At 42.9% G+C, this 144,179-nt stretch overlaps 4 protein-coding genes across 4 annotated transcripts in view; 1 reads left to right on the top strand and 3 right to left on the bottom strand.

Annotated features, from left to right (window-relative positions):
• Positions 1 to 6,149: 6,149 nt before the first annotated feature.
• On the bottom strand, positions 6,150 to 39,755 carry aarsd1 (alanyl-tRNA synthetase domain containing 1). Its single transcript, XM_080213563.1, has 12 exons — positions 39,643 to 39,755; positions 33,859 to 33,987; positions 30,982 to 31,141; positions 28,798 to 28,855; positions 26,159 to 26,315; positions 21,326 to 21,442; positions 19,335 to 19,465; positions 16,630 to 16,696; positions 14,129 to 14,220; positions 12,602 to 12,656; positions 11,059 to 11,153; positions 6,150 to 6,628 (listed from the first exon to the last, which is right to left on the bottom strand). The coding sequence occupies exons 1-12, from the start codon at positions 39,679 to 39,681 to the stop codon at positions 6,490 to 6,492; spliced, it is 1,239 nt and encodes a 412-aa protein (XP_080069689.1). The 5' UTR covers positions 39,682 to 39,755; the 3' UTR covers positions 6,150 to 6,489.
• A 13,116-nt stretch (positions 39,756 to 52,871) lies between these two features.
• LOC145359147 (putative protein PTGES3L) lies at positions 52,872 to 82,182 on the bottom strand. Its single transcript, XM_080213564.1, has 8 exons — positions 82,025 to 82,182; positions 71,783 to 71,896; positions 70,525 to 70,591; positions 65,888 to 65,986; positions 64,058 to 64,144; positions 61,191 to 61,244; positions 60,414 to 60,438; positions 52,872 to 53,647 (listed from the first exon to the last, which is right to left on the bottom strand). Exons 1-7 carry the CDS (start codon positions 82,051 to 82,053, stop codon positions 60,415 to 60,417), a joined length of 474 nt encoding a protein of 157 aa, XP_080069690.1. The 5' UTR covers positions 82,054 to 82,182; the 3' UTR covers positions 52,872 to 53,647; position 60,414.
• A 5,906-nt stretch (positions 82,183 to 88,088) lies between these two features.
• On the bottom strand, positions 88,089 to 132,760 carry LOC145359204 (ceramide synthase 6-like). The gene is made up of 10 exons (XM_080213674.1): positions 132,172 to 132,760; positions 115,773 to 115,878; positions 114,426 to 114,556; positions 110,935 to 110,992; positions 109,313 to 109,363; positions 105,309 to 105,401; positions 100,650 to 100,778; positions 96,951 to 97,057; positions 92,490 to 92,646; positions 88,089 to 89,115 (listed from the first exon to the last, which is right to left on the bottom strand). The coding sequence occupies exons 1-10, from the start codon at positions 132,363 to 132,365 to the stop codon at positions 89,029 to 89,031; spliced, it is 1,113 nt and encodes a 370-aa protein (XP_080069800.1). The 5' UTR covers positions 132,366 to 132,760; the 3' UTR covers positions 88,089 to 89,028.
• A 9,777-nt stretch (positions 132,761 to 142,537) lies between these two features.
• rundc1 (RUN domain containing 1) overlaps positions 142,538 to 144,179 on the top strand; it is an 18,312-nt gene continuing 16,670 nt past the window's right edge. The window contains exon 1 of the mRNA XM_080213410.1: positions 142,538 to 142,974. Coding sequence (XP_080069536.1) covers positions 142,630 to 142,974 — 345 coding nt within the window. The 5' untranslated portion in view covers positions 142,538 to 142,629. The remainder of the gene's footprint in view (positions 142,975 to 144,179) is intronic.

Here is a 144,179-nt window from a genome sequence, read left to right as displayed (position 1 = left end):
CTCCCTTTGTTCTCTCTGCCTCCTTTCTTGAATAGCAAAGTCACATTTGCTGGACCATTCTAGAATATGACCATTTTGTTTCATTCAATGAAATGCATTGAAAGTTATGAATATAGGAATAGAAGTAGGCCATTTATCTCTTAATGCCTGATCTAGCACTGGGTATCTCCTTAAGCAATCAGATTGAAGGCTGATGTTTTGATTTGATTTGATTTATTACTGTCACATGTATTAACATACATTGAAAAGTATTGTTTCCTGCGCACTGTACAGAAAAAGTATACTGTCCATAGAGAAGGAAACGAGAGAGTGCAGAATGTAGTGTTACAGTCATAGCGAGGGTGTAGAGAAAAATCAACTTAATGCAAGGTAAGTCCATTCAAAAGTCTGACGGCAGCAGGAAGTTACTGTTGAGTCAGTTGGTATGTGACCTCAGACTTTTGTATCTTTTTCCTGAAGGAAGAAGGTGGAAGAAAGAATGTCCTGAGTGCGTGGAGTCCTTAGTTATGGTGGTTGCTTTGCTGAGGCAGCAGGAAGTGTAGACAGAGTCAATGGACGGGAGGCTTGTTTGCGTGATGGATTGGGCTACATTCACAACCTTTCATAATGCCTTGCAGTCTTGGAAGTTTTCCAATAGTTATAAATGAAACCCTCCACAGAATGTCCTTTGCCAACCTGATAACTCTTAATTGCTGCCAATTAACCTCTCAAACATTGTATATTTACGATTACAATTGTGACTCTTCATTATGCCACCTGGTTGTTGGAAATTTTCGGAAGTTTTATTTTCAAATTTGACATTTATAGAGACATAATCTATCTCTTCTTTCCCTCTTAATCGAATCTTTCTTCCCCTCGCTCTATTTCTCCTTCAGTACCTAATTTGACATTGAGTTAATTTACAGTTCCTTCTAATGCAGAGTTCTGATGAAGGGAAATTAACCTGAAATTTTAAGTTTCTCTTTCACAGATGCTGTCTGACCTACTGAGTATTTACAGAATTTTCTGTTTTGATTTCAGGTTTTTAGTATTTACTGATATTTACAAAAACTATTTCAAAGTTTTTATCCCCAAAAGTTAACCAGAAGTCTAATCCAAATGGGATTTTTTTGTTGCAGTAAAGCTGCCATTCCTTGTCCTAATGTCACAATTTAATTTGGAGTAGTGTTCTAGATGTGCTTTTTCTGATCCATTTACTACCTGTTTTGACTTTGTAGGGGGTTATCTCAGATGGCTAGTGTGTGGTTCAGAGTAACACCAACAGCTTGGGATCAGTACCTGTCTTTGGACCTGCCTCTCTGTCTTGCCCCTGAGAATGGAAAAGCAATGGCTAATCACTACTGACAAAACTGCTGACAAAGATGGCTGAAGATAAGCTTCAGCTGGCAGTGAGCTAAAGACCGACCTTTGGGCAGACCACGCATAGATGAAGGAAAAATGGGGATGTGGTGGTATTGTGATATAATCACTTGATTCCAGCGACCTAGGGTAATGCTCCCTCGGGACCAGGGTTTGAATCCCACCACAACAGGTGATGAAATTTAAATTTAATAAAAACCTGGAATTAGCAGTCTAATGATGACTGTGAAACCATTGTCCATTGTCATAAAAACCCACCTGGTTCATTAATATCCTTTAGTGAAAGAAATCTGCCACCCTTACCTGGCCTGGCCCACATGTCCCACAGTAATGTGGTTGTCTCTTTAATGCCCTCTGAAATGGTAACTCAGTTCGAGGGCAATTCATCGAATCCCTACAGTGCAAAAGGAAGCCATTTGGTCCATCAAGTCTGCACCGATCACAATCCCAAACAGGCCTTATCCTCTTGTCAATGGACAATTAATACTGGCCGAGTCAGTGACACCTGAATGAATTCAAAACGGTAACTAGACAAGGTCACCTCCAATTTGCCTTTCAATACTGTAAAGGCTTATATGTTAATATCAGGGAGTCATCTTGAGGCTGCACACCCATCACATATTTTAATTTTTAACCCATGAAGGCACATTTATACTTGTAGACCATGTTGCAGATTAGCAAAATGCCCCAGAACTTAAAGCAGCTGCCCAAATCAACATCTGGGCCAGGCAAGGTTTACAGAACTTGACAAAGATAGACCAGCAAAGCTTATTAATGAGATCTCAAGGGACAGGTCTGTCTCTGTCACCTAGGGTTTCACCAAGTTGTGTCCAGTTAATGCTGTAATCCGAAATTCTGACAGGTAGTGGAGTCCTGTATGGATAAGTGGGTGAGCAATAGGAAGTTTACTAATGCTGCTAATTTACTAAACCATCCTTGTCAATATGTAGGATAGAGGGATTAGCGGGATAAATATGTGAGGTTACAGGGAAAGGGCCTGGGTGGGATTGTTGTTGGTGCAGATTTGATGGGCTGAATGGTCTCCTTCTGAGTGTAGGTCTTCTATGAAAACTCAATTCCAGCAGCTTATCTTTTGCAGTTGCAGTTCGAGCAGCAGCCAACATTCCTCACTTTCAGTACATCTAGTTATCTAGCTGCCAGTTGATTTTGAGACACCCCTTTGTTTTGCAAGATGTCGCTAGCACACTGTCTGTCTATTGCTTTCCTACAGAATTAATAGGTTCTCAAATTTACTTATTATGATCTATTGCCAAGAGAGCAAAATGTACTATTCAAGTGCTTGAATGCAACTACCAATTGTTTTGCCTCAAGACATGATGACCTAATGCTCTAATTGAAGATCAGAAACCAAAAAATTCTATGGGACATTGATGAATAACAACTCCACAAAGCCCCACAAGTCAAAGAATTGCAGGCCAGCCTGACTCACTGCAAACTGATTTCTCAATCTCAAGCCAAAGCATCATGTATTTGATGAGAACACAAAAAGCAGCCTCACTTTGTGCCAGGTCTCAATATGTCAAAGGAACAACAGAGCTGTAAATCCGCAAGAAGCTGTTTTAGACATCAAGTGTGCTGAAAATATTCCTAAGCTGGACTCTTGAAAAGAGCATGATAAGCACTTAGAAATATGTCGAGGTTGACAACATTCAATGGGCCATTCTTCTGAACCAGTCCATACATATCCCTACTTTGCGTGCAAACAAATACTAATCACATTTGCTTGCGTTTTTGATTTCTCTCTTTATCCTCTAATGTACCCAACCTAATCTCGAACATTGACATAGTTTTGGCCTCCACCCTCAACCCTTGAAATGAATTCCATGGCCTCAATAAAAAAGTTTCTCTTGCATCATGTTCCCAATCTCTTGCATGTAATTTTACATACAACCCCCTAGCAACTGCAAATATGCTACAGCTGTCAACTATACCCCAACCTTTCATGTCTTTAAATGCTCCTGCTTTACGATAAAATTAGCTGAAGGATTATGGATATACTAATGGTTGTGAACTGAAGTAACCTAACATGCTGTATTTCCAAATACATTTACAAAAAAGACTTAAATTTACATAGTGCCTTTCGTCTCACCAAAGTGCCCTAGAGCCTTTTTTCCTTCTGTATTGTTGATTTATTGTCACATGTATTGGGAATAAATGAAAAGAATTGTTTCTTATGTGCTATACAGACAAAGCATACCGTTCACTGAATACATAGAAACAAAACATAGAAATAGGTGCAGGAGTAAGCCATTCGGTCCTTCCAGCCTGCACATTTCAGTATCCCACGCTCGCTTTCTCTCCATACCTCTTGATCCCTTTAGCCACAAGGGCCTCGTCCAGCTGTCTCTTGAACGTATCTAACCCACTGGCCCCAACAGCTTCCTGAGGTGTGGAATTTTATAGGTTCATAACTCTCAGAGTGAAGAAGCTCTTCCTCATCTCAGACCCGAATGGCTTACCTCTTATACTGTGACCCTAGTTCTGCACTTACCCAACATTGGGATCATTCTTCCTGCATCTTGCTAGTCCAGTCCTATCAGGATTTATTTCTATGAGATCCCTCTCATTCTTCAAAATTCCAGTGAGTACAAGTCCAGTTAGAATCACAATCACAGAAACCCTATAGTGCAGAAGGAGGCCATTAGGCTCATCAAGTCTGCACTGTCAACAATCCCACCCCAGGCCCTATCTCCACAACCCCACACATTTACTCCATTAATCCCTCTAACCAACACATCCTGGAACACTAGGGGCAATTTAGCATGGGCAACCAACCTAACCTGCACATCTTTGGACCGTGGGAAGAACGAGAGCACCCAGAAGGAAACCCTCGCAGACACGGGAGAATTTGCAAACTCCACATAGACAGTGACCCAAGCCGGGAATCGAACCCAGGACCTTGGAGCTGTGAGGCAGCAGTGCTAACCACTGTGCTGCCCAGTTGATCCAGTCTCTCTTCATATGTCAAGGAGAAGGAAAAGAGAGGATGCAAAATTTCGTGTTACAGTCATAGAGTGTAGAGAAAGATCAGCTTAATAAAATAAGTCCATTCAAAAGTCTGATGGTAGCAGGGAAGAAGCTGTTCTTGAGTCAGTTGGTATCTGATCTCAGACTTTTGTATCTTTTTCTCAATGGAAGAAGGTGGAAGAGAGTACATCCGGGGTGTGGGGGTTTTTTAATTATACTGGCTGCTTTTTGGAGGCAGCTGCAAGTGAACTTGGAGTCAATGGATGGGAGGCTAGTTTGCATGATAGACTGAATTGTAGTCACAGTTGGAATGTGAAAAACAAAGCAGCCAATTTGCACAGCAAACTTCCACAAACAGTGATAATGACCAAGCAATCTGTTATTTGTGGTGTTAACTGAGGGATATATATATGTATATAGGCGGGAGCACCAGGAATAATTTCCCTGCTGTTCTTTGAATTAGTGCCATGTCCAGTTTTGAGAGTACGTGGGGCCTCATTTTAATGTCTTGTTCAAGAGATTGCAGTTCTTTCAGTGCAGCACTTCCTCCGTGCTGCAACCGGAGTATTGCCCTAAATTTCTGGAGTGAGACTTGAAGCCACAGTTTTCTGACTCAGGTGACAGCACCAGCATCTGAGCCACAGCTGGCACACATTGCCAGAACACTGATCTTTAATACGGATGGTGATACACTTATTAAATGAGTACGTTTCTATGCAGTGCAATTGACATAGCCTGGCACCTTTCAATATATTGTTTGTACCGTAGATATTAAATTGAAATGGACACTTCAAAACTGAGTGCCAATGCTACTGCCTCTACAAAGGAGTCCTGATACACCATCTCTTTCCATCCCCTGAAGTACTAATGCTCTGTTTTCCTTGTTCCCCTGTTGGCTGCCTCTGTAAATCTTTGCTGCCTGCCCACAGAGAAGCCCCGGTGTTGGTGTTGCACCCAGTTGGAATCACACATGCTGCTCATCAGTACTTTCACCATTTGCCTATTTACAAATATAATTCTAAATGGTTAGAAACATTACTGTAAGCAGCAACTGAGGTTACCAACAAAAGTGTTGAGTCTCGGAATTACTGGCTGGCAGCAATTATCACATTCCTGGGAAAAGATCTGGGAAATAAGTTTATTTTGCAGATCTATTGGACAGAGCATGTTAGCCTGCCTTACCTACATTATTAATTCCTATTTAAATGGGTACATCTGAAAAATATATCAAACATATTCCAACACATCTCTGGCTAGTCCACCACACTCTATGCTTTGTAAACTTGAGGTCATCCGAAACATCATCCAAAACACTGTTGCCTGTGTCTCAACTCACAGTAGGTCCTATTCCTCAACCACCCCTGTGCTCACAGACCTACAGTGGGCACCCAGTTAAGCTATGTTTTGATTATAAAATCATTGTAGTTTTCAAATCCCTCCACGTAATCTCTGTAATCTCCTCTAACCCCACAACCCTCTTGAGATATCTGTTCCTTTAGTTCTGGCCTCTTTTGCATCTCCCAATTATTATTGGCCCACCATTAATGGTCATGTCTTTGGTGCCTAGGCCTCAACGTTCTGCAATACCCTTCCCTCACTTTGCTTCCCTCCTTTACGACCCTCCTTAACACCTGCATCTTTGCCCAAGCTTTCGGTCACCTGACCTAATAATTCCTTGCGTGGCTCAGTGTGATACTATAATGTTCCTGTGAAGCATCTTGGGACATCTCACTACGTTGAAGTTGTTGTGAACATAATTCCCTTTAATTTATAGTTGAATAACACTTCAAAACAACTTTGCTTTAAAGAACAAAAGGATGGATTTATTATGTTGCAAGCCAAGAACAGATTAACATAAAACTTGGTTGAGTGAACGGAGTGACCCTACAGTTGCAGTGTAAACACAGACTGAATTTGTGGTCATGAGCTGGCCCCAACATGGCAAAGAAAAGGAATGGCACTCACTGGAACAGGTAATCTCACCCCACTTCCCTTCCGAGCCAGTTTCAGGCCACAAATTTTGTTGTTGGGTGCATGTGTACTGTAAGAATAATTTAAGTGAACACATGGGTAAGAGGAAGAATGTTTTCTGGCAAGATAAACATACACATGTAAATTTACATCCGTGTTCATTTTCTGCGCTCATTCCTCTTTTGTGTCCAATGTGCTCACGTATTGCTGAAGGAGGGCCTCCACCTCTGTCCGTTTGCTCATCTTGTTTGCTTTTCCCTGATAACGTCCCCGTTTTCCAGCACCTTTTCCATCAAGGATTTGAGCAACTCTGCATTGGAAATCCAAACCAAAACATCCATTAAAATAGATAGTCAGAGAATCACTTTCTCCTGCCAAGTTTACTGGAGCTGTGCTACTTCCTCGTAACTACCTTTACTCAATAAACAGTCGTGGAACACGGCATCTCTGTTTTCATTACTTGTAGGGCAGACAGTATCTGATAAGATTTTTAATTTGCATAACTAATCTCTCACCTCAGTTTCATTCCCTTTTACATAGTTGCTAACCTGATTAAATGAGGCAAAAAAAACTTCACTCTCTCCCCCCGCCGCCAGGAGTTGGTGTTAGAATGTAACCGGTGACAACTTTTTATTGGATGCAGTGTGACCAATGGTAACAAGATGTAAGGGTCAGCTGATCCAGTAAACCAAGGAACCAATTACAGAGTGATGTAATAGTCAGCTGACTAGCTGAATCATTATAAATAAGAACCTGTGTAGAATTGTGGAGGGCTTGGATTGGCCCAGAATGAGGCCTCAAGTTTGGAGTAACAATATTTCTTTACTAAGCCCTTTCTTTGATTTATAAGTTGGAGTAAGTTTTGTTCCATTTTTATTGTCCATATCTGAAGAGTTCTGATGAGACAGTTGGACATTTAGAAAATTAGAATTCCTTCCTAAGTAACATAGCAACAAACTGACTTGCCTCATTCCACATTTCTTACAGTGGTTGCCAAGTGTGTGTGGAATTGAAATAATAACCAGAAAACTTTTTTTTAAAAACAGTACCTCTTTAGAATTACCTCACTTGTTTCACCTATTAAAAACAAACTTAGAACATAAGAACATAAGAAATAGGAGCAGGAGTAGGCCATCTAGCCCTTTGAGCCTGCCCCGCCATTCAATAAGATCATGGCTGATCTGTCGTGGCTCAGTTCCACTTTCCCGCCCTCTCCCCATAACCCTTAATCCCCTTGCCTATCAAAAACCTATCTACCCGCGTCTTAAATATATTTAGCGAGGCAGCCTCCACCACTTCAACGGGCAGAGAATTCCAGAGATTCACCACCCTTTGAGTGAAGAAGTTCCTCCTCAACTCCGTTCTAAACCGCCCCCCCCCCCCCTCCTTATCTTGAGGCTGTGCCCTCTAGTCCTACTGTCCTTTCTGAGCGGGAAGAGTCTCTCCACCTCTATCCTATCCATCCCATTCATCATCTTATACGTCTCAATGAGATCTCCCCTCATTCTTCTAAACTCTAACGAGTACAAGCCTAGTTTATTCAGCCTCTCCTCATAGTTCAACCTCCTCAACTCTGGTATCAGCCTAGTAAACCTTCTCTGCACTCCCTCCAAGGCCAAAATACCCTTGCGTAAGTGCAGCGACCAAAACTGCACACAGTACTCCAGCTGCAGCCTCACCAGTGCCCTGTATAGCTGCAGCAAGACCTCCCTACTTTTATATTCAATCCCTCTCGCTATAAAGGCCAGCATCCCATCCGCCTTCCCGACCACCTGCTGCACCTGCAGGCTGGGTTTTTGCGACTCATGCACAAGGACCCCGAGGTCCCTCTGCACCGTTGCCTGCTGCAGTTTTTCGCCATGTAAGTAATAGTCCTTCCTACCATTATTCCTACCAAAGTGGACAACTTCACACTTGCCAACATTAAATTCCATTTGCCAGTTCCTGGCCCATTCACCCAGCCTATCTAGATCCTTCTGCAGACTTTCCACACCCTCCGCACAATTTGCCGTTCCACCACTCTTGGTGTCATCAGCAAATTTCAACACCACACATTCGGTTCCCTCCTCCAGATCATCTATATAAATGGTAAATAGCTGAGGCCCCAGCACCGATCCCTGGGGCACTCCACTAGTCACCAACCTCCAATCCGAATAGCACCCATTGACCCCCACTCTCTGCCTCCTATTTGACAGCCAATCCCCTATCCACGCTAACACTCTACCCCCAACTCCACGCCCCCTAACCTTCTGTAATAACCTCTTGTGCGGCACCTTATCAAACGCCTTCTGAAAATCAAGAAACACCACATCTACCGGCTCTCGTCTATCCACTGCCCTAGTCACATCCTCATAGAACTCCAATAAATTCGTCAGACACGACTTCCCCTTAACGAAACCGTGCTGTGTCTGCTCTATCAAACAATTCTCCTCAAGATGCCTTAGTATTTTTTCCTTGATCATGGATTCTAGCATTTTACCTACAACAGACATTAAACTAACCGGCCTATAATTCCCTGCCTTTTGCCTGCCACCCTTCTTAAACAATGGCGTAACATTAGCCGTTTTCCAATCTTCCGGCACTTCCCCGGAATCCAGCGAGGTTTGGAAAATAATCATCAAGGCATCCACTATCACCTCCGCCATTTCTTTCAGAACCCTTGGATGCATTCCATCAGGTCCTGGGGACTTGTCCACAATCAGTCCCTCCAGTCTGTCGAGCACTGCCTCTCTAGTAACAATAATGTCATTCAGGCCCTCCACTCCTACCATCTTTCCATCGCTAACACCCAGCAAACTATTCACGTCCTCCTCTGTGAAGACCGAAACAAAGAAGTTATTCAAGGCCTCAGCCATTTCCCCATCCCCTACCACTAAGTCCCCCCTCTCATCCTCTAAGGGTCCAACGTTCACCCTAGTCAGCCTCTTCCTTTTTATATATTTATAAAAACTCTTACTATCTTTTTTTACATTTAGCGCTAGCCCAGCTTCATAGTTTATCCTACCCTTCTTTGTCAACTTCTTCGTCATTCTTTGTTGATATTTAAACCTCTCCCAATCCTCTTCTCGCCCACTACTCTTAGCTACTCTAAACGCATCTGCTTTTAATTTAATACTCTCCTTTACCTCCTTTGTTATCCACGGCTGATTATTTCTCCTCCTACGATCCTTTTTAACCATCGGAATAAATTTCTGCTGAGCACCAAGAAAGATCTCCTTAAAGATCCTCCACTGTTCCTCAGCAGACCTACCTTCCAATGTGCTCCCCCAATCAACATTCGCCAATTCCTCTCTCATCCTATTGTACTCCCCTCTGTTCAAACAAAGGACACAGGTCTGGGAACCCACTTTCTCCTCCTCCATCTGCATCAGAAACTCCACCATATAATGATCACTCTTCCCAAGAGGATCCTTCACCACAAGGTCCCTAATTCTACCTGCCTCATTACATAACACCAGATCCAAGATAGCTCGCTCGTCGGCTCCAACAAACACTGCTCAAGGAAACTATCGCAGCAGCATTCCAAGAACTCTTCCTCAAGCCTACCACGTCCAGCATGGGTCGACCAATCAATATGTAGATTGAAATCAATATGTTTCAATATGTAGATTGAATAGAAGATAGAATCTTCTATTGCTTTCTTGGCTCTCAACTTTTTTTTTAAAACTCGTTTGAGGGACAAGGGCGTCGCTGGCTGGCCAGCATTTGTTCCCCTTTGAGGACAGTTGAGAGTCAACCACATTACTGTGGTTCTGGAGTCACGTGTAGGCCAGACAGAGTAAGGATGGTAGATGTCCTTCCCTTAAGGACATTAGTGAACCAGATGGGTTTTTCTGGCAATGATTTCATGGTCATCAGTAGATTCTGAATTCCAGATATATTTTATTGAATTCAAATTCCACCATGTGCCGTGGCAGGATTCGAACCCAGGTCTCCAGAACATTAGCTGTGTTTCTGGATTAATAGTCTTGCAATAACTCCACTTGGCCATCGTCTCCCCCTAATCCCCAGCTTCCTTCACCTAGGAGGATAAAACCAACAGAATCCACCACACCTATGATTGTTACATATCTAGCCAAAAGTATGCTATGGGGAGAAATGGGTTATATTAGGTTTTGATTCCATGAGGGAGATAATACTATTATCAAACATTCCACCCTCAAACAGGATCAGATAGATTCTCATTACATGAGTATTAGCTTTTTGTATCAAGGCTGCCAAATGCTTAAATCTAAATGGCCATAACTACGGTGCTCACAGTTACAGAGTATTCACTTTTAAAGTTTAAGTTTATTTATTAGTGTCACAAGTAGGCTTACATTAAACTGCGATGAAGCTACTATGAAAATCCCCTAGTCGCCACACTCCAGCACCTGTTTGGTTACACTGAGGGAGAACTGAGCTTGGCCAATGCACCAAACCAGCACATCTTTTGGACTGTGAGAAGGAAACCAGAGCACCCAGTGGAAACCCACACAGACATGGGGAGAACATGCAAACGCAGCACAGACAGTGACCTAAGCTGGGAATCAAACACTGGTCTCTGGCTTTGTGAGACAGCAGTGCTAACAACTGTGCCGCCACACACCCTCGCCACCATCAAATGATACGAGGGGTTGAAAATATCCTCTCATAATCAATCTATATTGTGTAAAAAAAATTCTAACCTATATGGAGCAATAAAGTAGCTATTTTGCAAGCTGCTTCAACAGTTACGGAAATTAGGCAATAAGATCTTACTTTGATCCTAGAGCTTCAACAGCGTCCACTTGGCCTGCTAACAGGAATAATCCTGCTCCTTTTTCATCACCAACTGTTAGGAACAGAAGTACGACCTAACGAAACACAATAAACAGCAGCTGATCTTCAACATTTTTTTGTTTATCAAGGTGATACGATTTAATACGAGGCAGCAAAATTGTTCTTCTTTTAACTTAGGCATCAGTGCTAAAAGTCCAAAGTTGGACAGCTTTAAGACAGAAGGGATTAGGTGAAAATATCATAAGGTTGCTCCAACAATACTCTTTGACATCAACTATACAAGAGTTGCACTAATGCGATACTCTTCTATCATCAGCTGTGGCCCAGTGGGTAGAACTGTCACCTCTTGAGGTAGAAGTTTGTGGGTTCAAGTCCCACTCCAGGACTTGAGCACAAAAATCAAGGCTGACACTCTCAGAGAACACTGCATTTTTGAGTTGCCACCTTTTAGTCGAGAAACTGAGGTCCCACCTGCCCTTTCAGTAGCCATAAAAGATCTCATGCACCATTTTCAAAAAGGTGCAGGGGATTTATCCTGCTGTCCTGGCCAATATTTATTCCTCAATCAACGCCACAAAAACAGATTATCTGATCGTTATCACGTTGCTGTTTGTGGGAGATGCTGTGAGCAAACTGACTGCTGTTTCCTACATTACTACAGTGACTATTCTTCAAAGTACTTCATTGGCAGTAAAGCACTTTTAAGACGCCCAGTGGTTGTGAAAGGTGTTACATAACTGCAACTCAGTGGAGTCTCAGGATAGCCAGATTGAGGAAAAGGTCTTCTCTGTGGCCTTATTGGATGGGTTACCTATTTAATTCCAATTACTGACCAACTCCAGATAGTTTTGTGATGGTCACTTGTGAAAGTAACAAATAAAGTGTGACTGCCAAACCAATTTCACGTCTGAACCCTGCTGCCATTTGAAGTGAGGTACAATGAATTATAGAATCCTACAGTGCAGAAGGCAGCCATTCAGCCCATCAAGTCTGCACCAACCACAATCCCATCCAAGCCCTATCTCCATAACCACATACATTTACCTTGCTAACCTGCAAACTCCACACAGACAGTGACCCAAGCCGGAATTGAACCTGGGTCCCTGGCATTGTGAGGCAAGTGTGCTAACAACTGTGTCACCCGTGAACATATTAGTCACTTCAGAAACAGGGGACCGTCAGCCCACGTGGCCTCGTAATCAGCTCCACAGTAGCACGAGAATGGGAATAGTTAGCTCATTTACACATTCAGTTAGCGGTGGAATGACTCGCAAAGGAGTGGAAGAAACAGCAGAGGATTTGAAGAGGCAGGGGAGGAACAAATAAAAATGCTGGAGAGTAAGCAATACAATAAGACAACTATGAAAACAAAACGTGAGAATGGTAAACTTTGGTGGGAATAAGAAGTAATGAAAGCGGATGACAGACTAATTGAATCAACAAGAACCTGCGGAATAAATAAAAATGCATTTTATAAGCTCTATTTCACGTTGCGTTAGTTAATAAAGGTGCTGCACCTTACCTCAGCACTAAGTTCATTTGCTATAATGTTCATAAATTCATTGTCCCCATCCTTTCTGAAATAAAATGAATGGAAATAAGCATAACAATTTTAAAAGAGCAGTTCATAAAGTACAATACAATTTTGATATTAAACATTGGAGATATGAGAATATAGATTGTTGCTCAGACTGTACATACTCCAATACTCTCATTACGTTTCATTAAACTTTATTTTTAAACAGCTTACAATGTTAAAAGGAATGTTGGCGCGAGGAACAACACACTAACTTCGGTACAGTAAGAAGTCTCAACACCAGGTTAAAGTTGAAGAAGTTTAGTTGGAATCTCAAGCTTTCGGAGCGTTGCTCCTTTGTCAGGAGAAGGAGAAGCAGCACTCCAAAAGATCCTGATTCCAAATAAACTTGTTTGACTTTAACCTGGTGTTGTGAGACTTCTTACTGTACCCACCCTCGTCCAACACTAGCATCTCCACATCACGGCTACCTTAGGCATCAGTACCAGTGTCAAACATTCCAGGTCAGGTACTGTACAACACAACAAGAACTAATTACAACAGTGACTACATTTTAAAAGTACTTAATTGACTGTAAAATGTTTTGGGACATCCCAAAGTTGTGAAAAGTGATATGTAAATACAAGTCTTTCTTTCTACTGACGTCTACACTTCAGTAACAATGAATATTTGAGATTTAATAGCAGTGTGCAGAAACTGCAAAGCTTCAAACAGATCTTTGATTTTCAAGACAACTTAATTTGAAAAACAGTCCTGAAAGTTGGGAATCTTTGAGAAAGCCAACTAGAAGTGCAACATCAGAGTTCACATGGACAAAAGGCGACAGCAGATGCCACACTGGTTTCATAGAGACAGGAGGGCTCACAGTCAAAAGGGTGCTTGTGGATTCACACAATTTTGGGTGGCCCAGTCAACAGCCCTGCGGTCTAAATAGAACTTTTAAAAAATTTAACTCACATTCCAACTGGCAAAAATAACATAAAAATGGGATATAGATTGTTTACTGCACTTGAATGAGCCTTAGGAAACTTTGCCTAGCACAAGAACGTTCAAGAGCAAGAAGAAACTTCACGGTGGTATGAGAGAGAGCTAATCATCGTTCTGCCTTGATACTAAAATCCCTGGTTTAAAAAGGTGTTGCAGCTGTCAATTTTCTTGATGCGCACTGAATCTGTACACATCATTAAAGGTCATTTTTAGATTAACAAAGTGCTCATATACTTGCGATTTCTTTCAACTGATTATTGTCTAACTTCAGAAATCACTGGAAACGTCTGTGACCCAGCCTATAAACTCTGCTTCCACCACATGTATTCTACTGTTGCAAGCAAGTGTGAGCAGGTTATGTGACCTGCATTCAATTTATTACATTGTTTACTTAAAGCAGCCAACATTGTGACCTGTACACTCTGCCATTTTTTCAGTCCAAAACACAGGAGCTGTGTTCCAAACTCAATCATCATTGGTGTATCTACAGTATCAAGAATGCTGGCGAAATATCAAATTATTCACCTATGCAAAACGAATAACTTTCCCTTGTTCAGATCACTCTTAAAGTTCTTTGCTGTTAACAGAGCCATATCCCGAAGCAGGTTTAGATTGTTCTGTAGAGCACAGAAAAGAAAAACATATTACGTGAAAGTTCCGCCCAAGGGTTTAACTTTTCCCAACAGGGTTCAAAATAAACACTATCAAGTAAAGCTTATGCTGACAGCCATAGAATACAAATGCTTACCACGATTACAGGGTAGATTTTACAAAGGCTTTATTCCCAGTACTGTGCAATAACAAAGAACAAAGAGAATTACAGCACAGGAATAGGCCCTTCAGCCCTCGAAGCCTGCACTGACCATGCTGCCGACTTAACTAAAACCCCCTACCTGCTTACATACAGTAGTCGCAATGAGAAAGGAAGAGCCAGCACAGACTTCTAAAGGGTAAATGGTGTTTAACTAACTTGCTGGAGGTTTTCTGAAGAGGTAACAGAAGAGGTCGAAGAGCGCAATGCTGTTGATAGGGTGTATATGGATTTTCAGAAAGCATTCGATACAGTGCCACACATCAGACTTGAGCAAAGTTATAGCTCATGGAATAAAATAGGCAGCAGCGACATGGATACAAAATTGGCTGAATAATTGGAAGCTGAGATGGATATTTTTCAGGCTGGAGGAAGGTTTGTAGTAGTGTTCCACAGGGTCAGTATTGGGAACTTTTTTTTCCTGATATATATTAATGGTTTACATCTTGTTATTCAGGGAACAGTTCCAAAGTTTGCAGATGATACAAAACTTGGGAGAATTACAAACTGCAAGGGGGGACAGTGTAGAAACTGAAAAGGGTCTAGACAAGTTGGTGGGGTGGGCAGATAGCCATCAGATGAAGTTCAATGCAGAGAAGTGTGAGATGGTGATAGGAAGAACATGGAGAGACAATACCACAGGGGTAAAATTCTAAAAAGGGTGCAGGAGCAGAGGGACCTGAGTGTGTATGTGCACAGACCACTGAAGATGGCAGAACAGATGGAGTGAGCAGTTAACAAAGCATATAGTATTCTGGGCTTTATTAATAGGAGCATAGGCATACAAGAGCAAGTTGGCTATGCTGAAGTTATAACACTAGTTATATTGTGGAATATCGTGCTACACTGTAGGAAAAATGGAAACACACTGGGGAGAGGTCAGAAGAGGTTTACGAGAATGATTCCAGAGATGAGAAACTTTAGTTATGATAGACTGGGGAGGTTGGGACTGTTCTCCTTCGAGTGAAGAAGGCTGAGAGGAGATTTGATAGCAATGTTTAAAATCATGAGGAGGCTGGAGAGAGTAGATAGGGAAAAAATGTTCCCCTTCATAATAGGATCAAGAATGAGAGGGCGCAGATTTAAAGTAATTTGCAAAAGAAGCAAATGTGATGTGAGAAAAAACCTTTTCACACAATTTCTGGAATTATTATAACGAATCTTCAAAAGAGCTTACGTTTCTAGGTGTAAATTATTCTCACAGTTCAACATTGTTTAACATAATTTTCATTAACACATTCTCTTCCTCAAAATCTTCATTAAAGAATGGCCAAAACATTCTGGCTGTTCCTGACTGCAGGATTTTTCAGTCTCGCCATGGATTCCTTGGTGGCAGGTGATGCATACAACAAGCAGCACAGTGGTTACAGCTGCTACCACACAGCGCCAGGGCCCCAGGTTCAATTTTGATCTCGGGTGACCATGTGGAATTGGCACGTTCTCTCCTGCGTCTGCATGGGTTTCCTCTGGGTGCTCCGGTTTCTTCCCACACTCCAAACATGTGCGGGTTAGGTGGATTGGCCATGCAAAATTGTTTCTTTGTGTCCCAAGATGTGTAAGTTGGGTGGATTGACCATGTTAAATTACCTCTTGGTGTCGGGGGACTAACAGAGCAAATATATCATGCAAGGGCAATTGGGCCTGGGTGGGATTGTTGTCTGTGCAGGCTTGATGGACCGAATGGCTTCCTTCCGCACTGTAGGAGTTCTATGAAAATCAGTTGACAGCGGCAGGGCTAGAAGATCCTGCGCCAGCCAACGGCAGGTTGCTCCTGCCACTGCAAGACACACATGGAGAATGTGAATATCCTGCCCAACATTTTCACTGTAATAATTTCAACATTATTTAGACCAGATATTAGTTGGCAATTGGACGGCACAGTGGTTAGCACTGCTGCCTCACAGTACCGTGGACCCAGGTTTGATTCCTGGCCTGGGTCACTGTCTGTGTGGAGTATGCATATTCTCCCCGTGTCTGCGTGGGTTTTCTCCCACAATCCAAAAATGTGCAGGTTAGGTGGATTGGCCATGCTAAATTTTCCGTCAGTGTATCAGAACAGGCACCAGTGTGTGGCGACTAAGGGATTTTCACAGTAACTTCACTGCAGTATTAATACAAGTCTATCTATGACACTAATAAATAAACTATACAAACTTTAAACAATTAAAGTTCTTAAATGACAATTTGTACAATAAGACTGAAACACCAGCACTACCTTCTGTAGTAATTTGACTGATTTTTGCATTTTGTCCACAGCTTCAACGTGTTCCTCTGGGCCATTCCTGTAGAGATAAGTGAACAAAATTCATAGCAACCAAATTCATTGATAAATTCACTTAAGATCCACAGAAATTCTAAAAAAAAATTCAATGTCACATTTTGTTTTAAGTGTATAAGACATTCTTGCTACATTCTGTCAAGACACAGAAAACAATTGACTACATTGGTTTGGATTCCTCCTGCGCGCCCCCCCCGCCCCCCATAAATCTTTGAATAAAATTACACATTAATGTAATTTTAAGAACACTTTTTTTCAAATCATGTTCTCTGCAACTATAAGCTGTTTTGATTTAATTGCTGCCAGGCTGTCTGCTGGAAGTCTTTTTATTGTTCCTTCAGTGGTTTAAAAGGGGTTGTTTATTTCTACTCTGGAATCTCTTATGCTCCTGCATTGTTAGGGGAAGATCATGTGTTTTGGACAGTTTTTTTCGTTTGCCGAGTGAATTTAAGGTTCAATTTTCTGTTTTGGCTGGCTGCAGTTTTTAGTTTTAGAAGAGACATAAAGCTAAAAAGAAGTGTTTCTCTCTCTCTCTCCCTGATTTTGGAAATTCAACTGGTTCACTGAAAGCAAGGCATCTTGCCTTCCTGGAGTAGAATATCCGCTGTTGTGGCTTGTCCAGAGTGTCTTCCTCGTGTTCTGGGAAGCTGTTCTAATTTCAAACTGTTCTGAAGTGTGAGAGGGCTGCTAGAAGTTACAGGGCTGAGGGGTCGGGATTTTCAATTCTCCAACCAAAGGACTCAGTATCAGTATCACGTGAGAATTAGTCTTTGCTGTGTTAAGCCTATGGAAAGGGTTTTTTGTCTTTGGGAAGTTTTTGTTTGATTGGAACATCTTAAATATATTTGTTAAGAGTTATATATTATTCTGGTTAGAAACATAGAAAAACTACAGCACAGTACAGGCCCTTTGGCCTACAAAGTTGTGCCGAACATGTAACTGAAGTTGTTACAAAGTGGTGCCAAACATATCTAAGCCTAGTAACCTTAGAGGCTTAGATATAACCCTCCATCTTACTAAGTTCCATGTACTTATCTAAAAGTCTCTTAAAAGACCCTATCGAATCCACCTCCACCACCGTTGCCGTTAGTTGTTTTGTTTTTGTTTGTAATTGGTAAAAGTTATTGCTAATTTTCTTTCTATACATGTCAACTATATTCTTAAATAAACTTTGTTTAATAAAAGCTCCTTGGTGGGTCATTTGAATCATACCTGAAGTGAAGCATATCATGTTTATTCTAGTCAAATTCAAAGTACAAAACTTATGATCCAGGTGGGCTTCATAAAACACTTTGGAGTTTCTGACCTGAATTATAACAAGATACTTTTGTAAAGTGGAGCATGAGCACTTTTCAAAATGGCAAGTGGTGACTAGTGGGATCCCGCAGGATCAGTATTTGAGCCTCAGCTATTGACAATGTATATCAATGATTTGAATGAGGGAACCAATTGTATTATTTCAAAGTTTGCTGACGACCATGAAACTTAGTGGGAATGTGATTGGTGAGGAGGATGCTAAGAGGCTTCAAGGTGATTTACACAGTTGAGTGAGTGGGCAATTATGTGGCAGGTGCAGTATAACATGGATAAATGTGAAGTTATCCATTTCAGACGGAGAAACAGAATGGCAGAGTATTACTTACATGGTGATAAGATTGGGAAATGTTGATATATGTTGACCTGTACACCAGTCATTGAAAGCAAGCATGCAGGTACAGTAAGCAGTTAGGAAGGCAAATGGTATGTCGGCCTTCATTGCAAGAGGACTTGAGTACAGAAGCAAGGATGTTTTACTGCAGCTTCACAGAGCCTTTGAGAAATCATACCTGGAATTACACGTGGAAATACTGTTCCCTTACCTAAGAAAGGTAGAGTACGGAGGGAGTGCAGCAATGGTTTACCAGACTGGCTCCTGGGATGGCAGGATTGTCATTTGAGGAGAGATTGAGTCGAGTTGGCCTGTATTCACTGAGGTTTATAAGAATGAGAGGGGATCTCTTTGAAATGTGTAAAATTCTGACAAGGCTGGACAGACTGGGTGCAGGGATACTGTTTCCTTTGACTGCCAGGGCTAGAACTAGGGGTCCCAGTCTCATCATATGGATTAGGCCTTCTCGGACTGAGATGAGCAGAAACGTCTTCCCTCAGGTGGTGGTAAACGTGTGGAATTCTTTACCACGCAAGGCTGTGGAGGCCAAGTCACCGAATATATTTAAGAAGGACAGAGTTTAAAGATGTCAAGGGTTAAGAGGAGAGCATGTGAGTAATGTGCTGAGATAGAGGATCAGCCATGATCATATTGAATGGCGGAGCAGGCCCATACGGTGACCTACTTCTGCTCCTAATGCTATGTTTCTATGATACAAAAGCAGCTGCAGATATCCCCAGACCTCGACCTCCTCAGCTCTCTCACCTTGAACAGAATTGACCAAAGCTGCTCAGTCCGCCCTCATTAATTAACCATATATTCAAACCATAATGTCAGCATATAAACTGTCAATGAAATAAGTCAAATTTTAAAGTCATGTTTCAGATGCAAGATGTATTTTATTCCAATGCTATTTATCAATTTATTCCAGAAATGGGCACAACTCTACCAATACCTTTACAATGTGACATGCTGGTAAAAGCATTCTACTTACTTGAGAAGGGTGGTTAACGCCTTTTCCACTGCGTAGCTTCTGTCTGCATATTTCAGTACCCTATTCCCAGCCAGGAAAATCAAATTTGTTTTGTTCTTCTTTCCTTTATCCGTCCCTAAAATTTTAATGGCCTGAACCAATAGACAAAGGCACATAGATTATCAAGATTTTCAATCTAGATCTACAATCAGATCTTCATCATCATCATCATCATCATCATAGAATGCCTGCGGTGCAGAAGGCAGTGTTTGGCCCATCAAGTCTGAATCAACTCTCTGACAGAGCAGCTTACCCAGGCTCACCCAACCCCATTCCTGTAACCCCACACATTTAACCCACTAGTCCACCTAAACTATAGCTCTTTGGAGTGTGGGACGAAACTGGAGCACCGGGAGGAAACCCACACAGGTAGAATGTGCAAACTCCACACAGACAGTCACCCAAGGCTGGAATCAAACCCGGGTTCCTGATGCTGTGAGGCAGCTATGCTAACCACTGTGCCACCGAGTCGTCCTCAGTAAAAATAATTCTGCCCAAATTTATTTTTTGATGGTTGAAAGATATCAGTGACTCTAGAGGATAGGAATTAAGTATTATGCAACAGCACGGTGATATTAAACCAAACTCAGTCACAAGGAATACCTAGCAAACAAATAAAATTATATAAAAATGCAAAAGTAAATACACAAATGCTGCCTAATCTGAATTTTCTTTTTCACATTAGTCTGTTTATATTTCAAATTGTTATGTAGGCATATCTTCCAAATTGTCTAGTTTATGCAGAAACAAGTTCTAGACAAAATAAAATCGACCACATGTGTTACAGCAAAAAAAACCTACTTTGAGCTTCTGCTCATTGGATGTAAAGTTAAATTCATGGGTAGTCATGATTGCCCATTCTAGTTTTGTGCACAATTAGTATAGTCTGAACGTGGTATGGTAAATATTTACAGAAAATTCAGCAATGGTTTTAGAAAAACAACAGTGAACAAGAGATCATTAGTATTACAGGATCAGTGTAACCCTAAATCAAAGCCAAGTCCCAGCATGCAGCTTCAGAAAGTCCAGGGCTATAATTCTTAGGATTGTCAGCATTCTAGTGACTACCTTTGTAAACAAAAATTAGTCCATTCTTGAAGTTACAAAGCCAATGCACCGAGCGGAGGGGTCAGACCTAAATCCATCTCCCTACTTATTCCAAAAACCAAATTCAAATTGAATCCAATTCATGGTCCCCACGAGAGACAAACAAGCTGATAAGAAAAGACATTACAACTCAACTTGGGCTCGATCTGATGCTTGCTCTTAGCCAAAAGGCGGAGAAGCAATCTAGAGACTACTTTTTTATTATTACCTTTCGGTACTTGGTACTTTATTTCTAATAAAAAATGCCAATTCAAATCAAGTCCAATCTGGTCCTCACATGAGGGACAAACCAGATCCAAGCTGACAAGGCAAGACATTGCATCCCATCTTGGGCTCAATCAACGCTTCACATTAACCAAAAGACCATAGCGGCTTTGAAAAATTGCAAGAGGTAAAGCCTCGCTTTTACCACATTGGCTACCTTAAGCCTTTACTCTACCCCAGCCTGGGTAAACCATGACTACAGGCGTCAGAACACCCCCAGTGCAATAGGCCAGCCTCATCCCCTGCCTGATCATGGTTTCGTGCCAGGTACATGACTACCTTTGATGATAACCTTGGTAGAAAAATGTGTAGCTGGATTGCTAGATTGAATAAATGGCTATTCATAAAAATTACGTTATTTAGAGAGGGAGCACAAGAGAAGCAATCTGCGAATCCCTTTCATTGAAACCATGCACCTAACTCTGAAGGAAAATTTATCTTTAATGATGCAAAATTAAATCAAAGGATCTAAACTTTAAGAGCACGAACATACGCAGGCTAATTTGCCCCTTACTGTCTTCAAATAATTGGGACTCCATAATTCACTGAAAGCACATGGAGATACGTTAATATATTCTCACCTGTAGGTGACTGAGATTTGATACGTGAGTTCCACAGCACATATTTGCATCAATTCCAACAATGTCAATAATTCGTACTGGGCCTACATGATCATCTGGTAAACCCCGACTTCTCACCTACAGAGCAAACAGAAACAATAAAATAACACCAATGAAACATTCTACGTCATTTTTAATACAATAGATCTCTCGTGGTGTTGCACACCAATGTTGTGCCGATACTTGACCATCCCACTGCAGCTAAAATATGACAGCAGTTCAGCTCTTTTTAAAAGCACAGAAAACTTACTGAAACCACTGATTTAGCCATTGTAATTGTAGCAAAATTATCAGCATTTGCTGCAAATGATTTGCAAAACGGACAGCAATTTCAGGCGCCAGTGTGCAGTTAAACACAGAAATCCAGATGTCATCCTCCATAGAGTGCACCGTTCACAGAATTGTTAAAGTGCAGAAGGCCATTCAGCCCATTGTGTGCCCACCAGCTCACTGAACGAGCAACTCGCCTGGTACCATTCCCCACCCTCTCCCTCTAACCTTGCACATTTTTGCTTTTAAGATTAGAGTCAAATTCCCTTTTGAATGCCTGGATTGAACCTCTCAGACAGTGCATTTCAGGCCTCAGCCACTGACTATGTGGAAAAAAGCTTTGCACGTCACCTTTGCTTCTTTTGCCAATTACTTTAGGTCTGCGCTCTTTTGCTTTCAATCCTATCACGAGAGCACATAATTTCTCCCTATCTACCCCTTACAGACCTGTCACTTACTTCTATCAAATCTCCTCTCAACCCCCTCCTCTCCAAGAAAAACAGCCCCAACTTCTCCAATACATCTTCATAGCTGAAGTTTCTTACCCCAGGGACCATTCTCACAAATCTTTTCTGCACTCTCTCCAATATCTTTTCTAACGTATAGAACACAGAACAAGATGCAATATTCCAGCAGAATCCAAATAGTCTCTGATCTAAGTTCAATATAACCTCCTTGCTCTTGTATTCTAAACATCTCCATTAATAAAGCCGAGGATACTATATGTTTTATTAACTGTTCTCAAATTGTCCTGCCACCTTCAATGATTTATGCACAGATACACCCTGATCTTTCTGCTCCTGCACCCTCTTTAGAGTTTAAACCTTTGCAGACGGAAACCAATTATAAATCTTTCAACTGGTCTGTGTCGGCTCCTTACGCCATTATTCACATTGTAAAACCCTTGAAAAATATTGTTTTAAATTGGCATACTATGTCAAAAGTACTCCTAACAACCTCTCTGAACCTGAAAAATGCATTTTATCATTACAATATATAAAATATCTCCAACTGATAATAAAAAAACTATGGACATTTAGGGTAATAAAAATGATTTATAGGCTTATATTTCAGCTTCTATATTAATCCCATGTGTATGTAGCAATCTTTATTTGATTTAATGTGAATGATAAACCTGTTTGTTCCATCTTGCTTTGCTTGGGATATTTTTCAATGTGAGTTGGTTAGTTGCTTAATCTGTTTGATGACATCACTGTTGTTGGGCATCAGAGATTCCCTGTAGCTGGTGGCAGAACTAACACCAAGCAAGATGACATCTACATCACAGAGCTGGCTAGACCATTGTGGGCAGCTTTCTTTGAGGTCAGTAAACAGTGCAGTCACTTTGATGCTGAAAGCAAAATTCGAGTCAAAGACTGGGGATTCTCCGGCCGTTCATGCCCTGCCACCACTGCCCGCAAGGACAGAGGATTTGGCGCTTAGACAAATCTCCGATCAGTTAGGTTTGTTATCATACTAAATGACATTTGGTGTGGGCAGTAGAATAGGAGTGGGAAGACCAATTTTTTTTTCACTCACATGCTTAATGGATGGGAAGAAAGGGGCTGGGTCATTTCTCAGAGTCTGCTGATAGTGGGGTAGTCACGCCAGCCCGCCCGTCAGCCAAGTTGAATCCCATTCCTTCCTAGCTCCTCTATCCCTTAAATCCACCCCTCCCCCCACTACCTAACCTAACCGAACCCTCCTGGCTCAAGAGTCCAGGTCCATGGACCTTGATCATCTCCTCCTGCAGTCCTGGCAGTGGTGATTGCACTTTCCTGGCACTGCTGGGACTGAGGGAACTACTGTCCACTTTGATCGACTGGCAGCTCCAGCAGGTGGGTCTTCCTCCCCAGTAGGACTGCAGAAATCCCACTCTGCCCTCGTCAATGTGCCCCGCAGCACTTTATGTCTGCGGGCTGGGTTGCAATGGGTGTCAGTTGCATGCTGATGATGTTTGCAGAGGTTGGGGACCACCCATCCGGTTTTATTCAGCCCTATACCTCTGAAGCCTGTACCTTTCCGTTTCAAAAGGTTGGATCGAACGTTTCACCTCAGTCAGTTATATGAAATATTGGGCGGGATTCTCTGGCCGTTCCCAACAATGGGATTCTATGGTCCCACCCCAGTGAACGGAGATTTGTCTGAGCAGCAAATTCTCTGTCCTTGCGGGCAGTGGTGGCGGGGCACGAACGGCCGGAGAATCCTCAATCTTTGACTTGAATTTTGCTTTCAGCATCAAAGTGACTGCACTGTTTACTGACCTCAAAGAAAGCTGCCCACAATGGTCTAGACTGCTCTGTGGTGTGGATGTCATCTTGCTTGGTGTCAGTTCTGCCACTAGCTACAGGGAATCTCTGATGCCCAACAACAGTGATGTCACCAAACAGATTAAGCAACTAACCAACTCACAAACTCACACTGAAAAATACCCCAAGCAAAGCAAGATGGAACAAACAGGTTTATCATTCACTGCCAATTTTGGTGTCCACTTACTCTTCATATTATGGAGGTGGGCTCAGAGCAGGCAGTAATGTGACAAGATAAGTGCCCACCCTATTCGGCCCATAGTATATTTTAGGACTACTTCACATTATAAAACCTTTTTATTGGCGAGTGACCTCACTCTTCCCACCTCGTGCCATTTTAGTCAGTTACATAAATCCCCATCCATAGAACAGGTGGCTCCAGCCACAATATTCACCCTTGCTCTATCAGGCCTGTTTCAATCATCAGTCTCCTTCAGAAACATATGAGCAGACAACAATTAATTCTAAACCATGCCTTTAGCTTAGGACTCCTTAAAATTTATGAGACAATGGAAAAACATAAATGTTTTGACATTTTCTGTCCCTTCCCCCAATCATTCACACGTTAATGTTAATTGATCATTCTTTGATCAAGTTCTGCATAGCGGAAGTCTGGGAGTTGCAATAACATTAGAGTAGGATGAAAACTAAAAATCTGTAGGAATCTCCAAACATTTTCAGCAATGAGTCTCTTGAGAAGCAGCAAGTGCAGCAAAATTCAGGCTGTAAATGAATGAGTATTGGCAGTGATAAAGTACATAGTACATCCTCTTATAAATTCTCAGTCTCAACAGCAGCAAAATGTTAAGCTACTAGCGGCCCTCCCAGCCACATTCGATCTCAATGGAACAACATGAGAACTGGTGCCACACTCCCAAGTCTGTCATTAGATCTCAGGATTAGTAACATCGCAGCAAGGAATCCACAGATACTAACACACTCTGCTGCCCATCATTGCATGCTTGTGTAAAAAAAGCAAACTAAGCTTCAGGGAACAGTCAGACTGTAGTGAGTTGAGAGCTGTAATATGATCTAAAGCTCCTTGGACTTGGCCCCCTAAGTCTAAGATGCTACCTGAGTCTGCATTACAACCCTGTCATTCACTTTAACCTAATCATTTATCCAGATTCATTTGACTAAAACTTTCTTCTGCCATTGTACTTCACAATTATCAACTTTCTTTTCAGTAAAACCAAGCAAATTCCAAAGAAGTGTCGTGGCCTTCCAGGTTCTAAATAGAATGTTGAATTAAGTTTGTGCATTTAACTGTATTTTAATGATTTTAAACTGTATTTTAAACTGTATTAAACTGTATTTTAATGATTATTTGCCCGGGCAAATAATGACCTAAAGCATTCATTGGCCATCCATACTCATCATTCATTTAAACAGTTAAGTCAGTCTAGAATCATAGAATCCTTACAGTGCAGAAGGAGGCCATTTGGCCCAAGTCAGCATCAACCCACCCAGGCTCTATTCATGTCACCCCACATATTTACCCTGTTAATTAATTCCACTAACATGAGGGTCAATTTAGAATGGCCAATGCTCCTAACCCATACATCTTTGAACTGTGGGAGGAAACTGGAGCACCCAGAGGAAACACACGCAGGCACAGGGAGAACATGCAAACTCCACACAGACAGTCACCCGAGGTCGGAATTGAACTCACGTCCCTGGTGCTGTGAGGCAGTGGTGCTAAACACTGACACTGTGCCGACCTAGTTTTAGTTAGTGTCTCATACACCATGGGTATTTATGTAATACAAAGGATCATCGCAAATAATTTTCCTTAATTGTTACTTAAGTGACACTCCTTTGGTGTAGTACCAAGTCCTACAAATCAGACACATAGAGTTTCAATTTTCAGCCTATGAAGAGATTACAATTCAGAATTGAGCTAATGTCTGCAATGCATTGGGCAAGACAAAGAAAAAAGTCAACCAGGGTTTGTTTTCCTGATTACCAACTAGTGTTGAAAGTCCAAATGACAGGATTGAGCCAACTGGTGTTCTTTTACACAATAGCCTGCCGATACTGAGTGTCTAGACTCACATTGCTTATGAAGGATGCGCCTAGGCTGGATACTGGCATCCACTGTCCCAAAACCCAGTTTTAATCTGCAGATTCGGGACAGCGGGAATGAAGCTGAAAGACTGTGGGAGAAGCGAGCAAGGTATCAATGCTGTAAAACTAAATGTCCCTTTCCATTTACCTTTTCTACCTCTGGGTCATCCACAGACACAACTCGCACATTGACAGGTATGTTCTCCCTGATTTTCTCATTTACTGCTAATTCCAGAGCTTCAACCTGCTCACCAGTCACAGAAGGCGTATCCAGTTCAATGAAACTACGCTGCCGGCCCAGTTCCCTGCAAAAACAAATATTACACGTCCCAAATTGCTAGGTATGTTCTAGCATAACTTCCAAAACTGGAAAATCAATTACATTTTGTTGTGTTCCCCAAAGCTACTGGAATATTTTATTTTCTTTACTGGTTGTACATTATGGGGTGCAAGGACCAGTTTGCTGACTGGGCCACAATTACATTATTTTGAAGAGAAATGCCAATTAATGGATAATAAATGCATTTTCCATGTAATCTCCTGAACTAATTTTGATTGTCTCGGGGTTTAGGGGGGGCCTGAACTAGTTTTGATTGTCTCAAGAGAGGAATTTTCCAGAGTTTTATTTTATCTTATTGGCCTTGGGTTTTGTGTCTCCAGAATACAAGGCTGAGGATTGGGAAATATCCCAGATACATCTAAAGATGTGTGGGTTAGGTGGATTGGCCATCTAAACTGCCCCTTAGTGTCAGGGACACTAGCTAGGGTAAATGCACGGCGTTCTGGGGGTAGGACCTGGGTGGGATTGTGATCGGTGCAGGCTCAAAGGGACAAATGGCCCCTTTCTGCATAGTAGAATTCTATGACTCTGTTGCTCCAGTCATCACAACTGCAGGGCAAGCTTGTACAGAACTTTTCATATGTCCAGTACTTAGCAACTTGTTAGAAAAAGATCTTCCCTAAATCAGTATATATCCTGGAAAGCTGTAGCTGTGAAAGCATTATTCCTCAAAAGGGAAAATATTGTATTCCTAGCACTCTGAACCATGTGCTGACTAGTTTATTATTGTCACACGTATACAGTGAAAAGTATTGTTTCTTGCATGCTATACAGCAAAGCATACCATTCATAGAGAATCAGAGAATCCCTACAGTGCAGAAGGAGGCCACTCGGCCCATTGAGTCTGCACTGACCACAATCCCACCCAGGTCCTATCCCTATAATCCCATACACTCACCTTAGCTAGTCCCCTGACAGTAAGGGGCAATTTAGCATGGCCAATCCACCTAATCCGCACATCTTTGGAGTGTGGGAGGAAACCAGAGCACCCGGAGGAAACCCACGCAGGCACAGGGAGAACATGCAAACTCTGCACTGACAGTGACCCAAGCCAGGAATCGAACCCCTGGTATCAATTTTGAACACTTACAGGTTTGGTATTTTACTGGGGCGATCACTCCTGTCTTATCTCAAATAACATCCCAACAAAGAGGTAACACTTGATTCCATCAGACTGAGTTGCGTGTGAGCCCGCATCCCAGAAATAAAAAAATAAGGGCAGAAAGTGTTGGAAATACTCAGCTGGTCTGGCAGCATCAGCCGAGAAGTTAACATTTCAGGTCTATGACCTTCCTTCAGAACCAACAATAAAGGGCCAGGATTCTCTGATCTCGTTTGTCTGCCACTGCTGACAGTGAGAGCGGATAATTTGGTGCTCACCAAAACTCCATTCACTGCAACGGGTCCGGAGAATCCCAGCCATGGGCAAGGTTGGAGAATTCCGGCCTTGGTTTCTAAACATTTGCACCTCTATCCTCTTAGAATTGGGCTCTTGTTACCTCTATCTTTGCTGCTGGCTGGGACCACTGGAAAACTGATTTTTAATTTATTGCTGTCCCATAAGTTATAACATTAGTCACATTTTCAGCAAGATAAATAAATAATACTTTAAGAACACTGATGAGGGCAGTACTGGTCCATAAGATATTAAGTAGTTTAAAAAAAAAGCTCCAAAGATCAAAGTTATTTTCCCTCAGGAGAATAGACTGAGGTGAGTCATGATTCAGGTCAATAAATAATGAAAGGCATTAATTAATAAAGTTGAAGTAACCAGCTATTTTACTTGGACACCAAGCTTTAACAAGAGCCAAGATTGGAGAATAAGAGAAAAAAAACTACCAACTCTCTGAATAATGGACACTGGAGTCAAACTTTTAAAAGAAAAATTAAAGTAAAATACTGCAGGTGTCACATTTAACTTGAAATATTAACTCTCCCCCCCAACAAAGGCTGCCTGACCTGCTGAGCATTTCAAGAGGAGCATTTTAGAGAAGGAAGTCAATTCAGAATTCTCTTGACACCTTTAATAAGGGAGCAGAGTCAACATCTGGAGAGAAAGGGAATTAAGGTTGGAAAAAAGTTAGGAGCATGGTTCGATTTTACTCAGAGCAGTAGGATGCAGCGGTGGTGGCATAGTTACTGGACTAGTAAGCCAGTGAGCCAAGGTAATACTCAGACCTGGGTTCGAATCCCACCATGGCAGAGGTGGAATTTGAATCCAATAAAAACAATGATGACCAGGAAACCATTGTTGGAGACAGAATTTGTTGCTTTAATGGGCATGGGAAGGAAGTCCATGATAGAATCAGTCATCAGCTCTGGACTGAATAGTCTTCCTCACAATGTCCATAAATAATCATTCAATTATGTAAACTGGGGGGAAAATATAGGTGTAATCAGGAAATGGTTCTGCACATAATTTTAACTCTTTAGAATTCAATACTCACCACGAGGTTGTTTTGAAACCAAACATCAAATCTGCCATGGCTGTAATTAAATGTTGCCCTGAAACAAAATGCAATAAAAAGGTACATGCTTATTCTTAAATAAAAGTGTCAATCATAACTTAAGGCAAAAGTGAAAATGAAATTGAAAAAAATGTTTTTTCAGCAACTGAAAAGCTTGTTCAATAATGAGAAAGCAATCAGGCCAAAATTTGACATCAGAGCTAAAAATGAACAGGCTCAGCAGAACAAAGACCTCACGCTGTGATTGTTGAAATGTGTCTGCCCCAAACACTCACTCAGACTCGGTTGATGTTTTGATTTATTATTGTCACACGTATACAGCGAAAAGTATTGTTTCTTGCATGCTATACAGCAAAGCATACCATTCATAGAGAATCATAGAATCCCTACAGTGCAGAAGGAGGCCACTCGGCCCATTGAGTCTGCACTGACCACAATCCCACCCAGGTCCTATCCCTATAATCCCATACACTCACCTTAGCTAGTCCCCCGACAGTAAGGGGCAATTTAGCATGGCCAATCCACCTAATCCGCACATCTTTGGAGTGTGGGAGGAAACCAGAGCACCCGGAGGAAACCCACGCAGGCACAGGGAGAACATGCAAATTCTGCACTGACAGTGACCCAAGCCAGGAATCGAACCCCGGTTCCTGGCACTGTGAGGCAACAGTGCTAACCACTGTGAAGAAAGGATGCAGAATGTATGTTATGGTCATAGCTAGAGTGTAGAGAAAGATCAACTTAATATAAGATAGGTCCTTTCAAAAGTCTGATGGCAGCAGGGAAGAAACTGTTCTTGAGTCGGTTGGTATGTGACCTTAGATTTTTGTATCTTTTATGTTCATAGGGTATGTTCTTGTACATTCCTAGGGTTGGGGTAGGATCTAAGATTTCAATGCCCTCAGAAAGCTAGAGGTAACTTCAGATCAAAGAAAATGGGCTGGCTGGCCAAAAGGGGGGCCGCAGCCATGATCTCTGCCTCCAACCATGTTATGCCTCAGAACTGTCAGTGAATCCTGACTAGGGATGCTGATGGTATAATATGGGATCCCTGACAGGCCAGACCAGAAACATTCACGCTAGTCCACACCCAAGACAGCTAGAGTCATTCCATCAGATTCCTGCTGATGTTATTACAGGAGTCAGCCTGAACAGCTGCAAATTTTCTGGGTCCTGCAGGTTTTTTTTCCTATCCAGCAAACGTAATGCAGGTCAAACATGTAATGTATGTCATTTGAGCTAAACATTTTCTACATTTCTGTGTTTTAGGTAGCGAAGTGCATCTAGCAGAGGAGTATAAGCACAGAAAGCATTCATAGAACATGGAACAGTACAGCACACCAATAGGCCCTTCAGCCCACAAGTTTGCGTCAAACATGGCACCAAATTAAACTAATCCCTACTGCCTGCCCTTGGCCTATCATAGAATCCCTACAGTGCAGGAGGTCTTTCAGTCCACTGAGTCTGCACCGACAACAATTCCACCCAGATCGTATCCCCACAACCCGATGTATTTACCCTGCTAGTCCCCCTGACGCTAAGTGGAAATAGCATGGCCAATCAACCTAACTCGCACAACTTTGGGGTGTGAGAGGAAATTGGAGCACCCGGAGGAAACCCACGCAGACATGGAGAGAACGTGCAAACTTCACACAGTCACCCAAGCTGGGAATCGAACCTGGGTCCCTGGCGCTATGAGGCAGCAGTGCTAACCACTGTGCCACCATGCCACCTAGCTCCCTCTATTCTTTACATATTCATGTGCTTATCGAATGTCTTGTTAAATGTCCTGGCAGCGTGTTCCAGACGTCTACCACTCTCTCCTTTGAACTTTCCCCTCTCACCTTATATTTGCACTATATCTGTCTAAAATTACAAATTTAAGTGGCTCTCCAAGGAAAGTGCATTTTTAATTTAATCTGAACAATGCAACTACAAGTCCTGTTGGTATATAAGTTTAAAGCTGATCAAAAGTCAACAGCAGCCTGAGTTCTGTTAAATAATCAGTATTTGGTGCTTACAAATTAGTGCAAAACTGCATTTCCCTTTAGTAAAAAGGGGACCTTTGTAGCCAGCAGAGGGGTGGATGCTCCTGCTGCTTTAAAGCAATAAAACAAAATCGAACATACCTTAAGAGTTGGAATGAAAGGGCTAATTGAGTACCTGAATGCTGCTGCATGTGGTCAAAGCGTCTTTCCCAATCAATCTTCAGCTGAACAACAGACAAAGGTTCCAAGGATGACTGCACAAAGTGAATAGCTTCCGGCCCACGTCGTGTCACTCGTAACACAGGGATGTCATTTATGAAACCCCGGTCATCTGGCTTTAAAAAATAAATCGTACGAAATCTTCAAAAAATTTGATGCAAAAAACAAGTTACGGGTGCAAAAAAGTGGGGCGGCGAGGCGGCACACTGGTTAGCACTGCTGCCTCACAGCTCCAAGGACCAGGTTTCAATTCCCGGCCTGGGTCACTGTCTGCGTGGAGTTTGCACATTCTCCCCGTGTCCACGTGGGTTTCCTCCGGGTGCTCCGGTTTCCTTCCACAGTCCAAAGATGTGCGAGTTAGGTGCACTGGCCATGCTAAATTGACCCTTAGTGTTCCGGGATGTGTAGGTTAGAGGGATTAACAGGGCAAATATGCGGGGTTACGGGGATAAGGCCTGGGTGGAATTGTTGTTGGTGCAGATTCGATGGGCCAAATGGCGTCCTTCTGCACGGTAGGGTTTCTATGATTTTTCTACGACTTTCATTACTTTCTAAGCAATTCCACCAATAATTGAAGCATTTTCAATTTCAAGCACATATTATAAGTTGTTTTATCAATCTATATTACCAAAGTCTGTAATACTATCCTGAACCTCAAGCATTGATCGGTCCACATGGTTCCCATATTAGAGCAACATTAGTTCATCAGACCATTCAAATCGTTACAAGAACACATCACAGCACATCTTTTTATTGCTGATTTTATGTTAATTTTGTTCCCTTAAATAAAATTAATCTTCACGTTCCAAAGCAGTCAACCCGAGTAGCCTCCAGGTCAAATTACTGGTTCACTTAATCTCAAAGTGGTGGAAAGGCAAAGTCAGAGTTTATATTACGACTTTATTTCAGATTGTGCATACTGATCTGAAACAGATGTCTTGCACGCAGTCGGCAGCGTCACTGCCTCTGTGCCAGAAGCTCCAGGTTCAAATCCCATCCCAGGACTGGCTGGCCACGGGTGGTGCATTCATATCATGGCCAACAGGTTGAGTGTAAACCTGCAAAATCCTCCCAGCACATGCCCTTGGCAGTGAACAAAAGCAGTCAGTCATGCTTGGAGAGAATGCTCAGATTAGGTCTTCAAGATCCATGACAGAGACAAAGGGTGAGATTCTCAGGGCTCGGTCGCAAACTCCATCATGACTGCTAATTCTCATGTGAGGGCCACTAAAGGTTGGGGGAGAGGGGTCCAATTACGTGGCGGGGTGGACACAGTGAATGAGGGAAGGGACTCTGATGCTGCTGAGATGAGGTGGGGGGGTGGGAAGTGAGGTGAGGTGGGGGGGTGGGAGTGTCCACCATGCTGCTGTATAGTATGGTTGGGACTGGGATGTTATCCTACGCATTGAGTGGTGGCAGTGATGGGGAGGGAGTGTTGCCTTGCTTGTCCTGATGTCCAGGGATGTGGGGGTAGGGGAATTGGGGCACTGTGCCCTCAGAATCCCAGCTTTGCCAGTGAGTTTGAAATCTCTCTGAGTGCTGTTTCACCTGCCTGGATAAGGCAACTGTGAAACCAGAGAGTTTCACACAGCTTTTCTCACCTGATCCAGTACTCTGTGGAATTTTGGGAAAATCAAAAGGACAAGGGCTTTGCTAAAAAACAGAACGCTACGAGTAGAAAAAAGCGTATTCAATCTAATTTGTTGCTAAGCGACCGCACTGGACAATCGTCCAACATTTTGTTACTCCTTAAACATCATGGGATTATAGTTACGTAACTTCATCACAGACTTCAAAATGAGTTTAAAGCTGCTGTCAAATGCAGACAAGTTTAGCGCTGTTGCTTCTAATTTAATGTGGCTGCAGTTAAACTGCCACTTTCATACTTACAAAGATATATCATTAGGGCCTGTGTGATATCCTAATTTAGTTTCAATTACCAAAAGGGGTTGCAGAAGTAGTTCCCAGATATTTTTACCCAAAATGGCCTGAGTTTTTAATTTAGTTTTTTGACTGTTTCAGAAGGTAACATGGCTTTTTTTTTTCCGGAGGTGGTGGTACTGGTCTCTGAAATCTCTACATTGTGATTCTCAAGGGATCACAGTTGTGGCATACCAGAGTGCCCTTCCAGTTTGTCATTGCCCGTATATATCCATCACTGCAAATCACCTTGAACCAATGGCTCTCAAACTGAACGCAGGCCGCAGAATTTACAGTGCAGGACTGACCTTGTATGCAACGACGGTTCAGATCGCCACAACCAGGACAACTCTGCTCCTCTCCTCCCCTGTTTCCCCCCTGCTCTTCCCCTGGGTCCCTGATTCCTCCAGGCTCTCCTCTCTGTGCTCCTGCTAAAGACTCCGCAATATGAAGCAGGCATGCCCGTCTCACTGACATCTATAATAACTGTTTTCTTAAATGTATTATTAAAACACTCTTTAGATGTAGCCTTTTCATACTGTGAGTATTATACAATATTTTAATTTAGATGGGGTGTTGGTCATTACTAATCCATTTGAAACGGAGCCCTTCAATCAAAATGGTGAGAACCACTGCCTAAAATGTTTTGAGAACATTACAACTCCTACCATCGGCTACAAAGGTGACAGGAACAAATGCACACATGCACTCGACCTGCTACATGCATAGATACACCCAACAATACAGTGGGTGCATACCATTCAGTGACAGAGAGCAGTGAAGCTCTTAAAAGCGTCTCTCACTTTAAGTAGCCCGACATTATGTCTGCACAAATGCAGGAAGTGCCCTCCCATCTGGCCACACCCTTCCCGCGCCCCTGACCATGCTCCAGCACAAAACAAATCATTCTGACCTGTCCACCTCCCTCTGGAAACAGTAAGGTGTCTTCCAGGATCACATCAAAACCTTTCAGAGTTTCCTTTTTCCCATTAACAGCGATTTTCAACTCTGCTGGAGTACACGATACCACCGTGGTCTCAAACTGAAATGGAAAGCACTGTGTAATTAAAACACAAGCAGCAGGAACAGAGAAACAGTTTGATTAACACTTAAACACACAGACATTAAACTTACTAACAAAAAAAGAAAAAAAAGCACTCATGAAAAATCTGGAATAAATGTGGAAAATACACAACAGGTCACTTGCCATCTGTAAAAAGAGAGGTTATGACATTTCAGTCATCTGATAGTTCAATAGACTTTCGGTTAAAAATAAAAGGCATTTTGGTCAGACTGGAAGAAGGATTTCATGCTCCGTGGGCTCCATGATCCCAGGGACTCATGCTCAGCCAGACAAGAAGAGCTGCTGGAGGTCCACCTACTCAGTGAAAGATACTCTCTATTCTGTCCCACGTCTGCTGGTTGTCTAGCACATAGTGCTGTCAACAACCGAGAGTTGCGGACTAGCACGTTCCGAGGACCTGAACTAGGTACTGAGGGATGCACTAAAATTTGAGTCAAGCTTTCGAAAAATCTCAAAAGGCCACAGTCTAAGACCATCCTGTAATAGCACAGCAATGGATCTATCCCATATGTTTGATGTGAAACGTATATTGCAAATGTAACCTGTAATTAAGTATAGTGAGGCAACTTGATGTTCTCGTGCATCAGTCACAGAAAGTTAGCACGCAGGTACAGCAGGCAGTAAAGAAGGCAAATGGTATGTTGGTCTTCATGGTGACAGGATTTGAGTGTAGGAATAAGGATGTTTTACTGCAATTGTACAGGGCTTTGATGAGGCCACACCTGGAGTATTGTGTGCTGTTTTGGCGTCCTTATCTAATGAAGGGTGTCCTTGCTATAGAGGGAGCACTGCAAAGGTTCACAAGCTGATTCCTGGGATGGCAGGTCAGTCATTTGAGGAGAGACTAAGTCGGTTAGGATTGTATTCATTAGAATCTAGCAGAGTGAGAGGGGATCTCATAGAAACTTATAAAATTCTAACAGGATTAGACAGAGTACATTCAGAAAGAATGTTCTCAGTGGTGGGGGAATTCAGAAATAGAGGTCATAGCTTGGTGAGAAGAGGTTTCTTCACCCAGAGGGAGGTGAATCTGTGGAATTCACTCCCACAGAAAGTAGTTGAAGCCAAACATTGTGTGATTTCAAGAAGGAATTAGATATAGCTCTTGGGGTTAAATAGATCAAGGGATATGGGGGGAATGGCAGGATATTGAATTTGATGATCAACTTGATCAAAATGAATGGTGGAGCAGCCTCGAGGGGCCAATTCTATTTTCTATTTGTATGTAACTCACGAGTGCCAAGTACTGTCCTGTACTGACAGAAATTGAACTGTACTGCACTTTAGATAACAGTGACTTGGATTTTTATAGCGCCTTTTGGGATCTCGGGACATCCTAAAATGCTTCACAGCAAGTATTTTTGAAGTGTAGTCACTGTTGTAATGTAGAAAATGTGACACAGAAAGCTCCCACAAACAGCAATGAGATGATGGCTAGATAATCTGTTTTTAGTGATGCTGGTTGAGGGATAAATGTTGGCCATAGGACACTAGGGAGAACTCTCCAGCTGTTCTTCAAATAATGTCATGGAATATTTTATGTTTATCTGAAAGGACTTTGGTTTAATTTGGACCTTGGAGGGGACGGTTTAGAACGGAGTTGAGGAGGAACTTCTTCACTCAAGGGGTGGTGAATCTCTGGAATTCTCTGCCCGTTGAGGTGGTGGAGGCTGCCTCGCTAAATATTTTTAAGACGCGGGTTGATGGGTTTTTGATAAGCGAGGGGATTAAGGGTTATGGGGAGAGGGCGGGAATGTGGAACTGAGACACGACAGATCAGCCATGATCTTATTGAATGGCGGGGCAGGCTCGAGGGGCTAGATGGCCTACTCCTGCTCCTATTTCTTATGTTCTTATGTTCAAATTTGACATTTCATCATGTGCTTTTGCCAGTTAGCATATTTTTTGAAAAGAGAGCAAAAAGGGGAGGGAAAAGAGAACCTGCAGTTGCACCAATCATGGAGAGGGTTTAGTGTGCTCACTGATGCGTAAATTTATACAAGAGAATATCTGCGAGGTAACGTGGTGAGATCATCAGTGAGATAGAAAAGGTTTCTCTATGAAGACATTAGCTGGCCTGTGGATTATTTCCAGCATTTATTACAAACAGCATGAACGGGTGAGTGGGTGAAAAGCCACTGGAGAAGTTCATGTACTGCAGAAAAAAAATTAACAAAGAAAGGAGAAGGAAAAGTTTATGATGCAGCAGAAACAAAACTAAAACCACAAGAGGAAACTGATACCAAATGGTCCATGCTCACCAATTACCAAAAGTGGAAAAGAACAAGTTCATAACATGGACTAAGCCCCTGCCATTGCACTGGGTTTATCAGTGTTCTATGAACTAAATGTCAACCTGCCTTCCTTCCTACCCTTAAGGCACTAACAGATCCTGTGTTAACAATGCTTTAAAGAGAAACTTTCAACAAAGGCAGTATGAGGGAGTTTTTCCAAGTCAGTCCTAAAATGGGCATGATTTGACAATGTGCCTGCAAACAAACAAAATAAAACTTAACCTGTTCTGAGCAGACCCTTCAGAACCACTGGTGGGGTTACTGACTGCTTAGAAACTCAGGACTAACATGTTCTGTCCATTTCTCTATGAAATGTCCAATCAAGGCACCAAGATTAGTGTAGAACTTCAGGTTGTCTTTTTAACAGCTTCCAATTTATTCTGCATAGGAGTCCTGGGCACTACTTCAAGGTCAGGCAAAAGAGAAATCCAAAGACCATCAGACCTCCCCCTGCAGCGGAGTAACAGGCTAGGGCAGTTCAAAATGCAACCCCCTCCCCCCAAATCTGAAAGACTTGCTGATCAGGTGCACAGGTCTATTATCAGTAGATAGTACTGTCTACTATCAGTAAAATGATCCCTTTTAGGACCAGTTTAGAGTCTACACCACCATTGAGGCGCTCAAGGCATAGCTTGTCAAACTTAAGAACATAAGAAATAGGAGCAGGAGTAGGCCATCTAGCCCTTCGAGCCTGCCCCGCCATTCAATAAGATCATGGCTGATCTGTCGTGTCTCAGTTCCACATTCCCACCCTCTCCCCGTAACCCTTAATCCCCTCGCTTATCAAAAACGCATCAACCCACATCTTAAAAATATTTAGCGAGGCAGCCTCCACCACCTCAACAGGCAGAGAATTCCAGAGATTCACCACCCTTTGAGTGAAGAAGTTCCTCCTCAACTCCGTTCTAAACCGCACCCCCCTTTATCTTGAGGCTGTGCCCCCTAGTCCTACTGTCCTTTCTGAGCGGGAAGAGTCTCTCCACCTCTATCCTATCCATCCCATTCATCATCTTATATGTCTCAATGAGATCTCCCCTCATTCTTCTAAACTCTAACGAGTACAAGCCTAGTTTATTCAGCCTCTCCTCATAGCTCAACCCCCTCAACTCCGGCATCAGCCTAGTAAACCTCCTCTGCACTCCCTCCAAGGCCAAAATATCCTTGCGTAAGTACGGCGACCAAAACTGCACACAGTACTCCAGCTGCGGCCTCACCAATGCCCTATACAGCTGCAGCAAGACCTCCCTACTTTTATATTCGATCTCCCTCGCTATGACGGCCAGCATCCCATTAGCCTTCCTGACCACCTGCTGCACCTGCAGGCTGGGTTTTTGCGACTCATGCACAAGGACTTATGCACATGGCAATGCTAAGTTTTCCCTCCATGTACCCAAACAGGTGCCGGAAAGTGGCGATTGGGGATTTTCACAGTAACTTCATTGCAATGTTAAATTAAGCCAACTTGTGACATGAATAAATAAACATTAAAACATTTCAGTAATTTGCTGCCAGCTAGCCTGATGAGTGCAAGGTTAAAAGTTTTTATAGCTTGGGTAGTATTTTATGGCCTCATTCATCCTGAAACTGTAAAAACCCACCTGAATAAATAAAAATTTATTTCTAAAGCTATAAAATGTTACTATTTATATTTTAAACACAGATTTTTAACCGCCAAGTGAACCAAAATACTGGTACAGAAGTCAGCTAATAAAAAGCAAGTGCAGAAGTATAAACTTAATTCTTTCTTGTATGCTGTAAGAAAATACTATGGACCTGGAAATCTGAAATAAATACAAAAAATGCTGAAGAAACTCAGCAAGTCAGGTGGCATCTGTGGAGACAGAAACAAAAATCACTGATCTGAATTGTTAACTCAATTTGGTTCTCCACAGATGCTGTCAGATCTGAGTATTTCCAGCATTTGTCTGTTTTTAATGATAAGTTTGGTCTGTTCGATCTCCTCCCAGCCCTTCACAGATGTCCCAAACTCTGACGTACAAATTGAACAATCAGCTTGAGATCTGGCGGACGAAATCAAGTTAACATTATTTCCAGTATCTCTACAACCCTGGACATCTGCACTAGAATAACGATCTCTCTCTTTCAGGAGCACTTAGATGGACTTAATTAACTAGGAGATTTCTCACTACCACCCCATCCACCCCCGCACAGCAGTAAATTAATCCGTGTTCAGTTTCTCTCCAGTCAAATGGTTCACCCAAATAATTTGTGTGTCATGAGATTGTCAAACTAGAACAACTTGAGCCTTGTTCGCACACTGATCTTGTATTTGGTTCAAATGGTACATGAGTTTATGCTGTTGTTGTGCAATAACGCAAATATATACAGTGTGACCAGTTCAACAATCATGTGCTGGGAGAATTGCCTTGCAATGTCAGCCATTTCAACACTCTCGCATTAACTTATCATTTCCCTAAAGTTGCTGACAGATATTTTGTATTTGCTGTATTCTGGAGTTAGGCTTTATACTCAATTCCCACTGTAACTCTCCATTTTGATTTCTTTTAATATATTAAAGAGGAGTGGCACATGCAATCCCCACGGTGTTTCATGGCTTAGTCCAATACTTGCAGATCATTTATTTATTCATAAAATTAGGACCAGCATTTTCCACTCTTTTTTTATGTATTCTACTCTATTTTTGTGTATTTCTTGGAAACTGCTTAAAAGCAATATTCCTCCCAGGGACCATTGTTCAACAAGGGACTTCTTTTCCAAAATAAAATAAGATGCATTCATGTAAAAAATGCTGTGTTTCACTGGTACTGGAGAATGAAAATGGCATCCTAAAATATGCTTTTTAGTCTGATCTGCAGATTGACACATTCAAGTCCAGGACTAGGGGCTGAGCGATGGACGAAAAGTTGGGGCAGCCTTTCAGAAAGGCTTAATGGACAAAGGTCACAGTCTAAGACCCTCCTGTGACAGCACAACAAGGGGCTAGAACCCTTCGAGATCCCAAAGCGACAGGGAAGGTAGAAAGAAAAGTGGGGTAATGGCTAGGAAAAGGGGAAAGGATATTGTGAAGAAAGGGAAGTAAGGAGGGAGAAAAGGAAGAGAGAGGAGTGGGGGAGGCACACAGAGGGGAAAAGAGAGAAAATAAAAAAGGGGTAAAGAGAATAGGAAAGGCCAGGCAAAGAAAGTGGGGCAAAGGGCAGGGGTCACAGAGGGGGGTCACATGGGGAGACGGGGGGGACCACAGGGGGTGAATAGGGATGGAGGGATCATCAGCCTCGCAATGTCGAATGAATCTGAGGTAATTCCCTCCCCAGCGCCGCTGTCTCTGCTTTATTCCTACCTCCTTCAGGTAGCATTGCCGCTGACACTGGAAAGCCATGGCGCCACAGTTTAAGATTAACAATAAATTCAATTCAATCTCTGGCACTTGCCTCTCCCCGGCCGGCAGCCTTGGAGCATGCGCAGCACTGAGTACGGAGCGGCCGCTGGGACAAAGTGGAACGCGCTGGTATTTACTGGGGCTCCTCCCCCCCCTCTCACTGACGCACTGGGGCCGCTCCCCCTCTCACTGACACCCCGCGGCTCCTCCCCCTCTCACTGACACACTGGGGCTCCTCCCCCTCTCACTGACACACTGGGGCCGCTCCTCAGCCTCTCACTGACACACTGGGGCCGCTCCCCAGCCTCTCACTGACACACTGAGGCTCCTCCCCCTCTCACTGACACACCGGGGCCGCTCCCCAGCCTCTCACTGACACACCGGGGCCGCTCCCCAGCCTCTCACTGACACACCGGGGCCGCTCCCCAGCCTCTCACTGACACACTGGGGCCGCTCCTCAGCCTCTCACTGACACACTGGGGCCGCTCCTCAGCCTCTCACTGACACACTGGGGCTCCTCCCCCTCTCACTGACACACCGGGGCCGCTCCTCAGCCTCTCACTGACACACTGGGGCCGCTCCCCAGCCTCTCACTGACACACTGGGGCTGCTCCCCCTCTCACTGACACACCGGGGCCGCTCCTCCCCCTCTCACTGACACACTGGGGCCGCTCCACAGCCTCTCACTGACACACTGGGGCCGCTCCCCCTCTCACTGACACAGCGGGGCCGCTCCTCAGCCTCTCACTGACACACCGGGGCCGCTCCCCAGCCTCTCACTGACACACCGGGGCCGCTCCCCCTCTCACTGACACACTGGGGCCGCTCCCCAGCCTCTCACTGACACACTGGGGCCGCTCCCCCTCTCACTGACACACTGGGGCCGCTCCTCAGCCTCTCACTGACACACTGGGGCCGCTCCTCAGCCTCTCACTGACACACCGGGGCCGCTCCTCAGCCTCTCACTGACACACCGGGGCCGCTCTTCCCCCTCTCACTGACACACCGGGGCCGCTCCTCCCCCTCTCACTGACACACCGGGGCCGCTCCCCAGCCTCTCACTGACACACCGGGGCCGCTCCCCAGCCTCTCACTGACACACTGGGGCCGCTCCCCCTCTCACTGACACACCGGGGCTGCTCCTCAGCCTCTCACTGACACACTGGGGCCGCTCCCCAGCCTCTCACTGACACACTGGGGCCGCTCCTCAGCCTCTCACTGACACACCGGGGCTGCTCCTCAGCCTCTCACTGACACACTGGGGCCGCTCCCCCTCTCACTGACACACTAGGGCCGCTCCTCAGCCTCTCACTGACACTCTGGGGCCGCTCCTCAGCCTCTCACTGTCACACTGGGGCCGGTCCTCAGCCTCTCACTGACAGTGGGGCTGTTTTCACAGCATCTTACTAACACACTGAAGCTCTTTTCATCCTTGTTTTAAGGCAGTACTCAACTGCAAACTCTTTCCCAAAATATCAATCCATAAATGTAAATTTGTATGAAACATACTAGCTGTAAATTTGTTCATGTCTGTAATGTATTGGTCAAGTGATTTTGGTTATGGGTCTTTTTTTAAAGTTTATTTATTATTTAGATGACTAAGGAAATTTGACATGTCAACTCCGACTCTCACCAATGTTTACAGATGCACCATAGGAAGCATTTTGTCTGGTTGTGTCACAGCTTGGTATGGCTCCTGCTCTGCACAAGACCACAAGAAACTACAAAGGGTCATGAACGTAGCCCTATCCATCACTCAAACCAGTCTCCCATCCATTGACTTGTCTATACTTCCCACTACCTCAGCAAAGCAGCCAACATAATTAAGGACCTCACGGACATTCTCTCTTCCACCTTCTTCCGCCGGGAAAAAGATACAGAAGTCTGAGGTCACGTGCCAACCGACTCAAGAACAGCTTCTTCCCTGCTGCTGTCAGACATTTGAATGGAGTTACCTTCATTAAGTTGATCTTTCTCTACACCCTAGTTATGACTGTAACACTACATGCTGCACTCTCTCATTTCCTTCTCTATGAATGGTATGTTTTGTATAGTATGCAAGGAATAATACTTTTCACTGTATGTTAATACATATGACAATAATAAATCAAATCAAATCAAGGTGCCAGAGCTCCATGTTTTGGAAGGAGAAGTACTGAAACTTATTCAATGTAATATACTCTCAGTGTCTTATGATTCTGGCTGGATGCACCTGCTGTATTCAGGCCTCATTAAGACCAAAAATCAGGATTGCACCTCATGCTATTAACTTGAATACCAACTTAACAACAGGCAATGATGAAGGGGTCAAATAGGAAAGTAATTTTGTTCGAATGGGGCCCTGTCCTTGTAATATGGCCAATATGTGATGTCAATGACAAGGCCAGCATTTGTTGTCTATCTTTAATTGCCCTTGAACTGAGTAGCTTGCTGGGCCATTTCAGAGGGTAGTCAAGAGTAAATCTGGGTTAGACTAAGAGATTAATCTGGACCAGTGGATTACTAATCCAGTAACATTATCACTATACTATCGACTCCACTTCACATGCTAGGCCTTCCAGAGGCTAATATTTGAACATATTTTTGCATAATGGGTCAAAAGGAAAACTGGCATAATTTTAAATGCAGCCAACATCCATTGTATAGTCTTGGTTGCCCTTTAATATAAAAGTAGGGAGGTCTTGCTGCAGCTGTATAGGGCATTGGTGAGGCCGCAGCTGGAGTACTGTGTGCAGTTTTGGGCGCCGCACCTGCGCAAGGATATTTTGGCCCTGGAGGGAGTGCAGAGGAGGTTTACTAGGCTGATACCGGAGTTGAGGGGATTGAGCTATGAGGAGAGGCTGAATAAACTAGGCTTGTACTCGTTAGAGTTTAGAAGAATGAGGGGAGATCTCATTGAGATGTATAAGATGATGAATGGGATGGATAGGATAGAGGTGGAGAGACTCTTCCCGCTCAAAAAAGACAGTAGGACTAGGGGGCACAGCCTCAAGATAAAGGGGAGGCGGTTTAGAACGGAGTTGAGGAGGAACTTCTTCACTCAAAGGGTGGTGAATCTCTGGAATTCCCTGCCCGTTGAAGTGGTGGAGGCTGCCTCGCTAAATATTTTTAAGAAGCGGGTTGATGGGTTCTTGATAAGAGAGGGGATTAAGGGTTATGGGGAGAGGGCGGGAAAGTGGAACTGAGCCACAACAGATCAGCCATGATCTTATTGAATGGCGGGGCAGGCTCGAAGGGCTAGATGGCCTACTCCTGCTCCTATTTCTTATGTTCTTATGTTCTTATGTTCTTAAGGTCTGTTATTTTTCCTTCAGGTAACCAGGCAACTGTACAGTTATAAGGTCTTTTTTATACCTCCAGGGAATGTGCCAGCATTCATTGTCGATCCCTAATTGCCCTTCAGAAGGTGGTGGTGGTGAACAAATGAAAAAAAATCTCAAGTTGGCAAAGGAAATATGTAACAACAAGTTTTTCTATTTAAGATTATGAAATCAAAGGTTTTGCTTTGTATTTAGACCCACATAAACCATTGCTTGGATTGTCCTCCTCACCCGGACTGCTTTATGGATAGGCTTTTGGGGAGGGGGGAAGGAAGAGTGTAAGTGTAGATCCAGCTTTTCAGGATCTCATTCTTGCACTCACTCCATGTCCAGACTTCAGTGGTTTGGACATTTCGATGATCAGAATTCTCCAGCCATGCTGGCCTAAAAGCCAGAAATTCCCGCCCGAGTGTCAATGGGGTTTCACATTGTCTGCAACCTGACTGCCAAAATTCCAGTGGCAGCCTTCACCTCTGAGGAGGAATCCAGGATGGCTGTGAAAGTGTCAGGACGAGATTGCTCACTCCACCCTGTTGGAGACTCAGCTGCCCTGGGTGGGGACCGGTGAGAGACAGGCACTTTTGTTACGGCTGCTGTGTCTTGTGGCCTCCCCAGCCTGCTGCACCATCTTAATCCCTGTGCTCCCTTGAGGGAGTTGGTGTCTGCACAGGAGGGTGAGAGACAAAGAGGTCACACGGCCAAATGCAGGGAGTATGCACCATGACCTCTCACCTGATCCCTGCTCTTCCAATCACAGACTGCTGCTTTCCTGCATTTGCTGCTGATTGGCTGACATGAAAAATCATGAAAAATCCCACAGGCCTTTGGATATGGCTCCTAGGATTGAAGGCATCAAGAGATATGGGGGAACCACGATACTGAATTTCAAAATGAATGGTGGAGCAGACCCAAAGGGCCAAATGGCCTACTCCTGCTTCCAGTTTCTACGTTTCTATAACGGAGGTGTCTTTTTTCTCTGCATTTGAGGGTCTTGACACCATTTAGAAAGCAAACAATGACCCGTTTATTTACGGGGAAGCTATGGGGAAGCCAGGAATGGCTGAGGCACCTGGCAAGGCGCAGGACCCAGAGGTCCTCTTACTGGCAGGAACCCATTATTATTTTTTGCCCCATTTTCTGCCATGCATAAAAACACAAGGAATGGGAGTAGACCAAGGGCAGAAAATCATAGCGGGCAGGAGACGGACCATACAAAGTTCCGTTGGCCTCTAACAGGATTTTCCAGCTTTGGGACGAGCACAGCCAAAAGAATCTAACCCCCTACTGCCATTGAGTCTGCTCTGCCATTCGATACGATCATGGCTGATTTCCGCTTCCACTCCACTTTCCTGTTCACTCCCCATACCCCTTGAGACAAAAAACAAACTCATTGTTAAATGTAGTCAATGGTAGAACTTCTGCAACTCTCTGGGATTGAGAATTTCAAAGATTCACAACCATTTGACTAAAGTAATTTCTGCTTATTCCGAGTCCAAAATGTTCGGCCACTTATTCTGAGACCGCGTTCCCATCTTTTTGATTACCCAACTAGCAGAAACAATCTCTCAATATCCATCCTATCAAGCCCCTTCAGAATCTTGTATGTTTTGATGCCGTCGCAGGCAAAAACAGCAGGAAAAGCAGCATCAGGAGTCTATAAATGAGTCCCTGGAGCTGATTCCCGATAATTGTGGGATAGCAGGGCTGGGGGGTTTTGTTTGCAGGGAGGTCTGGCCCTCTTTGGAGCACTGAGAGGGAAGCCATTAGGACTAGTTGTGGAAGGAGGGGCTGGTTGGCCATTGCGGCAGGATAGAGAGAGAGATCGTAATCAGCTTAGGGAAAATGGAAGGGAGGCGCACTCCTCTTCCAGGGCCCACAGGAGTGCTGTTAAAAAGGCACTTAACTTTTACAGCTAGTAATCAATCCCTTCCACTGCCCCCCACCCCCCATCGTTTTGGCCAACTAAATAAACTAAATCAAATTAACAAGGGGAAAAAGCTCCCAAAAAGGAGGGGAACCGCCCAGAACAAAAGACCATGTGCAAAGGAAACTTAAACATCAAATTAAAATGTGATTAAAGGGGTCACTGATACACCCCAATCCCTGCAGTGCCCAATGGGCACAGAAGGCATTAACAGTCTCCTCGGACACTGCATGCTCCGTCTCCAGGGACACCTGGTCATGAATATAGCCGTGGTAGAGGAGTAGACAGTCGGATCAGATGACCCCCTCAGTCGCCTGGACCTGTAGATGGCAACCTTGCCAGGCTCAGGAGCAGGTTCTCAAGGAGGTCCTCCTCCTCCCTTGCCCCTCTCCGCACCAGGTGCCTGTAAATCAGGAGCATGGGACTGAAGTGTAAACAAAACATCGACAATAGGTTTTTGAGGAAACTAAAAAGGGTGTGCAACCTATAACATTTAACATAGACATGGCTCACAGACTGCACAAGGTTGCTTGGGAGTCCATGAACCAATTCAACCTTCACTGCTGCCTACCTCTATACAGCAACTACAAAATTTAAATTAAGCTTTTAATCACATAGGAGGAGTCCAATTTAAATATATTGATGAGATTTTCCAACCTCAACTAATAGAAATTTCGACTCCTCAAAAGCCAGCACCCTAAAAAAGGTAACAGGCAGATATGGGCTGCAACAGGAACCTGTTGCATGTTATTTTGATACTAAAAAACAGAATTTCATAGGATATAGGAAACACAGCATTACTGTAACCTAACAGAGAGTGTCATTAACAGACGTCCCACTGGAGTTACTGTCACCAATTTCTGCAAGCAAGTGGAGGGATTAATATCGAGACCAATATTTCCAACAGTAACTACAATGCAAACAAGAATTTTGATAACCTACTGCCTGGAGGCAGTGCCTACCCCGGCTTAATAATGAGTCAGCTCAACTGTTAGTTTTCTTGGCATGATCTCATTAGCTTGGTCCCGGGGGAGGGGGGAACAATTATCCCTCAGGGAAATATCTCAAAAGCACGGATAATGTATGAATTATTCCAGCTGCAATCGCAATTATATTTCACCTTAAATGATGTAAACTAATAGCAATTGTTAGTTCCCCGCCAGGCGAATTTTGAAACCTACTTGTTTTGAAAGGTGATGACACAGGCATGTTTATTCTTTTCACAACTGTGTCAACAGCACTAACAAGAAGCCTGGTTGGAAGCAGAGGTTCAAATCTGAGTCATGGCAATTTCCCACATGGGGTATGGGTGCAATTAGTGCTTTGAAAGTTACTGCCATAAACACAATTGCAATCGCCACATATGAATAGTCTCCCCCACACAACCCCCCCCCCCCTCCACTTCTGTTAGGTTTATGCACATACAGTTGTCGAAAGTTTCCAGTTTACAATTACATGCTCACTGCACTCACTGAAAACATTGCGGTCCTAACTTTAATACGCAACCATGATTAACTCACTTCCGGACTCCCCAAAGCCTGTCCACCATCTACAAAGGCACAAGTTAGAATTGTGATATTGAATTGAATTGATTTACTGTTGTCACATGTATTGGGAGACAGTGAAAAGTATTGTTTCTTGCGCACCATACAGACAAAACATACCATTGTTAGAGTACACAGGGAAGAAGTTAAGGATAGGGTGCAGAACGTAGTGTTGCAGTTACCGGTAGGGTGAAGAGAAAGATCGGCTTATTCTGTGATAGGACCATTCAAAATACAGGCTGCACCTGCTGCAACAACATTCAGAAAGTTGACATGAAAAAACAGTTTGTTTGATCAGCACCTCGTACATTCCCTCAACCACCAATGCACAGTGGCAGCAGCATGCGCCAAATACGAGATGCGCTACAGCAACTCGTCAAGGCTCCTTCTACAGCACCTTCCAAGTCTGCAATCTGTATCACATAGAAGGATAAGGGCAGCAGACGCATGGGAACACTGGGCAGCACGGTGGTTGGCACTGCTGCCTCACAGCGCCAAGGGCCCAGGTTCAATTCCGTCCTCGGGTCACTGTCTGTGTGGATTTTGCACTTTCTCCCTATGTCTACGTGGGTTTCCTCCGGGTGCTCCGGTTTCCTCCCCAAAGATGTGTGTGTTAGGTTGATTGGCCATACTAAATTGAACCTAATGTCAGGGGGATTAGCAGGGTAAGTGTGGAGCTATGGGAAAAAGTGGGATAGTGGTCATTACAGACCTGATGCGCCAAATGGCTTCCTTCTATACTGTAAAGATTCTATGATTCTAGCTGAAAGTTCCCTCCAAACCTCCAAAGCTTGGAAATATATCACCATTCCTTCACTGTTGAATCTTGAAACTCCCTATCTAACAACACAATGGACATATCTACATTACAAAGGCTGCAGCTGTTCAAGACGGCAGCTCGCCATCACCTCAAGATCAGTTCATATTAGATTTCACTGGCCTTGAAGCAACAGTAATATCCCAGAAATAAATAAAATATAGAAAAACATATTATCTTGGATGCAATGAAATGAAACAAGTACATTCTAAAACTGCTTTTAAATAAGGATACTATTGATAACTTATGTAAAGCATGTATAAATTGATTGCATATCCTATGCTTTCTATAAATTAAAGTAAGAAGTCTCACATCACCAGGTTAAAGTCCAACAGGTTTATTTGGACTTTAACCTGGTGTTGTGAGACTCCTCACTGTGCCCACCACAGTCCAACGCCGGCATCTCCACATTATAAATTAAAGATTCGTAATGTATGTTCCCAACTGAGTTCTGGGTTTTCCAGACTTTTCCTGCTACAGTTAAATAAGTTTTTTTAACTTGCATGGCCTAGCATTTTTTGCTAATGCTTTCCTTAGCACGCAGGAGCAGCGTCAAACTTGTTGCTGAGAAATGGTGCCAGCAAACGGAATGATTGAGGAAGATCATGAGGTCTCAAAAATGAAAAAGTGTGGGTTGAGGAACAGAAAATATAGCTGACTGTAGTCAGGGCCACATTCCCCTCTGAGGTAATGTTGACAAACTCTTGCCAAGTCATTAGTCATCCAAGATTGAGTCTGAGACAGATTTTAAACATATACATGTAGAACATAATAAGGAGTTGGTTCCAACAATATTAAGCTATCTTAGCTTGGATTCAAGTACCTTGGTAGTTTTCACACAAAAAAAAACAGGTTGCATTTACACTACAGTTGTCAAATTGGAGCAAAAATGCTTTGATTAACATTGAATGCAATTATGATGTAAATTAACCTTGAGGCCCAAGTTCATAGTGTAAATCCACACTTAATTGAAATGGAAATTCATCAGATATAGGAAATATCTTTCATCATATGGAATTTTCTGATTCTTAGGCTATAATGAATTCCAAGCACAAATGTCCATGAGCATTGTTAGCTCTACTATTTAGCATTACAGCTAAACTTAGAAAAATATTGCTGGAATTCTGCTTTTCAAGCCACTGTCCTTACATTCCTCTCCAATTTAGTAAGAAGTCTCACAACACCAGGTTAAAGTCCAATAGGTTTATTTGGTACCATGAGCTTTCAGAGCGCTGCCCCTTCATCAGGTGACTGGGAGTTGGGTTCACAAACAGGGCATATAAAGACACAAACTCAAATACAAGATAACAGATGGAATGCAAATCTGAATAGGTGATCAAGTCTTCACATGTACAGATGATGCGAGTGGAAAGAGGTTTAATCACAGGTTAAGGAGTTGTGAATTGTCTCAAGCCAGGACAGTCAATGAGATTTTGCAAGCCTGGGCAAGTCGTGGAGGTTACAGACAGTGTGACATGAACCCAAGATCCCAGTTGAGACCATCCTCATGTGTGTGGAACTTGGCTATCAGTTTCTGCTCGGCAATTCTGCGTTGTTGTGTGTCTTGAAGGCCGCCTTGGAGAACACTTACCTGAAGATCAGAGGCTGAATGCCCTTGACTGCTGAAGTGTTCCCCGACAGGAAGGGAACACTCCTACTTTGCGATTGTCAAGCAGTGTCCATTCATCCATTATCTGCATGGTCTCGCCGATGTATCATGCCTCGGGACATCCTTTCCTGCAGCATATCAGGTAGACAACATTGGCCGAGTCGCAAGAGTATGTACACTATCTTAGCATTGTGTCAGATGTATGTACAATGCCTCAGTAACACAAACTTGTCCTCTTTCACAAAGAAAGAAAGCCTGAGTGCTGATGACAGCCTAACCCAACCCAGCCTCCTGACTCTGGCTGAGCCTGAATGAAGTTGCACGTGATTAAAGTTTTCACTTTTATTTTGTGCATTATGTTCTTTCACTGGAGAAAAACAGGAGGCCTGCGCAGCTACGAACCCTGATGACGCACAAGGCTGCCGTGAGAGGTGTTTCAGATTACAATGCTTAAAATTATTGCCCAGGTGAAATGGTCCCCATGTTCCGCAAAGAAAAATGTACACTTTCTGCTTCTGCTTGCCAGGCTAGAAAGTCAAGGATTTGGAACAAAGGAATCAGTGCAAAAACCACATGAAATACCTTTTCATAAACCTCAGCCAGGCAATCACAGCACTGTCCAGGATCCTTAACAGAAATCACTCATTTAGCTAACATCAAAACCGCTGACTAGTTTCTAATGGGAAATAATAGATTACATTAAAATAAATATGAATAAAACAAATAAGCCATTGATGTATTCATCTATAAAATGCGCACAAGCCTTTCATATTTATGGCCAGAGTGTATTCATTTCTGGATTGTATGAGGGTCAGAGTACAAAATGAGATAAAGATGATTGAAATACTTTGAGAACAAAAGGTTACAGGAAGAAATAAAATATTCATTAAGAATAAAGTAGGAGCGATTAAGAAAAATGAATCAGTTCCTGGTCAAACAATGACTCAGTATAAAACTGTCACCCCTTTTTTCAACTCCTTCCATTGTCTCATCCCTCCTTTTCTCCGTGAGTTCCTCCAGCCCTGAAAACTTCCAGGATGTTCATGTAATTCTGGTGTCCTGAGCACCCCCGATTTTAGTTGCTCCACCATTTGTGGCAACGCCATCAGCTGCCTAGGGCACCAAACTTTGCAATTCCCTCTCCAAGCCTCTTTGCCATTCCAGATAAAAGCACAACATTGCGGATGCTGGACTCTGAAACAAAAGCAGAAAATGCTGGAAAAATCTCAGCAGGTCTGACAGTATCTGTGAAGAGAGAGAATAGAGCCAACGTTTCAAGGCTGGCACCCAGAGATTTTCCACCATTTTCTGTTTTGTCTTTGCCTTCCCCACTTCTCTTTCCTCCTTTTGTTATTGCTGAAAAGAAAGACATGGGTGAGAATTTTATTGCCCCACCAAAAGAATTGGAGCGGGTGGGGGCGGACCATGGAAAGGTCCGTTGACTTCAGGCAGGATTTTATGGTTTCTGGACCAGCGAGGCTGTAAAATCCCACCCAGGCTATCAAAACATTTCATCTTTCACTCATCAGACTAGCTGGCAACAAATTACCAAACTGTTTAGAAGTATATTTATTTATGTCACAAGTAGGCTTACATTAACACTGTAATGAAGTTCCTGGGAAAACCCCCGAGTTGCCACAGTCCAGCATCTGTTCAGGTACACTGAGAGAGAATTTGGCACGGCCAATGCACCTAAACAGCATGTCTTTCAGATTGTGGGGGGAAATAGGAACACCCGGAGGAAACCCACGCAGACACAGGGAGAACGTGCAAACTCTGCACAGCGACCCAAGCCGGGAAGCGAACCTGGGTTCCTGGCGCTGTGAGGTGGCATTGTCAACCACTGTGCCACAGTCTTAACAGGTGAACAACAACTTATACACTGAGAAGAGAGTACTGATTGGTTGGCAAGTGGACTTTATTTTTATTTCCTTAGAACAATCAGCACTCTATTCTAAGGCAATATAAGTTGTTGTTCCCTCTCACAGTGTGGTTATTTCTTGTGAGCTATCCTGATGAGTGCAAGACATAAAGCTTTGATGGCATGTATCATCTTTCAGCAATACTCAAATTCTGTACTACTAAATGACTATATAACGACTTTCCAAAAACCTATCTCTTTGAGCAAACTGTTAGCCAAGCCACCTAAGATCTTAAGTGTCAAATTTTGCTTTATTACTTCTGTGAGCTATTTTGTTACAGTAAAAGAATGCATATTGTTGTCTCTAAAATATGCAAGAACATTAGTAACCAAATGTGCAACAAAGATGTGAGAAATATATATTGACATTTGGATAAGGTAAAATCAGTTACCCAAATAAGGATTATATACATAAATGTACATATTATTTTAAATTGATCTTTCTCCACACCCAACTTTGACTGTAACACTACATTCTGCACTCTCTCCTTTCCTTCTCCCCTGGGCACTCTATGAATGATATGCTTAAACTGTATAGCATTCAAGAAAAATCTTTCCACTGAATACATGTAACAATAATAAGTCAAATCAAATCAAATTTTTAGAAATAAGTCAAATGGATTTGAACAACAGGCAGGGCATGATATAGTGGCATTACAGAAACTTACAGAGACCCAAGAAAAGCAAATTACTGCAGATGCTGGAATCTGAAACCAAAAAAGAAAAAGCTGGAAAATCTCAGCAGGTCTGGCAGCATCTGTCAGGAGAGAAAAGAGCTGACGTTTCGAGTCCCGATGACCCTTTGTCAAAGCTTTATTACTTTATTACAAAGCTTTGATGAAGCGTCATCTGGACTCGAAACGTCAGCTCTTTTCTCTCATTACAGATGCTGCCAGACCTGCTGAGATTTTCCAACATTTTCTCCTTTGGCAACAGAGACCCAAACGAGGCAAGATTTCAAGCTTAGTATCCCAGTGTACAGAATCTTCAAAAAGGGCCAGAAAATTAGAAAATAGGGGAAAAGATGAAATATTTGATCAAAGACAACATCAAAGTAATGGAAAGAAAATAAAAGAATCAGGGTAAACAAGCAGTGGAAACAGTATCATTGAAACTAAGGAACAATAAAGAAGGCGAGATTCTGATGAAAGTTATCTAATGACCTGCTGACAATGGGCAATGTATAAGTGCAGAGACCAGACAAGTACCTAGTAGAAATGATTTGGTTATAATGGGAGGTTTTAATTTCATTAGGTTTTATCTTCAGTTAAACCTCCAACAAGACAGCTGGATTCTCGGCTAACAGCTTGCCTTGACTTCCATCTCTCTCAAAGTCTGATCTCCAGGAAGAATCTGGTATTTTGTCGACTGAGTGAAAATACAAGAATACAAAGATACAAGAATACATTGCTGCATCTTCAATGGACTCAACCAGCAACAGAGTTTCCTAGCACCAAGACCAAGAATTCTAACAGACAAAGCCATCTGAAAGAACCTCCATTGGACAATGATCCACAATTCTTATTTTTATTGTGGTTTTGCCCTGAAACCCCTTTCTTTCCCTAATTGGGAAGGCAATGGCTTAGTGGTATTATTGCTAGACTATTAATCCGGAAACTCTGCTAATTTTCTGGGGACCTGGGTTCGAATTCTGCCATGGCAGGTGGTAGAATTTGAATTCAATAAAAAAAATCTGGAATTAAGAATCTACTGATGACTATGAAACTACTGTCAATTGTCAGGAAAACCCATTTGGTTCACTAATGTCCTTTAGGGAAAGAAATTTCCCGCCCTTACCTGATCTGATCCATATGTGACTCCAGAGCCACAGCAATGTGGTTGACTCTCAACTTCCCTCTGAAATGACCGAACAAAGCCATTCAAATCAAGGGGCAACTAGGGATGGGGAATAAAGACTGGCCAGCAAGCAACACAGTAAAAAGTCTGACAACACCAGGTTTTAGTCCAACCTAAATAGGTTGGACTAAAACCTGGTGTTGTCAGACTTTTTACTGTGTTTACGCCAGTCCAACGCCGGCATACCCACATCAGCAAGCAACACCCATTTTCCATAAATGAATTTTTAAAAAATCCCTCTTTTGTTTTATGAATGCAAGAAGGGGCAATGTTATGGAACTCCTTCTCACATTTTGTGTGTGTAAAATAAACCAATTCCCTTATTTTACTTTATCTCGAGTTTGCTGTGGGGTCGTTAATAGGGGATTGGATCACTCCGAAACTGAAAGGTTGGGAAAGTACTTACAAACGAGGAAATCAAAAATCAAAAACACCTCTTTCCTTTGGGTGGGTAGTAAAAGAAAAATTCAATTTCTGAAACATATTAAACTTACTATTCTCAATTTGATTTGGCTATAATCAGTCTTAAGTCTCTAATTGCATCTTATCAATTGTGAATGCTAAAAATGTCAGCACCCAAGAATTTTCAGTCTGAATGTTTTCTCGTCATTTATTTATCAGAATATCCTTTCAAAAAAAATCACCTTACGCTAAGGAGGCATTTCTTATACATTCCTTTATTAGACCAGTGTAGTGCAACCCAGGTCTCAGATATAGAAACAGTCTCAAGACATGGACTAACTAGTCCGAATTTTACCATCTACTCTTACACTTTAAAGGCATCCAATAATTTAACTAAAAAAAAAATCTGCCAATGTACAGTAGCTGCTATTGAGTGAAAACACTTTCATGGTAAGTTCAAAAGTTCAATACAAAAATTGATGGTATTCACACAGTTTGCTCTGCCAGGATCTTGGAATCCCTTGTAGGTTCTTCCAGTTTCCTGCTGTGGCTGTCCTTCTCTGACTACAACTCTGGAGTTGTTTGAAAATAAATAAAAAGAGTGTTCAGAATTGCAATTGTCTTGTAAATGCTTAGTAAATTAATAAAATGATTGACTTTCTGCATGCCAATATTTTCACAATAATTGACAGATATATAGAAACATTCATAAATTAGGTTAATTTCTTAAATTTCAAAATAGGGCTAAGAGTTCAGCAATTTGAGAAGAGAAATATGCAAAAGTTTAAGCCAATGTTTTGACATTTTTCTAATTCATCTTTATCTCCACTTCAATACAATTGGGTGTATTGGAGGAGAGTTTGTGTGAGTTAGTTAGGATCATAGAGTCATAGAGGTTTACAACATGGAAACAGGCCCTTCAGCCCAACTTGTCCATGCTGCCCTTTATTTTATAAACCCCTAAGCTAATCCCAATTGTCCGCATTTGGCCCATATCCCTCTACACCCATTGCATCCATGTAACTATCTAAATGCTTTTTAAAAGATAAAATTGTACCTGGCTCTACTACTACCTCTGGCAGCTTGTTCCAGACACTCACCACCCTCTGTGTGAAAAAATTGCCCCTCTGGATACTTTTGCATCTCTCCCCTCTCACCTTAAACCTATGCCCTCTAGTTTTAGACTCCCCTACCTTGACGATATTGACGAACTACCTTGTCTATGGCCCTCATTACTTTATAGAAATCTATAAGGTCACCCCTCAGCCTCCTACATTCCAGAGGAAAAATGTCCCAGTCTATTCAGCCTCTCCTTGTAACTCAATCCATCAAGTCCTGGTAGCATCCTAGTAAATCTTTTCTGCACTCTTTCAAGTTTAATAATATCCTTTCTATAATAGGGTGACCAGAATTGCACACAGTATTCCAAGTGTGGCCTTACCAATGTCTTGTACAACTTCAACAAGATGCTCCAACTCCTGTATTTACTGTTCTGACCGATAAGCAAGCATGCCGAATGTCTTCTTCACTAATCTGCCCATCTGTAACTCCACTTTCAAGAGCTATGAACATGTATCCCTAGATCTCTTTGTTCTGTAACTCTCCCCAACGCCTTATCATTAACTGAGTAAGTCCTGCCCGGGTTCAATCTACCAAAATGCATCACCTTGCATTTGTCTAAATTAAACTCTATCTGCCATTCATCAGTCCACTGGCCCAATTGATCAAGATCCTGTTGCAATTGGAGATAACTTTCTTCACTGTCCACTATGCCACCAATCTTGGTGTCATCTGCAAACTTACTAACCATGCCCCCTATATTCTCATCCAATTCATTAATATAAATGACAAATAACAGTGTGCCCAGCACTGATCCGTGAGGCGCACCGCTGGTCACAGGCCTCCAGTTTGAAAAACAACTCTCTACAATCACTTTCTGTTTAGATATCTCACTTTGGATCCCGTGAGATTTAACCTTATGCAACAACCTACCATGTGGTACCTTGTCAAAGGCCTGGCTAATTTGATGGTGACTCACTGATAACTATCCTCAAAACGAATTTCACAAACTGTGCCTGCCTTGGTCAGGAATGAGCATCATTAATGCTTCCCAGAATTAACCTTCTTTGTGGCTTCCACAGATTATTTTTAGAAGAAAAACTGTTTTTAAATTTCAGCTTTACGTATTGGGGGGAATTCTCCCATTTTGAGGCTAAGTGCAGAGGTGGGCAGCCTTTGCCACTGGCTAGAATGATAGAATCCCGCATCAGATTCTGAATGTGGAACCTCATTAAGCACAGACACGATCCCCTCCGAATTGCCTGATGGGCCAGTAGTTGATTTGTCCGCCCGCAGTCAGTTGGTACATTCCAAAGTGCTGGCACCATATTTAAATACCAGTCCAGCAAGCTGATATCAGTCTCTGCAGCCCATCTGTCTTCATCAGACTGTGAGCCTCATCAAAGCTTGTGAGTTTACTATCAAATAAATCGGTTGGACTTAAACTGGAGTTGTCAGACTTCTTACTGTGTTCATCAGACTGCACAGGATGTAGCAACCCAGGGCGGCATGGTGGTACAGTTGTTAGCGTTACTGCCTTATGGTGCCAGAGACGTGGGTTCAATTTCGGCTTTGGGTAACTGTCTGTGTGGAGTTTGCACGTTCTCCCCCAGTCTGCGTGCATTTCATCCAGATTCTCCGGATTCCTTCCAAAGTCCAAAGATGTACAGGTTAGATGGATTGGGCCATGATAAATGTATGGGGTTATGGGTATAAGGTGGGGAAGAGGTCCTGAGCAAGATACTCTGTCAAAGAGTCAGTGCAGACTTGATGGGCTGAATGGCTTCCATCTACACCACAGGGATTCAATGAGAAGAACTTGTAAAACAGCCTTAAGGAGAAATCTGTTCCTTGACTTAACCATCCTCCCACTAAGCCTATCAACTGCGAGGCATCCATGCCCCACTTGGACCACTACCCTCTGCATCTGAAGTCTTCGCCCTTCCCTTTCCAGTAAACAATGTGGTACCCCTTTGACCTCTTTCTTGGGGTCTAGCTTCCCTCCTCTTGGTCTTCCCTCTGTCTTCCATTGTTTCATTCACCTCCTTGTCTCCCTGCCTGCCATCATGAACCCTCACCCTTCCCTCTCACCCTCCTTCCACATTATCTCCCTTGTCTTCATCAGGCCACCACTCCGCCACCATCTGTTGAATCTCAGACTCTTGTTGCGGTGGCTGGATGAGTCTTGCAACGCCGTGCTGTCCAAACAGATACTAATGTGTGGCACCAGGGGATAGAGGCTCCTGTACTCCACAAACCCAGGCACAGTATATATCCAATCCAGTCACACAGGGGGATCCATGGATCCAGCAGCATGGTGCTGTCCACGAAGACCAGCTCAGCATGGAGATGGAGGGCAGGAACCAGTTTGCCACGGCACAGTGATATACAGGGCATCATCAGTTGTGCACAGAAAGCAGTTGTACTCACCTCGAAGATGAGATGCTGGCAAGCAGCTATTTTAATGAGCATCTATGAGATGCAAATGAATGCAAATGGCATTCATGCCAGCAGCCAGCAGGTAGAACAACCTGGCTATTAACTGCTGTTGGGAGAATTGCAAAGTGATTTTACACAAATGAGTTTCCAATCAGATTCTTTATAGAACCTTAGTTAGGCTGCACTTGGAATATAACGTTCAATTCTGGTCGCCACACTACCAGAAAGATGTGGAGGCTTTGGAGAAAGTACAGAAAAGAGTTACCAGGATGTTCCATGGTTTGGAGGGCATTAGCTATGAGGAGAGGTTGGAGAGACTTGGTTTGTTCTCACTGGAACGACGGAGGTTGAGGGACGACCTGGCAGAAGTCTACAAGATTATGAGAGGCATGGACAGAGTGGATAGTCAGAAGCTTTTTTTCAGGGTGGAAGAGTCAATTACGAGGAGGCATAGGTTTAAGGTGCGAAGGGCAAGGTTTAAAGGAGATGTATGGGGCAAGTTTTTTTTTACACAGAGGATGCTGGGAGTCTGGAACTTGCTGCCGAAGGAGTTAGTGGAATCAGGTACAATAGAGACTTTTAAGGGGCGTCTTGACAAATACATGAATAGGATGGGAATAGAGGGATACAGTCCCCAGAAGAGTAGGGGGTTTTAGTTCAGTCGGGCAGCATGATTAGTGCAGACTTGGAGGGCCGAAGGGCCTATCCCTGTGCTATAGTTTTTTTTGTTCTTTGCTCACCTCCCACCAAACCCACTGCGGGCAGGATGGGAGAACTCTGCCTATTGAGTGCGTCTGACTTTTTGAATGGAATGTGCATGCAAATACTTCAAGACAAAATCAGTCTTGCATCAGACAGTTTACTGAAATGAGACAGTAATGGTCATCTCTCTTTCCAAGGCAAAGGCCATCCCCACACCCCCATTTCTTGCCTTCAAAACAACCGCACAACCTCAAACAAACCATTGTCTGCAGCAAACTACCCAGCCTTCAGGAAAATAGTGACCACAACACCGCATAACCCTGCCAGAGCAACCTCTGTAAGACATGCCGGATCATCGACATGGATGCCATCATCTCATGTGAGAACACCACCCACCAGGTACAAAGTACATACTCTTGCAACTCAGCCAACGTCATCTACCTGATACGTTGCAGGAAAGAATGTCCTGAGGCTTGGTACATTAGGGAGACCATGCAGACGCGACGACAGTGGATGAATGAACACCACTCGAAAATCGCCAGGCAAGACTGTTCTCTCCCTGTTGAGGAACGCTTCAGCAGTCACGAGCATTCGGCTTCTGATCTTCAGGTAAGTGTTCTCCAAGGCGGCCTTCACGACACACGGCAGCGCAGAGTCGCTGAGCAGAGACTGACAGCCAAGTTCCGCACACATGAGGACAGCCTCAACCGGGATCCTGGGTTCATGTCACACTATCTGTAACCCCCACAACTTGCCTGGACTTGCAAAGTCTCACTAACTTTCCTGTCTGGAAACAATACACATCCTTTTAACCTGTGCTTAATGCTCTCATACTCACATTGTCTGTACCTTTAAGGCTTGATTAGCTGTAAAGGCTCACATTCCAATCATTATTCATGTAAATTGAGTTTGTGTCTTTGTGCTCTATTTGTGATCAGAACTCCCACCCACCTGACAAAGGGACAGCCTGTTCCGAAAGCTTGTGGCGTTTGCTACAAATAAACCTGTTGGACTTTAAGCTGGTGTTCTGAGACTTCTTTCTGTTTTTAACCCCAGTCCAACACCAGCATCTCCACATCATCTCTCTTTCACACATGGGATCATTCTCCAATTCAAATCCCTAGTTTCTTTTCTTCTTCCCATTTGTTAAATGGGAGGAGATTTAACCAACCCAGTAGGGATGAGTCAAAAGTTATCTTTTACAATCAGTACATTCCACCAGATATGTAAGTACATAAATTTCAGCCAAGTGTTCTATATTTGCTGTACTGAATGAATGCAATTTATGACATTACATTTCCTTTCCGCTCATTTAAGCGCAAGCTTTAGCTTTAGAAAATGCTGAAAGAAATTGATAATCATGTTTCGTAAGGAAATCTAAAACATCTTGTGCAACTAAGTACAATGCAGAATCCATAAAAGCAGAATCAACTACAAGATGTTCTCAGCAGATTAACTTCTTCTATTAAAAAGTTGATGTCAGAATATGCTTCTTGTTAACTTTTTCCTTTAAAAATAGCTATGCCTTCATTTTGAATGGAATCTCCCTATGTAAACAAGAAGCAGTGTAGCAATAAGGGGGTCTTTCTCAAGTTGGAGGGCAGTAACCAGTGAAGTGTCACAGGGGTCAGTGTTGGGACCACTGCTCTTCACCATCTCTACTAATGATTTGCAGGCAGGAACAGACAGTACTGTAGCCAAATTTGCAGATGATACAAAGGTGGGAGAGAAGGCAGATTGTAAGGAGATATTGACCCAAATTTTTACCAGCATGCCTGCCCCGATTCTGAGGCCGGACGAGACTCAGAGAGCGGAATTCTCCACTGGCCTTGGGTGGGATCGTACAAACCTTGGACACGTGTCGGTAAAATTCCACCCATTGACCAGTTAAGTCAGTGGACAGAAAATTGGCAAATGGAATTCAATGTGGAAAAATGTGAGATTGTTCATTTTGGAAGAAAGAATGAGAAGGCGGATTATTATTTAAATGGAGATAGACTGCAGAAAGTTTCAGCACAAAGGGACTTGGGAATCCTTGTTCATGAAACTCAGAAAGCTAGCATACGGGTGCAGATGGTAACAGGGAAGGCAAATGGAATGCTGGTTTTCATTTCCAGAATGTAAAAGAGGTATTGCCACGACTTTACAAGGTACTAGTGAGGTTACTTTTAGAACACAGTGTACAGTTTTGATCTCCTTATTAAAGAAAGATGTATTATCACTGGAGGCAGTACTGAGGAGGTTTATGAGGATGATCCTTGGAATGGAAGGAACTGCCATATGAGGAAAGATTGAACAGGTTGGGTCTGTACACTTTGGAGTTCAAAAGGACGAGAGATGATGGGCTGGATTTTCCAGCCACGCTCGCCGTAAAAATGGAAAATCCCACCTGAGGTCAATGGGCCTTTACATGGTCCACCCCCTGCCTGTTATGATTCCCACGGTGGGCAGAATGGGAAAACTTCCCCCCGATATAATTGAAAATATATAAGATTCTTAGGAGGTTAGACAGGGTACATGTTGGGAGGATGTTTCCACTCATGGGAAGGTATAGGACCAGAGGGCATAGTCGCAGAATAAAGCAGTGCTCATTTAAGGCTGATTTAATGAAAAACTTCTTCTCTCAAAGAGTGGTGAATCTTTGGAATTCTTTACCCCAGGAAGCTGTGGAGGCCAGGCCTTGAATATTTTCAAGCTGTGATCGCTTGGTTTTTAATCAATAGGGGAATTAAGGGTTATGGAGATAAGGCAGAAAAGTAGACTGAGTCTTAGATCAACCAATATCGTATTAAATGGTGAAGCATTTGTGAAGGGCTGAATGGTCTACTCCTGTTCCCTTTTCTTAAGATCTCATGGGCCAGGATTCTCCAGTCTGCATCAGCCATAATCTCCATTCACTGCAGCGGGACTGGAAAATCCCAGCTGTGGGGGAGGTCAGAGAATTCCAGCCATTGTCTTATTGTTGTTAGGCTGTAATTACATTGTGTCCCAATGGGGGTGCTGCAGCAGCATCAGCCATGATCGGATGACAGAGTAAACACGACAGGTCGAATGGCCTAAATGTTCCTTTATCTTATGGTCCTCATACCACTGACAGTCACAAAAAAAGTTATACTTTACACTTCTTCTTCAACTTACCTTAAACACTGTCCAGAGGCTCATCCTAGAAACAGAGAATTTATACAAAATTAGTATATAAAAAAAGCAGAAAATCACAGATTGTCATAAAAGATGTTCTGGTTCACTAATGTCCTTCAGGGGAGGAATTAGCACCAATTAGGGACCAATCAGTGGGGAGGGGGTGGGGGTGTGGGGGGTAGACGATGTCTATGGGGAGGCGGGTGGGAGGGGCTGCTGGCAGGAGGTCTCCCACTACACTGGGAGATCAGGGCACCTCCGCAATGGTGTCCCAAGCACTGTTCACCGGTAAGCTTAGGCTCCACCTCCCCCTCTACTGGCGAGAATCGCAACCGGGCTCTTTTGTTGCACCATGTGGTCGTAAGGTTGCCATTCACAGCTTGCCAAAAAAAAAAATCCCATGCCGTTCTCTCCCATTTTCTTGTTCATTTGGCATTTAGAATTTTTTGTAGGGTTGCGCCCCAAGTATTTCTCTCATTTATTAGATGCCATAGTGTGAGAATAAAGTTTCCGGTTCCCGCACCTAAGATTATTGGCAGCCTCCCCTACAAGTGGATATTCTTCCTGCCTATATTTTTTCTGTATTTGCCATGCCCAAATGATTAAACAGCCCGAGGAAATGTGTCCTGTGGTTTACGCTTTTGGGAATGCACATTGAGACATTTTCTACTTCTTGCTGGAATGTGTTATCTTGGTCAGTTGAGACAACTATAACAAGTTGAAAGGAATTGGACTCTGGGTTAACTAAAGCCACTTCCCCTGTGGTTGAATATTTACATCTAGATCATCCATTGCCGGAGGTGGCCCAGTATTCTTCAGATCTTTCAACATCTGAAACAGAAAAAAAAAGTTAAGCTGAGTTTTATTCACTCATTGATTTAGAAATCCAGTAAATTTTCTAATTTTAAAAAATGCATGCGATAAGGATTTAGGAACATGTTTTATGAGTCACATTTTAAAGAGATTAGAAGCTTTTACTATAGACATTTACCTTAAAATACACTTAGTCTTAGACAACGAGGGTCTTAAAACATTCATTTATCAAATAAAATAAGGTAACCATCAAAAATAACACAAAACAATCTGGGACTACAAGTGGAATTTTAGTACATTTCAGATGCTGCTAGCATCTGACGCTAAATGCTGGGAGGGATTATTTTTTGGAACAGATTCAGGTATTCTCGCCAAATCCTGGAGTTCAGTTACTGGATTATTGGACTGTTGTACTCTCCAGACTCCAGAGAGCTAGCAATATGCCAAAGGTCAGGCTCCTGTCGATGGAGAGAACCAAGGAACAGAGAAAGACATGTTTTGGTTTGGTTGAAAGGAGCCCCCTAGATGTGGCAAGTAGAGAGGGGAGCCAGCCTTAAGAACTAAACTGGCCTAGAGCAAACAATGGGCTGCGTCAATGAAAGTTGGCCAAAAGGAAGTTTATTTAGACAATCAATTGAGATAGTGTATTATATCTTTTATTATGCTCATCTGAAAAAGGCAAGCAATGGAAGCAGGGTCCATGTGCAAGGCAAAAGCAGCATAAATTGAGTGAGTATGTTGGGCTTAATAGGAGGCAGGTGGAAACAACAATATGCAGTTGTTGAAAGAAGGTAGGACTGGGGAATACTGAACTTGGGGATTAACTGATGGCTCCTAGTTGTTATTTATAACAACTAGGTGGTGGTACAGTGGTTAGCATTGCTGCCTCACAGTGCCAGGGACAAGAGTTCAACTCCAGCCTTGGGTGACCATCTGTGTGGTGCTTGCATGTTCTTCCTGTGTCTGCGTAGGTTTCCTCCGGGTGTTCCCGTTTCCTCCCACAATCCAATGATGTGCAGGTTAAGTGGATTGGCCATGATAAAGTGCCCCATAGTTCCCCAAGATGTGTAGGTTAGATAGGTTAGCCATGGGAAACGTATGGGGTTGTGGGGATAGGGTGCGGGAGAGGGCCTGGGTAAGATGATCTGACAAGGAGTTGGTGCAGACTTGAGGGGCCGAACGGCCTCTTATGCAATGTAGGGATTCTAAGATTTAGTGCAATTCACATTCTGCACAGTTACATAGGACTAACTAGAGGCAAAAAACCAAGATCCACCTCGTTCGCTTTCCACACGAAGTACAATGTTAACAGAGCTGCTAACAAACCTAGACATGACACAGCTTGCAATGGAGAATCGACTGTGATTGTCCAGTTGTAGTGAATTTGCTTGGATCAGAGAATGAGGGCTCAGGTAAGCATATGGACCAATGAGATATGAGTGGAGAGTACATCTGTGTACATACAGCTGGAGGAACAACAGGAAGCATGCTTGGATAGGGGGAGCTGGTAGATTATCTGTGTTTATCATCCTCTACATGGTATTCTTTGAAGGTAAACAGAACTGTTACGGAAGCCACATCTCCGAGAAGTTTTTGTTTTGTTGAAATGCAGTTGAGCAGAAATAATAATTCAGCTGGGAATCAATGTTGTAGGTTTTTCTTAATCAGCTCGATGGACAAAAATTGATAACAACCGTTTGGAAAGGAGAATAATGCTGATTTAAACTTTAAGCCGAAAGTCTGAAGAAAATTTGGTTTGATGGTGATAACATGCATAAAACTTTGATGCGCCAATTGTTTCAATATTCATCTTGAACAGAACAATGGGTTCACGGAGTTTAGAGGTCTTGTCACAGGCCATAATTCTGACACATGCATTTATCATTATTATTGCACAGCATACTCATTATGGTGAGAAGCACACATTGCTTCCCATGAACTGTGCCATGTAACTGGGCAGTACAGTGGCACAATGGTTAGCATTGCTGTCTCACAGCGCCAGGGTCCCAGGTTAGATTCCCGGCTTGGGCCACTATCTGTGCGGAGTCCGTACGTTCTCCTCATGTCTGCGGGGGTTTCCTCCGGATGCTCCAGTTTCCTCCCACAGTCTGAAAGACGTACTGGAACGGTGCATTGGCCATGTCAAATCCTCCCTCAGTGTACCTGAACAGGTGTCAGAGTGTGGCGACTCGGGGATTTTCACAGTAACTTCATTGCAGTGCTAATATAAGCCTACTCATGACACTAATAAAAAAAAATTAAATATTTAAGCAATAGGAGCCCAAGTGGTGGGGAAAACTTGAAAGCACATTACTGAAGACTAACAATGACATGAGGAAAATAGTAACAGAAAGTCAAACAGTTACAGTGCCATGATGTAAAACAGGCTTTATATGTCTAGAATATTAGACTTCTACAGGTAAAGCCATCTCCCTATTTAAGATAATGAGAAAAACAGCCCATGTCAGCACGATGGCACAGTGCGGTTAGCAGCATTAGGGACCCGGGTTCAATTCCCAGCTTGGGTCACTGTCAGTGCGGACTCTGCATGTTCTCCCTATGTCTGCTTGGGTTTTCTCCAGGTGCCCATGTTTCCTTCCACAGTCTGAAAGACATGCTGGTTAGGTGCATTGGTCATGCTAAATTTTCTCTCAGTGTATCCTAGCAGGTGCCGGAATGTGGCGACCAGGAGATTTTCACAGTAACTTCATTGCAGTGTTAATGAAAGCTTACTTTTGACACTAAGAAATCAATAAAATAAATTAATTAATTTTTTTAGTTGCCATTTCCAGTTTTAGCAACTGGTCATACTCCACAGAGGTCAAACGTACATTTGCATAGCTTTCCATGTCAATCATCTGCTCATCATCGTCATGCCAGTCCCTCCAGTTATCAAAGTCCACCACTAACCAGGCATGCTGTGAAGGAAAAACACACAAGGGTTTATATAAGCTCCAGTCGATTCTATATAAACAATGCAGGGACAGATTCCCCAGTGCACAGCAATGTGAACTTGCCATTGGGACCTGGCTGCACACGCAATTAGGATGAATCACACAAACAAATGACGTCCAAAGCAAAAATATATCTTGTATCTGAAATTCAGAACCACCACTTGTTAGTCAGTTAATCCTATTTAGAGATCGCGGGGACTATTGCAATTTGCTTACTATCCATACACATGTTGGAAAAACAGGGCCCAAAACAATTACAATCACAGAAAAAAATCCTCTACTCATGATAGTTCAGTGACTCTCAAGTTTTATTGTTTGAAGGATGCCTTTTCAAATGGATTAGTAATCATGGACTTCTGCCTAAAGTATATGCTATAAAATACTCATAATATGAAAATGCTGCAAGCAAACCATGTTATTGCAATCAGGTATATTTGTTAGTAAGATGTTAGTAAGTGTGTGCAGCCTTCCCACTGCAGAACCTGCCCATCTTTGTATGGAGGAAGAAGGAGCCCAGGGAGAGCAGAACATAAAGCACTCAGGGAAGCAAGGGGGAAGCCAAGTAACGGTGGGGAAGCACACAATGGTGACAGCATATGAAGCATGCAGAGAGCAGAACATGGTGAAAGCAGCATCCTGGCGAGGACGGGAACGCAGGGAGAGAGCAGGAGCCTGAAGCATAGTGAACCAGGAACACCAAAGTGCAACAGAGGAGTACTCCGATTGGGAGTACATGGGGCGACAGAGAAGGCCTCCAGCTTCACCCTATTCATTTATTTTTGGTCACAGGACCCTGGGCGATTGCCCATGTCGTCCACCTGTAGATGAGCTGTGGGCGCAAATGCCCTGGAACGTCGCTGCAGCCACCCACAGACCCCAAGTTGAGAACTGCTACTCTTGTCGATGGAGATCTATTCTCTGGGCAATCAGGGCTCCTGCCTGAAATAAAGCTGGTAGCTTTATGTGGGAGAACTACATAGATAGGTGCACTGCTGAGATTGTGCGCTATGCACACTTCTTCATTGGTCTTAGATGTGGAGCGGCCTAAGCAGGGTCATTAAAGGAACTAACTGAGGTCAGTCCAGAAGCAGCACAACTAGGTTTTCGAAATGATTTTTGTCCAGCCTGGAGCGAAATGAATGCTGTAAACTTGTCGATATCTTGTAGATAAAACCCTCCTGTAAAATGGTTCCTGTCTCTCACTGGTGCTTCCAGGCAGGCCCATTGAAACTGCACAGAGTTGCAAAACTGAACCTGTTACCCCCACTAAGGCCAGATGGTGCAAGAAGCAGATGTATTGCATTATCACTGAAGCTGAAACACACCAATCTCATCAATGCACCTACAATGACAAACCAAAGTGCGGAGAAGATAATAACTTATCTATCATTGTAAGCTAACAGTTGCCTTTCCCTCTTTCCCATTTTACAATAAGAAAAGAAACATATTGCTGTAAATCTAAATGTTTCCTGGCCTCTGCCAGTGCTTCTCCCTGTAGTCACTTGGTGGTGCAAAACAGCTGACTACATTGGACTGTATTTTTAACCCGTGAGTGGGAGAGTGGGGAAAACGGGATAACAAAATCATATTTTCCACTTACACTGCAACATCTACAAATGGAATCTGCCACAGTTGTTGCAATTAGGTCACTAAAATGATCCCAGTCATAGCCAATTTACCTATTTTAATACTAGCCGAGAATAATACCTTGGTTTTCTCTTTGGTCAATCTTGGCCAAGCCTTTTTACCATCGACTTTCCTCATGAAGAGAGTTATAGACCTATCTGAACGTTTGTGTCTCGAATCCTGTCAATGGAAAGAGAAGTAAAAATCAACCAAACCCATATAAAGGAAAGCAAGTCTGTTTTCCTATAATACATAATCACAGAACTTGCTTTAGTGCAATTAAAATAATGTCTGTGTGTTACATATAAGGCCAAAACAACTGCCATTGGATAAAAGCAAATTACTGCAGATGCTGGAATCTGAAACCAGAAGAGTAAATGCTGGAAAATCTCAGCCGGTCTGGTATCATCTGTAAGAAGAGAAATGACATAGGAAGCCACTTCCAGCTCTGTATTTCACTCCGCTGCTGTGTGGATGTGTACGTTGAGTCTGATTTTAGCACAGGATGGCCAGTGCATGCCAGAACTGAGAAGCCTGTGGACTGATGGAAGTTAGTCCTCCAACCTCATCAGCATACTCAGAGTGAGCTAGCAATGCCGATTGCATCACTTTAGACAGCTCAAATGAGCAAAGACATCAATATCAGTTTGCCTGCCTCTCCAGCAGCACCAATCAGATTTTTTTCCCCGAGGAGAGGTTCTAGCAGATTACAGAAGATGGGAGGGTGGCTAGTTGAGATTTCCTGTTCTTGGCAGCAGACCTTTTTTCTTCAAGAGTTGATGCAGTTGGTGGACCCAGGGATCATTGATAAACTTAGCACCCTCACACACCCTGCACTAATTTCTCAATTGAGTTCTTCAACAGGCTTCAGGCCACAACATGTTAAGGAGCCCAATGTCTGCTTTAGGCACCTGCCTGTGACGTTTAAAAAGATCTCATGAAATTTGCACAAGTTAGGTTAGATTGTGTAACTGTCAAATTGGCATATTTCTACCCATTTATCAGCGGCATGGTGGCTCAACTGTCAGCGCTGCTGCCTCACATCGCCAGGGACCCGAGTTCAATTCCAGCCTCAGGTCACTGTCTGTGTGGAATTTGCACATTCTCCCCGTGTCTGCGTGGGTTTCCACCGGGTGCTCCAGTTTCCTTCCACAGTCCAAAAATGTGCGGGTTAGGTTGATTGGCCATGGTAAACTACCCCTTAGTGTCAGGGGATTAGCAGGCTAAATACATGCAGTTACAGGGGTAGGACCTGAGTTGGGTTGTTGTCCATGCAGGGCCAATGGGCCGAATGGCCTCTTCTGTACAGCGAGGATTCTATGATTCTACCTCATAATTCATCTGGTCTTTAACAGCAATGCAAAGTACTGATTTTCAATTGAATAAAAAATGAGGTCTCAAGGAACTTTTCAAGGCAACACCTTGACTGTTCTGTGAACTTGGCTCACTTGAATATAACTCTGTGGGCACTAGACTTGAGGGATTGAAGCTAGGGGTCACATGCAGAAATGATAAGATTTCTGAAGAAAACCTTGGACCTACTGGGGATGGAGCGGTTGAGCAGATTAACAGTAGTCAAGGTATTGTGATAGAAACAGAAATAGGAACAGAAGTTGGCTATTTAACCCTTCAAGCCTGCTCCGCCATTCAATGTGGACATGGCTAATTTTCTAACTCAACGGTATTCCCCGGTTCACATCCCACACCACTTGACACTTTTAGAGCCTAGGAATCTATTTCCTTCTTAAATATATTCAGTGATTTGGCCTCTACAACATTCTGTGGTAGACAATTCCACAGGTCAACACCCTCTGAGTGAAGAGGTTTCTCCTCATCTCAGTCCTAAATGGCCTACCTCGAAGAATGTGATTGCTTGCTCTGGAACTCCCAGCCAAGAAACCAACATTCCTGAATCCAGTTTGTCCAGCCTTGTCAGAATTTTATGCATTTCATTAGATCCCCTTTCATTCTTCTAAATTCCAGTGAATATTTGATTTATTATTGTCACATGTATTAACATACAGTGAAAAGTATTGTTTCTTGTGTGCTGTACAAAGCATACCATTCATAGAGAAGGAAACGAGAGAGTGCAGAATGTAGTGTTACAGTCATAGCTAGGGTGTAGCGAAAGACCAACAATGCAATGTAGGTCCATTCAAGAGTCTGATGGCAGGAGGGGAGAAGCTGTTCTTGAGTCGGTTGGTACATGACCTCAGACTTTGTATCTTTTTCCCTTCGGAAGAAGGTAGAAGAGAGAATGTCCAGGGTACATGGGGTCCTTAATTGTGTTGGCTGCTTTGCCAAGGCAGCAGGTAGTGTAGAGTCAATGGATGGGAGGCTGGTTTGCGTGATGGGTTGGGCTACATTCTCGACCTTTTGTTGTTCAAATTGGCCCTCAAGTTTCTCCTCAAACGACAATTCCTGCCATCCCAGGGATCAGCCTGGTGAACCTTCGATTCCCTCTATATAAATATATCCTTTCTTAGAAAAGGAGACCAAAACTCCACACAATACTTTAGGTCTAAGTTGATGAATGGAAGGACAATGGCGAAGCAATTGGGAGTTTGCCAGGGTGCTTTGTTGTATTTCAAGAATCCTAGACACAGAAGGAAGTCAACCATTCATGGGATGTGGGCATTGCTGGCAAGGTGAGAATCTTTTGCCAATCCTTTAATCCCTTTAACCAAATGGCTTGCCAGGCCATTTTAGGGAGCAGTTTAGGATCAACCACATTGTTGGAAATCTGGAGTGAGATATAGGCTGGAATTTTACCAGTATGCCCTCCCAAATTCCGGAGGCGGCCAAGGCTCAGAGAATGGCATTCTCTGTTTGCCTCAGCAGGATCATACAAACATTGGGTAGACATACTAGTAAAATTTCACCCTTAGACCAAACCAGTAAGGTTGGAAAATTTACTTTCCTAAAGAACATTAATGAATTTGTTGGAATTTTAACAGCTATCTTGTCACTATTACTCATACTAGGGGCCAGATTTTCACTACCGAGGTAGGTAACTCAAGTGGGGACATACCCTAGCTCTGCTGACCTGCCTCAGTTTAACAGGTTCATGTTTAATTCCAAGGATCCTTGGGAGGTTAGGGCTGGGTCCACAGACACGAGAAGCAGATTCTGGGTAGCCATGGGGCTGGACAAGTCCATACTGGGCTGAACAGAAGACCTACTTTGGTCCTCTAAGATTTCATCCCAGTTATTTTCAAAGTCGTTAGGCCCTTTAAGCTCCTCACAGCCCCACACCCACTGTTCACTTGTCAACTCGAGCTTCCTACCCACCTCTCATATCCCCATGTCCCCTCCATGTCAACCTGTGCCTCTATCCACCCACCACGCACTCTCATAGCTCCATGCCCCCTCCATAGTTATTCACCCAGTATCCATTATGGGAGAGTGTTAAAAATCATGCAGAAACGAAAGAAATAATAATTTTTTAACAATCTAATAGAGCTCTCAGTCATTCGTAGTTGATAATGAAAAAGCTCCCATTCACGAAACCCTTTTGAAAGATTTTAAATCCCCTTAAATGCTCAATCTGACATACACAGCAACCATATCAAAGACATAGGCCAGAACTCTACCACCACACCTGCCACAGAATCAGAGCGGGCAAGGATCCGACAACAAGAAATCTCCAGTGACCTTGAGTGGGAATTTCCATTCTCGTTCAAGCGAAGCTGTATAATTCCACCCATATAATCCCTTAATAACCCCTTTAAACCATCAATCAAACCTTGAACTTGGTGACTCCTCCTCAACATACATTACATGTTTTTGAAAGTCAGCCCACCATTCATAATTATCTCAGATGCAATAACAACCCTTGGAAAATGTTAGCAAAGAACTCTGTTGAAACTGCAGGAACAGATGGAAATTCTTTTATTACCACCTACAACCACTGGCCTATCAGTCAAAACAGACCAGCAGTGGATGTTTTTCTTAACCCCAACTGACAACTTAAGTCTGCTTTTTACATGTTTAAATGTCCGTGGCTTTGAAAAACTTTGGATCATGACATTTAAACGGATCTTAGCTGCCCACCCATCAAGACAGTTTATATCTGCTCCATAAGATTATGACTCCCACATTGTATGAATAGGAAAGTTTAAATGGGTGGAGAAGTTTGGAGAGAATGGTGGACAGTGAAACTTGGAGGAGTGAAAGAGAGAGAGAGCAAGGGGGGGCTGAGGAAAAGATACCAAGGAAAGGTTGCTCAGTGTAGGAGTGAAGGAAAAATGAAGGGAAAATACCACATGAGAAACTCAGATAGGCACAAAATTCCCACTCCTGAAATATGCAAATCCACACATAAAAATTCTCCAATGAGTAATGCTAGAAAGCAACAAGGACAGGAAAGTGACAAGGACAGGAAAGCTAGCTGTTTTTTCTCCCTCTTTGTCTTGAGGAGCTATTTACCAACTAAACTGCTGTTCAGACTAGAGATCAACCAACTCAGCACAGACAAGGAATTAAAGCTGAACTTACAGTTAGCTTGGCACTACATCAGACCATGTCTTCAATCACTAGGCTAACAGTGGGATTGACTTGATGGACTTTAAATCGGAATTGATTTAAATAGTCAAAGCAATAAATTTCACAAGACACAGAATTAGGAGCGCTAGATTTTTCACTGAACACATGCCTGCAGGACATACTTTTAGACTAAGCAAGTTAAACTGATGTCTGTCCACATAGCGTCTACTTACATTTGGCTCTACTTTGCTGTATAGTTCGATGTTGTTATAGAGTTCCATGTTATCCACTGATTTGCAACTGTTGAAATCAAAATGTAAAATAAGTGCCGGTAAATACACTAATTCATATTCACCCATATAAGTATGTGGCCAATTATAACCATCAATCAAAGCAGTCCAGCAGCAGGTTTTTCTCTTAACTGACAATTTAAGCCTCTTTAATAGTTAGAGGGCTGTAGCCTTTGTATTTACAAGGCTACATATTTCATTTTCCACAAGTAAAGTCGCCTTTAGTAGCTTTCTAGTTATCGGGTGCGCACAACTCATTTAGTTCACAGCCAGGGTCTTGGGTGAGATAGAAGTAAAGTTTATTTATTAGTCACAAATAAGGCTGACATTAACACTGCAATGAAGTTACTGTGAAATTCCTCTAGTTGCCACACTGTGGCGCCTGTTTGGTAAATGCACCTAACTAGATTGTGGGAGGAAACCAGAGCACCCAGAGGAAATGCACGCAGACACAGGGAGAATGTGCAAACTCCGCACAGACAGTGACCCAAACCAGGAATTGAACCCAGAACCCTGGCGCTGTGCCGCCCAATAAGATGCCTATAAGGGAAGCAAGTTGCTTCATCAGAGGAATCAAAATGAGCTTAACCTGCCTGCCCTGCACCACAATCTCTGGAAATTTAGGGTCATCTAGCCAGTGCTCCCATGTCACACCTCCTGATCTCTTATTGTGCAGCTGGTCAATGAGCAAGGTGAAAGCAGCACAAAGTAACCAGTTCATATTTCTCCCTCTGTGAGCAGCACTTCACATCTGCTCTTCACAATGGCATGATTGAAATTGAGAATCCACTGAGCTGAGAGTAAGTCTTCCTAACTCCATGACACATACCATTGGAATTCTGCAACACTGTGCCATCTGGCTGCAGTTAAAATATTTAGTCGCAATCAGCATCCACATTCAACTTTTCTTATAGCTAGAGTTTCAGACAATATCTATGAGTTAAAATGAACCAGGCCTCTGGACTGACTGACTGAAGCACAGTTCTAAAAGAGTCCATCTATTAACTGCGATTCTCTCGGTGACAACAGGCACACAAGAACGAGAAGTCATTCGATGACAGATTAGTATCATTTAAGTATCATCTTAATGTTACCTCTTCGCCAATGCACTGTGTCAGTTCAAATTTGCATTTAAATATACATGGAGCAGTGATCTATACTACAAAATAAATAATGCAGAGCAAACACAATAGTTTCTTACCTGAAGATCAGCCTGAATTTTTCAATTTTAACATCAACGTCCTTGCTATCTTCCACACAGAACTCAACAAACACATAGTTCTTACGGTCATACCATTGTGTCTTTGCTGGCAGCCTGTCGAAATAAAAGTGCGTCAAAGTGCAGTTAGTCACTCTTTAATTCTTAAAGCTTTGGGTGTTGAAAGTAGAAGCATAAAGAAGTGGGCACGCATTTTGCAGTTTGAAGTTTTAGGTGGGGACTTAACAGCTAAATCGGGAGTGAAGCTAAGATGATGAGCAGGCATTAGACCTTTGATTTTAAATGTGCACCAGCCCTTTGTAAATGAAGTTTGATCATTGGAATTTTTAACCTACAAGGCACTGGGTGTCAATGGAGTGATCATGAATCCCATATGTTCTACCCATTGGCATCAGCTATGGTGCCAGCAATCCTTAAGGCAATGACAGGATGCCAATCTTGACACCACATCTACAAACATCCACTCCTTCCACCACCAATGCACAGCAGCAGTAGTGTGTGCTATCTACATGATTCACTACAGCAATCCACCAAAGATCCTTCGACAGCACCTTCCAAACCCATGATCACTTCCATCTAGAAGGACAAGGGCAGCAGCTACATGGGAACATCAGCACTTGCAAGTTCCGCTCCAAGCCACTCACCATCCTGACTTGGAAATATATCGCCATTCCTTCAGAGTCGCTGAGTCTAAATCCTGGAATTCCCTCCCTAATGGCATTGTGGGTCAACCCATTGCATGTGGACTGCAGCGATTCAAGAAGACAGCTCACCACCGCCTTCTCAAGGGCAACTAGGGATGGGCAATAAATGCTGGCCAGCCATTGACGTTCATGTCCCATGAATGAATTTTTAAAAATGCAGATCAGTTTTCGAAAACTGCCCTGCCCATGTCCGAACTCACATCAAGTGATGGAATACTCCCCACTTGCCTGGATGCGTACAGCTCCAACAATACTCAAGAAGCTTGACACTATCTAGTTCAAAGCAGCCCGCTCAATTGGCACCACATCTACAAACATTCAATGCCTTAACCACTGATGCTCAGTAGCAGCAGTGTGTACATCTACAAGAAGCACTGCAGCAAATCACCATAGAAACTTAGACAGCACCTTCCAAACCCACGACCACTTCCATCTAGAAGGACAAGGACAGCAGATAAATGGAAAAACTACCACCTGCAAGTTCCCCTCCAAACCATTGACCATCCTGACTTGGAAATATATTGCCGTTCTTTCACAGTCGCTGGGTCAAAATCCTCAAATTCCCTCCCTAATGACATTGAGGGTCAACCCATAGCATGTGGACTGCAGCGATTCAAGAAGGCAGCTCACCACCATCTTCTCAAGGGCAACTGGGGATGGGCAATAAATGCTGGCCAGTCAGTGATGTTCATGTGCCACAAATGAATAAAGAAGTCCTGCTTACTCATCTCTCCTGTGTTTGCTGATTTACATTGGTTCCTGGTTAATAAGTACCAGATTTTAAATTTTAATTCTTGTTTTCAATTCACTCAATGGTCTCTTCCCTTCCCATCTCTGTAATGACTTTCAGTGCTACAAATCCCTAGACCTCTGCACTCCAGTGGCCTATTGAACATTTATAGAAACCCTACAGTACAGAAGGAGATCATTCAGCCCATCAAGTCTGCACTGACAACAATCCCACCCAGGTCTTATTCCCGTAAACTCACGTATTTATCCTGCCAGTCCCCTGACGCTAAAGAGCAATTTAACATGGCCAGTCACCCTATCCCATACATCTTTGGAGTATGGGAGGAAACCGGAGCAGCCCCACGCAGACATCAGGAGAACTTGCTAACTCCACACAGGCAGCAACCCAAGGCTGGAATTGAATCCAAGTCCCTAGTACTGTGAGGCAGTAGTGATAACTACTGAGGAACCATGCCTGATTGAATCAGTCCATCAAATGTGACCATTGTTCAGCTGCCTACAACCTAAGCCCTGGCATTCCCTCCCTAAAACCCTCTTTTAGGACTCTCCTTAAAATGTACCTTTCTGACCAAGTTTTCGGTTATCTGGTCTAAAATGACTCAGTGTCAAATCATGCTTGAGAAAGCACCTGTGAAATAACTTAGGTTCTATTTTACAATGAAGGGTACCATATAAATTCAAATTGTTGTTGTCTCTAGCCAAGTCTCCATGCATGTTTATCAACATTCACAGTTAGATATTTACTCTCACTAACTAAACAGTGATGTAACACCAGAAATATAAGTTAGTCATAACTGGCTTTCATTATGAATAGCCTGAAGTCAGAAAGTACGCCTTTGTATAAAAATTGCAAATCACGTATAAAGTGGTAAGTGCTAGAAAACTGGAATTTCCAATATAATTAAGAGAGCATGTTTCTTGCCAAGACATGTTTTTTCAATGTAAGCATTAGAGTTTATTATGGTTTTGTTGCCTTCCACTTTCACATTTTATTCTGAATTTAAGCAAATCTCCAATAAGACATGGCAACATGGTGGCTCAGTGGTTAGCACTGCTGCCTCACAGCACCAGGGACCTGGGTTCGATTCCCGGTTTGGGTCACTGTCTGTATTAGTGTGCACATTCTCCCTATGTCTGCATGGGTTTCCTCTGGGTGCTCTGGTTTCCTCCCACAATCCGAAAGACATGTTGATTAGGTGCATTGGCCATGCTAAATTCTCCCTCAGTGTACCCGAACAGGTGCTGGAGTGTGGTGAGTAGGGGATTTTCACAGTAATTTCATTGCAGTTTTGATGTAAGCCTACTTGTGACAATAATAAATAAAGTTTTAACCATGAAGTGGGCCCTTAACATTGTTTTGACACAATTAGGTAAATGTAGAGTCACCCTAGTCCCAGATGACCTAGGTTGGCCATGATTTAACCTGAGGATCGCCACACCGCAGGGTAGGGGCAAGGTTGAGAAGGCAGGGCTCTCATGAATAGCCTCAGCTGACACAGGAATTGAACCCGCGCATTCGGTGCTGCTTTGCATCACAAACCAGCTGTCCAGCCAACTGAGCTAATCGACCCTTATGATAGCAAAAGAAATGTCAAACATATTATAGAGGCTGCCACGCCATTATTACACGATTGTATGATATGAACTGATCAGCAGCCAAAACAGAGGTAACATCAACACACCAAACAAACATTTATGCTATGTATTGTACCATTAAATTTTGAGGATTTAAGATTTGAGTGAGAACACCTTGAAAACTTACTTAAAAGATACTGGCCATAATTACACCGTCCCATACGCCATGGCAATTGAAACAAACAAGAGGAGGACCAAGGAAAGGTCCTTTAACCTCGGACGTGATTTTATAATTTCGGGACGAGGGAGGCAGTGAAATCCCTCCAATGGTATTAGAATGAGTTCAGTTGTTACTTAGTCTGGGAAGCAAATCTTGGCATCACACCAAAACTGTGGAGTCTTTATAGGCACAGGTACACTTCACATTCCATAGGTATAGGTATCAGGAATATGTTATGAGATAAACTTGAAAAAGAGCAAATACATAAAGCAAACGTATTTAAATAAATGGAGTTGGGTTTACCTTTTAGATTAACAAAGTCATTATGAATGGCAGTCAGTTATTTCGGCTTACAAATCTGATGGGACAACTCAAAAGTTAATATATAGGTGCCAAGATCAACAGTTATGTGGAACTTTATTTTAACATTAGTAGATCATCAGACCATCAGATATGGGTGCAGAATTAGGCCACTCAGCCCATTGAGTCCACTCCTCCATTCAATCATGGCTGATATGATTCTTTTCGCCATTCTCCTACCTTCTCCCCGTGACCCTTGATCCCCTTATTGATCAAGAACTTATCTATCTCTGTCATAAAGACACTCAATGACCTGACCGCCACAGTCATCTGTGGCCTGAAGAAAATCCTCTTCATCTCAGTTTTAAAGGAACGTCCCTTCACTCTGGGGTGATGTCCTTGAGTTCCACTCTCATCCACTGGTGGAAACATCCTCGCCACATTCACTCTATCTAGGCCTCTCAGTATTCTGTAACTTTCAATTAGATACTCCCTCATCTTTCTAAACTCCATCGAGTATAGACCCAGACGCCTCAACTGCTCCTCATACGACAAATCCTTCATTCCTGGGATCATTCTTGTGAACCTCCTCTGGACCCCCTCCAAGACAAGCATATCCTTCCTTAGGTATGAGACCCAAAATTGCTCACAATATTCCAATGGAATCTGACCACAGCCTTATACAGCCTTGTATCTTAGACATCTAGAAATGAATGCTAACATTGAATTTGCCTTCCTATCTGCCAACTAAACCTGCATGTTAACCTTAAGAGAACCTTAACCAGGGCTCCCAAGTCCCTTTGTACTTCAGATTACTGAAGCCTTTTCCCATTTAAAAAACAGTCTACACCTCTATTCTTCCTACCAATGTGCATAGCCTCACACTTTCCCACATTGTATACCATCTGCAACTTCTTTTCCCACTCACCTAGCCTGTCCAAGGCATTCTGCATCCTCTCCACTTCCTCAACACTGCCTGTCCCTATACATATCTTTGCATCATCCACAAATTTAGCAACCAGGCCCTCAGTTCCATCTTCCAGATCATTAATGTATATAGTGAAAAGTTGTGGTCCCAACACTGACCGCTGTGGAACACCACTAGTTAACGGTTGCCATCCTGAAAAGGACCCCCTTATCCCCACTCTCTGCCTTCTGTCTGTCAGCCAATCTTTTATCCTTGCCAGTACCTTACCTCTAACACCATTAGCTCTCAGCTTATTTAGCACCTGGTCAAAAGCTTTCTGGAAATCCAAATAAACCACGTCTACTGGCTCTCCTTTGTTCTAACTTCTTTGTCACCTCCTCAAAGAATTCTAACAGATTTGTCAGACATGACCTCCCTTTGAAGAAATCATGCTGACTCAGTCTCATTTCACCATGCATTTCCAAGTACACCACAGTTTCGTCCTTAATAATGGACTCCAAGATCCTAGCCATGACTGAGGGCAGGCCAGCTGGCCTATAATTTCCCATCTTCTGCCTCCCTCCCTTCTTAAATAGGGGTGTTACATTAGCCTTTTTCCAGTACTCACGCATTCCCTGTGGGAATCTAGTTAATGACATTTGGTTGTAAGTTGCTCAGGTCAATTGCTGGTCAATAAATTACATTAAATTTCAAGTTACAGATCAATGTCTGGATTCCCCTTCTTGCAATACAAATTACAATTAAAATTTATGAACTCTGTAGAAACGAGGTGTGACAAAATGCAATCAAAGAGCTGTCACAAACAACAACAAAGTCATGTTGCTCCTTCTTTGTGATATTGTAAAGTCACACCTGCAAGGAACCACAGACAAATTACCCTCAAGAATTATCCTCTCAGTTTGGGAGAACATTCTGGAATGTTTTGTGTGTCTGGACATGCACAAGCACGGGTGAAGCCAAAAAAATAACAATAAAACCACAGAGTAAAAGAAAACTTATTTTATATAGGTCCCTTGCAGGAATCTGCAAGTTATTCTCCTGTCTATTGAAGTGAAGCTTTTCTTTATTTTAAATAGAATACATGTTTCCCGTAATGATAAACGCGATTTGCTCACACTACTTACTCAAGCTTAGAGCATCTGCACACATGTCGGCTGAATTTGAACGTAGGAATATGCAAAGAAATGCAGACTATTGAGGTTTAGAATCACAATAGCTTTAGTCAGCTTAAGCACACAGTGTATCATCTCAATGCAATGCTATGACTCCCACTGACTTGTCAGTTAGAACTATGCAAACACTGGCTTGAATGATTATCTAAAGTTGAGAAGGAAGAATCCCAGTGGCTGGTAACAAGACTACCCCTCCACCCCACTTCAGTTAATTAGGCTGGCTCATAAGTCATAGAATGGTAGGGCACAGAAGAAGGTCATTTGGCCCAGCATGTCTGTGCCTGCTCTTTATAAGACTTACCCAATTTGTGCCATTTGCATGCTCTTTCCCCATTTCCCGTTAAGATTTTCATCTTCGAGGATTTATCTAACTCTTGGGGTGGCACAGTAGCACTGCTGCCCCACAGCGCCGGGAACCCGGTTCAATTCTGGTCTTGGGTGATTGTTTGTGTGGAGTGTGCAAATCCTCGAAGGTGAAAATCTTAACGGGAAATGGGGAAAGAGCATGAAAATGGCACAAATTGGGTAAGTCTTATAAAGAGCAGGCACAGACATGATGGGCCAAATGACCTTCTTCTGTGCCCTATCATTCTATGACTTATGAGCCAGCCTAATTAACTGAAGTGAGGTCTTGTTACCAGCCACTGGCATTCTTCCCATTCAGCTTAGAATCAGCGTAATGATTCTAGAATTCTTTTGAAAGTTATTATTGACTCCGATTTTGCCACTCTTTCAGGCAGATCACAATAACTTGCTGCATAAAAGATGTTCTTTATTCCACCTCTGGTTCCTTTGCCAACTACTTTTAATCGCTATCCTTTGGTTACCAACCTGTCTGCCACTGGAACCAATTTTCTCCTTATATATTCCTAATCAACCTTTCATAATATTGATTTCTTCCATTAAATCTTCCCTTAACCTTCTCTGCCGGATGAGAGAATTCTACCCCTTGGCATCTTTATAAAGGTGTAGTATCCAAAATTGACGACAGTATTCCAGTTGGGCCCGAAGCACAGTTTTATAAAGGTTCCGTCCTTGTTTTTGAACTCCTCTGAGCAGAGAGTTTTTACTAACCTGGCTTACAGGAAGCGGCTCTGTCAGGGAGTTACAGAGAACCTGCAATGCGGTCTCCCCACATGCTATGAAGCTTTAACTGTGGAATGTGCCTCTGGCATCAGAAATAGGTTCCCTGTCCAGATGCCCAGCCTGATTGGCAGGCTGAGTGTCCTCTAGGGTGGTGAGCCAGTCACTAAATGGCTGCAATTCAAATAAACAATATCAAATGTGCCAAACTCATCAACCCACTCCATTATTTCACCAAAGAACGCAACCAAGTTAATCAAATACTGCCTTTCATTATTTATAGGTTCAGCTTCAGATGCAGCATTGTGCTAAACCGTGGGCATCATATTTTTGAGAGGATATGAAGACATTGGTAGTGATACAGAAAAGATTTACTAGAATGATTCCCAGGAAATGGGACTTCTGTTGCATGGATAGGTTGGAGAAACTAAGGTTATTATCCCTGTTGTTTGCACTTTAAAGTTACTACATCTTTCTGCATTTTGCATCCTCTGTCTCCTTCTCGTTATCTGGTGGTGTATGGTATTATTATGTGACCGCCTTCCGGAATTGTCAAGAGAGGCTTCACATTTGTTGAGGAACAAGGAAGTTATTTATGGATAAGAAAACCTTAGGTACAGGAGTTGGTAGCCCTTGGCTGCCCTGGAGCACAGCTCCAGTCCTTCCATGCTTACTTCATGGCTGCTCAATGATTCTGCCTGAGAAGGGATTCCACCCTCTGGCGTGATCACTCGCTCTCAGTTTCTGCTGTTCCCTCGAGTCAAGAGATTCACTTCTGCTATACTGTGTTAAAGAGACAAACACAAGTATATGCCCTGCAAAATAATGGCTCCTATTACAAACAGGACAGAGTTACGCAAACTGCTCTGACTTCCTGTATGTGGTGGCATGGTGTCCCAATCCCTCGGTTGGCACAGTCCAATTCACTAATAATTTGCAGCAAGTTTGTGTCATGGGAAACGCAGAAAGTTAGTTCACTTCATATTCACTGGGGGAGACGTGTTCGCAACTTCTCACTCTATCACACACACAATCAAACAGTCAAGGAGGAGGGGTAGAAAAGGGAATTTTACAACTAGAGGTATTAACAGTACAGGGACCACAGAAACGAACATTAGTTTATGTGATTTCCAGAGTCAAAGTCCAGAGAGGAATTCCTTCCTGGCGGACTTCAATTTCAGCTGGCTGAAGGCAGGGTTTGTAGGATTCACTTTGGTGTGAACAACACAAATGAAGTAGATACACAGAGACTGGGTCAATACGGCAGGTGATGCTAGGAAACGGTCCAGCAGAGACAGACTTGGGGGAGTTGAGGAATTGGAACCAACTGCTTGTTCAGCCAATTGATGCTAAAACAGCAGACTAAGGATTTTCCAGTTCTCAATGACATATAGAGATTTCAATATTGTCAGTCAAGTCATGTCATCTTTCACCTTTCTTCCAAAAAGGATAGTTATATAGTGTCTGGCACTATCTTTGATTTCAGGATTGAAAATGTCCCAGTTGTTAGTGGTTGAAAGAGTTACCATCCATATTGAATGTCAGGAAGCCATTGTCTACGCAGCCCCAATCACTGTGCTAACAAGGTGAGTTTATCAGATGTTCTTCTCAGTTCCCAGGGTACTAAAAGAGATGGTGGGAGAAATAGCAAATGCACTAGTGGTAATTTACCAAAATTCACTGGACTCTGGGGTGGTTCCCGCAGATTGGGAAACAGCAAATGTGACGCCACTGTTTAAAAAAGGAGGTAGACAAAAGGAAGGTAACTACAGGCCAGTTAGCTTAACTTCTACGTTCTTATGTTTTATGTTCATCCCATGTGGCTATTTGGGCCTGCAGCTCAATAACTTCATTAGCCACGCTCAGAACATTTGGGCACAAGTACTCTAAACCCATCTTTCCTGTAATGACCCTCATTCAATTCCTCCAGCAAGCACAACCTCACCCAGTATCTTCCAACAAGAACTTGGTTTCAATTGCCAACTGTCAGACATCACCTTGTAGGCACCAATTTTCACAGAGATATTGGATTTGGAGTACACAACCCAGAGAAAAACCAAAGATCAAAATGTCTACCACCTCCCTCAGTACCCAGCACCTTCACATTCACCATTCGGGAAGGCAGTGATGCAGTGGGTTTTTTTTCATTTGTGGGACAAGGGTGTCACTGGTCGAGCAGCATTTATTGCCCATCCCCAGTTGCCCTTAAACTGAATGGCTTGCTAGGCCAATTCAGAGGACAGTTGAGAGTCAACCACATTCCTGTGCCTCTGGAGTCACATGTAGGCCAGGCCAGGTAAGGATGGCAGATTTCCTTCCCTAAAGGAATATTAGTGAACTAAATGGGGTTTTCCTGACATTCAACGATGGTTTTGTGGTCATCAGTAGATTCTTAGTTCCAGATTTTTTTAATTGAATTCAAATTCCACTATCTGCCTTGGCAGGATTCGAACCCAGGTCCTCAGAAAATTAGCTCAATTTTTGAATTAATAGTCTAGCGATAATAGCACTTGGCCATCACCTCCCCGCTCACTAGACTAGTAAGCCAGAGACACAGGGCAAGACCTGGGCACCCAGGTTCAAATCACTCCAAGGCAGAAGGTAAATTTGCATTACAAATCTAATGTCAACCATGAAACCATTGTTGATTGTTGTAAAAACCCATCTGGTTCACTAATGTCCTCTAGGGAAGGAAATCTGCCTTCCCCACCCAGTCTGGTGTACACGTGACTCCAGAGCCACATCAATTTGGTTGACTATGAAATGGAGGGCAGTTAGAGATGGACAAATGGAGAGCAGCCCCAATAGGCAAATGGACGGCAGTTACAGACGGGCAAGTGGAGGGCAGTTACAGAGGCGCAAGTGGAGGGCAGTTATGGATGGGCAAGTGGAGGGCAGTTATGGATGGGCAAGTGGAGGGCAGTTATGGATGGGCAAGTGGAGGGCAGTTCCAGATAGGCAAATGGAGGGCAGTTACAGATGGGCAAGTGGAGGGCAGTTACAGATGGGCAAATGAAGGGCAGTTACAGATGGGCAAGTGGAGGGCAGTTACAGATGGGCAAATGAAGGGCAGTTACAGATGGGCAAGTGGAGGGCAGTTATGGGTAGGCAAATGGAGGGCAGTTACGGATGGGCAAGTGGAGGGCAGTTACAGATGGGCAAATGGAGGGCAGTAAGGGATGGGCAACATGAGAATAAGGAATAATGAAAGAAACAAAGCGACAGGGAGGTCTTTTGAAGGTCACATAATGTAGAACTTTCATGGGCCAGCTATTCAGATTCCAATCCCCACCCAAACTAACTTCACCACCCTGTACATTGGGTGAAATGGCATCCTCGAATTTTCGGTGGAGTGCAGTCACTTCTAACGAATGAAAATTCACTTGGTTTGGAGGGTTCGCGAATATTTAAAGTAACAATACCCTCTGTTACAAATGATAAGTAAGTCTTGGGACATAATTGTTTTAATATATTATCGCACCCGTTACATACCTGTAATCAGTTTCTTCTGAAACCGACATAGTCAGCTGACCAATAAATTCCCACCAAAACTCCTAAAGGGAGAGAGAAAAATAAAAATAAAACTTCAGTGGCAAGTTGGGGGAGTTTGTTGAGGCTGAGCCTGGTTCCAGTGTGTGAGGCAGAAACAGATGCAGCTATTTTTAGCTGATCCCTCCCTTCGGCAATGTTTCTCCTTTAAAACCTGCTGCTCTTTCCCGATGTTTCTCCTGCCCCTCCTCCAGCCCTGGATTTCTCCCTGCACAACTGCCCTCCAAGCTCGCTCTTCCCCTTACTTTCTTAGTCATCGACTTTTGCAACGTCGAGAAGCATCGGGAACGAACCTAGGGAAATGTGGAGCTTTCTGCCAAGTCCAGGGCATGTTTATTTAGAAGGCTGAATGTGGTGCAAATTACCCAGCGCTTCGTAGTGGCGATAAAACATGACAGGCTAGAGAGGCAGTCACAAATCCATGTAATCCTGTACATAATTAGTATTTGGGGTAATTATTTGCTAGCCTATTCTGCCTCCTGAATTTGAATCATAACAATGAAAAACTCTAATGCTGTACTGACTGTTAATTAGGAAAATGATTTCACTATTCAACCCAAGCATATGATAGCTAAATTCTGTATATCATCGGTGTCAAAATTATCTCGGCTGGAAATCAGATTCATATTTCACTGTGCTGCCTTCACGGAACATTTATTGAATTTGTTTAGGACCTTTAATAAATGTCCCTAAGCTGGAGAATTTGTAAGTGAAGTCATTGGATAACTCAATTGTAACGCAGAAGATATCAGGAATAGTTTAATTTTTTTTAGTATTGTCACAAGTAGGCTTACATTAATACTGCAATGAAGTTACTGTGAAAATACCCTATCAGATAGGTGCCTGTTCAGATACATTGAGCGAGAATTGAGCATGGCCTATGCACCTAACCAGCATGTCTTTCGGACTGTGGGGAGGAAGCTGGAGCATCCGGAGGAAACCCACACAGACACGGGAAGAACGTGCAGACTCCACACAGTGACCCAAGCCATGATTTGAACCCAGGTCCCTAGTGCTGTGAGACAGCTGTACTAACCACTGTGCCATCGTGCTGTCCCCAGATTGTAACCATTGTGTACAAAGCATTGCCTTCAAGGTCTCACTCCTCCCTATCTCTACAACCTTTTTCTGCCCAAACCACTCTGTTTCTTGAATTCTGGACACTTGGTTCATCTCTCACTTCCTCCACCCTTCAACATTGCTGACTTTGCCTTCGGCTGTCTAGGTCCAAAAACTCAGGAATTCCATTCCTAAATCTTCCCATCTCTCTCTCCTCTTTTAATACACTCCTTAAACCCTGCTCTTTGGCCAAGCTTGACCTTAATATCTTTAAGTAGCTCAAAGAGTTAACCTTTTTGTCAGGTAATACTTTTATTTTGGATGGCACGGTGGCACAGTGGTTAGCATTGCTGCCTCACTGTGCCAGGAAACTGAGTTCAATCCCAGCCTTGAGTGACTGTGTGGAGTTCGTACATTTTCCCTTTGTCTACGTGGGTTTCCTCTGGGTGCTCTGGCTTCCTACCACAGTCCAAAGGTTAGGTGAATTGGGCAATATTAAATTGACCCTTAGTGTCCCAGGACGTGTAGATTAGTGGGGTAAATATGTGGGGACATGGGAATAGGCCTGGGTAGGATGCTCTGTTGGAGAGTTGGTGTAGTTGGGCCAAATGCTTTCCTTCTAATTATCAGTACACTACATTAAAGGTGCTATAATAATGTATTTTCCAGCTTCAGTGGTACACATATCATAGCAACAGTATACTATGCTACAGTGCAGTGTCTAGTCACTGTCAGTAATCCAGCTTCCCAAAGTAACCTGCTGTACGTAAGAATGGTTGGGGGGGAGCCGGGTTAGGCCTCATACACTGTCCATTTGTAGAAAGCATGCTTAGTTAAACTGGTGAACACAATTGTCTCTCAGTCTCAGGGATGTCCTGTCAAAACAAAACGCTCACCTCTTAGGACATTAATATACATTTTTAACTGCTCACTGCACCTTGCAGCTCAATGGAAGACACTCTTTGCACCATGAAATTTTCATACACAGTAACTTTCACACAGGTGCAGCACATATGGATGAAAAGGGATTGGTTTAGGTTAGAGGGTCATTGTTTTTTTAACTGGTCGGTGCAACATCGTGGGCCGAAGGGCCTGTTCTGCGCTGTAATGTTCTATGTTCTATATGCAGAGCAACATTGCGATCCTTAGCTCTTTACATGTGTATTTGGAGATAATAGCGTGTGGAATTTTAACTAGGTTCATTATTTTTGCCGCTGGAGTTGTTGGCAGCTGTCCTTTAAGTGGCAATTAGAAGCTAATGTATGCTCCACAATTCAGCAAAGCAACAGAGTTTCAAAAGTATAGATTAAAGCAAATTACTGCTGATGCTGGAATCTGAAACCAAAAGAGAAAATGCTGGAAAATCTCAGCAGGTCTGGCAGCATCTGGAAGGAAAGAAAAGAGCTGATGTTTCAAGTCCAGATGACCCTTTGTTAAAGCTTTGACTTGGGTTTTAACAAAGGGTCACCTGGACTCAAAATATCAGCTCTTTTCTCTCTTTCAAAATGTTTTACCACCTCTCCAGAAGAAGTGCAGCTGCTGCTAATCATGGCAGTTAAATCAATTCCCCCCTCCACCCATTCAACCGGACAAATCACTAAGTTTTTTTAATGGTGAGGACTTGAAAACCTGGGTCTGCAAAGTGATTTTGGCATCTAGGTATAACAATTGGCTGGAACATTTTCTACACAGGCACAATAAGCAATCAGTAATGGAATGTTGCTCTTTATCCCCAAGGGAGATTGGAATGGGTAATGTCACTGGACTAGTAATTCAGAGGCCTACGCTAATGCCCTGGGAGCACAGGCTCAAACCTCAGTTGGTGGAATTTAATTAAATTAATAAAATTCTGGAATTGAAAATATGAAACTATCACCGATTGTTGCCAAAACCCATCTGGTTCACTAATGTCCTTTCAGGGGAGAAAATTAGCCATCCTTACCTGGTCTGATCTACATGTGACTACAGATCCATAGCAATGTTCTGGAGAAGAGTCAGATCGGATTTGAAACATTGGGAGGGATTTTACTGTGTCGCTCAAATGAGACTGGAAAACCCCGTCCGAGGTCAAACCTGCATCCACATCTCACCTGCTCTGATTCCATGGTGGGCAGGGCTGTAGAATTCCGGCCAGTTTTTCTTTCCAGATGTTGTCACACCTGAGTTTTTCCAGCACTTTTATCTTTATCCCAATGGTCTAGCAAGTCACTCAGTGCAAGGGCAGTTATGGATAAGCAACAAATGCTGGCCTTGCCAGGGACATCCACATTCTATCAAAGAATTTAGAAAAAATGCCAGGGTGAGCAAGTGATGCTTCAGTTCTACAGAGCCTTTGTCAGCTCTCATTTGGACTATTAAAAGTAAAGTCACCATTGTCCCAGATGACCATAGGCTACTCATCTTTGATACTTTTGACTGGCTATCAGTGCTGAATGAATTGAAACTTTCAAACCTGAGGAACACAAATTCCAGGCAAGGAGCAAGGTTGAGAAGGTGAGACCTTCATGAATAACTTCAGCCGGTATGGAAATTGAACACACCGTGTTGGCATTGCTCTGCATCACAAAACAGCAATCCAGCCAAATTGAGCTAAGCTGACCCCCTCTGGAATATTACACTCAACACATCGCACTACAATAACGATATTGGCCTTGAGAGGACAACACAGATTCACCAGAACATCAGCACTTTAAGGGTTAAAATAAGGAACAATTGAAGAAGCATAGTTTATGTTTCCTTGAGTTTCAAAGATTGAGGGGTAATCTAATCAAGATGGTTAAGATGATAAATGGATTTGAGAGGGTAAATTCAGAAAAACTATTTCCTTTGTGTGGAAAACCTTTGTGTGGCATGCACTTAAAACTAGAGCTATTCCATTTGACAATCCATTAGGTCCAAGTTTTTTTTTCATTCATGGGACATGGCTGTTGCTGACCAGCCAGCATTTATTGTCCATCACAAGTTGCCCTTGAGCTGAATGGCATTTCAGAGGGCAGTTGAAAGTCAACCGCATTGCTGTGGCTCTGGAGTCACATGTAGGCCAGATCAGGTAAAATAAGCTACTGATGACAAATTTCCTTCCCTAAAAGGACATTAGTGAATCAGATGGGTTTTGCTGGCAATTGACAATGGTTTCAAGGTTATCAGTAGATTCTTAATTCCATATGTTTTTTATTGGATTCAAATTCCACCATCTGTCATGGTGGGATTGGAATCCAGGTCCCCAGAACATTAGCTGAGTTTCTGCATTAATAATCTAGTGATAATACCCCTAGGCCATGGCCTCCCATGTTCTGGGAATCTTTGTTGTCCTACTAAGGCCAATATCTTTATTGTTGTATGTCATATTGAGTGTGATATTCCAGATATGATCGGACCAAGGCTCTGAAGAACTGAAGCATCACTTGCATTTTGTCTATGTTCTTTGATAATGTGGGTGTCACTGGCAAGGCCAGCATTTGTTGCACCATATTTTCACACAAAGGAAATATTTGACTCTCTTCTCCAAAAGGCTATCAGTGCTGGATGAATTGAAATTTTCAAAATGGAGGTCAAATGAAGATTTTTAAGATGTGAATATGAAGGGATAAAGACAAGTAAATAGATTGAGAGTCAGATCAGCCATGAATCAATTGATTAGCAAACTAGCATCGAGACTGAAAGGTCAATTCCAATTCCTATGATTTTCAAGGTGGGAACCATATTAATCTGCACCAATGACTCTAAGTCATAAATATCAAGGTGGTTTTCGCATTCAAATTAGTCCCCACTTGGAAACTCTGTTCAGACTTCAGACCACACCTGTGATGTGGACAAAATATTGTGGAATGAAATATGCAGAATACATCCAACTAACTGCTCATTTGAAATATTGCCTTTAGTGAATTATTGGTGTATCTATATTTCTAACATCTCATTCCTCTCTGCTGAAAACTAAGACCCAGTGACATGCCAAATGCTTTCAGACCTCCAGGAAGCAGCCATTCTTCACGCGAGGAGGCAATGTCTTGTCACATGTATGAATCATACATGCTGTCACCACTTGTGATGGGGCTGTAGCAGCAGCTTAAAGCTTGGACATCAACTTACAACAGATGCTACCCGACCTGTGACTTGCAGCAGTTTTGTTTTTATTTTAACAATTTCCAGTTTTACATAGGAATAAAATAACTCTGATGAACCTTTACAGCCCAGTAACAAATCTAAAGATTTTTTATGGCCTCAAAAACTTCTTTCTTGTAGCCACGATGCTGCTTGTTTCTTGTATTATGACAGTTCGTAATTGCGTTACAGTTCTTAAGAGTGGAAAAGTACTGGACAATTTCCCCTGTTTTAAGTGCCTTAACTCTTTGCCAAGCATGACATTTATAAGGAGACACAAACGTAAGACCATGGAGAAGTTTCTATCAGTGTTCTGGCACATGATCATATGGGTACAGAGAATTTAAGAAAATCAGTGTTTCACGGTGCCTTGTAAAAGGTAAAAGCAAATTACTGCTGGAATCTGAAACCAACAGAAAAAATGCTGGAAAATCTCAGCAGGTCTGGCAGTATTTGTAAGGAGAGAAAAGATTGATGTTGCGAGTCCAGATGATCCTTTGTTAAAACTAAACGGTATAGAAAGTGGGAGATATTTATACTGTAGGGTAGGGAATGAAAGATGAGTCAGACCCACAAAAAACAGGGGAAAAGGCTGCTAATGGCAATCCATAGAGACCATAAGACATAGGAGTAGAATTAGGCCATTCGGCCCATTGAGTCTGCTCTGCCATTCAATCATGGCTGATATTTTTCCTCATCCCATTGTCCCCATAACCCCTGATCTCCTTATTAATCAAGAATAATAGAGAATAGAATGGCCAAACAGCAGAGAAGCTGAAATCAGATGGTAAGCTATGACAGATGAAGATGTGGGGAGGGCGGGGGAGGAGATGGGTGGGTGGTAAAATTGAGAAAAGGGGGAAAAGGAGAAGCAAATGGAGCAAAAAGGTTAGGAAAGGGGATAACATGGGGAAAAAATAAGGAAAGACAACAAAGAAATAAAAGATAGAGAACAGTTAAAAACTAAAAATGAAAATAAAGGGTTGAGATGGGGCAGAGTTAATCATCTGAAGTTGTTGAATTCCTTGTAAAGGAATCTGTCTACCACTTTTAAAAAAAAATGGACTTCCAACAAGATAGCAATGTTAAAATATTTCTTGCAAGTGTAGAACCATATTTCTTTCTTTGCCTGAAGGATGTGAGGCATGTTGGAAAACAGTTCCACAGGCATCGCTCACACTTTGGTATTGTGGGTAATCATTCTTCATTAATGCGTTTTAGTGGCCGAGTGTCAGGTGCCTATTCTCTTCACGACAGGCTTCAAATCCTTCGTATCCAACATCTACATAAATGGACTGTCAAGCTGGAGTCAGGGAATGTGATCAGGCTAGGAAGCATGGCTACATTCTTGCCCTACTCAGCGGAGTAGGGCACCAAGACCATTTGTTATGTCTTGAAACAGTTCCTTTCGAGATGAAAAACATACACCATTTTACCTTAGTTAAATGACAAGGCTCAGTTGTGTTGTTTAAAAATTGCATGCCTATAAAGTTTATTTTGGAAATTAAGTCAAAGGAGTTCCACCCATGCCAAAATATCCTGATTGCCTTATCATAATTTGGACCTTAGTAGTGCAGTTATAATACTCTGAACTAGCAAATATCATAATTATGTTTTGATAAATTTATGTAAACAGTAAACAAGGAATAACTTTCAGCCAATTATGACACAAATGCACATTTTCATGTAGTTTTTGTTTTAAATAAAAAGCTTCCGGTCTCTCTCGCTTTTTCGACTTGCATCCTGAGAAACTGTGGAAATTCTTGGTCAGTCACTATAAAAGGCTGTTATGATGTTTTTGCATGGGCATTTTGTTCAGGTTGATCCTCATCCTCTGAACTGCTGTCCACATCACTTCGATCGTCTTTTGACACCTAATCATTAAGGAAAAGAAAGAAAATCACAGTTTAGATGTTCAACCAAAGGCAGTCATAATTTCTGCCCCATGATTCAGGGACAGGTGCCCTAAAATCAAAATTACTTTCTTGATCAAGGTAAAGAAATTCTGCACCATTTTCTATATATTTGAGGACAACACATACTTAAAGGTTTACAGCATGGAAACAGGCCCTTCAGCCCAACTTGTCCATGCTGCCCAGTTTTTAACCACTAAGCTAGTCCCAGTTGCCCACATTTGGCCTATATCCCTCTATACCACTTCTGGGTTAATGTAACACAGCTTTGAATGCAGAGATCCACAGTGGTTAGCACTGCTGCCTCACAGCGCCAGAGACCCAGGTTAGATTCCCAGCTTGGGTCACTGACTGTGCGGAGTCTGCACATTCTCCACATGTCTGCGTGGATTTCCTCCCACATTCTGAAAGATGTGCTGGTTAGGTGAATTGACCATGCTAAATCCTCCCTCGGTGTACCCGAACGGGCACCGGAGTGTGTTAACTAGTGGATTTTCACAGTAACTTCATTGCAGTGTTAATATAAGCCTACTTGTGACACAACTTTAACTTTAAAACTACTTCCAACTGTAGAAGTTTAAAAGATGCAAATGCATCTCCAGGGGATGTTCTCACACACCTGTGCTTTGGAGTGAATGACTTATAAACATATAAAATTATGAAGGGGAGAGATAAGATATAAGCAGGGAGATTGTTTCCACTGGCGGGTGAAACTAGAACCAGGGGGCAGAGCCCCAAAGGGGGAGCAGAGTTAGGACTGAGTTGAGGAGGAACTTATTCACCCAAAGGGTTGTGAAACTGTGGAATTTCCTGCCCAGCGAAGCAGTTGAGGCTACCTCATTGAATGTTTTTAAGGCAAATATAGATAGGTTTTTGAAGAGTAAAGGAGTTAAAAATTATAGTGAGCAGGCGGGTAAGTGGAGCTGAGTCTACAAAAAAATCAGCCTTGATCTTATTGAATGGTGGAGCAGGCTCGAGGGGTCAGATAGCCTACTCCTGCTCCTAGTTCTTATGTTCTTGACTTCAATCTAATGAAGCCAGTTTGACAAAGGTTAGAAGGTGTTCTCTCCATAGCATTAATTTTATCTTTGATTTTAATTGGGGAAGATGGTTGTGTAGTGGCAACATCAGTAGATTAATAATCCAGAGGCGGAGGCCAATTGCTCTGGAGGCATGGGTTCAAATGTGTTCACAGCACGGTGGCACAGTGGTTAGCACTGCTGCTTCACAGTGCGAGGGATCTGGGTTCAATTCCAGCCTTGGGTCATCGTCTGTGTGGAGTTTGCACATTCTCCGTGTCTGCATGGTTTTCCTCTGGGTGCTCCGGTTTCCTCCCACACTCCAAAGATGTGCGGGTTAGGTTGATTGGCCATGTTAAATTGGCCCTTGTGTCAGGGGGGATTAGCAGGGTAAATAGGTGGGGTTATGGAGATAGGGCCTGGGTGGGATTGTGGTCGATGCAGACTTGATGGGCTGAACGGCTTCCTTCTACACTGTAGGATTCTATAAAATTCTATCATGCTAGCTGTAAATTCAATTAATGGAAAACTATGGTGGCCATGCCAACTATCATTGGCTGTTATAAAAACCCATCTGGTTCCCTAATGTCTTTTAGGAAAGGAAATCTACCATCCTTACCCGGTCTGGCCTACATGTGATTCCAGATTCACAGCAACATGAAAAAGGGCCTATCAAACTGCTCAATTCAAGGACAATTGGGGATGAGTAATAAATGCTGGCCTTGCCAATAATGCCAACATCCCATGAAAGCATAATAAAATTACCAGAGTGCCAGCAGCTATTAATAATATTAAGATTTTGGTTGCTGGGGAATCAATGTAAGAGGATGACTTCATTGACCCTGCGAAAGGTTACAGGGGGGACTAGGTTGACAGATTGCACACTACAGATTCTGTCATACAGAATATCAATTGTGAGTTTGATCACGGCAAATTTTGGTGCCATGAAAAGGACAGGAACCAGGTTTAGAGGGATTCCAGAAGTTTGAGATTTAGGGTAGAGTTGGGAAATGTTGACATATTCAGGTGCATTGGAAAGTAAAGGTAAATTAGAACTGGGCAGTAGCTGGAAAGAACAGATGGGCAGTTGGTCAATAGGGGAGTTTCGGGTTGTCTTTTCCTTCCTTGATGACCCTGGAGTAATAACCTGTTACAGTTGAGGAAAATGAAAAACTAGGGACAGGATTCTCTAATTGTGCTCGTTCCCGCCCTGCTGCCAGCAGGAATGGAGAATTGGGCGCTCTGCCAAAACTCTATTCACTGCAACGGCACTGGAGAATCCTAGCTGCAGATGAAGGCAGCAATTTCTGGCATATATTCATTTCACATTGAGAAGAGGGTCTGGCTAGACCCATTGTGTGTCAGATATACTTGTGTTTATGGTCTTCAGAGTAGAGTTACGGCTGTACTGGGAAATCAGTGATAATCTCTTCAAAAATGCAACTGCATTGGTCTAGATTGTGGTCTTGTACCCTGCAGTCTATCTTCAACTCACATTTATCTGACTCAGAAGAGAAGGTTCCACCCATGAGTGAACTGGAATGAAACGAATTTGGATGTTCTAACCAAGTTTCTAATGTATTTGGGTCCTTAGTGTTACTTGGCTACCCCACTGTGAGATCTAAAGGCATATTCCTGGGAATGTTTTCATTGTGGGGGCAAGAAAATTAGGGCCCATTCCCCACAATTTCACCCCCCCAAAACCTGCCCTGGGGTAGGAGGCCATAAGATGCAAGAGCAGAAGAAGGCCATTCAGTCCATTGAGTCTGCTCCACTATTTGATGAGTTTGTGACTAATCTGATGCAAAAATCCTTGACTCCATTTCCCACCTTGTCCCCACACCTCTTGATTCCTTTACTGATTAAAACTCTGTCCATTTCAGCCTTGAACATATTTAACAATCCAGAGGCGGGGAAAGGCCTCACACTGGCACAATTGAGTATGGTCTTCTGAGGGTGACAATAGGAGACAATTAAAAATCTGTCATTCCCCAATGTTACTTGTAGCAAAAAACATTAACTTCCTTTCAAAAGAGACAAACAATAACCTCAGGAGGTCCAATAAGACCACAGAAAATAAACATGGAAACTGCTGGAGGTACTCCGCGGGTCTGGCAGCGTCTGTGAAGAGAGAACCATTTCAAATCTGTGATATTTCACCAGTCCTGCTGAGCATTTCCAGTTTTTATTTCAGATTCCCAGCATCTACAACGTTTTGCTTCAATTTCAGTGAAGCCATCCTTAAACTGTTACTTTCACACCACCTGAATGGTTCCTTAATTATAATCCATTGAAAATGATAAGCTCGATATTTACCTTTCCTTTATGAAATGCTTTAAACACCATGCGGATGATTAGATGGGACCAGTAGATGTGCATAATCAGCAGTGTGATGAGAAGGAGGTTTATGAAGCCCCAGATTTTGAATGGTCCTATGATCTCCCAACTTTCAAAAAACACAGATCTGATGCTCCTATAAACCAAACATAAAACACACGTCTGGGTTAAAGAGTTGTGTGGTGTAACATCCAAAATGGAAACCAATTTGAATCATAGTATGTAAATGGGGATAGAGGTTTCCATCTTCCCCACTTGGGCAATAACCTAACATGATGGATCACTTGGTCATAAAAAAATTATTGAAATCAGTGGAATAAAATCAGGCACAATCTTTAAACAGTGGAAAATCCGGCAGGGCAGATTACCAACTTGACAGCAAGAATGAAAATGTACCAAAATTCTTTTGTCCTCTCTAATCATAGAATAAAGGCACGCTGGCACAGTGGTTAACATTGCTGCCTCACAGTGCAAAGGACCTAAGTTCAATTGCACGAAGTTTGCACATTCTCCCCATGTCTGCGTGGATTTCCTACGGGTGCTCTGGTTTCCTTTCAGTCCAAAAGACGTGCTAGTTAGGTGCATTGACCATGCTAAATTTTATCTCAGTGTACCCGAATAGGCACCAGAATGCGTAGTGTTAATGAAACCTACTTGTGACACAATAAACATACAATTAAAATCAATATACAATCCCAATGAAGCCTGCATACCAGTACGATCTAGGAAGAATTATGCATTAAGTTATTTAAAATTAGCAAAGGCAGAAATTAAGTTAGGAGTTGGGCAGAAACGGTTAGGAGGCTTGTTAGGCTCAACAACCTTTTGCCAATCCTAAGTAATATTTATGTTCTTTTCGTGCAGGGACAAAAATGCTTTTCATGCCTTTTCCACCCGTTTACAGGCCTCTTGCTACCTTAGCTGCTGAGAGCATGAGAATGATAACCACACACTTCTTCACAACAGCTGCTCAAAGACACGTAACTTGGCAAGAGGTGACAAACACCACATGAAATGCAATGACTCAAGAGCAGTACAACTGAGATCCAGTTCAATTAGTTGAGGCAAGTGAGGCAATCCTAGGTTTTGAATGCCTGAATTTCAGTTTTACAATCAAAATCTTCAAATCACTGGGGCTTTCTTAAATTCACGGCAACATTTAAATTTAATTCTACATGAAAGCAGGGCACAGGCCATGGAAATGAATTGGACTGTTTCCTCTTCAATGATTAATGGTTAGCACTGCTGCCCCAAAGCTCCTGGGAGCCAGGTTCAACTCTGGCCTTGGGTGACTCTCTGCGAGAAATTTGCATGTTCTTCCCATGTCTGCATGGGTTTCCTGGGGGTGCTCCAGCTTCCTCCCAAGAGTCCAAAGATGTGCAGGTTAGGTAGATTGACCATGCTAAATTGCGCCTTAAGTGTCCCAAGATGTATACACTAGATGGAAAAGCCATGGGAAATATGTGGGGTTATGGGAGAGAAGATCTGGGTAAGATACTCTGTCAGAGAGTCAGTGCAGCCTCGATGGGCTGGATGGCCTCTTCTTCACTGTGAGGATTCTATGATTCGGAAATGCATCCTAGTTACACAGAGTGGGCTCCTGCTCTTAGCCTCAAGATACTTAATCCCTTCTCACTTGGCTTGCCTAATTACTATGGGGATAAATTTCCTATGTTTGTGATTAAATTGATCCTAAACTCAAAATTAGGGTTCATTACAAGCAGCCATGAGGAATCTGTTCTTTTATGAAATACTTTCTTGTCCAAAATAGTTAACTAACTGAGCAATATTGCCACTGCAGGGTCATATGAAAATGTTATGTTCTTGTTAAAGATTTTTTAAAAATAGTTTGAGAATTATAATGATTTCAATCAGGCCATTGAGGTTGGCTTATTGGAACATGAACTCCCTGATTAAGGCTACCGTCTACAGGTCCAGGCAACGGGCAATCAAGGGGGTTGTCCAACCCGACTGTCTGCCCCTCTACGCGGCTATATTCGTGGCCAGGTGTCCCTGGAAAGGGAGCATCCGGTGTCCGAGGGCACTGTTGATACTCTCCATGCCCGATGGACACAGCAGGGAGTGGGGTGTATTATTGACCCCTTTAATCACATTTTAATTTGATGTTTTAAGTTTCCTTTCTGCTTTGTCTTTTTATTTCGGACGGTTCCCCTCCTTTCAGGGAGCTGCTCCTTTTTGAGTTGTCCCTAAGTTAAGTTGATTTTGTTTATTTTGTTGAAAACAAAAAGATGTCCCTGATTAATGATCTCAACAAAAGACATCCCTGATTAAGGATCCAATTGATGAGCCAGTTAGGGAGTCTTTGCCTTCTATTAACCAGGAGTGTCAGTTCCTCTGATACCCTCCGAGGTAGACTTCTGACTGGCAGCACTCTTTGCCCTGTTAGAGTTGTAAATAAAGGGATTTTGGTGATGGGACTTCTGCTTCTGCAGACTCACTACAGGCATGTCCCAACTAATTATGAACTTTCAGTCTAAAAGAATTCTTGCAAACTAGTTAAAAATAAAATACTTTTTCTGCTCTTTCTGAGTGCGTTCATCTAAATGATTTAACAAGCATTGGTCTGGATATTAGGATGGATTGCACGTGGATCACAATTTAACATGCTTGACTGAGGTTCAGTTCTGCTATTACAGTGGTGATGTCCAATCATTTATTTTCTGTTGTTATGTCAACCAATACAGTACGAATTTTAGAGCATTCATTTTCAAAATCTGGTCATTTAAAAATGGACATTTGGATTTCTCAGATTCAATCCACTTAAAGTCAACGAAAAATTGTCCTTTATTTATTCATTCAGGGATATGTATGTCGCTGACAAGAACAGATTTGTTCTTATCCCTTTATTTCCCTTGAAACCTTTTTAAATCAAAGAAAATACAGCTCCTTGCTTCCACTAAATGAACAAAGGTGATGGCTGGGATTCTCCCAGAAAAGTCCCCAATTCATGTGAAAACTGGAGTAACTGCCACTGGTTTTTTTAAGCGGGATTTTCAGGATGAATCTCCCATGCTCTGAGCACTGCAGAGTGCCTTGGCGGAATTCACTCTGAATATCAATAGGTGGGGCCTATTCTCACTTAAGAGGCCGGCAGCATTGTGCTGGGTGCGCCACTGCACATGCGCCGATCTGTCAGAGCGAAGATCCCAACTAATCCCACACTGCTGGCCTCCCAGTTGCTGGCAAGTACAGCAAACCTCCATTGCTGCCCCTCTACCCCCTCAATCCCGGATCTCTCCAGGCAAGTCTTGATGTTCCCCCCCAACTCCGATCTCCCTGACCACCTCCCCTTTCCATGGCAGTCCCTCCCACCCCCATCAGCTTGACACCCTCATCCCCTACCACACTTGGGCACTCCCAACGTCTTCCCCCCTCCACCCCAATCATCTCCCCCTCCCCAACCTGGATGGCCAGCCCCAATCATCTCCTCTCTCTCCCAAAGCTATAAGTGCAGAGTAGCAGCGGGATGTCTAACCTTCATTGATAGTCCCCGCTACAACTCCCACCACCCCCCCCCACCCCGCCATAAGCCCTGTCCTCCTGTGGCCCTGCCCGCTTGACACTGCCTCATGCCTGGTGGGGAGAGCCAAGGTGCCCCTTGGGCACTGCCAGTTTGTCCCCTGGCCATTGCCAATGTGCCCCTTGGGTGGGGCCCCTTGAGGTGCCACTGCCAAGCTGGCACTGCCTAGGGGGCACTCCGCTTTGCCCCAACCTCCTGGGGGGCTCTCCAGCGGGGTTGGCCATCTGTCCTCCAGTCATGTGGAGCTGTTGTGAATGCTGCTGGAGGGAATAACTACTGGTTGTGAGAGTGAGAGAGTGGCGGGGGTGGTACTGCCAGTCCCGGACCCGCTGGTGGGATGCAAATCCCAAATTAAATATTGAAATCAGCTTCACGCCGATTTCTGGCACGGAGCTGATTATGCCAAAATCTTTGCCACGGAGGCCATTGTGCCTAGCGGGGAGCCCACAAAACAGCCTCAGCTGGTGTCCCCCAAACCATTGCACTAGGAGAATCAGCATCCTATACGTGCAACCCAAAAAATCCCAAATTTGCTTCCCTATCTGTGCTGAGTCAGATTATCTCAGCCTTCATTAGGGACGGAAAAATCAGGCAAGTTGCTGTGGGCCTTAATTGCTGAAAAGTTGACGTGTGCCCACGTTGAGTGAGGTCCTGATTTCAAAACGCTAAATGGCCAAATAATCTGGCTACATCCACAGTCCAGGCTCAAACACGAAGCACGCACAATTGGCCAAGGCATCACAGAATGACCAGAGTTTATGAAATTATATCCCAACAGGAGTCCACACCTGGAGGAGGAGGAAGATATATACGTTTTTTAAAGACATTGGAAAAATCTTACTGCTCTTTGTTAAACCAAGGTTAGCTAATTGTGAAAAGTTCAGGTGGATGTTACTTACATGATGGGGTATATTACCAGGCGGGTCACAATGAAAACCACAGCAAACATCAAGAAGAAGACATTACAGAGCTTTTGCCATTTCGCATAGTTTGCCATTTTAGCCAGCTGGAATGAAAGGAAACAATAATGAGTGTCCTGAACATATCAATAAATCTTTAAGAAAACTGTCCACGACAAACATGCAACTCGCAAGTAGCAGCCATTCATGGGCAAGTTATCCATTTTCTTACTGTGAATAATGAACCTTGGTGAGAGAATGCATGTCCCCAGAGTAACCAGGAAACATCCACACACTTAAACCCATTGCATGGTTTAGTCAACTGACTAAATAGTTTTCAATAACACAATCGTAAAATACTGCGGATGCTGGAAATCTGAAATTAAAAACAAAACGTAGCTGTGGAAATACTCAGTGTACAAGGAAGGATCACAAGAATATCTAGCCTTCACTCTATATTGTCATTGATGGGATTAATCTCTAGTCACTGTTACCCAAGAGTTTCAATGTGAAGATGCCAGCGTTGGACTAGGGTAAACACAGTAAGAAGTATCACAACACCAGGTTAAAATCCAACAGGTTTATTGGGTAGTAAATGCCACTGGCTTTAGGAACGCTGTTCCTTTGTCAGGAAACTCTCCACTCACCTGACGAAGGAACAGTGTTCCGAAAGATAGTGGCATTTACTACCAAATAAACCTGTTGGACTTTAATCTGGTGTTGTGATACTTCTTATTGTGTTTACCCAAGAGTTTCCCCGAACTTCAAGCTCTCCTCTGTATTTTTTTCATTACGTCAATAATCACTCATCATCCAACTCATCCACCTTTCTGCTGATGCTCACACTTCACATTCGTTCATTTCCTTAATTCCAAATTTTGTTCATTTCTTGACATTCATTTATCTTCCCCATCCTCAGATAGAATTTCCATATCTTCTCCATTGTGAAACGTGCCAAGAAACTTTGTTTAATCTTCCTTCGTAAACTCCTTTTCTCTCAATATTTCTCTTGAAACCTCAAATCTACCCAAGGTTTGAATACTGCTCTCATTCTGGTGAGGATCTTATTGTAATCCTAAGCAACATTCAAGAAACAATTTCTCATAATTGGTGAATTTGTGATCCCTCAGTGATTTTTAGCATCTAACCCCCGTCACCCATCCTGGTAACAAGCTACTCTCCCTCTATCACTTTTTCTACTTCATCAATAATACCATGACTAGATTCCTCTGAGGTTTCATAATGCACCTCTTCCATCCGACTGCGTTATTTCAAAATTAACTGCACCATCTTCTCCTCCAAGCCCAACTCTTAACTCTCTCTGCTCCAAGAAGACAAAATAGTTTCTCTCTCTTAGAACATAAGAACGTAAGAAATAGGAGCAGGAGTAGGCCATCTAGCCCTTCGAGCCTGCCCTGCCATTCAATAAGATCATGGCTGATCTGTCGTGTCTCAGTTCCACATTCCCGCCTTCTCCCCATAACCCTTAATCCCCTTGCCTATCAAAAACCTATCAACCCGCGTCTTAAATATATTTAGCGAGGCAGCCTCCACCACTTCAACGGGCAGAGAATTCCAGAGATTCACCACCCTTTGAGTGAAGAAGTTCCTCCTCAACTCCGTTCTAAACCGCCCCCCCCCTTTATCTTGAGGCTGTGCCCTCTAGTCTTACTGTCCTTTCTGAGCGGGAAGAGCCTCTCCACCTCTATCCTATCCATCCCATTCATCATCTTATATGTCTCAATGAGATCTCCCCTCATTCTTCTAAACTCTAACGAGTACAAGCCTAGTTTATTCAGCCCCTCCTCATAATTCAACCCCCTCAACTCTGGTATCAGCCGGTATTAGTCTTGCCTTGTCCCTATAATGTTCAGATTTTTAAGCACTTAAGTTGCCTAATCATTCAATAATGCATTGAATGATACAGTACAGAAGGAATTAGCCCTTCTGTGCCTGATCATTAAGTCTTCATTTATTTTCGCATATTCTTCATCATTCCATTAGTAGCTGTGTTCTTAGTTATTCAACTTGGTTTCTCAATAATAAGACCATAAAATGGGCAGCATAAGTCACCAAATCATGAGAAAGAAACTGAAGGCAAGATTTGTAAGTAATTCAGAGGTTTACCATAGTAGCAAAATTGTACTTATAGGCAAATTTAATTATTCTATAGTGGACTGGAATAAGGCAGAGATTTGCAGTAACAATGAGGCAAGGTTCTTGGGATATCTCCAGGAAGAGTTCCTTAAATAAAATGTTGTTTCTCCATCAGGGAGAGTTATATGTTAAACCTGATTCAGTACAATGAAGCAAGACATACAAATGGTCTGAAGATAAGCAAATAGTTATGAAATGGTGACCAATACCAAACCAGAGATATAATGAAAAAGAGAAGTCAAAGAGTCAGTCAAAAAGTTAGTGAATGTCAATGGATTGAAAAGAATCCTAATTCATACCAGTGCATGGATTAAAAAGAATCCTAATTCATACCAGTGCTTAAAACCTCTAACCTGGTCCGTGGCTGGGATTCTCCGATCCTGCTGCACTGAATGGAGTTTTGGCCAAATTCTCCATTCTCGCTAGCAGTGGGGTGGGTATGGACAAGATCGCAGAATCCTGCCTGAAATGTTAGGTAGAATAGCAGATCAAACAAATGGACCAGCAATGATAGATATTTAGATATGGGTTGGACAGGGACAACTTCAAGGTACCCTGCGTATGTGAAAGAATATTATTTGAAGATCAGTGTTAAATACGTAAAGGTGCAAGAGCAAAAGTGAAGATTAAAATGAGCGACAGATATGATAACTGCAAGGATGATAATGCAAAAATAAATTTAAAATATATAGAAGGGAAAATAAAGGGAAATTATGAAGGTAAGGGAATATAATATAATTGGTATCACAAAGGGCTATTATATGCAGGTACATAAAAGTATAGTGAAAGAAGAGGTGAGGCCAATGGAAAACTAAAGGATCACGGTGTATTTTGAGAATGAGGGAATGGTAGAAGTATTTTACTCAATTTTTACAGCAAAGTTGAAAGTAAGAACATCTGAGGGTGACGGGAAAAGGTTACTCCTGAAGGAAAGTACTCAAAAGGAGCCTTTCATTAAGAAAGTTAATCAGGCTGAAAGTAGAAAAGCTGCCAGGCCCAGTTGGTATGTGTGATACAAAATTGAAATATTTTGGGGACAGCAGAAGCAAGATATTTTTCAAAAAATCTTTTGGCAAATAGAATTCTTTCAAAGGACTGGATAATGGCAAATGTTATATCCACATTCGAAGTAGCAATGATCTGGCAGAAAATAATAATATAGGGGAGTTAGATTAGAGCAGATAATTTACAGATAAAAAGCAAATATCTGCACATATGGGTGAATTAAATTGACTTCTTCTGTGTGGCCATGTCCAATTTTCTTTTAAAAGAAACAATACTATCAGTTTAGCTGACTGAAAGCAGATACCTGGGAGCTGGCTGCAGTAATTCAGCAACTCACTTGAATGTGCCATTTTCAATAACAGTTTTGAAGAACTGTTGTCATCACTCCATTAAGATTGTAACTGATATACACAATTGTATGGGTGATGGATACCTTTGTGGGATTATCTCCGGTGTAACGATAGAAAACGCACGGTGGCTTCATGTTCTCAGATTAGGAAAATATTCTCTCTCCAATGCCTAGTTCTTTACACCTACCTCTAAAACAATGTCAGCTGCGTCATGCAAGAGGAGAACAATGGTCCCTGCCCGTGTCATGTTGGCAACATAGGCGATTGTAAGCAGTAGAATGGTGACATGATGATGGATACACATGACAAAAAAATCCTAAAACAAAGAAGTGAAAGGCAACTTTGATTATTTGAATCTTGACTCATTTCAGTCCACTCAGCGATGTTCCGATTTGAGGTACGCTGTAGTTTGCAGTCGCAGCTCAGGGATCCAAGCTTGTGTATTTGTGTTCTTATGTTATGTTCTTATGTTCAAAAACCCTTGCGCTTGGGTCAGGAAAGTCTGACCCTTGTACCCGGAAATGTGAGTATATTATCTAAACTGCCCATCAAATATCTTACTGAAGGGGTGTTGCATTATCTGCAGTTATTACTTCTTGGAATTTCTTCAGAATTATACTGAAAATGCTTTTTCACAAGAAGCATCATTTCCCCCAGCTTGCTATCGATGACCAGTCGATAGCTACTTATCGACACTACAAATCCCAATTTTTCCATTCTTCAAGTTACACTATACTAGAATGGAGTAATGGAGTAACAATCCAGGACCAGAGGGTAATATTCCACACTGTGTTTGGAGGAGATGGGGGGAAGCATTAGCAGGAAGAACAAGTGCCCAGGTTAAAAGTATAGTCTTTATTGAAAATGTCCTTCAACTCAAGGAGTTTTTGTTTGATAATACGGGACCAGAGTTTGTTTTTTGTTGCTACTTCCTTTCCCTATCCCAACTTTCTCTCCTCCCCTATGGTATGTGTAGGTTGGGGTGCATGTTGCCCCTTTAAGACTGCAGGTCAGGTGACCCAGGGAGCTAAATCAACCCAGAGTGGAGTTTGAGGCACCAGTCTAGGATTGACTGTGAAGCTCTTACACCTTGTATAAAGGGCTCCCTTATTCTTTTCTACACCTCACAGCGAGACCCAAACATAATACACCTCATTCCCCGCAGGCAGTGAAATAATAGTATAATAGTTTGACACGCAACATAGAAAATAAGAATAGACTATTTGACCCATCAAGCCTGCTCCACCATTCAATAAGATCTACATTCCATAACCCTCAACTCTCCATCAACAGAAAACTAAGTCAGCCTTCTATAAGAAAGTGCAAATCAGTCAGAACTCCTGAAACTGTTACTGCCCAAAGAAAAATTGTAAAAACTGTTCTTAACAGGGATAGGGCGAGGGAGAGGGCCTGGGAAGATATTCTGTCAGAGAGTCGGTGCAGACTTGATGGGCCGAATAGCCTTTTTCTGCATGGTAGGGATTCTATGTGATTGGCAAAACCTTTATTGTCCAAATTGGGACATATCTGAGTAGAGGAGGATTTCTGCTTGCTATGGGAGATCCTGATGGAATTTCTGCCCCAGAAACATATTAACATATTGGAAACCATAACATAAACCTGCCTGTCTCCCTCCTCCCATCCCCACCCCGAGCCACACAAAGTTTCCAATGAGAACCACTGGTCAACAGCAGCAGCCACATTGTGGGGCCCTAGCCAAGTTCTGCTAATTCAGTAAAAAGTGAAAAGTAAAAAGGTCAGGGATTAGATGGTGTTTGTAATGATCATCATTATAATGGAATATGGAATTTAACTGTTCTTATGTTCTAAGTTACTGATAGACACGGGTCTGTTCCATTTGTGCGGAGACATTGTCGGAATGCCCCAATTATTCAATATTTTGTGGTAAAGTTCTCCTTCCAGCATGGAATTGCTGCATAATGTGAATATATTGTGGTGACTCTGCATGCGTCATTTCTAGTCTTTATGTTGTCAGGGGAGGAGCTGGTAAACTTGTGGAGCGTTGCCAGCAGAGAGGAACCTTGGACTGTGGTATGTGCAAAGAGGTGTGTACGCAAGCAGGCTCCATCCACAAAAATCAATAGCCCAGCTTGTAATTTGATCTTCTTTTCAATGACACTATTGCTCTATCATACATTAGTGACATTTATTCCATATTTAAGTTATTTTAAACAATTCCAAATGGTTCCATGCTATCCAGTTGCATGCTCCATAATGAGCTTGAACTGTGCCAATACTTCATTGTTGACCCTGCATAAACAACTTTCATATCTGATTACAGCTTGATAGAAAGCAGTGACTGTTTAAACCCAAACAACTATACAGAATCATAAACCAGGGAAACAATAAAGATTACCCTAATAATTTCCTGATTATAGATCAAACAATGGTGGAGGCGGATTGGTTTTTTAAGTAAGGGTCTCATTAACTTCTAATGTTCATGCCCACCATCATAGATAGCTAAGATTTGAGGAATAAAATGTGTGGAACTACTAGGATTTGATTTGCTTTATTGTCACATGTATTGAGATACATTGAAAAGTATTTTTTCTTGCACACTATGCAGACAAAGCATACCGTTCACATAGAAGGAATGGAGAGGGTGCAGAATGTAGTGTTACAGTCAAAGTTAAGATGTAGAGAAAAATCAGCTTAATATATGGTAGGTCCATTCAAAAGAATGATATAAACTCACAAAGAAAACCAGCACAAGTGAATTTGTCCTTCAAGAGAGACCAAAGCATTGAAAAAAATTAAATTACTTTGAAAAATCAAAACTAAATATTAGGTTGGTTATATTTTAAGATGTTAATAAATCACTGACTTTCACTACATTACAGTTTAGTATTATGATTTCTATCTAAGCAATGAATATAAGGCATGCTGTTCACAACTATAGTTGGGGGGGTAGGGGAGGAGATTCTCCTCAAAAAATTCTAAGGGTGGGTTTTTACAACTTCGTCACGCCTGATTTTGAGTGCAAAAATGTCAAAATCAAACATGAAGGGGCCTATTTTACCATTGTGATTCTAAGTGCTGGGCCGACTTGAAACTGGGAGTGTTTCAGATCTGACTTTTAGACCCATTCTCAGGTGCCCCCATAAGCATTCTGCCTGAAAAAAAATCAGCAATTCCGAATCGTGCTGCACAAGCCTGTGGGCGACGCTTAATGCTCCCGAAATCCTGCAGCTCCGATCGGCACCTCCAACTGCGCATGTGCAAAAAATTGCCCCACCCCCACAACATTACTGACCCTCTTATCCCACCACCCAGACCAATCGCGGGCCCCTACCACGCCTCCCGCCCCCCCCACCCCACCGATCTCATCCGAGTGGCAGCAGACCCCCTGCCCCCCTGCTGATCTCAAGCAGAGTGGCAGTGGACGCACCTCCCCCCCGCCCCTCCATTTTCCCTCCACTGCTCTCAGGCAGAATGGCAGCAGACCCCCCTTCTTCTTCCGAACCCCCCTCTCCTCACAGCCGATCTCAAGCAAAGAGCCGTTGGACACTTGGCACCCACCTCCTCACTAACTGGAGCATCCAAATCAAACTTCTATGGAGCATGTCTATTTCATGCTGATTCTGGATGGGCGAATGCAATGGTAAAGGGGGAACTGCTGGTAAAATTGGCCGTGTAGCCCATTAAGTCAATTTAAATGCATGCGAGAGAGAAAGAGCGAGAAAGAGGCTAACCGGCCCGGAGATGTCAGTCCTAAGCCTGCTAATGATATTTAAACCAGAATTTAAATAAATTACGCAGCTCCGTGCTGATTTCTGGCACGGATCTGACGGTGCTGAAAATCCAGCTGCTGGAGGTGCACGGGAGGTCGTGGCACCCGAAGGGAAACCTCAAAATGGCCTCCTCTGGAGTCTCGTGGCCCACTGCACTGAATCCCCCCAGGATGTCACAAAACACCTTACAGCTAATGAGGTATTTCTGCAGTGCAGGCACTGCCGTAATGCCGCAACCAATTTGCTGACAAATGCAGCACCCCTCAGTACTGCACCATTATGCCAACCTTGGCTCATTTTTGTGCCCAAATCATGGAATAGGATTTAAATTCTCACCTTTAGACTTAGAGGCAAGAGCACTACCAGCTGAGCCAATGTCTAGGATAATAATGCATAATAGAGGTGGATATAATAGAGTTGGAGAGACTCTTTCCGCTCAGAAAGGACAGTAGGACTAGGGGGCACAGCCTCAAGATAAAAGGGGGGCGGTTTAGAATGGAATTGAGGAGGAACTTCTTCACTCAAAGGGTGGTGAATCTCTGGAATTCTCTGCCCGTTGAAGTGGTGGAGGCTGCCTCGCTAAATATTTTTAAGACGCGGGTTGATGGGTTTTTGATAAGAGAGGGGATTAAGGGTTATGGGGAGAGGGCGGGAAAGTGGAACTGAGCAGCGACAGATCAGCCATGATCTTATTGAATGGCGGGGCAGGCTCGAAGGGCTAGATGGCCTACTCCTGCTCCTATTTCTTATGTTCTTATGTTCTTATAACATGCTCCACCGATCGGTTCAATCCACCAGCTGGATAAATACAGCATAAATATAGTGTTGGATGTCTGCAGCATAATAGCTCAAGTTTTCCTTTCTAAACAATGGCTCCATGCTGCTGACTCCAACAAAAGGGAGCCACGCATTTCTCGGAGATATTGATAACAAAAGCCAAGCAACATGGAGGCTCTTTATGTGCTGGATATCTCATCACATGTTAGATTCAAGTAGCTATTTGAACACCAGATGCCTTCAATGCAACATCGTCATCTTGGCTACTAATATAAAGCTACAGGTGCCTGCACATCATCAAGTAACCAGAGGCTTACCTTTCTTTTAACATCAAAAAACTGTGAAAATATCAGAGAACCATAGAAAGCAAACTCCATCATGAAGTGTATGTAGACTTCCGATGAAAGTTCCTGTGAAAAAGGGTAAAAAGACAGGATGTAAGTTTCTGTTTCAAGCAAGTTTCCTCTGAGTGATGCCAAAGAGACAGACACAAAAGATTTTGTTTCCCAAACCACAGGGCTTTATTTTTTACACTCTGCCCACCTGGCAGAAACTGCCCACAAATTCACCAGGTGACATCTCACATTGATCCTGAACTGTATGAACCTGCTTCTACTGGGCAGGCAAGGGAGATGACTATCTGAAAGTTAAACAGGATTTTGTCACCATTGATTGTAAAGAATAATCACTCAAAATGCTAAACCATGAGTAGGTCAATAAATCACCTACCATTCTGTTCCAAATTTTGTTTGGATTCTGATTGTGTGGAATTTGGGCAGTTTCAAAACTAGACTGAGAAACTTTTACATCAGAAACTTCCGACCTTGTCCGTAGCTAGGATTCTCCAGTGCTCCTGCAGTGAATGGAGTGTTGACTGAGTGTCACATTCATTCTCGAAGGCAGAAGTGTGGGAATGAATGTGATTGGAGAATCCCGCCCTTAATGTTTGCGACAGTTTTCAATTTTCTTTTTAAATGCTGCTCACCTGTCAGTGGTGGGGATTTATCCATTTGTCAAACCAGTGTCAGCATCAATCACAGATAATGTATGTTAAAGTTCTCTGCACGGTGATCCAAAAATGTAGCTTCACCTTGCAGCTTTACTCAGCTGCTGACACCTGGTTGTCTTTGAGTTCCATTTAAGACCCACATGCTCAAGGGTCTATCAATGTCAGTTGTGAATAAAATTAATGACTGATTGTGTTCTGAGGGGATAGAGGGCTCTGAGCTTCCTTGTTATCTGGGTGAAGGGGTCTCCAATCTCTTAATGGATGCCATTTGCATCATTCTCAGCCTTTTTGCCTAACACTTACATTCCATTTGTCTTTTTATCTATGACATCTTGGTCAATTACACAAACTTCCCTCGTCACCTTTACAATATAGATCTCATCCTACTGTTTTTGCCTTCAACTCTGGCAAAGGGTCACCCAGACTTGAAATGTTGGCCCTATTCTCTCTCTCCACAGATGCTGTCAGACCTGCTGAGATTTTCCAGCAGTTTCTATCCTTGTCTCAGATTTGCAAAATTTTGCTTTTATCCATTCATTGGAGTCCTGGATGGCTGACTCCTTACTCTGATAGTTACAATTATTATAATAATTAAGTTGGCATTTTTGAGGAAATGTTAAATTGAAGAAGGTGCAATATTTCAGATGAGAGACTCAAGATATCCTGATGTGGTGAGATTCTGCAATGAGGCAAGCTATCTTTTTCCTTTCTAAATATGCTTCATCAGTAAACCTTATGCTTTCCACGACACCAAGCTGTGGCTTTCTCTGCCAGTTTTGGGTGGGTTTGTGCTGTTGCTTTGCATTCACTTGGATCTAGACTGAAGTTGTCCAAGCTCATTATATCTAGAACAGGAACGGCTGATGAACTGAGGTCTCCATTGGCCCACATCAGACCAGCTGGACACAAACCCATTTTTAGGATCACATGTGGTTACTCAGTCTTTTGCATGCCTAGTCTTCAAAGTGGACAAAGCGGGACAAATGGAATATTCTTCAATGTTGCATCTAATGAGCAAATATATTACCAAACACATATCATAGGAAACTCATTTACACTATAGTGCAGGGCCCTGCCACAACCAAATAAAACCAGACTTGCCATTTGGCTATAATTTTATAGAGAAGTCTATCCCACTCCTGTGTTTAAACGTTAAGTAACATATCCTTTATTCTGAAAATAACTTGAAAGGTTTAGTAACCACCTGCTGCCATTTTTTAAGTTTTTTTGTTGTATTCTTATTAAAGGTATCTCATGAATTAGTTTAAACAACTGGGTGGGGTGGGAACAAAATGAGTCTTTGTCCATAAGTCTTGGATTAACTTTCCAGCTGAGAACGTGAAGTCGTTCTCCGATTGGATGTGTAAGATGACGGAAATTTGGTTCGGTCTGAAGGTTGGAGCTGGTCAAACTTGTTAGACAGACAAACTTATCCCCAGAAAGATCAAAAATTGGTATGTTATCTTTGGGGGGCACTTAAGTTATGAAAGTAGGCGTAGATCGACAGTATGTTCACCAAAAAGAGCTACAGCTAAAATTGTTGTTTTGTTAAGTATAATGAAGCATGCACCAAGCTGAAACGTGAAGACAGAAAAGATCAAGTAATAAATACATAAAAGTCACTTCTTTAAAGTAGTAGTTCTCTTAATGTATATGAAGAAATATGCATTATTTACAGATATATAGGCACTAGAGATCGTGCAGAGAAGATTCGCAAGGAATGATACCAGAAATAAATGGATAAACACATCGGGAAAGGATGAACAGACTGAGTCATTTTCCTCGTGGAAACAAGTGTCTGAGGTTTGACCTAATCGGGGTATTTAAAATGATGAAAGGTTTTAATCAAGGAGATACAGAGAGAATGTTTCCTCCTGTGGGGAAGAGCGCAACCAGGAGGCCATCGATATGGGAGGGCAGAGGTACAAAAGGATCCAGAGGGGCATTTTTTTCACTGAGAGGATGGTAAGTGTCTGGAAGAGGCTGCCAGAGTCAATGGTACAGGCAGATACAATTTTGTCTTTTACAAAGCATTTAGATAGTTACATGAGTAAGGTGGGTATGGAGGGATATGGGCCAAGTGCAGGCAATTGGGATTAGCTTAGTGGTAAAAACTGGGCAGCATTGACAAATTGGGCCAAAGGGCCTGTTTCCATGCTGTAAATCTTTATGAAATAAAATGCTCACCAAGAAATTTAACAGGGAATTCAGAAGAAACATCTGAAAGAATGGTGAGAATGTGGAACGAACAGGGTGTATTTAAATTAATAGTATACTTGCATTTAAGGGGAGGCTGGACAATCACACAAAGGAGCGGGGAATAGATAGTTACAGAGAGAGATTTCGATGAGGAAAGATGAGGAACATGGTTTAGTTAGGATGAAAAGTCTACTTCTGTGTTATATTTCCTATGTAATCTTGTTACTGCTTAGGGCTTAGGTATCAAGCAAGGCAAAAAGCAAAATGGGGATCAACATTTTTTAAGTGAAGCTATATGCTACCCTCATTATTTTAATTCTACCTTTTTGTTATTCTTTTATGAGATGTGGGTATCGCTGGCTGGGCCAGTGTATGCTGCCCACGCCTAAGTGCCCTCTGAAATGGGCAATTACGAGTCAACCACATTGCTGTGGGAGAGGAGTCACGTGTAGGCCAGACCAGGTAAGGATGGCAGATTTCCTTCCCTAAATGACATTAGTGAACCAGATGGATTTTTCCGACAATGGACAATGGTTTCTTGATCATCAGCAGATTCTTAATTCCAGATATTTTAATGGAATTAAAATTTCACCCATCTGCCACAGTGGGATTCAAACCCGGGTCCCCAGACATTACCCTGGGTCTCTGGGGTACTAGTCCAGCAACAATACCATGACGCCACCGCCTCACTGCCTCTGCTGTCTGGCCTACATGTGACTCCAGACCCATGGCCACATGATTGCCTCTGAAATGTCTTCTGAAGTGGAGGGCGGTTAGGGATGGGCAACAAATGCTGGGCCCAGCCAGCAATGCCCACATCCCATAAAAAACTTTAAAAAACAAAGCAATCCTTCAGGGCGAAGCCTTTGACCACCCCCATTCCATCAGGTGGCAACTAAGTGGTAAATGTTAATTTGTTGTTATGAATCGATGACTGTAGTATAGAAGAGATTGACCAACAAATGCCTTCAAAATGTTCATTTTTCCCCCCTTCTATGATGATACAAACATAAAGGTAACAACAGGAATCATTATTATCTGGGATCATAGGCTACAGAAATGGTGCCCCCCCAACCCAACCATTAACAAAAATATAATGAAAATGATCCTCACATGAAAGGGATAGTTGTACCAGCATTCTCTGCTATCCCATAGCCAAGAACTCTGTTGAGAGGGGAAACGTACACAAATTTAAAAAGTCATTATACTTTCAGCTTAGAACAGAATTAAAAAAAAAATAAATTTATAGAGAATATTCTTCAAAATGCCTGTGTGAATGTTAACACAAGATTATGTGTCTAGAATCAGAGACATTTATAGCACAAATAGAAAGAAAAATAGATCCAGAACCAATGATGAGGCCAAGGAAGCAAAGAAAATGAGTTACAGTTCACCCATAGATCTCTTTAAATCCAACTGATGCTCATCCTGTTTTGCAACAGTTGAGACCTAAGCACTGGCATTAAAAGATTCTGGCCAACTCCCAGCTGAGTTGTTTGCCTCCTGAATGTTTAAGCTGCCAGAAAAAATGTTTGTGCTGGAGTTGTTGACTGGGCACTGATTATAGATTAACAAACATGTAAATTTGTGCAATTGCGCTGGGCAAATAAATGTCAAGCTTTCAAGACCAAAGCTCCTCTCTGAACGCTGAGGTAAATTTATCCTGCGAGTTTGCTGAACCGAAGGGGCCAACCAGGTTCCAAGTTCATTCTCTGAATTGTACTAGAATCATACAATCTCAACAGTACAGAAGGAGGCCATTTGGACCATTGAGCCTGCACTAACAACAATCCCACCCAGGTCATATCCCCGTAACCCCACATATTTAACCTGCTAATCCCCCTGACACTAGGGGCAATCTACCTAACCTGCACATCCTTGGATTTTGGGGGGGAAACTCTACCTCACCCCATCCCCATAACCCCACACATTTACCATGCTAAGCCATCTAACCTACTTGGGACACTAAAGGGCAATTTAGCACGAGCAATACACCTAACCTGATTGTGGGAGGAAACTGGAGCACCCAGAGGAAACCCACACAGACACGGGGAGAATGTGCAAACTCCACCCAGACAGTGACCCGAGGCCGGAATTGAACTCGGGTCCCTGGTGGTGTGAGGCAACAGTGCTAGCCGCTTAGCACTGTTATTACATTCTGATTTGGAAAAAACATATTCTTGTGAAGAAGAATTTTAAGCATTTGTAGTGACCAACTGAGGAGGTTGAATAGATGGGAGCCAGTTCACCCCTTCGCACTTGGTCATAATAGCCTCAAAAACTATGATCCAACTGAGTGAACCCATTCTCAGCCAGGAAAACAGAAGGGGCCAAGGCTGCACCTTGCCTCAAGTGTTACAAAATAAGGATGGAGGGAGTCACGCGGGGAGAGGGGGATGGAATCAGCCCGCTATCTCACTTCTCATGGTCTGCTGCGAATGTGAAACTGCGTGAAAGGCGATCAGATTCCACTCAAACAGCTCGCTGACAGGCAGCGTCACGGCTCAGATCTCAGTAAGTGCCACTTGAGGTACCTCACCAGGTGGTGACTCATGCCAATGGAACCATAAGCCAACATGCAGCAACCCACCTTCAAGAGATGAGACGGTCAAAAGTGGAGAAAACGGACAAAGAATACTTTTCCCCCATTCCACCCCTCCCAGCCCAAAAGTTTATATGTGGCACGTACCAGCACATGTTCCTAGCCAAAATCATACATGGAGTTGTTTCCTTACCTTTGACAGGTAATAAAAACTGAATGAAAAAGCCCATAGATAGAAAGTGAACTTCCACCTGCAAAAAGAAAATCAAAGCTTTACTAAATGCAACATTGCACAGAAACATATTCTTTCAATTTTAGAAAAAACCTAAATGCATGCATTTTAAACTATTTGCTCAGCGTTGTTCATTCTCTATTTGGGGTACTACATGCCAGTAGATTTCATAGGATCCCTACAGTGTAGAAGGAGGCCATTTGGCCCATTGAGTCTGCACCAACTCTGCAACAGAGCATCTCACCAAGGCCCACCTCCCGCCCTATCCCCATAATCCCATGCATTTATCCCACTAATCTCTTAACCTACACATCTTGGAGCACTAAGGGGCGATTTAGCTTGGCCATTCCACCTAACCTGTAGGCCTTTGGACTGTGGGAGGAGACCGGAGCACCTGGAGGAAACCCATGCAAACATAAGGAGAATGGGACGGCACGGTAACACAGTAGTGTTAGCACTGCTGCCTCACAGTACCCACAGTACCAGAGACCCGGGTTCGATTCCCATCTTGCGTCACTGTCCGTGTGGAGTTTGTACATTCTCCCCCTAGCTGTGTAGGTTTCCTACAGGTGCTCTGGTTTCCTTCCACAGTCCAAAGATGTACCAGTTAGGTGAACTGACCATGCTAAATTCTCCCTTAGTGTACCCAAACAGGCACTGGGGCGTGGCGACTAAGGGATTTTCACAGTAACTTCATTGCAGTGTAAACGTGAGCCCACTTGTGACTAATAAATACATTTTAAAGTGCAAATTCCACACTGTCACCCAAGGTTGGAATCAAACCCAGGTCCCCTGGTGCTGTGAGGCAGCAATGCTAATCTCTCTGCCACCATGCTGCCCACAGATATGACAAACCACTACAATAAAGGCCCATTGTTCTGCAAATTAATTCATTTTTTTGCACTATCCTATGGAGCAACCTGCACTGTATAGGTTCTTGGGTATTTATTGCCCAGTCTCAGTTAACATTGTCACATCTGGTTGGATATAATCCTGGGAGGTGTTGTCACATACCTCCAACCATCCCTTCTCCCAGTCCTTCCATTCGATGAACCAACACAACTAATTCACCATGCACTGTCTTCCCAAATCAATTAGAAATAGTCTATTTATTACCCAAATGAAGACTTTGACTGCTAGTCAAATGCACACTTTTTGCGTTGTATCTGATATTATTTGTAAAAAATAAAGAAAAAATATTCAGTTGTACAGAATTTAAATATTGCTGAAAGGAGGGAGGTGCGTCTTGCGCTCATTAAGGCAAATATAAGAATACCAAAACTTTGAACGATCGCAGCAATTCATACTCCTGGAGAAAAGGATGCTGATTGGTTGGCAAGTCAATTGGCCAAGGTGTTGCTATGGAGAAGATAATGGGGAACTATAGGCTTCCCAAGCCCTCGGATAATTCAAAAAAGGCACAAGGTTTGATCATGTTGTTTGCAGAGAATGGTTCCCCGAGAACAGGTCCCCAGATATCAATGTATGTCACTTCTAACATGTTATGCCCCAAGGGTTGCTTAGAGTCCTCCAGATTAGTCATCAATTGCTGGAGGCTTGGACAACCCTGTTCTCAGTGGCAAGCCCACTTAGAGAAGGAGATTCTGGCAATGGTGGAAGATTTGGCTTACCTAGCCTACTTAATTTTTAGCTGGACCAAGATAGAACTCATATTAATTCTCTTTAAATATGCAAGGTTATATTTGGACCTGGAACAGTGCTGGTCTGAAGTAGGTCAAGGCCTCAATTAAATAGTGTGGACAAGCAACACACTTCTGTGGGGAATTCACCTTTTCACAGCAACTAATTTCAGTTACCCTGCCTCACTAGGAGTTATCCCAGATCAGTAGCAGGTGGGGATAGGGAATATGCCAGAGAAAGACCAATTGCAACTGGCAGGAGTGTTATGAAGTGTTCCAACTCCTCAGGAAGACTGCAAACGTGTTTGTAGTTGGCAGCCATTGCTTAGGTCAATCGAAGAATTCTGAGTGAGACAGGTCAACCCTATTTCTGAGGGAGGACCAAAAACCGGCATTAAGCTCGACATTTAAGGGCCATCATGACTGTTTGTGGGTGACTGTCAGGGCTACTTAAAAAGAAAATGACCGAATCCAATTTCAGGTTGAACATTTTGCCTTTGGGGTGCAGGTGTTTGTCCCTGAAGTTGGGCACCTATTAAAACGGGTGCAACAAAGCCCAATTTCCATCCAAAATTTTGATTTTGCTATACCTGCATATCTTTCAATGCAGTCATGAAATGTTCTTAGTAATTGGCCTTTCTGTAATGAGAGTTAACATTTTAAAATTTATCCCGCTAAATTACTGACTAATTTGCTCCACCTCTCCACAGCCCCATAATTTTTCTTTCACTTTTGCCACCCTGGCCAGCAGACTTCCCACCAAAAGCTCTTATGCTTTCACCGGAACCTCCATGCTCGGAAGTGTGCAAGAGCAGAGCCTATCCAGGACTCTTCTTCCGCTTGGGTCTCTGGCCTCTGCCTGACTGAGGACAAGAAGTGCAGAGAACAAGGGATTAACTTCTTGGGGCAAAAAGGATCAAGATTTTAAGGAGAAAGCACGATTAGGCTATTGAGTTGAACGATTAGCCATGATCATGAAGAATGGCGGAGCAGACTCGAAGAGCCGAATGGCCTCCTCCTGCGCTCCTCTTCTGTGTAAATCTGCAGCATATGATAGTGCTCAGACGTGCTCAGATGCGCTATCTGCTACAGTTTAGAAGGGTAAGGAGCCATGGATGTGGAGAGGATGCTTCCTCTTGTGCAGAATCTAGAACAAAGGAGTCACTGTTTAAAAATAAAGGATTGCCCGTGGGTGGCACGGTAGCACAGTGGTTAGCACTGCTGCTTCATAGCTCCAGGGATCTGGGTTTGATTCCTGGCTTGGGTCACTGTCTGTGTGGAGTTTGCACGTTCTCCCTGTATCTGCGTGGGTTTCTTCCAGGTGCTCCGGTTTCCTCCCACAGTCCAAATATGTGCGGGTCAGGTTGATTGGCCATGCTAAAATTGCCCCTTAGCTGAGTTGTGTAGGTTAGAGGGATTAGCTGGTAAATATGTAGGGATATGGGGGTAGGGAATAGATGGGATTGTGGTCAGTGTAGACTTCAGTGGGCCAAATGGCCTCTTTCTGCACTGTAGGGTTTCTAGGATAAAGTTAAAACAGAAACGAAAAAGGAAATCTCAGAGCATGGTGAGGCTTTGGAATTCCTTTTCTCAAAAGGCAGTGGAAGCAGAATCTGAATGTTTTTAAATACAGAGCTAGGTAGACCCTTTGTAAAGAAAGGGATAAAATATTTGAGGTTAGGTGGGAGATAACAACCAGATCAGTCATGGTCTTATTGAATGGTGGAGCAGGCTCGAAGGGTCAAATGCTCTACTCCTGCTCCTAATCCGAATGTGTATTTGTAAAACATCATAATCGCAAGAATCAATTACATGCTCTCGCAGAACTTTGTCAGCAGACTTGGTTTGTCCTGGTATCTCCGCAGCTTGAACCATTGTATCACTTTCTTTGTATCCCAATCCAGCTGTTTTGCCAAACGAGTCAGATGGTTTTTACCTGGTTCCTACAAAATCATTTAAAAAAACAGCCACATAAAATTCAAGGAAACGTCAGAAGCTATTTAGCCGAATTACAATTTGCCTATTAACGTACTGGTGCACTTTGTGCTCATTCTCTGGCCAAAGGCAGATCCGACCCACAGCATCACAACCTCCACCCCATGCAAGGTAAGGACTCTGCTCCCAAATTCACCCCAGTGGAACAAGGATCAAACCCAATGTTGGCACCAATCTGATCCACCAGCAAACAGAGCCAACCAGCATCTAGAGGAGTCCGATTTGCTGGGACAACATGTACTTTTACATTCATTCTAGTCTGGAGTTATGTATAGTGACAGTACAAGCTCCAATTTTCTTTCCATCACATGGCTGACCAGGAATCTCTCCCACCCTTCATAGAAGAATCATAGAACTCCTACACTGCAAGACTGCACTGACCCTTACCCCATAACCCCACATATTTATCACACTAATCCTCCTAATCTTGAAACACTAAGGGGCAATTTAGCATGGTCAATTCACCCAACCATGGGCAGAAACCGGAGCATCTGGATGAAAGCCATGCAAACATGGGGAGAAACATGGGTGCCCGGCGCTGTGAGGCAGCAGTGCTTACCACTGTGACACCCCTGACCACACTTCCCAGCCATTTAAGTCCTATATTCTGGAAACTCCTCCCTCATCATTCTTCTTGAATTCCGCATCCTAACCCACCTCATCGCCCTCCCAACATCTCAGTCTTGGGCCCATTTCCATTTTGTTTCCTACTTACATACCTCCGAAGCACCTTGGAATGTTTTTTCTACATTAAAACAATTATATAAAGTTGCTCCTGATGAGTTTTTATGTGTGAGATGAGATGCTTGATTTTGGAAACACAGTTCATTTTCTCTGATAAAAACAAATTACTGCGACTGCTGGAATCTGAAACAAAAACAGAAAATGCTGGAAAATCTCAGCAGGTTTGACAGCATCTGTGGAGAAAGAATAGAGCCAAAGCTTGATGTCTCTGATGAAGAGTCATCAAGGCTCGAAACATTGTCTCTGTTCTCTCTCCATAGATGCTGTCAGACCTGCTGAGATTTTCCAGCATTTTCTGTTGTGTTGGAGTTCCTCTTCTATATTTGGAAACGTTTGGTGCAAAGATATTTTATTTAGCTTACATTCCACAAAAAAAACTTTATCTTGTAATAATTCCAAAACTCATTGATATAATCTCACCGTAGTTATATCTTTGAATACTTTTTCCAGAACAATGTTTTGCTGAGCCTTCTGGATTGGCCTGCAGTCTATTCCGAGGAACTTAGCAAATGGTGTTGCGATAAATCTAAAAGCATTAAAAAAAAACAGAAATTTTGAAATACACCAGGAAGCACAAGTAACAGCACACCAGCAAGTGCAGAGTTTCCCCACAGTGCAGAAAGAGGACATTCGGCCCACTGAGTCAGCACCAACTCTGAAAGAGCATCTTACCTATCCCGCAACCCACACATTGACTCTACTAATCCCACCCCATCCCCCCCCACCCCCCACCCCCCCCCCCCCCCCCCCCCCCCCCCCACCGATTTACACATCTTGGGAACTAAGGAGCAATATAATACGGCTAATCCACCTAACTTGCACATCTTTGGAGTGGGGAGGAAATTGGAGCACCTGGAGAAAACCTAGGATGACAGGGCGAGAATGTGCAAACTCCACACAGTCATCCAAGGCTGGAATTGAACCCAGGATTCTGGTACTGTGGTGCAACAGTGCTAGCCACTGTGCCACCCCCAATACAATGAAAATGACCCTTTGTCTATGTGATTCCACATCTGATGGGACTAAAGTGGATCCCATCAAAATAGACCATGACTTTTGTCAGAGTCTACTGCAGATTGCGTCAGATACTGCTGTACCTCTTAAAACTCATACTGAACTTATTAAACTAAAAGCAACATTTATAAAATGTCGAGATCTCACAGCAATAAGATATTAATATATGAGCCCCATGTTTATAAGAAGGTTTGCACTGTGTATAGCATGCATATATAGTACATTCAAATACATGTGTATCTCCAGATAAAGGCCATCTGACACAAAAAAAATTGAAATAATAATTATGGTTTTAGCATCAAAGTTTACTTGTTGCACTCAGTTGTACGAATTTATAAAACCAAGAGATGGTAATTTGACCAAGAAAATCCTTTCTGCTATTGACAGGATTCTGAATTATTTAGGAAAGGAGGATTTCCTGTCATTGGTTTACGTCATGAATTGACACATGTTCATACTTCAACATAGCCGTTGCTCAATACCTCAGATAGTTGGATTAAGTATTTTCCCACGAGGAAGGGTAAATTGTAAAGCTAGTCGCTGGTCTGATGCCCCTGTCTTGTAGGTAACTACAGAGTGCCATTGGTAGAAACAGCCTAAAACCACATAAGACATAGGGGCAGAAGTAGGCCATTTGGCCCATCGAGTCTGCACCGATCACAGTCCCACCCATGACTCTATCCCCATAATCCAACCTAGTCCCACTGACACTAAGGTCGACTTAGCATGGCCAATCCACCAAACCCGCATGTCTTTGGACTCTGGGAGGAAACTAATGCAGACATGGCGACAATGCAAACTCCACACAGGCAGTGATCCAAGCTGGGAATCGAACCTGGGTCCTGGTGTGGTGAGGCAGCAATGCTAACCACTGTGCTGCCCTGTGGCTGATCTGATATGATAATTCTCAACTCCACTTTCCTGCCTTATCCCCATAACCCTCAATTCCCTTACTGATTAAAAATAAATCTACCCCAGTCTTGAGCATACTTAATGACCTTCTACAGCCCTTTGCACTAAAGAATTCCACAGATTCACTACTCTTTGAGAGAAGAAACCCCTCATCTGTCTTAAATAGGCGACCTCTTACTCTGAGATTATGTCCTTTGGTCACAGATTCTCCCACAAGGGGAAATAACCTCTCAGCATTTACCCTGTCAAGACCACTGAGAATGCTATATATCTCAATCAGGTTGCCCCTCATTCTAGGGATGGCATGGTGGCAAGGGGCAGCACAGTGGCAACACCGCTACCTCACAGCACCAGGGTCCCGGGTTCGATTCCCAGCTTGGGTCACTGTCTGTGTGGAGTTTGCACATTCTCAACCTGATTCAGATGTGTCTGCATGGGTTTCCTCAGGGTGCTCCGGTTTCCTCCCACTGTCCAAAAGACTTGCTAGTTAGATGCATTGGCCATGCTAAATTCTCCCCCAGTGTACACAAACACATGCCGGAGTGTGGCGACAAGGGGATTTTCACTTCACTGCAGTGTGGAGATTAGGGAATTTTCACAGTAACTTCATTGCAGTGTTAATATAAACCTACTTGTGACACCAATAAATAAACTTAAAACTGCAATGACTACAGGGACAACCTACTCAAACTCTCCTCAGATAAAAATCCCTCTTTACCCAGGATCATCAATCTCTTGAACTGTAGTATCTGACTGATTGGCGACCACCAGGTTTGAACCACAATCTATTTATTAGAACTACTATTCTTATATACAGAGTGCTAGCGACTTCTGCAGCTCCAATATCAAGCCCATGCTCAGCCCTGGGGTGACCTGCTCTTCAGCCTGATTGCCCAATTGGATCACATGACCCTCCAAAATCTTGCCCCTTAAAAAAAGGGGCTTGCTACTACATCCTTCCTCCCTTACCACAAAATACTACAAGACGTTAAGCCATTTACAAGGCAATGTCAAGAATAAATATTTTTAACATAGTTCATTCTAAATTCCGTCTATCTCTTCCGCTGGGAGTGACGTGGCTCAACAGGTTGTGTCTCAGCACTAGCGGTAGTCTCAGTTGGATTCTCAGAAACCTGACTTCCTTCTTGCAAGGTGCGTCAGTGCTCATTTCTGCTTCAGTTCCTACCAGGACAGTACATGGCCTTTCTTCAGGCTGACTCACTTCTTCAGCTCCTTGATAACAACAACATTACTGGTAGGTATATTCGGAGCGAATATCCTCTGGTTCTTGCAGTGACTCCCATCTCCTCAAATGATCCACATGCTTTTTGTTTGTATTTATTCCTCTATCTCCACCTCAAATAACACCTAGCCACCATTCGTTACATTTCCAAAATTTTTGACAAACGCTGGACCATCAACTTCGAATGTCTTCTTATCCCTTGATGCACCATGATTCTTCTCTGGAGCACTTTGTCTTATTCCACCCTCCCTGCCAAATTTGGGAACACCAAGTCCAATCCGGTAATTAACTGATGATTCATCATTGACTCAGCAGGCATTAGTCCTATGGTCACGCGTGGTATGGCTCCGTAAGTAAATGAGGCAATGCACCAATTTTGGCTTTCATAGCTACATTAAAGGTCTGTAAAGCACATTCAGCGAGTCCACTCAAGGAAGAGTGGTAAGGTGCAGTATTTTTGCGTTTGATCCCATTTGACATGAAGTGTTAAAACTCAGCACTGGCAAATGCTGACCCATTATCTGAAACTAATTCTTCAAAGCAGAGCAATAAACTAGCTTTTCTATTATGGCACAGATAGTCATGGACTTCATCTCAGATGTGACCTGATTAAATTATGAGCTGAGGCTCCACAGGCTATTCATAGTATGATCTTCCTCTTTTTCTCCCCCCACCGTTTCATTTGCCTGGAAGAAGTACAGCAGATGTTCAAAATATGGAACCCAATCTCCAGAGTTAAGATCAAAGAGTTCCAATTTGCCATCAAGAGGCACTCTGGTGACTCACAGGTTTGACTTCAATTATGTGAGCATGTTTCCTCTTTTCCACAGCGATGCAAAGGTGCTTCTGATGGTCCTCGTTGCCAGTGTAACAACCGAGCAGGGTTTGAACAGCAACAATATTTACATACAGAGTACTAAGGTGTGCTACTGTCTTCTAAAATTTCAGGATCAATTCTGCCCAGGAAAGCCCACGCTCAGCCCTGGGATTATCCGCTCTTTGACCCAATCGGGTCATGTGACCTTTTGAAATCTCATTCCCTTAAAGGGTTTCACTATTACAAGGACCTTCCCTAGACTGCCTCCAATGCCAGAATATCCTTCCTTAGATAAGGGGACCAAAACTGTTCATAGTATTCCAGACCATACTTTCACCCAGAGGAAAGAAAATGTTACAGGAGATCGACAGGAAGGGAGAAAGCTAGCCAATGACAAACAAGTTATCTGCTAATAAATCCATCACTCGTGGTCCACAGTCTAACACTACTATTCATTAGTGATGATCTGTTGTCATAGAATCATACAGCATAGGAGGAAGTCATTTAATTCATGCTTGTGTGCTGGCCTTCTGAAGGTAAGTCAGTCAGTAGCCATCGTGCACGAGGGGCCATAGGGTTCTCTCTTAAACATGGTTATATGGCTTGAGGGGCACCTCTTTGCATCAAGCATTGAATAAATCAAGGAAGCAGACCTCCATGAGCTGGTTTGTGAATTGAACCCATACTTTTGGCATCATCCTGTAACATACAAACTAGCCAAATGAGCTAACCGACACCTCCCCCCCCACCCCCACTGCCTCTACAAGAGACACACTGTTCTGCTCTTTCCCCATAGGGTTGTAAAATGTTTCTTGTTCATGTAAATAGCTAAAATAAAAGCAACTAACAGTACTGTGAGCATTGCTACACTACATGGTGCCTCACCGTCACCTTCTCAAGGGCAATCAAGTGCGGGCAATAAATGCAGGGCTAACCAGTGATGCTGGTGAGAGAATGTTACTTTAAAGTACAGCAGATTGCAGTAAAACTAATTATGGAGGGATTTTAAGTTTGTTTATTTATTAGTGTCACAAGTAGGCTTACATTAGCACTTGCAGTGAAGTTACTGTAAAAATCCCCTAATTGCCACACTCTGACGCCTGTTCGGATACACTGAGGGAGTATTTAGCATGGCCAATGCACCCTAACCAGCACGTCTTTTGGGCTGTGGGAGGAAACCGGAGCACGTGGAGAAAACCCACGCAGACATGGGGAAAACTTGCAGACTCCGCCCAGACAATGACCCAAGCCAGGAATCGAACCCAAGTCCCTTGTGCCACCACAATACTAAGGCTGGAACTAGTGACGCACTTTTTAAACACTGACAAGCATTAATAAAAATGAGAGAGAGAGAAAAGCAGTGAGAATTTTTAAAATAAGAATAATAGTACGAGGGACTACTATTTAAAGGGCGAAAAACTGCAGCAGGCTACGGTGCAGAGGGACCTTGGGGTCCTTGCGCATGAGTCGCAAAAACTCAGCCTGCAGGTGCAGCAGGTGATCAAGAAGGCAAATGGGATGCTGGCCTTTATAGCGAGGAGGATTGAATATAAAAGCAGGGAGGTCTTGCTGCAACTGTACAGGGCACTGGTGAGGCCGCAGCTGGAGTACTGTGTACAGTTTTGGTCGCCGCACTTACGCAAGGATATTTTGGCCTTGGAGGGAGTGCAGAGGAGGTTTACTAGGCTGATACCGGAGATGAGGGGGTTGGACTATGAAGAGAGGCTGAACAGACTGGGTTTGTACTCGTTGGAGTTTAGAAGGATGAGGGGGGATCTTGTAGAGACGTATAAGATAATGAAAGGGATGGATAGGGTAGAGGTAGAGAGATTCTTCCCGCTCAGAAAAGACAGCAGGACTAGAGGGCACAGCCTCAAGATAAGGGGGTGCAGTTTAGAATGGAGTTGAGGAGGAACTTCTTCACTCAAAGGGTGGTGAATCTCTGGAATTCTCTGCCCGTTGATGTGGTAGAGGCTACCTCGCTAAACATATTTAAGACACGGGTGAATAGGTTTTTGGTAGGCAAGGGAATTAAGGGTTATGGGGAGAAAGCGGGAAAGTGGAACTGAGCCACTTCAGATCAGCCATGATCTTATTGAATGGCGGGGCAGGCTCGAAGGGCTAGATGGCCTACTCCTGCTCCTATTTCTTATGTTCTTATGTTCTTAAAATGGATAATCAATAGGGTGCGTGAGAAATACATTCTGCTGAAAAGAAAGAATAACCAAGCTAATAATAAAACATATTGGATGAATACTGAGATAGAGAGAAAAACATGATGGGCATGCCGTTGAAAGAGATTCTTTAAAAATTCTCAGAATATTTTAGTTGATAGAAAACTTAGATACTGAAAACTTAGGACACATACTGAAAGAAACTAGGGAAGAGATAGCAGAGGCCTGTTATACATAGATGTATAAAAATTCTGCTCACAAAGGTAAAGTGTCAAAAGTTCTGATGGACAGGTAATGTTACTACTATGTTTAAAAGGGGAGGTAGAAAAGTACTGAAGGCCATCTGACAATGTTGGTGGTAGGAAAGATAATGGAATCTTTACTCATAGATAGTACAGAAAACATCTAGAAAGTGAAAATAAAGAACATACAGAACACATTGCACTGAAAAGATTCTGTGATTGTATGGACAAGGTAGAATATTCTTTTGAGAGCCAGGGCAGAATCGAGGGGACAAATGGCCTTCTTCAGCACTGTAGAGATTCTGTGATTTTGGGGAGATCACTCTTGAATTATTTGAAGTCATAGGAAGAGTCGACAAGGTTAATGCAGCGAATGTTATATTTTCAAGAGTCCTTTGACGTGTTGCTGCATAGCAGACTCATGACTAATATCTAGAGCATTTAGAATCAGGGGGACAAGTAGTGGAATGGAAACCTAACTGGTGAAGAAACAAGAAGACAAAGAGTAGAGATTTGAGAGAGTTACTCAGAACGGAGGGAGTTGGGAGGCGATGCTCTACTGGGGTCAGTGTTTGGATTACTGTCCTTCGCCATTTACACAAGTGATTTGGACTCTGAAATCAGAAGTACAAAATCAAAATCCACGCAGGAAGTCACATTGAGGAGTAAGCTAATACTGAGCAAAACCATGAGAAGACACACTAAGGTGTTAACAAATGCAGGACTGACGCACTATAGTCTACCAGAGATATTTGTCACTAATGCTCTAGATTCTACCAGTAGTGTTTGTCAATAGTGTGAAATAGTCTGAAATAATCTCTATTTGGGGGATTTATCTTCCAGTTATTTTTCTCTCCCAGTTTCCCTAATGTCTCAGCCTAGAAACTCACTTTGACACACAGTAGAGACTGGAACTCACCAAGTGGGGAAAACGTAAGCTTGATCCTATATCTTTGTCTTGCATGACACAATAGCCAAGAGATAATCATAAAATTAAATAACGGAATCGTACATTGCAGAAGGAGGTCATTCAGCCCATCGAGTCTGCACTGAGCACAATCCCACCCAGGCCCTAGCCCCCTGAATTTACTCTAGCTAATCCCCCTGGCACTAAGGGGCAATCCACCCAACCCACACATCTTTGGGCTTCGGAAGGAAACTGGAGCAGCCGAAAGAAACTCACGCAGATACAGGGGGAATGTGCAAATGCTACCCAGACAGTGATCCAAGCTAGGAATCAAACTCGGATCCTTGGCACTGTGAGGCAGCAGTGCTAACCACTGTGCCACCATGCCATAATATTAAACTAATACATTTGTTAGGTTCCCTTTAACATATATTTTTAATTTTAGTGAGTGCCACACAATAGGTAGACGTGCAAATTTTCAAATAGGTATATAGAGATGAAGGGAAACTGCTGCATTTTTCAGCTGAGTAGAGATGGTTAAGAGGAGATAAGTTAGATAAGGAAAAATCATTCTTATGAAATTGTAACTTGAGAGAATAAATTTAAGATCCTCACCAAAAGTCCAAAGGAAAATGTTCAGAACTTACTTCAATAAACTGAGAGAAATACTGGAAGTGCAAGGCATACCAGGAGTAACAGTAAATCATTCCACTACTGGCAACTGTGCCTTCAGCTGTCTAGGCCCTAAGCTCTGAAATTTCCTCCCAATATCACTCCCTCTTTCTCACCTCATTTACAATGTTCTAAAAAATCTGTGACTTTTGGTCGTTTAGCCTGATAGATCATTATTTGATTTAGTGTCTAACTTTGTTTGATGCCATTCCTCTGAAGCACCTTGGAGTACGTTTCCCCAAATTAAAGGCACTATAATTCTGTTGAAATTGCTACTGGTAGCTTTTAAAAAAGAAAATGGAGAAACATTTGAAACAAGGGGCGCGACCTTGCTGGCCGTTCAGGCCACACTCCCACCGCAGCAAGGTCGGAGAATTTGGTGCCCAGCTAAAATCCCACCAGCATGATTGACCGTAAGATTTGGGCCACAGGGTGGGCTCACAGGGTGAGTCACAGTCTCTGTGGAGTTTGCACATTCTCCCTGTGTCTGCATGGGTTTCCTTTGGTTGCTCTTCAGGTCACTGTCTGTGTGGAGTTTGCAAATTTTCCCTGCGTCTGCATGGGCTTCCTCTGGGTAATTCCCATACTTTCTTCCCATACTCCAAAGATGTGCAAGTTAAGTTGACTGGTCATGCTAAATTGACCCTAGTGTCAGGGGATTAACAGGGTGAATATGTGGGGTTACAGGGATAGGGCCTGGGTGGAGGAGTGGTCAGTGCAGACTTGATGGGCCAAATGGCCTCCTTTTGCACTCTAATGATTCTATGATTTGGGCCAAAATGTTTGAAAAAGCTATGCAATAAGACTGCTCATTCATTGAGCTGGCATAGCTGTGATGGGTTGAATGGTCTCTTCTGTGCTGTCAACTTCTATGGTTCTGTTTTGGTGAGAATCACTTTGGTGAGAATGTGACAGGGCTATTCACAATCTGGAGCTTTGGTTCAATTGTTGAAAAAGTAAAAGTAAACAAAAACCAGAAGTCTTTGCATATTTGAGTAATGAGTTGGCCCTGCAAAGTTAATACACAAGTCTTTTTACAAATGGGGCAAGTGACAACTGGACAGAGGCAAGAGGTTTCTCATTGGAAATTCAGTTTTGCTTTCAATTTCCATGTACTCCAGCTGATCATAGAAAATTACTGACAAGGGTTTTCCATGGATTAATGAGTTGGCACAATTAGTAAGTCATTTACAGCAGGAAATTCCTAAACTTTATTCCTAGTCTATGCAGTGTTAGCAATACAATCAGTCTCAGCACTCATTAAATAGAGAGGGAAAAGTTCCTCACCCAAGTAGCCATTACTCATGTCTCACTTGAGACAATAGGAATAATTTTGACTGTGTGATAGTGTAAAATGGATAGACACATAGAAACAAAGAAGATAGGAGCAGCAGGAGGCCATTTGGCCCTTCGAGCCTGCTCCGCCATTCATTACGATCATGGCTGATCATCCAACTCAATAGCCTAATTCTGGTTTTGCCCCCATAATCTTTGATCCCATTTGCCCCATGTGCGACATCCAGCCGCCTCTCAAATATATCCAATGTTTTGGCATCAACTACTTCCTGTGGTAATGAATTCCACAGGCTCACCTCTCTTTGGGTGAAGAAATGTCTCCTCACCTCCGTCCTAAATGGTCTACCCTGAATCCTCAGACTGTGACCCCTGGTTTTGGACCCCCCCACCATCGGAAACATCCACCTTGCATCTATGAATAGTGATAATAGTGAATCAGCAGCCCTTCTTAGATCTCTTCCAATTTTTGGATCACCAACACAATGCAGAGTGGGGATTGCCCTTGTGTCCGACCTGGTTAAGGGAAATTGAAAAAATATATACTTAAATATGCAGTTCAATACCAAGCACCAATGTAAATTTGAAACTTGCTTACATATCTATATCCGGCATCCAACATTCCACGTCTACCCAAGTAATAGATGAGATTATAGGCTGTGCTCCCTAAATGTATTCAACCATCCACGTATGTCTCATACTTTCTGAAGTGAAAAAACATTTGAAGTCATGTGGACCCTGACTTAGCCAGTGTGCGTATTATGTGTGTGATGTGACCTTTTATGTACCTTGACTTTACTAGCTTTGCAAACTTCACACCTTGGTCCCAGGAGATAGCTGAGCTTTGAGGGTCCAGGTTTGATTTATGGTTGTTATTCAGGAACTACTGGTAAAACGCAGACATGAGGTTGTGCAAAACTGGGACGGGCTTTGGCTGTGATACCCCAACATTCAAATAGAGAGGGAATAGAGACATACAAAGGCAGAAGATTTTTTTAAAGTTTAGTTAAGGCAGCATGATCGACACAGGCTTGGAGGGCCGAACAGCCTGTTCACGTGCTGTACTGTTCTTTGTTCTTCATGTAAGCTGCAAGTCACCAATGAATACTGGGTATTTGGATGAGGTGCACCAGAATGTTTTGCCAGCTAATGCCTTTAGGTAAAGTGAGCAGGAAAGAAAACAGGGAAAAACATTGCAATCAAAATAACATTTTAATACTAAATGCAATTCAATAACATGTATTGTCTATCATTATTAGGTGTTCAGAGGTTTGACTGGGACTACAATCCAAACATTTCTACAAAATGATTTTTGGAGCTTCATGATCCATTGGAAAATATTAACCGTGACAAACATTAATTACAAGCTTTATTATTCCAACCTCCCTTTCCTCTCCAAAGTCCTGAAGTGTGTCAGCACCTTCCAAATCTATGCCCATAAGTCCTGAAACTCCAAATCTGAATCCCTCTAATGGTGTCCATTCCTGCTGCAGTACTGAAGTGACACTGGTCAATGTCCCAAATAACATCCTTTGTGACTGTGATAATAATAAATGATTCCTCCTTATCTTTTTCAATTTGTCAACAGCATTTGACATATTAACCACATTGTCCTCTCCTGATACCTCTCCTCCATTATCCAGCTAGGCAGGACTGTACTCATCAATCACCATTATCCAGTCACCATTTATTGATCAAAGCAAGAGAATCGTCAGCAATTGGTTCTCTTTCAGCTCCCTCACCATTATTTACAAAGAAACCAATTAGGAGAAGGAGCAAGCCATTTGGCCTCTTGAACCTGCTCCACCATTTAATAAGATCATGGCTGATCAGACTGTAACTTAAATTATGCATTTCCACCTCCCACCAATAACCTTTCACTCCCCCCTTGCTTATCAAGAATCTACCACATCTTTAAAAACATTCAGAAAATCTGCTTCCAGTGACATTTGAGGAAGATAGTTTCAAAGACTCAGAAAAAGTTTCACCTGATTTCTGCCTTAAATGGAAACCCCAGTATTTTTAAACCATGATCCCAAGTTCTAGATTCTCACACAAGACGCAACATCCTCTCTGCATCCAGCTTGTCAAGACCTCTCAGGATTTTAAGCTTCAATCAAGTCGCCGTTTATTTTTTTAAAATCCAGCAGATAAAACTCAGCCTGTGCAACCTTTCTTCCAAAAGACCTTCTCTGAACTGCTTCCAACTCATTTACATCTTTCCTTAATTTGGGAGATCAGTACTGTGCACAATACTCCAGATGTGGCCTCACCAATGTCCTGTGTAACTGAAGTGCAACCTTGCTACTTTTATATTCAATTCCCCTCACAATAAAATTTTATTAAGTAGGACTTGCTGTATCTGCAAACTAACTTGGTGACCTTTGGCTTCCCCTTTTATTTCTCATCTGAATGCTTCCATCTGCACTTGTGACATCATCCAAAGATAGGGCATCAGTTTCCACGATTGATGAAACCCAGCTGTACTTCACCATCCTGTAGCCCCCTCCACTGTCTCCAAACCAGCACACAGCTTGTCTGGCATCTACTACTGGGTGAGTAGAAATTTCCTCCAGTGAAATATTGGAAAGAGTGAAGCCATCGTCTTTGGTTGCCATCACAAACACTGCTCCTAAATCACCGATTCCACCCCTCTTCCTGACAGCTGCCTTATGGTGAATCATAACCTTTGCATTCTATTTGACCCTGAGGCAAGCTTCCATTCACATATTTGTTCCAACATCAGGATTGCCTAGATCCACCTCCTAAACTTTGCCAGCCTCTGGCTGCCACCACTTATTTGCTGCTGAAATCCTCATCCATATCTTTGTTACCTCTAAACTTGCCTGTTCCAGTGGTGTGCCTCCTGCCTTTAAGGAATAGCAAGTAGTATGCCATCACTAGAAAGGAACTGTGTCAGGTTATCCAACCTCTGTCTCACATTGATCTGGAGCAGAACAAAGCAGATGCAGCACTGTTGATGTCTTCTAGCTTTCTATCCATGTTTAGAATGCCTTTCTGTGTCTAGTTTAAATAAATGAATCTATAACATGTACACCTATCCCTTCATAAGTGATTGGTGACTTTATATCATTATAAAAACACAATATAGTGTTCAGTAGTGATCAAACAGAGTGGCAGCAGTACAGATTTAGTACAGGCACAATATGGTTAACGGTCTTAAATCATGCTACAAGGTATGAGATGACCCTTTATGGTTTGGTCAGACTACAGTGAATTCACAATGCAGACAGTCTTGAAATCACAGCATGATGACTGCAGAGAAAGGTGTAGACGTAGCCCGGGATAGTGTAAAGTTAAAAAAAAAGCTGGTAAACAGATAGATTCCCTCATGGTGAGTTTGCAACGCATAGCCTGTCAGTTCACTGAATGGGACAGTGTTGAGGGGACCAGCAGCAGGTTGGCTCAGTCAGATGAACAAGTGACCACAGTGTGGGCCGGATTGATAGAGAGCAAGGGAGAGTCAAAGAAACAAACCCATTGCATTAGAAAAGGAGGTGGCTTTGGGAGCTGTTGAACAATAAACTAAATAAAACAAGGAGGAGGGTCAGAGTGTCTGCAAATTTCCCAACTTGAATTGGGATGCAGCTGACCTGCTATTCAAATTCAAAGGTTAAAACAACATACAAAGCTGTGGTGCTTTGATTCAGATGTCCCTGAACCCGACAAGCAAGCTGTAATAATTTGCCTAACAACTGGGAGTGAAGATCTACATTGGCTGAACACAGCAGGATTAACAGAAGAGCCAAAAGGACCCCCAACAGATCTGGACTATGTTGGAAGATCATTTCAGAATCAGGTTAAAATTGTGCATTCGTTAACTACAATTCATGTACTTTCAACAAAGTCTGCAGAATCTATACACCCTTCATCAAGAGATGCAGAGAAAAGAATACTACTGTGATTTTTCAAAAACAGGACCAGTGATTTCATCTGCTCTCATGGAAATGTTCTAAGAAGACCTGCTAGATAAGCCCACAACACATAGCTTTGAAGAGCTACACAAAGATGATGGCAAGTAGAAAGAAATCCACTCAAATACAACCCAATTTTTGATGCACTCATTACAACACCCAAACCTAGCAAGACCCACTGTGAGATGTGTGGCCTTTTGCAAGTACCAAGTGAATGCCATTTTTCCAGCAATTCTTTCAAGGCAAGAGGCAGAAAAGGCCATTAACCGTGCACTTTAGTGCAGTGAACTAAAACAAAGGTTGATAAGGCTACAAAGGGCAGTGCACCGACTCAGATAGACCATATCAATAGATATCTTCAAACAATATGAATGATCACCCAGTATCCCATTAGAAATACATTTGTGAAATGATTGACAACCAAAAATGTGAACAATTAGACAAAGAGCACTGTCAAACTAGTGGAAAACAGACAGTCGTATCATCTTTGCCAAAATTCAAATTATCCATCCTTGGCAACCTTCAAGGCAAGTCCACACATTCTGTCCCCACAGGTTCTAAAATACACATACCACATATGTGGAAGGCCAGGACAAAACCTTCTATTGGGTAACTTCATCGTACAAAAGTTAACCAATTCCATTTGCAGGATCCATAGTCCTGGAGTGCAAGTGCCATCACTAGCTTTAATGTTTAGAATCGTGCATTTTCATACTCACATATTTGGTGTGCCTCAAGAAATCACTACAGATAACTGTTCACAATTTGTTGGTAAACCATTTCAGGATGAGAAAGAGAAGTGGGCTATTGATCACACTACTTCTCCTCATTATCCTAGATCCAATAGCCTGGTTGAACAAATGATTTGCATGGTGAAAATCCCTTTTTCTCAAAATGACTGACCAAGCAAGATTTACACGTTGCAATGTGACATCTGACAGTGACACCTTGAAGTGCATCTATTCCAACACTGACTGAGCTCATGTTCGGCAGATTTGTGTGCATCAATTTACTACTCTAACCCATTTACTTTCTCAGAAAGAGAGCAACTTTTAAAACTGCAAAAGATGGCTAGTGTGCACAATAAAAATGCAAGTACAGAGTTGTTAGGTTTGCAGTTGGGAAAACAAATTCATATCCAGAATCCCATAGAAGGAACGTGCCAATTGGCTGAGGTGACAAGGATTTGTTCAGAACAAAGATGTGCGGGTTAGGTTGATTGGCCATATTAAAAAAAAATTGCCCTTAGTGTCCTGAAATGTGTAGATTAGAGAGATTTGTGGGTAAATATGCAGGGATATGGAGGTAGGGCGTGGGTGGGATTGTGGTCGGTGCAGACTCAATGGGCCTAATGGCCTTCTTCAGTACTGTAAGGTACTGATTCTATGAACCATGATTTCTATGAACCAAGATCCTATGAAGTCATTACACAAAGTTGCATATCAGATCCATTGCACAGTCCTAAAGCATCAAGGATAAGATTCCAAATCCAACCTAGAGCGAGATCCAAAAATGCCAATCCTACAGATCACTGTCAACAATTAAAGAAACTTCCAGACAAAGTTACTCTAACAAGAACTGGGCGTACCAGATTTGTGGGTGGCACAAAGGTTAGCACTTCTGCTTCACAGTGCCAAGGACCCAGGTTTAATTCTGGCTTTGGGTCATCGTCTGTGTGGAATTTGCTTCTCCCCATGTCTGTGTGGGTTTTCTTCGGATGCTCCAGTTGCTTCCCACAGTCTAAAGATGTGTGGGTCAGGTTGATTGACTATGCTAAATTGACTCGAGTATCAAGGGAATTAGGAAGGTAAAAATGTGGGATTACAGGAATAGGGCGTGGGTGGCATTGTGGTCGGTGCAGACTCAATGGGTCGAAAGGTCTTCTTTTGCACTGTGGGGATTCTATGATTCTAAGTACCAGCTGGCTCATTGATTCTTCAGTTCTATATCCTTAAGTTAACAAAACATGAACATTCATTTTAAATAGTTCAACTTTTTGGAAGGGTGGGGGTGGAAATGTGTCTTTAAAAAGGGTGATGTTGTAACATGCCTTTAAATGGATAGCAGTATGCCATCACTAGGAGGGAAGGGTATCCTGTGATCCAGCTTTGGTTTCACTTAGGCCTGGGAGTACACACAGCTCTCTGCTGATGTGCACATGGATAGAAAGCTTGGACACATGTTCTTACCTGCCTTGTTTAAATAAATAAACACACACGTTACTTAATCCCTTGAGTGATTGGTGCCTTTTGTGTCATTACAAAAATATTTTTGTAGTCCATAAACTTAGACTTCATCCAAAACTCTGTATTTTACCCCAACTCAGAAGAAGCCCCGTTCATTCTATCACCTCACTGACCTCTGCTGGCTCCAGTGTAAGCAATACCTCAATTTTAAGATTTACATTATTGTTTACAAATCCTGGCTCCATCTCAACTCTGACCTCCCCTACAAGTCCCTGAAAGATCTCTCTGCCCCCTTGCACAAACCTTACTTCAAATCACCCTCCTATTGGTGGCCAGACCCTCCCTAAAACTACCTACGCCCCTCTACCCTGTCTCCCTTTTAAGATCCTGCTTGAACCCACCTCTTTGGCTGCCCATCCTACCATCTCTGTAAAGGGTACAATGTCAAATTTTAAGATAAAAGGCAAAAGATTGCGGATGCTGGGATCTAAAACACACCACAGAAAATGCTGGAGAAACTCAGCAGGTCTGACAGCATCAGAGAATAAAGCTAACGTTTCGTGTCTGTCAACCAACCAATGTTTCCCCCTCTCTTTTCTCATTCTGGGAGAAATTGGCGACCTGCAGCAACTGAAGGGAAAGGAAGTGAACCCAGATAGGCTGCAGACTCTGGAAAGATTGGCCCAGGTCTCTATCTCTTAAAGACATTGACATCTTTGGTAGTCTCGAAAGGTTGGCTCTATTGTCTCTCCACAGCTGTTGTCAAGACCCGCTGAGTTTCCCCAGCATTTTCTGTTTCGGTGTCAAACTTTGCTTTGGTCACACCCTGTGCAGTGCTTTTACTACATTGGGAAGCGCCACACTGATGCTGGGTTGTAAGTAGGTGCTGAACGAAATGAAACCGATGTGTAAACTTAAACGGGAAAATAATAAGTGCACGGCTCGGGCAAAGAAAGGCGAGGTGTCGAACCAAACGGTGGGGGTGGGGAGAGGAGTTTTCACAGGAGTCAGCATCAGATAATGGGTCCAACGGTCTGTGCTGCCAGATTCCAAACACCAGATCACTCTGTTAGCGTGGACAATGTAAATAAACTGCAACTGCTTGGCGACGTCTGTCGGCGAAGAATCGCCAAGACATCTCAAAAGTTGGGAGTTCCGAGCTGAGCTGACCCAGCCTTGTTTTATTTTCCTAATTATGAGGATAGTTTTCTTTGGGGCGGGGGGGGGGGGGGTCAAAATGAAATTGACCAAAAAAAGTGTTTTCAAGTAATTAGAACTTTGTAACATTGGGGAGGTACCAATGAGAATCCACGTATACACTTATATTTGCCACACTCTTCCCATGGATGTCTTTTCTATTCCCCCCACCAGAGCCATCCCTCCTTTTTTTTTAACCCCACTCCCCACCACCACCATTCACATACCTTTCAAAGAGAAGTCTCAACATGTAGATCGCCCAGGTCCAGGGCAGAATAAAGTACAGATCTTTGAGCCGGGGGTAGAGCGGGTTCTGGGAGTCCTCCAGCTGGGTCCTGCTGACATTGTGGGGCAGCCAGAAACTCTCGTCCCAGACTGAAATGGAGAGCCAGAGTGGCAGCCGAGCGCTGCCCTCCATCATCGGCAGCTGCCAAGTGAAAAAACCCTCAGCTACACAGCGGCAAGGCAGCGAACGTGACCCCTACCGTTCTGTCCCATCGATTGGTTAAAGATATTCGAAAACAAATTCCTGCCTCTGGAGTTCCACAAACCAACGCTCCGGGTGTCGGATCCAGAAGGGGGGCTCCCTTTACCCCTCTCAAAATAACACAAATTGGAAACCGTATTAACCAGAGCGGGTTTAGATATCCATCTGCCAAGTTAGATAACGTTAAAAAATAATTAAGCAGGTTAAAAAGATGCACCCATTGTGTGAGCGACAGCGGCGTTTGTCAACTACCTTGTTTCTTTACACCTCCCTCGGCGTTAAAACTCTTTTGAAAAGTTGAAGGCTTTGAAAAATAGTTATTTTTTTCACCGAATGACATAATAGAGGAGGTACTGGGAGGAGGGATTTGGATTTACATATACACACACTCCCACTGAAGCTGCAATAACCCTTTCGACGTTCCAAAAAAAATACGGAAGCATCGCTCCTCACGATGAGAAGGATTATATCCAGAGGGCCCATTCTGTTTTGGAGCAAATATCCAGAATCCGGTCCAAATATGGTATTTTCTAACTTGGATTTTTACTTTAAAATTCCACCAGTTTAACTGTCTTGTACGTGTGCTTGGACACATTTTTAACCAAAGTGTGTAATAAACCCGAGCAAAACGTTATTTGGGGACCATTGAGTCAAACAGACATTAGAGGAAAATAAGTCATTTTTAACTCCTGGACACTAAAGTTACAATAAAACAGAATATTTATCTTGTCTGTAAATTATCTGGTTTAAATTGTCAACACGTGTCATTCGTTCATTAAAAGGAACTCACTGGGATTCGGAGCCACTATCAGTTGGAAAGCACATTGGAAAACTTCACCCAATAAATCAATTAATGTGGTATCTAAGGTTGTGAGTCATTTTCCCACTGCCGTGCACAAACACGGGCAACGAATAGGAATGAGATGGGTTCTAAAATCCCCAGTGGTCACCGTTTTATTTAGTTTTCCACAAGGAAGCTGCTAAAATGCAGCTTTTACATAGAAGATAGGAGCAGAAGGAGGCCACTCGGCCCTTCAAGCCTGCTCCATCATTCTTTACAATCATGGCTGATAGTCCAACTCAATAGCTTAATCCTGCTTTCTCCCCATAACCTTTGATCCCATTCACCCCAAGTGCTGTATCCAGCCACTTCTTGAATACATTCAATATTTTGGCATCAACTACTTCCTATAGTAGTGAATTCCACAGATTCCACTGGTGAAGAAATGTCTCCTCACCTCCATCCTAAATGGTCTACCTCAAGAACAGAGGAGATGTTAGGGGAGAGTTTTTCACTCAGAGGGTGGGAGTGAGCTGCCGTTGGTGGTGGTAGAGGCGAACTCACTGGGGTGTTTTAAAAGACTTCTGGATGAGTATATGCGTTCTAATGATTTCGGTGGACATGGTTTACATGGACTTCAGCAAGGCGTTTGATAAGGTCCCCCATGCAAGACTTCTTGAGAAGGTGAGAGGGCATGGGATCCAAGGGGCTTTGGCCTTGTGGATCCAGAACTGGCTTGCCTGCAGAATAAAGTCTGACAACACCAGGTTTTAGTCCAACCTATTTATTTGATAATATACTCACAAGCTTGTGAGTATATTATCAAATAAATAGGTTGGACTAAAACCTGGTGTTGTCAGACTTTTTACTGTGTTTACGCCAGTCCAACGCCGGCATACCCACATCTTGCCTGCAGAAGGCAGAGAGTGGTTGTGGATGGGTCTTTTTCTGCATGGAGGTTGGTCACCAGTGGAGTGCCCCAGGGATCTGTTCTAGGACCCTTGCTGTTTGTCATTTTCATAAATGACCTCGATGAGGAAGTGGAGGGTTGGGTTAGTAAGTTCACCAACGATACGAAGGTTGGTGGTGTTGTGGATAATCTGGAGGGATGTCAGAAGTTGCAGTGTGACATAGATAGGATGCAAGACTGGGCGGAGAAGTGGCAGATGGACTTCAGCACGGATAAATGTGTAGTGGTCCATTTTGGCAGGACCAACAGGATGCAGGAGTACAATATCAAGGATGGGAGTCTTAGCTGGGTTGAAGAGCAGAAGGATCTTGGGATCCGGGTCCATAGGACTCTTAAATCGGCCTCGCAGATGGAGAATGTGGTCAAGAAGGCGTATGGTGTACTGGCCTTCATTAATAGAGGGATTGAGTTTAGGAGTCAGGAGGTAATGCTGCAACTTTATAAGACCCTTGTCAGACCCCAATTGGAGTACTGTGCGCAGTTCTGGTCGCCTCACTACAGGAAGGATGTGGAAGCTATTGAGAGGGTGCAGAGGAGATTTACAAGGATGTTGCCTGGATTGGGAGGCATGCCTTATGAAGATAGGTTGAGGGAGCCAGGTCTCTTCTCCCTGGAAAGACAAAGGTTAAGAGGCAACCTGATAAGAGGTTTATAAAATGTTGAGAGGAATAGATAGAGTGGATTCTTGGAGGCCATTTCCCAGGGCTGAAATGGTCGCTACGAGAGGACACAGGTTTAAGGTGCTGGGAAGCAAGTACAGAGGAGATGTTAGGGGAAAGTTTTTCACTCAGAGGGTGGTGAGTGAGTGGAATCGGCTGCCGTCGGTGGTGGTAAAGGCGAACTCACTGGGGTCTTTTAAAAGACTTCTGGATGAGTATATGGGATCTAATGGCATTGGAAGTTACAGATAGTTCTATGGCTTGGTAGGTATAGATGTGATCAGTGCAACTTGTGGGCCGAAGGGCCTGTTTGTGCTGTAGTGTTCTATGTTCTATGTTTAAATCCTAAAGCTGTGACCCCTGGTTCTGGACTCCCCAATCATCAGGACCATCCTCCCTGTATCTACCCTGTCCAGTCCTGTTAGAATTTTATAGGTCTCTAGGAAATCCTCCATTATTCGTCTGAATTCCAGCAAAAACAATCCTAACCTAGTCAATCTCTCTTCATACATCAGTCCCACTGTCCCTGGAATCAATTTAATTTCTCTTCAAACAAACCATGACAGCACGGTGGCACAGTGGTTAGCGCATCTGCCTCACTGCGCCAGGGAACCACATTCGATTCCCAGCTTGGATTACTGTCTGTGTGGAGTTTGCACATTCTCCCTGTGTCTCTGTGGGTTTCCTCTGCGTGCTCCAGTTTCCTCCCACAGTCAGGTTAGGTGGACTGCCCATGCTAAATTGCCCTTCAGTGTCCCAAGTAGGTTAGATGGCTGAGCCATGGTAAATGTGTGGGGTTACAGGGATAGAGCGGGATAGAGGCCTGGGTAAGATATTCTGTCAGAGTCAGTGCAGACTTGATGGTCTGAATGGCTTCCTTCTTCAGTGTAGGAATACTACACTACAGGACAAATAGGCCCTTTGGCCCACTAGTTGCACCGATCACCTCTATACTTACTAAGCCGTAGACCTATCTATAACCCCCAATCTATGACTTAAAAATAGATGACCATAGGCTGTTCTCCCTTCCATCAGGATGGCTGGCAGAATTTAAATTTAATTAATAAAACTGGAATTTAAAGCTGCTATCATTAATGATGACTGTGAAACCAACGCCCTTAAGTGAAAAAAAACAGCCATCCTGGTTATCAGCTGACTCCGGATTCACAACAATATGGTTGATTCTTAGCTGCCCTTTAAAATGGCCTAGAAAGCTGCTGAGTTCAAGGGCAATTAGGGATGGGCAACAAATGCTGGCCGAGCCAGCGATGCCCGCATCCCATGAAAGAATACAAAAATCTAATTGTAGTTGCTTTTTGAGCTGGGGAAGATGGTCCCTGGCTAGAAATATTACATGGCTTTATTCAGCATTCTTGTTCATATAGAACTCCCAGAAAATAGAGATTGCAGAGAAGGGATAGTGAATTTAATTTAATTTAAACAAATTACACTGTTTCTCATTTAGGATTTTACTCTAATGTTCTGCAAACTGGCTTATTTGTGCGTGAGTCATTGTGCCTGATTATGCCCTGCAATTTAATGTTAGGTTTGTTTAGGTACTTTTGAGTGACGTTATTCTGTGGTAATCAAGGAGCGGGCTCACATCTCAGTTCATACTGGAGCAGCCAACATCATTGTAAAATATAAGGAGTAATAAACAGTGCATTAGAATTTTCCAAAAATGTATTTTATTCATGAAATTTGTAAATGTACATTATATAATAGCTCCAATTTAACATTAAATAAAGTGCTAAACATTTTTTTTCTAAACATTATACAGCATTCTGAGGTGCATTTACAATTTCAAAATTTTAAAGATTTATTGATTAGAATCACAAGCAGGCTTACATTAACACTGCAACTAAGTTACTGCAAAAATCCTCTGATTGTCACACGCCGGCACCTATTTGAGTAAACTGAGAGAGAATTTAGCATAGCCAATGCACCTAACTGGCACATCTTTCAGATGGTGGAAGGAAATCGGATCACCTGAAGGAAATCCACACAGACATGGGGGAAAACATGCAGGCTCCACACAGACAGTGACCCAAGCTAGAATTGAACCCTGGTCCCTGACACTGGGAGGCAGCAGCGCTAACCACTGTGCCACCGTCAGGTTTTATATATATTTACAACATTGATTTAATACCAATCATACAGCCCAGAAGTTTTTACATGGTATCCAGCCCTCAGTCTCCTAGGGTATAGGCCTGAGACAATGGCCTCCTGCAACACACCCCCCAACCACCCCCCGCCCTCCCCGAGCCTTTGCGGTAGCTGACTCAAGCTTTAGTGCAGCTCTCAGCATGAGGTCCCGGACCTTGGAACGCCTGTGTCACTTGAATTGAGTATAATAGATTGCAACAACAGTTGAAAGCTAATCAGGTCCATCTAAAAGTACAAGGTTCTGCTCTAAATGCTTGCTTGTACAACTCACAATTTGTCACTTCATTTATAAAAGAGCTAGAGCATATTTTGTTCTCAGAGAAAGAAAATAAATTTAAGTCAAAACAGCTGATTGGAATGGTAGACAAATGTTTAACACATTTTTTGACATTTCCCCATATATTAGCAATGGTTACAAATGCATTTATTTAAATTTTACATTTTAAAGTTAAATGGCATTTCCTAAAATTACTTTTATTTCCATAGTTAAAATATCAGTGTATGTTTCTGATTTAAAAGGCAGAAGTATGGTAACTTCCAAAATAACACAAAATGCACCCAAAAAAGTGTCAAAAAGATTGGCTGGGGTTTGCAAAAGACCTCCCCTGTTCATATGCAATGTTGTGGCACATATGCAGAAGAACTGAATCACAATGCATTATGCAGCAAGTTTAACTAATTCCAGATCAGTTGTTTTCCTATCCAGTGAACAGTACTTAAAACAATTAGTAGGATATTTTTAAAAGTATATGTTATTGAATGACATATTCTGAACAACACTTGCATCAGATCTTTTGTTTTAATTCATTCATGGGACATGGACGTCATTGGCTGGCTAGCATTTATTGCCCATTCCTAATAGCCTTTGCGAACATGGTGATGAGCTGCCTTCTTGAATCACATGCTGTGGGTTGACCCGCAATGCTGTTGGGAAGAGAATTCCAGGATTTTGACCCAGCGACTGCGTAGGAATGGCAATATATTTCCAAGTCAGGATAGTGAGTGGCTTGGAAGAGAACTTGCACATGTGGTGTTCCCATGTATCTGCTGCCCTTGTCCTTCTTGATGGAAATGGTTGTGGGTTTGGAAGGTGCTGTCTAAGAATCTTTGGTGAATTGCTGAAGTGCTGCTACTGAAGATCATTAGCTGAGGGAGTGGATGTTTGTAGATGCGGTGACAATCATGCAGGCAAAGTGGGGCAAGTCCAACCAATCTTAATCTGTTTACATCCCTGATGTCCAATTTGATCATTTGCTGAGCTTCTGATCAATATACTCTCTATCATCAAGACTATCTATTTCTATCTGTTGATTTCTGCTCCTGTTTCAGCCCATCTGCTGCAGAAGCTTCATCCATCTCTTTGTTATCTCTAGATTCATCTATTCCAATGCTCCCAAGGTCAATCTCCAGCCTTTCAGTTACCTTGGAACTCTGCACTTCTCCAATTCTGGCCTATTGCATTTCTCTGATTTTCTTTATTCTACTGTTGGCAGCATGCCAGTCTTGGTTCTAACCAATGAAATTTCTCCCCTAAACCTCTCTGCAAGTCAGATTCTCTCTCCTTTCTTTTAAAGCATTATAATGATTACATTAATCTGTGATGACGACACAACCAACGCAGAAACAGAGGCATTCTTTCAATCCAAAAAATTTGGCCAAGGTTTGGGTGACCTGCCCTAATCTCAAGGTGTAATGTCAAGCTTTTTTTGCTCATGCTCTTGTGATGTACCTTGAGACCGTTTGTGACCAAAGGCACAGTTATGGACGCAAGATGTGATATTAGCCAAACGGTCCAGCCAGTTTCCCATCAGTGGTGGGAAAACGTCTAGAAACTATAATTTGGAACATATATAATAGTTGCATGGACAAATGTAAGTAAAGAAGAGTTAGCATAGATTTCTTTATAGAAGTTTGTGTTTTACTAACTTGCTGGAGTTTTTTGAAAAGGTAACAGAGGAGGGTTGATGAAGGCAACGCTATTGATGTGGTGTGCATGACTTTCAAAAGGCATTTGATACAGTGTTGCACAACAGACATGAGAGAAAGGCTATTGCTCATGAATAAAAGGGTCAGTGGCAACAGTGGTACAGATATAGGTTGACTTACAGTGAAACACATTATGCCTAATTACAGTGCCCCACAAATGCATAGCCTCCCCTGCTTGTTGGTGGCTGTGGGGGCACCAATCAGGGCCTGATAGCTCTGAATTTGCCTATAGGCTAATGGAACATGAATGAGCTTATCAGCCAGCAATGCAGAGCAACTCTGGGCTTTCATCCTTAGATCCTTAGAGCAGAACACTGTCCAAAATCATTAAGAGGTGAAAGTGATTTGGAGAGAGAGAGGGAGAGCAGTAGTGAAGAGTTCCTTAAAGTGCTTTTAAAAAAAGTAGCAACCAGGTTTCTGACCCAGATCTGAGGATGCTAAATAGTTAGGCAAGCAGTCTGGCCCAGCATAGTTTGGCTGTCAACATTTGTAAGACCATTGTAAAATGTCTGAAACATTTCCTTTGCTGTATTGAAGCATCTCGAATGTTACTTGATGTATGCAAAGAACCTGAATATCATTACTTTTTCTGTAATGGCCATTTTAAAATGTTTGTAATGTTCTTACAGATTTATAGATAAAGTATGTTTTTGGAAAAAAGGAATGAAGTTGTCAAGCTTCTTGGCCTTTGGGATAAGTTCAAGCATTGGATCAAGCCCAAGATGGGGTGCAATGCCTTATCCTGTCAGCTTGGATCTTGTTTGTCCCTTTTATGAGGACCACAAATTGGATTCAATTTGAGTTGGAATTTTGTTTTTGAAGTGAGCAAGGAATGGATTTGGGTTTGCCTGGTCCACTCAAAGCATTGGCTTTGTAACTTTAAGGATATAGTAAGAACATGTTTTAAAAAGTGAGGACACCAAGTTCAACAGGTGCAAGGGCTGAGGAGATGACAGTGATCATCAAGGGGAATAGAGAGGCAACTTGACCCCCAGGTCAGGGCTGAGGAGGGCCGGGCAGCCAAATGCGAGGTGATGCCTGGTAGTCTGAGCCAGCACAGAGAGGTCATTGAGCTCAAGGGGTGCGAGGGCAGGGCGGCGCCGATGGTACTCAAGGGGAGCAACAGGGTGACTTAAACCCTAGGCCAGGGCTGAGAAAGACTGGGTAACCAAGGTCGAGATCAGAGGCCAGAGAGCCAGGCAGGTGGCATTAATGAGCAGCAAAAGGGAGCTGAAGTCATTGAGGGGAACAGCAGTCGGGATGACTTGACTCCCCAGGCCACGGCTGATGAGGGCTGACCAACCAAATGCAAGGCCGTACCAAAGCCAGGCACCTTCAGCCAGCAGCAAGACTATGAAGAAAAGTGTGGAAGGAGTGCTATCTGTGTTGGCATGCCAACAAGTGATGAAGCAAGAAAATCTTCAAATCTGTACCACTTCCAAATTCTCTTTTTAAATTCCGTTTTTCAAAAGGGATCACTTGCTGGTCTGATATAATGGCTGTGGGCCATGTGCAGATAGTTCTAACAACCATCTCCCATTACTCTCAAGGCTGGCCTTCAGGAAGTGTCTTCTAGGACAAAGAATGGAATCCTGCCAGACAAAGCCGCTGATATTGGACTTGGACTCCACTCACATGAATAACTATAACTTCTTTGACTTTGTAAGAGGACGTAAGGAATTTAATTTAATTGAAACTGAGACTCTGAAATATACTGAATGGCAGCATGCGCATCTTGTTGACTGGAGTATTTACTCTTTCACTGGACTGGCTCATTCTGTCCTGCACCGGCCTGTGCTGCAGTTCTGTCATTAGCTGATTTTTTCATCCTGTTGCTCATCGGTAAGTTCCATGTTTGCTCACCTGGAGACACACTGGTGACAATATTGGCCATCTTTACTATCATTCTGACAAAAGGTAAGCTTGGATTTCAATTCAGCAATTATTCATACAGGCATATTCTTACAAATTTAAAAGCACTAAAGCAGTTCAATCATGTATTTTGTGTCTTGCACCTTTGTGTTCTGTGGGGTGAGGCTGGGAGGGATAGCGGGGCCATAATTTTATTAGGGACAGGATATTTCATCATTGGGATAGGATATTACATCATTAGGGAGTCAGAAAAGAAGGTGGGCATGGGTCCCCACAAAGTGTAAATCTGCCACGGGGTACAATATTGAGAGATGAGATGCTTTTTCAGAGAGTTGGTGCAGACTCAATGGGCTGTATGGCCTCCTTCTGCACTGTGTGAATTCAATACATAAAGAGCGTACAGTATCCTAGGTTTCATTAATAGGGGAGAGAGAACAAGACCAAAGTATTATTTCAACCTCAGCTGGAAAATTGTGTGCAGTTCTGAGCTTTGTATTTTAGGAACAATGTGAAAGCATTGAAGAGAGTGGAGAAGAGTTTTACGAGAATGGTTCCTGGGATTCAGTTAAGAAGTAAAATTGGTGAAGTTGGGGCTCTATTCCTTGGCCATTGCAGAAGCAGTGGGAAGCGTAGACGGAGTTGATTGAGGGGAGGCTTTTTTCCATGGTGGACTGGGCTATGTTCACAACCTTTTGTAGTTTCTTGCAGTTTTGATCAGAGCAGAATGATGGTGCATCTGAAAAATTGGTGAGACTCGCGGTGGACGTGCAAATTTCCTTAGCCTCTGGAGAAAGTAGAGGCGTTTTGGCATGGAGGGACCAGGACAGATTGTTGGTGATCTGGACACCTGGAAACTTGAAGCTCTCAATCATTTCCACTTTGGCGGCATAGTGATACAGTAGATAGCACTGCTGCCTCACAGCACCAGGGACCCAGTTCAATTCCTGGCTTGGATCATCGTCAGTTTGTTCTCCCTGTGTCTGTGCGGGGTTCCTCCAGGCACCCTGATTTCTTCCCACAGTCCAAAAGACATGCTGGTCAGGTGCATTGGCTATGTTATATTCTCCCTCTATGTACCCAAACAGGTGCTGGAGAGTGGCAACTAGGGGATTTTCACAGTAACTCCATTGTAGTGCTTTTTTTGGTTTTTATTCCAATTCAATCAATTCAAGTGCAATTCAGAGTCTCAACAAGTTGAGACATTCCCAATCCAAGCTGACAAGACAGGGCTGTCACCTCCTGTCTTGGGCTTGATCTACATGACCCAAGCTGATTGGAATTGGCATAGCTCCTCATCGAAGACTTGATCTCATTTGCATTTTAGCCAAAAGGCAGAGATGCTGTTTTTAAAAATTGCTTCAAATGAAACTAAAGTGTAACCTAATGACTTCAACCAAGCACGATAGGTCGATACTACAGTTGATTTTAGCCAAGACTATTTGTGACACTAATAAACTTTAAAAACTTAAAAGTCCATCCCCGTTGATGTAGACAGGGACATGTAGTACATTAAATGGGATGGTATATTAAATGTGAAAGAATAGCTTTTAACCACGAGAGGTCAAATGTTGAGGCACACCTTTACTCACCTGGCGGTTGCTCGGTGACGCAATGTCGATGACGCAATTGCCTGACGCCATGAGTTTACGTCACGACGTAATGCCAGGTGAGCTGTCCTCACAAGATGGCGGCCGGGCTCCGGGTGTTTTGAAGCCGGTGAGCGACAGGTGAGGGTGGGGGAAGAAACGGCCCAACCGGTGCAGTATGGATGATATGTCCCTGTCAGATTCCGAGCGGCTGGCCGGGGAGCGCTGGGCCCCGGTGGGAGCGGTGGCCAGCCCCGTGGAGGTGGAACGGGCCGAGGCGGGCCCGGCAGCGCTGATGGCGGAGAAGATGCAGCGGCTGGAGAGCGAGCAGGAGCTGCTCAACTCGTCGCTGCTGGCCCTCACCTCGCACTTCGCCCAGGTCCAGTTCCGCCTCAAGCAGATCGTCAACGCGCAGAGCGACCAGAAGGAGCGGCTGCTGAAGGAGTTGGAGGACTTCGCGTTCAAGGGCTGCCCGCAGCCCTTCGTGACCCGGGCTCTGGACGGGCAGCAGTTGGACAATGCGGTAAGGGCCAAGAACCCAGGACACCCTCCTCCACTCAGCCTGCCACAGCAGTCCGATCCACAGGATCCACCTTTAAAACCGCCTGCTCCAATTGGAATGCCACTCAGAGATCATAGAATCCTATAGTGTAGAAGAAGGCAATTCGGCCCCTCGAGTCTTTATCGACCACACTCCCAGCCAGGATCTATCCCCATAACCCCATGCACTTACCTAGCTAGTCCCCTTGACACTAAGAGGCAATTTAGCATGGCCAATCCACCTAACCCACGCATCTTTGAAAACTCATTTATTTCCAAAAAATGCCCAATTTCTGGAATAAAAGGGGAGGTGGTGGTGTTGTAGTATTATCACTGGATTAGTAATCCAGAGACCCATGGTGATTGTTTTGGGGATGCAGGTTTGAATTCCACCATTTTAGTGAAATTTCAATTCAGTGAAATCTGGAATTAAGGGTTTAATGGTTCACTAATGTACTTTAGGGAAGAAAATCTGCTGTCCTTGCCTGATCTGGTCTACATGACTCCAGACCCACAGCAATGTGGTTGACTCTTAAATGCCCTTGTGGATATGCAGTGAATACTGGCCCAGCTAGTGATTCCCACATCCCATGAATATTTTTTTTAAAAGTCCTTTATAGTATGATGCACATCAAACCAATGACAAATCTGAGGTGCTGAAACCTGCCTTGCCAGGTGGTCCTTCACTCATCTGTGTTGAGAATATGTTCCATCCTCCCCAGCTACTCCTTGCCAATTTGTAACTTGAGAATAAGTGCACTGAAAATGCCCAAACCTGTCATGCTGACCTTCTAATTGTACATTCATTATTGAAATCTTGCTGTAATCAAGTGCACAATTCATTTTTAATTATTTTTGTTAGCCATCACTGCCAGCTCCTTCCTAGCTTTGACTGTGAAGATTTTAATCTGTATCGCATACCTGCTGGCCATTGTAGTGGACATCATTCCAGAGACATGATGTGACTACATAAATTTAATCTGGTGATATGATATGGGCTCAGTGTATTGGAATGGCCCGACATAAAGTTCTGTAGTCAACTAATTATTCTATTACCCATCACCAGTTCCATGTGTAAAATTACTGTCATCACCACTTGTACATCAAAAGTGGCTCTGTATAATTAGATGCACTTTACTAGTGTATGGAAAAGTCTACTAACCTATTGTAATTGTCACCTAACTTAAT

This window comes from Carcharhinus amblyrhynchos, chromosome 27, assembly GCF_965287045.1.
Source record: "Carcharhinus amblyrhynchos chromosome 27, sCarAmb.v2.hapA, whole genome shotgun sequence".
Classification (NCBI taxonomy): domain Eukaryota; kingdom Metazoa; phylum Chordata; class Chondrichthyes; order Carcharhiniformes; family Carcharhinidae; genus Carcharhinus; species Carcharhinus amblyrhynchos.
This window is presented reverse-complemented; position numbering and strand designations above follow the sequence as displayed.

What these genes read in the sequence shown, in the direction of transcription:
- aarsd1 (XM_080213563.1), bottom strand. Translation starts at nt 39,681, where the DNA reads ATGGCTTTCCAGTGTCAGCGGCAATGCTACCTGAAGGAG. An exon ending in GGCAATGCTACCTGAAGGAG is followed by an intron (nt 33,988 to 39,642) that starts GTAGGAATAAAG and finishes TTTCCATTTCAG; the next exon opens with TTTGAGACCACGGTGGTATC. An exon ending in CAAATGAACTTAGTGCTGAG is followed by an intron (nt 11,154 to 12,601) that starts GTAAGGTGCAGC and finishes GTGTTTCGTTAG; the next exon opens with GTCGTACTTCTGTTCCTAAC.
- LOC145359147 (XM_080213564.1), bottom strand. Translation starts at nt 82,053, where the DNA reads ATGTCGGTTTCAGAAGAAACTGATTACAG. An exon ending in AAATTCAGGCTGATCTTCAG is followed by an intron (nt 70,592 to 71,782) that starts GTAAGAAACTAT and finishes TGATTTCAACAG; the next exon opens with TTGCAAATCAGTGGATAACA. An exon ending in ACAGCAAAGTAGAGCCAAAT is followed by an intron (nt 65,987 to 70,524) that starts GTAAGTAGACGC and finishes TTCCATTGACAG; the next exon opens with GATTCGAGACACAAACGTTC.
- LOC145359204 (XM_080213674.1), bottom strand. Translation starts at nt 132,365, where the DNA reads ATGATGGAGGGCAGCGCTCGGCTGCCACTCTGGCTCTCCATTTCAGTC. An exon ending in TATTCAAAGATATAACTACG is followed by an intron (nt 114,557 to 115,772) that starts GTGAGATTATAT and finishes ATGATTTTGTAG; the next exon opens with GAACCAGGTAAAAACCATCT. An exon ending in CTGGTAATATACCCCATCAT is followed by an intron (nt 92,647 to 96,950) that starts GTAAGTAACATC and finishes TTTGGTTTATAG; the next exon opens with GAGCATCAGATCTGTGTTTT.